Source organism: Crassostrea angulata, chromosome 1 (assembly GCF_025612915.1).
Source record: "Crassostrea angulata isolate pt1a10 chromosome 1, ASM2561291v2, whole genome shotgun sequence".
Lineage (NCBI taxonomy): Eukaryota > Metazoa > Mollusca > Bivalvia > Ostreida > Ostreidae > Magallana > Magallana angulata.
The window spans coordinates 25,340,677-25,464,467 of record NC_069111.1 but is presented as its reverse complement, the minus strand read 5'-3'; the positions used below and the strand labels follow the sequence as shown (position 1 = coordinate 25,464,467).

General features: G+C 33.9%; 5 protein-coding genes, 1 long non-coding RNA gene, 1 other non-coding gene and 1 pseudogene across 14 annotated transcripts; 5 read left to right on the top strand and 3 right to left on the bottom strand.

The window, feature by feature from the left end:
- The first annotated feature begins 2,678 nt into the window (after positions 1–2,678).
- Positions 2,679–21,654, top strand: LOC128157231 (Bardet-Biedl syndrome 2 protein homolog). Its single transcript, XM_052819692.1, has 22 exons — positions 2,679–2,782; positions 3,284–3,407; positions 3,759–3,977; positions 4,274–4,399; positions 4,768–4,830; positions 5,162–5,239; positions 5,969–6,073; positions 6,491–6,577; positions 8,128–8,205; positions 10,284–10,341; positions 11,042–11,139; positions 11,886–12,047; positions 13,958–14,014; positions 14,438–14,471; positions 14,621–14,684; positions 14,964–15,071; positions 15,402–15,528; positions 15,877–16,005; positions 16,807–16,944; positions 18,146–18,258; positions 20,024–20,172; positions 20,651–21,654. The coding sequence occupies exons 2-22, from the start codon at positions 3,291–3,293 to the stop codon at positions 20,749–20,751; spliced, it is 2,211 nt and encodes a 736-aa protein (XP_052675652.1). The 5' UTR covers positions 2,679–2,782; positions 3,284–3,290; the 3' UTR covers positions 20,752–21,654.
- Positions 21,655–24,546: 2,892 nt separating this feature from the next.
- Positions 24,547–28,459, bottom strand: LOC128160375 (uncharacterized; annotated as a pseudogene).
- A 32-nt stretch (positions 28,460–28,491) lies between these two features.
- On the top strand, positions 28,492–31,438 carry LOC128160385 (uncharacterized). Its single transcript, XM_052823699.1, has 3 exons — positions 28,492–28,616; positions 29,666–29,794; positions 30,196–31,438. The coding sequence occupies exons 2-3, from the start codon at positions 29,680–29,682 to the stop codon at positions 31,326–31,328; spliced, it is 1,248 nt and encodes a 415-aa protein (XP_052679659.1). The 5' UTR covers positions 28,492–28,616; positions 29,666–29,679; the 3' UTR covers positions 31,329–31,438.
- Positions 31,439–39,386: 7,948 nt separating this feature from the next.
- LOC128172764 (phosphatidylinositol 4-phosphate 3-kinase C2 domain-containing subunit alpha-like) lies at positions 39,387–97,742 on the top strand. Of its 4 annotated transcripts, none has more exons than XM_052838519.1 (38): positions 39,387–39,484; positions 40,928–41,060; positions 44,541–45,885; positions 46,021–46,094; positions 47,200–47,348; positions 47,704–47,821; positions 48,407–48,518; positions 48,882–48,952; positions 49,578–49,647; positions 50,005–50,142; positions 50,477–50,532; positions 54,634–54,776; positions 55,485–55,569; positions 57,105–57,227; positions 57,677–57,838; positions 58,832–58,937; positions 59,035–59,096; positions 59,190–59,270; positions 60,175–60,363; positions 65,492–65,585; positions 66,364–66,458; positions 66,855–67,032; positions 67,198–67,305; positions 67,504–67,596; positions 70,853–70,982; positions 75,517–75,653; positions 75,855–76,024; positions 76,612–76,768; positions 77,115–77,138; positions 78,520–78,626; positions 79,084–79,209; positions 87,810–87,885; positions 88,465–88,601; positions 90,629–90,734; positions 92,057–92,144; positions 92,315–92,424; positions 93,424–93,546; positions 93,800–97,742. In XM_052838519.1, exons 2-38 carry the CDS (start codon positions 40,957–40,959, stop codon positions 93,992–93,994), a joined length of 5,442 nt encoding a protein of 1,813 aa, XP_052694479.1. In that variant the 5' UTR covers positions 39,387–39,484; positions 40,928–40,956; the 3' UTR covers positions 93,995–97,742. The 4 variants fall into 4 exon arrangements, with proteins under 4 accessions (XP_052694479.1, XP_052694488.1, XP_052694494.1 ...); XM_052838523.1 differs by lacking the exon at positions 39,387–39,484 and adding an exon at positions 39,526–40,399; XM_052838528.1 differs by lacking the exon at positions 77,115–77,138.
- On the bottom strand, positions 82,489–87,282 carry LOC128172794 (uncharacterized). Its single transcript, XM_052838541.1, has 2 exons — positions 86,397–87,282; positions 82,489–84,079 (listed from the first exon to the last, which is right to left on the bottom strand). Exons 1-2 carry the CDS (start codon positions 86,884–86,886, stop codon positions 83,031–83,033), a joined length of 1,539 nt encoding a protein of 512 aa, XP_052694501.1. The 5' UTR covers positions 86,887–87,282; the 3' UTR covers positions 82,489–83,030.
- A 1,988-nt stretch (positions 97,743–99,730) lies between the features above and the next one.
- On the bottom strand, positions 99,731–122,790 carry LOC128188845 (trafficking protein particle complex subunit 9-like). 4 transcript variants are annotated; one of them, XM_052860136.1, is made up of 23 exons: positions 122,669–122,790; positions 121,348–121,452; positions 119,460–120,372; positions 119,182–119,327; positions 118,490–118,749; positions 118,304–118,372; positions 118,024–118,095; positions 116,742–116,943; positions 116,293–116,386; positions 115,939–116,118; positions 115,565–115,707; positions 114,892–114,977; positions 114,562–114,688; positions 109,711–109,921; positions 107,899–107,987; positions 107,494–107,642; positions 106,957–107,099; positions 106,588–106,698; positions 105,636–105,774; positions 104,774–104,867; positions 103,758–103,856; positions 102,305–102,411; positions 99,731–100,305 (listed from the first exon to the last, which is right to left on the bottom strand). In XM_052860136.1, exons 1-23 carry the CDS (start codon positions 122,715–122,717, stop codon positions 100,135–100,137), a joined length of 3,759 nt encoding a protein of 1,252 aa, XP_052716096.1. In that variant the 5' UTR covers positions 122,718–122,790; the 3' UTR covers positions 99,731–100,134. The 4 variants fall into 4 exon arrangements, with proteins under 4 accessions (XP_052716096.1, XP_052716105.1, XP_052716113.1 ...); XM_052860145.1 differs by having other exon boundaries at positions 102,305–102,408; XM_052860153.1 differs by lacking the exons at positions 121,348–121,452; positions 122,669–122,790 and adding an exon at positions 121,033–121,144.
- LOC128188867 (uncharacterized) lies at positions 109,943–114,548 on the top strand. 2 transcript variants are annotated; one of them, XR_008244197.1, is made up of 4 exons: positions 109,943–110,717; positions 111,060–111,191; positions 111,797–111,862; positions 113,791–114,548. It is a non-coding gene; the product is annotated as an uncharacterized LOC128188867 (long non-coding RNA). The 2 variants fall into 2 exon arrangements; XR_008244196.1 differs by lacking the exon at positions 109,943–110,717 and having other exon boundaries at positions 110,893–111,191.
- Trnam-cau (transfer RNA methionine (anticodon CAU)) lies at positions 121,195–121,266 on the top strand. The gene has a single exon. It is a non-coding gene; the product is annotated as a tRNA-Met (tRNA).
- Positions 122,791–123,791: the final 1,001 nt, after the last annotated feature.

The following is a 123,791-nucleotide window of genomic DNA, read 5'->3' as shown; positions in this document are numbered from 1 at the left end:
CGATAAACTAGGTTTATTGACTGTTAACTATAGTTTACGCATCGAAAACTATAGTTAACGCATTAATCTATATTATACGTCTGTAAACTATAGTTAACGCGATAACCTATGTTTCACATCTGTTAACTATAGTTCACATTGAAAACAATCATTTGCAAATGTTAAACATAGTTTATCTGATAAATATAGTTTCACCATTGTGAAACTATGATTAACAACTCTAAACTATAGTTCACGAATGCAAATTGTATCTGATAAATATAGTTTCACAATCGTGAAACTATATCAACTCTTAACTATAGTTTACGAATGTAAACTATAGTTTACAGATGTGAATCTATATTTATCAGCAAAATCTATTGTTTACGTGTTTTTCCAGACAGAAAAACATAGATTTGCATTCGTAGACTATAGTTTACAGATGTGAAATATAGATTACCGTCGGTAACTATATAGTTTAGGATCCGTAAACTAGAGTTAACAGTCGATAAAACTAGTTTATCGACTGTGAAACTATATATGTTTTGCTAATTTATGTGAATTGGCGTGCTTTAGATTTGTAAACCGTAGTTTACTGATTATCAGATAAACTATGTTTAACAACCGCAAATGATTGTTTTCAGTGTTAACTATAGTTTACAGATGTGAAACATAGATTATCGCGTTAACTATAGTTTACAGATGTGAAATATAGATTAACGTCCGTAAACTATAGTTAACAGTCGATAAACCTAGTTTATCGACTGTGAAACTATGTTTAGCTCATTTTGTGAATTTGGCGTGCCATAAATTACACACGGGTAGGCTAATTTTCGGGGGTTTTTTTTATATCGTACAGGGCGAAAAGGTGTATATTTTCTATAAGTAAACAAATATTATTTTGTTATCATGATATTATATTTACATCTTACTTCCCTCTATTTCTTACCGAAACGTATAGTTATAATTCATAGCTCTACAGAAACAACCAAGCTGAAATCTACACGTTACGCCCTGTTTATCGATTGGTCGAAATCTACAGCGCCTGAAACTGACAAAAAAGTGACAGGACTGAAATTAAACGCCCTGTTCATCGATTGGTCGAAACCTACATGAGAAACACGGACTACATGAAGCAATCATGATGATGTCAGACTCAAAGACCCTCAGGAGACGATTTGGCTGTTTCTTCTAGCTAATGTGCTTATGCACATAACAGTAATTTAGTGAATTTTACTAATTTTTCACAATTAAGTTATTAATCAGTTAAATCAAAGATGCTAATATAAACAGTAAGAGCTTTTTTGGATGAGCATCATGCGGGTTATGAAGGTAGCGATCATTATATGTGGTATCGGGTGCGTTCGCCCTATCCACGTGTTCGCCTTAGTCCGTTCGCTCTAGGTCCCTTCTCTCTAATTATCGTTCGCTCATATAATCGTTCGCCTTAAACCTCGATCGCTCCTTGTTTATAAATAAACAATATTATAAATTATTTCATTTACGTTTAACTTAAAACTTGTTAACTTTTATTGATTATTCGTATATAATATGTTTTTCCTTCATCAAAAATGACGTTACTGGTATACGTTAATTGTAAGATTTTATTGCCGTACATTGTCGATAACCGTCTTCTTGTTTTTATAATGATCCGCTTAGTGTTTTTAAACAATTAAAAAATTTGAGACTTTAATTGGCTCATTCAGAAGCCTAGCAGATGATTATCACCTAATCTATCTTTTTTAAACTACTGTCAAGTTCAAGTTCTTTATTAACTTTAAGCTATACAGCTCATCAGTACAATAAATATAAACAATATACACGTACAGGTAGGTTAACAGGAGAATATGGCAGAAGTGTACATACTATGATATCAACATCTAATTTGCATTAAGTAAATCTTTTCTTAATTTCAAACCAAAGTGAATAAATTTACCCAGATTACATAGTTCCTTTACATTTTCAACATTAAAAAGTTGCAGAAGTTTACACATTGAAGGTTTTTTCCAGTAATAAGGCTTAATGTATTTTTTGCGATAGCCTTCGTATATGGGACATATTAAAATAAAATGAAATTCATCTTCAATAGAATTTGAACATAAAAAACAAATTCTATTGTGTCTTTCAATATTATAAAATCGACCTGTTTCTATCGACAATTGATGTGAAGACAACCTGAATCTGGAAATACACTTTTGATATTTGTTTGGAATAGGTTTCCTTAAATAAAATTGTAAATTATGGGTTGCAATTAACTGTCAACCATGGTGATTATTATGTAGAAGTAGAAAGGGCGGAATTGTTTTCATTAATTATATATGTATCTTTCAAAATGTTTAATTTGACCAGAATACACAAAAATATATAAATTAATTAATCCTTTATGAAATTAAGGCGAACGGACACAGTGCGAACGGCGTCAAGAGCGAACGGACCTAGGGCGAACGAAAACTAGAGCGAACGGCGTCAAGGGCGAACGCGTTTTAGAGCGAACGAACAGCCAATCATTATATGTAGAATTTTCTGAAATGGGAGGCAATGGGAGGCAAGACTACACGGCTATATGTAAACGTATGTTTATTGGCCAATCAAAAGCTCTCATGCATTATAACAATAATATGATATTATGTCTTTGGAAAGAATGTACAGATCCACATTGCATTCATATGAACAGTTTGATGAATGTTACTTGTTTTACCAATTCCTTACTGCGCACGGTCGACAACTCTGCATTCTGTACAGAACTGCTTTTACATCAACCAATATTGTTTTGCTTGGACACGATCTTTCATCTTAACTAAAGGTACACTTACTGTTTGATTGGGGATATTCTAGAAAAGATACACCGCGTATTCTTACTGAGTTTTCTCACTAAATACTAATTTTTCTGAATAAGCCAAAAAAATATCAGGTCATGGCGTGTCCCTTTCAAAAATTCGTGAATTTTGATGTTGAAACAACGTTATATTTTCATTTGCAACTATATATTTCAAAATTGCTCTCTGACACGAAAAAATATGTTGTTTCAATGCTGAAATGCCTGCTTGTCTCTTAACATTAGTCTTGATATATGAAACTCTGTTGTACATCAGAGACATAACGTTAAGTAACATAAAATGTTTATTCTTCTAAAATGGTAATTTCATCTATCAGTAAAGAATATGTTTTTCATTTCATTAAGAAAGTTTTTTTTAGAGATATATTAGTCTTTTATAACGCCATATGTTGTTTATGTCTCTGTTGTACATACATCATGCAATAACTTTATCATGTGTTGTTTTGATCTTGTTTTTTTAAATTTCAGAGAAAAGATGCTGGTCCCAATTTTTACTCTTAAGATCAATCATCGAGTGAATCCTCATATGGTAACAGTTGGTCGTTACAATGGAAAACACACAGCACTGACATGTGCTACAGCAGCAGGAAAGGTAACTCTAGATATTACTACAAAAATGGGAGAAATTTACACTAGTTATGTGGTATTTTAGCTTCAAACCGTGTGAAATATTCCTGTGTGTATGGTAAAAAAAAATCAAACTTCGGAGTGTTAAATCATACATTCGCGTATTTAATATCCACAAGTGATATTTGACTACAGATAATGTGTACATAACCACCAGCACAAATAATCAATTTTACAGTATATAATGTTCACTGTTTTGTTCACCATTTTAAAACATCCAAGTACATCATATTGTGCAGTGCCAGGTAAATTATTCTGTGTTATTTGGTAAATGTTAAGCAATTTTTGTTCAAACAATTAAATTACTGATTTTCAGGTGTTGATTCACAATCCACACATGAAGACTCAACAAGGGGGGAGACTGGATTCTTCAGCAGATAGTGATGTCAACCTACTGAGTATAAACCAGCAGGTCTCTTCTGTGTGTGCAGGAAGACTTAATCCAAGCGCGACCAATGACATTCTAGCGGTTGGAACACAAACAAACCTTTTGGCGTATGACGTTGATAACAACAGTGACTTATTTTACAAAGACGTAAGATTTGTTTCCTTCATGTAGTAAATGTCTGTTTACTGTAAACACGTAAAATTTTCCCATATTAGCGGGGCCCAGCTATGCAATTTGTTCTTTTCATTATTTTCATACACTTACAAGTCTTCTGTCCATTGAAAAGTTGGGGTTTTTTTTTTCATTTCCTATAGAGAATCAGAAAGCCATATGTCAGATATTAATATCTGCAGAATTGCATTCAGCAAACTTAGGTCTCTCAGGATTGCACAAGTACATTGATATATTTGGTTTTTTTTTATTTCCATACTCCATGTACACAGACACCAGATGGGGCCAATGCTGTGGCCATTGGAGAGTTGGGGGAAATTCCAGGACCTATGGTTATAATGGGAGGCAACTGCTCACTGCAGGGCTATGACTTGGAAGGAAATGAAAACTTCTGGACGGTAGCCATCTTTATTTTAAGATTTAAGAGAAGTTTATTAATAATTGGGGATATATACACTAATAACGCGGTAAGCTGAAAACTGTGTAAAATACCCTGAAGGCCCATCAAAACTTAGGCATGATCAATCATGCATCTATGAATTTAATACCCACTCGTATTGTTTAACCATAGAAAACGCATAATTAACGACTTATTAACTTATACAGTAGTTATAGTGTGTATTGTATAAATACATGTACTAACTGGACTGAGTTTGACTCGTTACTGACCCACATCCATCGGTGTGCAGTGGTTGTTCTTTGGTCTTTGTTATGAAACAAATACCTGTAAAGAAATTAATTTCAATTCTTTGGATTTTGTTCCTAGGTAACTGGTGACAATGTCTGTTCTTTGACACTGCTAGACTTTACAGGAAATGGACAGAATGAGGTAAAAAAAAACAACATGTGATGACATTACAAGAATTTGTCATATATGTACAAAAGTCATCTATGTTCATTTAAAATCATCTACAAAAAGGTTAGGTGATGTAATGTAATTCCCTTTTAAAAAAATTTTAATGATAGTTTTTTAGTGGCAGCAGATATTATATATTATACCATATTATACTTAATGTTCTGTTTATCTTGTCATTACATGTATATGAGGACACTAGTATATATATAAAACCAAAGTAAACACACTTTGAAACATTTTTTAATCAAATTTTATTTTGAATTTTTGAAAAAAATATTTATATATTTTAATTTAATTTCAACAGCTGATAGTTGGTTCTGAGGACTTTGATATTCGGGTTTTCAGGGAAGATGAAATTCTTGCTGAAATGACTGAAACTGAGGTAATCATCTCATTGATTAATCTTTTTAGGTCACCTGAGTCACTCGTTGTGCAATCAGTGTTTTCTACCACCATCGTGTTGTGTTTATATTAATTATTAAACAATTGAACATTTTCAGATTCTTATCCAAAACTTTACCAGTGATATCTTATCTGAATTTACGATTTAATCATGATGATGTCTGACTCAAATTCTCATTTAAGACAAATTGGTTATTTCTTTTTATTTAACATACTGATGTACATTAACAAAAATAAAGTTAATTTTACTTTATGATCAATTCATTAATTTGTTAAATGAAAGATGTATGTGTAAATATAAACAACAAAATGCTTTCTTTGATGATTCTTGCTGGTTATGAAGGTAGCAATCATTGCAGAAAAAAATTTACATAACCCACTAAAATTGATTATTTTTTCTGCAATGATGCCACCTTCATATCCTGCATGAATCACCAAAGAAAGCATTTTATTGTTTAAATGAGTCCTCTACTGGATTGTAATATACTCAGGTGACAGAGAAGATTTTGGGTTCTTGTTTAATCATAGTTTAATTTTTTTTTTTTGGACTTTGTCAAAAAGATTTTAACTTGATACTGTATAGTGCTAATATTCTGTAAATAATTTAACTTGCAGTATGACAGCACATGTTTACAGTTAATTCAAATTTAAATCATTTTGGGGCAGTACATGTCTTCAGACAGACTTAATATTGACCTTTTTATTTTAGGCAATTACTTGTCTGTGTCCAATGAACAACACTCGATTTGGATATGCTTTAGCAAATGGTACAGTTGGCGTGTACGACCGTACATCTAGGTACTGGAGAATTAAGGTATGCAATAAGTAATGTCTGACAATGAAAATTGACAATTGATTGTTAGCTAACATGAGAGAGAGAGGAGAGAGATTAATCCAAAGATATGCTTACAATACTCTGATTAAGAACTGGTTTTGTAAATGTTTAAAAAGAAAATTAAAAACCAAAATGTGCCAATATTTCATAAGATGCTACAAAGATCAGTTCTGGAATTTATTTAATGTACTATCTGAATTTTTCAAGCCTTTAAGCCTAGAAATAAACTACAAAAGATTTATACCGTAGTTTAATTAGGGAACAGATATTTATATTCCATGTATGCAGATATTTTGCTCTTCTAACATGATAAAAAAAAATTAAAATAAAAAAGCTTTGCATTCAATTTGTTTAATTGTGATCAGTTAATTTTTTCAAAATATTTTGTGGTTGTAGTCTAAGAATCAAGCATACACAATCCATAGTTTTGACCTCGATTCTGATGGGGTACCAGAGCTAATCACTGGCTGGAGCAATGGCAAGGTTAGTCAATGCATGTACGACATCAACATGTATGTCATCAACATGTACAACATCAACATGTATGTCATCAACATGTACGACATCAACATGTATGTCATCAACATGTACAACATCAACATGTATGTCATCAACATGTACAACATCAACATGTACGACATCAACATGTACATGAACAACATGTACATCATTAATATGTACTACATTTACATACTCCTCATTATGACTGCCAGGGATAAATAACAGATAATTTATCACAAAGAATAACTAAAACAAAAACACATATATGATTATATAGGATCTCTCATTATTTGCAATGGTATATAGTTTTTATCCAAGTTATGTGTTTTTTATCCGTGAGTCTTTGCAAGGGGATAGAAAACACACAATGAGTTGGATAATCAAAGTACTGAAGTACTGACGGGAGTTGATTTTATCGATCATCATTTATTTTAAAATCAACTTATCTTGCATGGCAATTAGTTTCTAGTCTGTATTTAAATTAAGCACTTTTTTATAATATGAATTTTAATTAGACTTTTCAGACAAGAATTTAGAGAAACCTCATATAAATCATGTGCAATATTTAAAGATAGATTTTAAACTATGTATTAGTAATCGAAACAATTCTAAAAATTGTATGAATCCAAGCACTATTGATATTGAACTCCAGTCTTGTTCAACCAGACACTCAGCTGTCTCCGTCAATCTCCAACAAGCAAGAGAGCCTCTCTGTTTGTCGGAGATTAACGGAGAGAGCCAAGCGTTTGGTTGAACGAGACTATTTAAACTCTGGCATAGGAATACATGAGAATAAAAAAATATCTAAATTGTTTGTATTATATAAAATCTGACTATTTTCAGTGTTTATAGATAAGTTTCCTTGAAAAACAATGCTTCAGCATACATTACATCGAATATTTCTATTAATATATATTCAAGAACTAAGACTTGTCAGCGGTGATGATTTGTGCCTTAGGTCCAAACACTGTTTCACTTTTGGTTTGCCAGAGTAACTGCATAGGAGAGTTGATTAAATTCAACTTCAAAAAATCATACTCCATCGCAAATCATGAGAGATTCTTTTTATCATGTTTTACCTTGTCTTTTGCTAATTAAACCTTAATCTATTCTGTAAAATTATAAATGTGAGCCAGACAACACATTTACTACAAGACATGAACAACTTTAAGCATGCATGGAAAAAAGTTCCTTGAAGGTTAACAAACAAACATTTCATTTTCTTATATATTTTTATCTATTTATGAAAAATATGAAACAGCATTAAATGCTTCACATTTATATAATTATCTATACTTTTCAACTGAATTATTCTGTTTCCTTTTCATTCTATATTGAATTTGATATCCGCCTAAAACTGCATAATGTTTATTATGACATCAGGGGCATAAGAACACACAGTGTAATATCAAAAATTTATTACATGAGTGATTTCCACCGCATATCAAGCTTAACGTGATCAAGTTTTTTATTTCATTGTTTTATCTATAAATTGGTTTACAAATTCATTTTGTACTTAAATGTGCCCACAGATTGATGCTAGGAGTGACAGAACTGGAGAAGTGATATTCAAGGATAATTTTACCAGTGCAGTTGCAGGAATTGTACAGGTATTGTTGTGAATTTAGCAGTGTACATTAAGTCTATATTTTACAATGTCATATTCATAAAGTTTATACTGTGGTTTCATTAATATTCAAGGGTATCAATTTTCGTGGATAAAGTAAAAATCAGTTTCAAGGATACGTAAATTCGAGGCCAATGACCCTATCAATACAAAATGATAACAGAAATTGCATTTCAGTGAACATTAAATTTCGTGGATCAACTTAACAACGAAATCCATGAAAATTGGTATTCAACGAATATTGATGAAACCACATGAGTAATACACTTAAAATCTGGCAATTTATAAAAACTTCAATATATAGACAAACATTTTTGCAACTGCTCAACCTGTGTCAAGTCTGAAAAAGTCCTTTAAAATAAGTTATAGGGTCATTGACTTATTGTCTTGTTTCCTAATAAAAAGTTAAGTTTTGAAGTCACAATTTGCAATTAGTCAATGTTATGTTTTTTTGGCTCATCTAAGGCAATGGTCTGATCAGAACTTGCCTGTTGTTGTCATTTCCTCTTCACATTTCATCTTCTCAAGAACCATTTTGCCAATGAAAAATTATAAAACAAACTTGGCACAACAAGTCTTTGAGTGACAGGTTTTCCAAGTTTGTTCAAATGAAGGCTCAGCTAGGGAGATAATTCAGATAGAATGAAAATTAATAGACCAAGATGTTTAATTCTTATTCTCATGAACCAATGGGCCTGTGATAAAATCTTTTGCACCAGCCTCCTGGTACATGGTAGATTTAAATTTGTTGGAATCAAGACACAAAGACTCCAAGAGGCAGGCTTTAGATAACAGGGGTTCAAAGTAAATCATGTAAATGATAAAAAAAACTCGCTTTTTAGTTTTGGGGGTGGTGTTCAACGAAAAATAGAAATTAAAGGGAAGTTATGTTTGAAAAACATGTAAATATTTGAAATGAATTATGAAAAAAATTATAGAAGAAAACTAAATACAGAGTACTCTGCATAGAATTTTCAAATACATAATCCTTGGTTTGGAAGGGAGAGGGGATGTTGTTCATATTTCAAATTTACATTGAGATATTTGGAGAAAAATATTTTTTGAAACTTTATATTTTCAAAAAATTGAAATTTTAAATGAAGTTGTTTGAGGATATTTCAGATATATTCATGTTATTACTGCTTGGGGTCTGAAAAGGGTCACCTTCAACTTTTGAAATTGAACTGATTTTGAAATGAATATTATTACCGTAAATTTGTTCGGATGAAATTGAGACTCGCCGGTTGACAATGGTTTTCTCGGAGTGTCAATTTCAACAGTTACCCTCCCAAACAGGCACTATTTATTTTATTATACTGAATGTCTTAATTTTAGAGAAAATTTTACTGCTTTTATATAGAAATGAAGTTAATTTTACGGCGAACTGTATGCGCATAATTTACGCACATGTAACAATTCGTTGTGTTACCCGTTGCCAAGTGTGTTGCTAAGGCTAAGGGTAATAGAACGGATTATCAACTGCGCTAAACCAATCAGATTTCAGTATTTAACATGAAAGTATAATAATGTAAAATGGCTGGCACAACACGTTTATAGGACCAAATTATGAGGGCGGATAGCATAAACACTATCTGGTCAATTTTGTTTCAATTTGGCAAAAAGTTAACTTATACGTTATCCTTTCATCGATGAAAATTAAAAGAAAATCATTTGTTTGTAATTTTTTACATATGAAATTGAAAACCCCTATTTTCCTATATATTAATCCTATAAAAAAATTTGAGGATGATTCAGACATGCGACCAAATTTGAGCGCGGCAAGCTTATAAACTATCTGCGCATGGTCAATTTACTTTATATTTTGCACATAGCTTACTCAGAAGTTGACCTGTCACTGTAAAAAAAATAAAAGGAAATCATATGTTTGAAACATTCTCCCCCCCAAGACTCCTTAACAGTAACATCGATAGTATTTCAAATAGCTAATTAGTTAACAAATGAATATACTACCATCAGATGACATCATAGTCAGATTAGCTATGTGGCCTCTTGTAGTAATTGTTTATAAGGGTCAATATTTATTGTGTGATAATCGTACAGGCAGATTACAGACTGGATGGGTCCCAGCAGCTGTTGTGTGTTTCCACAGACGGGGAAGGTTTGTCATTTTGTTATCTCCAGTTCAGTTTGAAATCAAATTCATGATAGTTTGAATAGAATGTACGGTAAATCTATAAGATAGATCGAAGTCTAAGGATAGTGTGGATTTACATCACTATATTGTCCACCAAAAAAAATTACGTTACATAAATTATTATATCTGTATAACTTCTAATGATAGGTAAAGGAAATTTGCAATAAGCATGTTTTATTTTTATTTTATGACTTTAGAAGTGCTCATTGAAACATTGAAGTAAAATTCTACCATGGAAGCTTAAAGTTATTGGATTGTCCATTGAAGGATTAATGTGCAAAATCAATTCTTAGGAAAATTAAAGTTTATCAAATATTAATTGTTAACTTTAAAGAGTTTAAAACAATTCATGATAACCATTTTTAAATTTGTTGAATTCGAGTTCATTTTATCTGTTAATTTATACATGGAATTGTTAAATAATATACCACAGGTCCCACTAATTTTACTATATCCATGATATTCCTTAAAAATTATGTTGGTGTTAATACATGATTATGGAGAAATTCTTATCATTAAGATATTTTCAATTTTTTTAAATCAAAAATGTCTTAAATTTAAATATCTTCTAAATGTTTCATCATCAAGTAAATATATAAAACTAGTTTTGAATTGACTGGGCTGAAGTTAACACTGAAGTCCTCATTTTCATTTGAAATTGCAGTGAAAGGATACAATCCAGCACCAAGAGAGATGAGAGGGAATTTGATGGACTCCAATCTGGAACAGGACACAATCAGAGAATTGGGAATGAGAAAACAGGTTTGTGAATGAGAGGAATATAGTGAATTAACTGGTCCAAATAGTTACACATATGACTTATTTGTATTAGCTAGGCTATTCACTATTCAGGGATCATACAGAAATAGAGTTACAAATTCTAACTATGCAATGTGTGTTTTAAAGTATGGAGGGTCATGGATTCTAGCTGATTTAATCACATTACAAATAAAAAAAACCCATTTCAACCTTTATTACGGTAAACTTTAATCTGCTCATGCTCAATTAACAAAATCAATTTGTACTTGGAATGTTTCTATTAACATAACAGTGTGCATCCAGAAAATTTTTCCATGGAGGTCCAAGGCCTAATTTTCGGAATTTTACAATCATAATTTAATTTAGTTTAATAGATTTTAATTTTCCGGGGGGGGGGGGGGGGGGGGGGGGGGGGGGGGGGGGTCAGAACCCTCCCAGCCCATTCTAGATCTGTGCATGTTATAATACTCATCTTAAAATGGAACTTGATTAAGTCTGCATGATGACTTTGTCGTTTTGTGAATTGTTGAAGCACTTTAAAACTTGATTACTTTTTTTCTGTACTTAGAAATGTGTGCTTTTGGAATAGTAGAACACATTCATAGGTAATATGGTTAGTGGATCCAAATTTGAAAATCTATTTATTCTTTAGGTCAATTTCTTTGGTTCTTTTTTTTTTCTTTTTTTTAAATGTAACTTATCAAATATCAATGCATACCATAATTATTTTGAGGGTTTTCTACCTGCAGAATTTAATGATGGAGTTGAAGAATTATGACCAGAATGAAAAAGCAGGAGTTGTAGCAGCTGCTGCCATGCAAGATGCTATGCAGTCTGGATCTAAATTTTCTGCTGAGCGTCCATTCCCTGTGGGACAGGAATATGACCAGGAGAAAATGGGTGTGATACCAGTATGTATAATTTTGTTCATTGCTATGTGTCAGTACCGTCTGAAGTTGCTGTAAGAGTTTTGAGTTAAAAACTATTATTACTGAAGTTTTAGAATACTATGCATACTAAAGATCAGATAGAGTGGCTGCTGTAATCCTGAAAGTTGACAAGAATGGAATAGGATGCAGGATGCATTAAACATGATCTTAGAAATACAAATTTTAAAAGTTGAATTCTATCCTAGGCTAGCCATCCCACCCTATCCTGCAAAACAAAAATTAATGTCACAATAAATTTACAACATCAATTTTATTTACCATCCAAAGTTAAGCATATTAGAATGATTGTCTAAACAAAAAGATGGGAAGAAATGTGGTTGGTTCATTAATCATAGCATAAGAATACAGTCCCTGTTCAAGTTTTAGGTCTGCTGTGCATATATAATCTAGTTTGTAAATACATTTTATTGCATCATTAAAAATTACCGAATTTTATAGTAAGAAAACAAAGAAATTACCGTAAATGGTCTTGCAATTTGACATATAAATCGAAAAATCTGGAAAACAACTTTATATAGCCTTTCTTTGTTGCCTAATAACAAGGATGTACCATATATCCCTGCCCGATAACTACCGTATATCCCTGCCCGATAACTACCGTATATCCCTGCCCGATAACTACCGTATATCCCTGCCCGATAACTTGCCAAGCAAAATAAGAAATGTAAGTACATGTACACCATAATTACTTACTGTGGAATCATTAAAATCGTGGAGGCCAATTTTTGTGGATTGCTTAAAATTTACGGGTTCGTGGGGACGTAATTTCCCGTATTCTTCTATACCTACAAAAGTAAATATGATTTTATAACCCCAATTTAATAATTCATGGAGGATGTTAATTGTGGATGAGAGCTACCTACCCACGAATTCCACGAAAAATAGAGCCACCACGAAATCTAATGATTCTACAGTATATACTGTATACACGGTTAAAATTTTGCAACGTGTAATTTCGGTCTTCTTTAGTTTCAAACGCTTTTGCCCCATCTTGAATTCACCCAGACACACATGTGTTTAAAGATGGATAACTTAAGACATTGGAATCCGCCCAGTCTTAAATTTGCCTGTAGACAACAAGTGCGAAAGAGGCAAAAATGAAATGGGGTCAAATATTACCTTGTATTCAGTATAGTTATACTTTAAATGATACATAGGTATGTAATGTAAATAAAAGAAAATATTAAAAAAAGCTCTTAAATTGTATGAGTTTTTATTTGCTTTTTAGTATATAATTCATATATTTAATAGAAACAAAAAACATCATCACTTACTTGTTTGTTTAATACAAATAAACTTTGATATATCGAACACTGATATCTCGAATACAAGTGATATGTCGATTTGATTTGTAAGTCCCAGCCACTTATTTTTAAGTATTTCACCCTCAATATTTCGAATACTCGGATATCTCAAACTATTTAAACAGTCCCATCTAGTTTGAGATAACGAAATTTGACTGTATTGTAATTTTGTACACCCTTTGCAACATTTAACATTATCAATACATACCGGTATTTAATAAGTAAAGTTACACTGATCTAAAAAAAATTTGCATTACCGGTAATCAAACAGTTGGTTAAATCATTTTTTTCTTTTAAATATCATTTCATAAATAAATTATATATCTTTATTCCTAATTATGGATGGGATAGGATAGCTAGGATAGGATAAGATAGAGAGCATGGATGCAGGATATTGGATAGAAATAGGATTGTTAAATGTCAACTTTTAGGATGGCAGCACTATATGTACACAACTTTAATATGGTTATTTTGAAACAGAAATTTTTTAAATTCATTCCCTGTTGCTTTTGTTGTGTAAAGAATTTACCTTATTTATATGTAATGAATGCTTGACTTGTTTTTAAGGCAGCAACCCAGTTGCAGACAACTCTGACTGTAAATCCAGGTGATGATACCAAAGCTGTAAGTTGCTTGTAGTGGGTTTACTATTCCATGTAGCATGAATTAAAACTTTCATATACAGTAAAACACGCTTATAACGAAGTGCCAGGGACATGCGATTTTACTTCGTCATAAGCGAAATTCGTTATATCCGTCAAGTTTACAATATGTAATAAAGTCTCGGGGAAAAAAAATCACTTCGCTGTAAGCATCAATTCATTATAAGCATGTTCGCTATAACCGTGTACTGAAGAGCCCGGTAGGGCGAAAGCGCTATAGTTGTTTGAGCATTGGACTTATTTTTGTGTGTGTGTGTGTGTGTGTGTATATATATATATATATATATATATATATATATATATATATATTTCATTTGGGAAAAAATAAATGGTTTGTATATATGTTTGTGGCATAAATTTATGAACTTATTTCTCTTTTATATAGCCACATGTGGAACTTTTCATTGGAACTACAAATGGTATGTTTCAATTTTGAAATTGATTAAAATTATAATTACATAACTGACAGATTAAAATGATACTTCTGAATAATTTAAGCTCATTTAATGAAAAAAAACCACCACATCTTCATTTTTAATCAGGCTAATTTTAATAATTTAATCAACAGACACAATGGTTCGTGCAGCATTGATTTTTGCTGAAGGAATCTTTGAAGGAGAGAGCCATGTCATGTAAGAAATTTTAAAAGTGTATTTAAAGAAATCTGACATTTTGAAATGATTTTGTTAATGCATCTTGATGTTGCTTTGTATTCCCATGTATTTCACTCCTGCTAAGCATTTGGTCCTTTTACATATGATGCCCCTTGTTTTTATAAATTGAATAATTCCTTTTTTAGTGAAAAAATGTATGAAATATTCCATAGTATATTTTTGGTACATGTGATATTTCAGAAGAAATTTACACTGTAAGTAAAGGTAAACAAGAGAATATTTTGTTCTGATTTAAAGACATCCACATCCAAATGCGCTGTCTAACTGTGTACGAGTGCCGATCATCCCACCTAAAGACGTTCCTGTTGATCTACACATCAAAGCTTTCATTGGTTACAAGTCAAGGTGAGCAATTTCACTGAAACATATAACATACGTTTTTAAAAAATATTACCCTGCTACATTAAATGTACAGTTGACCTTCCATATCATGAACATCAATATTTTGAGTACTGCGGTGCAATGTATTGATATATTAAGGTGCGTTGGACATTCTGAACACTGTTTCTTTATATGTATTTTAAAATCACAAATCCACTTATGGATACTTGGTTGCATTTAGTTCCAAATAATGATGCTTCAATATTCCACATTTTCATCTTTGTATATTTTGTATTTTACATTTTTCAGAGATATAAATTTTACAATAAAAATAATTCATTTCTATTATCCTAGCATGCAATTCCATGTCTTTGAGTTGACTCGACAGCTTCCAAGATTCTCCATGTATGCTCCATGTCGCAAAGACTGCCCCGAACCAAAAAGTAGCTGTACTTTTCAGATCAACGAGAGAATGCAAAGGGTAATAGCACATTCATAACACAGTCACGTAATAAGTGAAGAAGGATTCGGTAAACAATATCAGAATTCCTTAAAGAACTGGATGTTTTCAAGTTTTTCACTTTTTAAAATTCAGATCACTGTAGAAGTATCTCATTTAGCATGTGCATTATTAAGGCATAAACGGATGATTTTACAATTAAGGGAAGATATTATATGTATCTATCCATACAATATATGTTTTTGAAATTTAGTAGATTTAAAAGGAATTAGCAGAAGCTAGCTGCTTTCCTCTAAAAAAGAGATTACAAAAATGCTTGTCTGTACTGTATAATGATAAAATCTTACGGATTTTTTTTTATACTCATAGGTTCTATTATGGATCAACCAGAGTTTCCTCTTACAAGATGACATTGATGCAGAGGGGAGTCTGAATGTGGCATTTATGTCTTTGAGAGGATCTGGACCTTTGTTTCTGAAAATGGAACCCCAGGGTTTGGTAAAAATGCATCATTTAATAGTACTTATAATATTGTAATCAAACAAATACTGTATACATGCAGGAAAAATATTTGCCCTCATTTTATTTTTGCCTCTTTTGCCCGTATTGATAGCAGGCGAAGTTAAAAGTGCATGGGCGAATTCCAATGTCTAAAATTATCGCTCTTAAACACAACTTTGTTTGGGCGAATTCAAGTCAGAGTGAAACAGTTTGCAAGTGAAAAGGGCAAAAATAACAACATGGGGCAAAAATAACCCACTATACATTAATCAAAGTTTAATTACTTTAAAGTGTTAACTTATATCTTTAGGTTTTTTTACAATAAAAATTGCAATTCATAACTATGATTTTGCTGTTACATTACATGTACTACATTGTAACAATCATTCTGTATTGTTTCTTTGATGTGAAAATTCAATTTAGAAAAAAAAATATACATTGATAAATCATAAATTATAAAAATAATGATGTATAATGTTCTGTAAATTAATTTTAAAGCACATATACCATGTATAAATACAATTAACATCAAATATATAAGTGTTAAGATTTGAATGAACAACATGAACTGACTCTCAAAAACTATACTCGTCTGGTACATAATATTGTCAGAAATGTTAGCATCATGGTACCCATGCTTGTACTTTTCAGTGAGCTAAATTAAGTTAAATCTTGCTAAAATTATTGTTATAAATCTAAAATTGACCCTATATACTAAGTACATAGGTGTCAATTAAGATTATAAAATCTAAAACGAGAACACTATCATATAGTCTATGAATTTCATTTAAATTGAAGATGACAATCAAGACGGATGATATGGACTTGGCTGGAGATGTGATTCAGGCCCTGTGCCAGTTCTTGAACATAGATGACATGCAGGTCTCTGCAGACTTCCCTGATGAGATGGAGAAGTTAAGAAGCATCCTCGTCAAGGTAATTAGAACAGTCTTCTGGGATCCTCATTTACATGTAGTTCTAATTAGTGCATTTTCCCCTGGAGTATTTCACGTCACGAGGGGATGCTTAGCTTTGTGGTGCCCTTGTTTTTATTAGATTGGGAATTAATTTTACAATACCAGTATATTACTATATAGCTGAAAAAAAATTAATTAGATTAAAGTATTCAATTACTAAACTCGATCTTCTTAATGAAAATGAAATTAAAGTTGATCAATGCTTGAACAAAAATATAAGATCAGAATAATATATACGGTATTGCAGCTTAATCAAAAAGAAAAACATGACAGTAAACATATATACCCCAATGAACACGTGGGTATTACATGTACTTGTTGACAGACTCAACACCATTCATGAAGTTGCATCATGCACACCTAAGGGTTCCCTTTATTTAATTCAGTGGGACAATACACTATAGCAATGATTTTTAGTTCACCTAAGCTAGTAGATTCAAAATTGGGTATGGATGGGCCACATTGGGGATCAAATTTTAAATAGGAAAACATTTTAATTCACAAAGACTGAAATGTTATACCATAAGCTTTGACTTATATGCAAGCATTTTGAAAAATTGCTGATTTTTTAAATTGGTTACACTTTGGCCCCTTGGTGATTCTTGGACCTCACAAGGGGCTCAGAGTTTGATGTAGGATTTTATCCTATATATAAACAATTGATTAGGATCTTATTGAAAACTGCAATGCTCAATATGTGATGTGACTATAAAATCATCCTGTTAGAAAAGGGATATGGCTATAAACATAAGAATATCCAAGTGGAAAATGGATTTTTATTTATATAGGATCTACATGTATTATAATACATTGTCCAGATATTTTGTATTATGACACCATTAAGCTGATTTTATCATGCCTATTGTTGCTCAGGTGGATGATGTGGCCCATGGGCCTCCTGTTTGTAGTATGTAAGCCCAAAATTAATACAGTAGGAAAAAAATAAGATGCCATAAAGGAAAAAATTGTCTCTATATTCCGTATGTGGAGCTACATGTAAAATCGTTGGTAATTTTCTAAATGGGAATGACGATTATAAAGCATGCATACTTGTATTTATTCCTAACATGTGATTTGTACATGTTTTGTTATGCGTTAAGTTACATGTATGAACTATGTATAAAGTTTGATCTGATTGCCTCTGCCATTGTTTGTGTCAGGTGGATGAGTACCATGCTGTGCGACAGAAGCTCACTGCTGAAATGGCTGACCATTCCAATCTAATCAGGAGCATGGTTGTGCGGGCAGAAGACGCAAGACTAATGGGGGACATGTAAGTTATAGCAGACACATACTACACATACTCGGAATAGTTATTTCATGTAATTTCACTGTTGCTTGAGATTTTATTGAATGCACATCAATGCCACACGATGAGGATCGATGATTAGTATTCTGCTTAAGGTACCTCACTACATCATCAAGGCATATACTTTTTATGACACTACGTCACAAGATGGTGATTTTTTAGTTGAATAGTTTAATCAGTGGTTAAAGTACCGGTAGCGGGCTTGTAAACTGCAGATCATGATTTTGAATCTGCCTTGGGCTTTTGTTCAAATTAGTTGACACATTTTTAGCTCACCGGGACGAAGTTTAGGGTAGCTTATGCTATACCCCCGGTGTCGGCGGTGGCGTCAGTGTTCGGACCTGGTTAAAGTTTTTGTTGCAGGTCCAGTATCTAAGTTATTACTTGTCCTATCTTCACCAAACTTGCATGGATGATGCATCTGGACCTACTTATGGACTTGAAAGACTTAGATGCTGAATCTGGGCCATGAATTTCAGATGCTGGAGGAGGTTAAGGTTTCTGGAGCATGTTAAAATTTTTCATGCAGGTGCCCTTAAATAGCAATTTCTAAGTTACTACTGGTCCTAACTTCACCAAACTTGCATGGCTAGTGCGTCTTATGATACTGATGCACCCAACAGGCTTGAATGCCGAATCTGAGGTGAAGGTTTCGGATGCTGTAGAAGGTTAAAGTTTTTAGAGCTGGTTAAAGTTTCTGGAGCAGGTGCCCTCTAATGATTATATCTCAGTTATTACTGGTCCTAACTTCATAAACTTCATAACTTCATAAAGGTGATGCCTCGTCTCATTGAGCTTTGTAATCAGTGATTACCTATGTTTTGGAAATATACACTAAACAATTTTTTTTCCACAATTGCATATTTTTTCATCTGTTTGACCTCTATACTTCTTATATACATCATTATATAATTCATAATCAAATGCAAGTTATTTTCTGACAATTTGAGAAACAATTTTAAGGTGTGGTCAGCCACCCCAAAGCAGAAGTTTTTGAAGTTAAGGAGAATGCATTTAGTACTTACAGGTACCAACTGCTTTGGATTGCACACACTGTTTGAAAAATGGGTTATTTGGTCTTAATTCTTTTACTAGACTTTAGATTTATTTGTGCTTAAATTGTCTATATTAAAGTATTGAATGATTTAAATTATTTTTGACGTCATCGTGTCAATAACTATCGTCAGGTGAGCAGACATATTGAATAACGCGCGTTATGATAATTTGTCTGCTCAACTGACGGCAGTTATTGACACGACGACGTCAAAAATAGATCCTTTAATGCTTATATTTACATTCCCTTACTAATGAAATCAATATTTACTTGAATAAATCAATTCAAATTGCGATCACGGAGGGAGTAAATTAGTAACAGCAAGAACAGCTGTTTTATAAAACCAGTTTAAATTGGTTATCACAAAGACTGTTGAGTTGAGATCAAGACAATGAAAATGTAATCCATGAAAAATAACTCTTGAAATTTTGCTTATAAAATAAAATGAACTTTTTTGTTGAATAATTGTAAAACGTGGTGTTTTGACAATATTTATGAAATATATTTTTTAACCGATAACAAAAAAATCACTGTTTGGGAACTATTTATGTAAATTATATGTAAATTAATACACAGTGATTAGTTGTTGCATTTAGAGGCATTTATAGATCACGGCCAGAATTTAATGGAAAAACACAGTAGAATGTAAATGTATACACATGTTACAATTTGTAGGAAAAACATGAGAAGAGGATACTCTGAGCTGTACAACATGAACCGAGACTTGATCAATGGCTACACGATCCGTTGTAGCAACCATCAGGAACTGTTGGCCTGCTTGAAACAGCTCAATCAAGTGATACAAAAAGCTGGCAGACTAAGAGGTAAAACTTGAAAGACTCCTCAGTATTCACCTTATTATGTTGATGATAACAAAAACGTATACATGTGTATATATTATCATATATATATATATATATGATGCAATAGTAATTTAGAAAATCATTTTAGTCAATGCAAAAATTTTTTAATATTGATTATGATTTGTACATTTTATATTTGAACAAACTTAATATGATAAGTTTTTACTCAATACATGTATTGTAACAGTTTTATATATTGTTAGTTGTGAATATCATAATTATAGCAATTAATTACATTTTGAAATACAAAGAAGAAATGATTTAAGAAAAACGCTATTATAAAATTGATTTAAACATATACTGTATGTGTCCGGTAAGTGACTGTCATGCAGACATAGGGACAATTAATGCCCAAAATGTTTATTCATTAATATCGTAATTCTCCTACAGACAATCAGATAAATGTCTTTTAAAACAAGGTCGTTCTTTTTTATTCCAGTTGGAAAATACAAAACTCAGGTAATCTCTGCATGCAGAGCGGCCATTAAAAGTAATAACGTCAGTGCTTTGTTTAAAATCATGAAAACTGGTGCATCATAGAAGTTCATTCTCACTGGAAATTGGGAGAAGTAACCATTTCAAGTCCTCTATGTGGGACAAACTGGCATCACCATGGAACCATTGGTCGCTTAGTTGATCCAGTCTCCTCTGTACTCATTGTTAAAATCCAGAAAAGTGAATTGTGATTTCATTGGAAGAGTGCTGCTTTCTTATTGTATTATTCATCTACGATTTATTGTCATTAATGCTGACCAATGATACATGTATGTATTCATATGACATCTAAAGCAAAATTATAACAATTTTTGCAGTCATATGAATTGTTAAGTTTATTTACTTTGAATTGTAACAGAGAGGACTATATATGAAGTTAATTCTGTTGACATTTGAACTAGATGAATAACTGATCAAATATGAGTGGTTATTTGTATGATGGTTCAACTTTTTTTTCTCTGCATGCATACACAGACAGTTTGATATGTAAGGTACACTCTTCCAAAACAGAGGGGTTTCTTTAGTGATGTTTATGAAGCATAATTAATGGAATATTTCTTACATGTAATTACCATATAATTTGTACAGTGATATGATATGTTTGTTTGATTTTATTGTTTCAAGTCAATTCTTGTATTTATTTATTTCTTCTGTACATTGTGTATATACAATTATTATATACTATTAGTAAAATGAAAATGTTCCACAATTGTGCAGTAACTAATTAAGATGAACAATTTTTTTTTTACATAATCATTAAGTTATTCATTCATAGACTCATGGACTATATGAGAGGCTTTATAAATTATCATTGTTGTACAATTAACTGTCTGACCTGCAGGTAGTTCTTTTCCTTTCATTTACAGGATTATGAGTATCGGTATGTTATTAATAATTAATTTCACTAAAGAGTGAGAACTGATTCTAAATTAAAATTTGTAAACCGTTGTCCGGGTTATAAATTGAAGACAAACAAAAATTCTCTTCAAAATCTTGTTTTAAAGAGTGCAAATGATCTTAGTTTATAAGGCACTGTTTGGTTTGCACATAGATATAATAATAGAAATTTCTCCATAATATCAAAAATTTACCTGTATTGCAGGTACTCTTTAAAGCAGGTAATAATAGCCACTGAAGCAAGGTGATTTTTCTCTATCAACAAATAGGTTTAATATTTCAGTAATTCGAATATTGATATCAGAAAATAATTCTTGATATCAAAAAATAGATTTCCTGATATCAGATTTCAGAAATTCATTTGCTATCAGAAATTCGAATTTTTACTATCAAAAAATAATTTTTTTTTTCTGATATCAGAAATAGATTTTTAGCTCACGAAGATGAAGTAGTGGGAAGCTTAAGCTACACACATTTCCTCGGCGTCGGTGTTAGTTCTTGACTGGTTTAAAGTTTTTGGAGCAGATTTAGTATCTAAGTTATTAATGGTCCTATCTTCTCCAAACTTGCATAGATGGTCCATCTGGGCAAAAGTCGGAAAGGGTGTTTGACGTGACTTTAAACGCCATATACCTTCATTTATGCATATATATTTTTTGCCAGTTGTATTTTCAAAGACTGCTATATATTTCTCCCAGCTAAGTTTTGCCTCAGTTTGGGATATATTGGTGATAAATGGTGTCACGTGATATGTGAATGAGTGTTTTACTGTTACAGTCTGCTTAATTTCCTAAAAATACACATCGTCTGTTGTCCAGGTCCACATATTCTATTTATTTTTATTTGAAATGACAAGGTCACGAACCAGACAAAATTCACTACTGGAGGGCTTTCAAAAGTCATCAACAATGCGTCAATCGTTACAGTAAAAAACGATGCAAGCTACTAACACTGAAAAGATTGAGTCAATTATCTTCACTCTCATTAATGAATCATTGTAGATTTTTGTATAACTACGTGTAATTGTATAAAAAGGGGCCGCTGATAATTGTTCCGGTATATCATCCTTTTAAGATGCTATGGGATATTTCCTTATTGTGACGTTCTTCCCATAGAAATAAACAATAAAATAAAGTATAATTTTATAAATCTTTTCTTTTCAAAATTAGTTACCTAACAGTGTAGCGCAATGGAACTACCGGGACTTTCCATTTAAATTTTACCTTTTCCAAAATTTAAAAAGAAATTTTGATCAAATATTGTAAAATTTTCAAATTCGAAATCGAAAGTATTTTAATAATAACGCACCTTTATCCACATTAATATAAACATGAGTCCCATGCCACCTTAAAACTAAGAAAATGGCTAAATATGCCTATAGTTTACCATCACCTATCTCCCTTCTTTTTCGAGTTTTTTTTAACCTAAATTTAAATAAAATTAATAAAATAAAGTTGTTGTTGACTAAAAACTTTAAAATGTTTGAGCTAGTATTCGAAATATATTTACAGATATATTTTCGCTAAACATGTCCAATCATTTTCTTGTATGTCTTTAACAATGATTTAAATGTTTTTATTTTAAAATGTAAATTTAAAACAAATACTATTAGATAATAATACTGTAGTTTTTCTTATCACTTAACGTGATTTGGAAAGGAAATCATAAACAGCGTTTGTAAAATAATTTGTGACAGTAAATTTAAGGTGAGAAACTTATGTTAAGATGTAAAACATGCAACATTCGCGATCAAGACGGTCTTTGTTTTAGATTACGCCCTAGAACCACCTGATCGTTGCGTTCTCGACACGTGAGAAAAATACTATGTGTCTAAATATGCAGCTTTTGTTAAGAAAAACCAAAAATTTTCATATAAATGTATCATACTTTTTATTATGGCTTACGGCCATCTAGTTGCCGGATAATCTTTACGGCAAAGAGTTCAGTTATCTGAACATGCGCGACAAAAAATAGTTCTATTCTTAACTGTGTTGTTCATAATAAATATCTTTAGCAAGATTATATTTTCCATATGTTATTATCACTTATGTTATTGTAACCAATATGAATTGACTTTATTTAAATAAACTCAAAATCTAACGCGAATGAATATTAACTGCAGTGTTTTCCCTAGGCCGTTTTGCATAGAGGTATAGACCCCCGCCATGCATCACACAGTGCTGTCATGCTTTCCGCTATGCATACTTATATGTATTATAAGCAAAAAATCTTTTCCCATTTATTTCAGATCCTAACAGTGATAAGTAAATGTAAAGTTGTCGTTATTTCGTTCAATCTTCATAAAAACGTTTGCACCCGCAGAGAGCGTCGCTAACTTCGATCGACATCGATCTCAGCAAGGGGGAAAGTGTTTAACGGTTAAAGAACTGAACTTATGATTGAGATATATTGAAACTGGGATTATAAATCGGTAATAAATGCATAAATAGAGGGGCAATTACTACTTGTTTTAATATAACATGTATAATGTGCTTTCTTTGACACCTCCGCCATTATCGAATGTTGGGGATTTTCCAAGATCTAAAAATAGCACAATGTTCCCTCGATGGAGTTACCTTGGTTGTACTATGATTGAACTGTTTATTTGTCGTAAAAATATTGGAAACTTGAGACCAAATGTACTCAAATAAGAAAACAATATACAGTTAAGCTTGATTGGCATTGCAAGTCATATACAGAAGCGATGTCACATTACTAAAACATATAGAGACATCGTATAGTATGCCTCTGAAAATGACTGTGTACACATGTCATGTGAAGAGAGACTGACTGCAAAGTTACAGTGCAGTAATTAATTTTAATTAAATTTGGTGTCAAAACAAGTTTGCTGTAATTGCATAGTTCTGCCTGTTTCTTCCCCCCCCCTCCAAAGAGTTTATGATATCTTTATACAGAGGGAAAAAAATAAGAACTGCCTTGTGAATCTATATATCTTATAAAAGCTTGTGAAGGTAGTAGGTAAAAAAAGCAGAAAAATATGAATAAATATACATTTATGAAATACAAATAAAATGGAATAATACTTGTTGGTGTAGATTTCATGAGAATTCATTAATTATAGTACATAACATGCAGTACATTTCATCATTTGGTTATATTATTTTTACGCGCAGTGATTTCGCGCTGGCTGTGGCGCTGTTACGTTGCACCGTGCACCAACTCTCGCGCAAGTTCATAGTGCGTAGGAATACCAGGTATACTGATATTTGAGAGCATGTTGGTTTTAAGTGTTTTGTGTCCTGTATAGTTGAATGAATTTACAGTTAATGTACTTCAGTCGTTGGATAAAAGAAAGAAACAAATTGTCTCATAATGGAGTTTGAGTCTGACATCATTATTATTTTATGCAGTCTATGATTTTCCTAAAAGCAATGGTGGTCTAGATTTCAATCCTGTCTGTTTCGATCACTAAGGTTCGACCAATCAACAAATGGGACATGTTGATATCGGTCCTGTTAGTTTCTATAGATCTATGAATTACATGTAGCTAGTTACTTTCTATAGAGCTATAAATAAACTAAAGTTTCCGTAAGAAATAGAGGAAATCATACTCGATCCATGTAAATTTAGTCATATTAAACCCGTAAGCCATTATGGCCCTTCAGGCCTTTGATTATTTTTTTTTAGTTAACAGGTTCACAAATCGTTTCTCCGAAATTCATGTATAATCGATTCCCTACTGGCGGTCGATAATAATACATAACTGCACTAATTTAATTAACACTATAAATCTATAAACAAGATTATGATCGAAGATATTTTACGATATATAGATTTCCGTCATGCGTTCCGATCCAGAGCTGGTTATGTTGATCGACAGCTGTGGCATAAATTACCGCTTGTACATCAGTATCTACTTTGAACACGCGCTCTAGACTTGGGTTGATGACGAAGATCTTTGAGACAGAAGCCACAATGACATTTCCGAGGTTGTCAACAGAGGCACTAGCTGCATAAGTGTTTTTCAAATGCACTCTATTGATAGCCTCAAGGGAAATTTTACCGTTATCTAATGGAAGCATAGCAAATTTGAAAGTACACATGGCAAAGATTCTTCCATGATGAGAAATGAGATGGTTCATGTGCCTGTATTCTGTTGTTTCAAAGACTTCCTCAACTTCACCATCCATGTCAAGTCTTAGGACGAAAAACTGCGTTAGTTCACCCTTACTACCTATGACATATTTTTTCATCTTGATAACAAATTCCACAAAGTGAATCGGCGTATGAAGAAAGATCTGCAAACACCCTTCCTGTTCCTTCTCGAGGAATCAATTGGACTGTGGAATTTGCAGTGAAACCCTGTGTTACGAGGAGGTCGCCATTTGGTGTACAGCAATTAAATACGGGAGAGTACTCCAAATCAAACGATCTAAGTTCGTCTCCAGATGCACTGAACAATTTTACATGATTTTGATAGTTTACCCACACCTGGTTGTCATGCGTGACACTTATTCCATTTATGCGTTTACTCATTCCAAAAGGAATATGAGTTTTTACATCCACTTTTTTCAAAAACATATTCCCAAAATCGTCATGCAGATTTCGCCGAGTTTTCTTATTGTCTAAACGATCTGTCTTTGGTGTACTATTATTTTCTCTTGAGGACTGACAACCTCTACTCTTACGTGTCCGTGTGGATCTGGGTTGTGCTACTGTTTTCTTCTCAATCCCTCCCTGATCCTGTCCTAATCGAATGTCTTTCTTTTGGCTATGTCGTCTTGTATTCCTTTGACTCTCTTGCTTTCCTTTTGAGGGTGTGCTCTTGTTGTTTTTCTCTGCTGTTCGCCGCAGTGAAAGTTTTGTTTCATTTTGTGTTGAGAGCGTTTTCGTTTTCTGGTTGTTATCACTCTTGTCTAAGAGTTTTGATTTCTTTGTCTTCTGCTTCCTTTCCATGACTGTATTTGCCTTTTGGTTGTTGTTAGCAAGTTTCTGTTTGGAATGTTTATTGCCCTTTGTGGCTTTTGGTTGAATCGTTTTTGGCAGGTTCCATTTTGGTTTTCTTACTGCTGTTTTGTTGATTGGTGTTTTTGGTTTTGTAGCCGTTTTCTGCTCACCAATAAGTACCTGAGTAGTTCGTTGCCGCTTTGTGATGGCATTTGTCGAATCGCAATCTAAAAAAGCAATTTCAGCATACTATGTTTTGTTTGATGTCTTAGAAAGAGGATTCACTTTTGGAATTAACCGGCCAAGGATAATGATATAAATCATTAAATGCAATTTGTTGTTTTTGTAACGTATTGGTTGCAGATATTTTTAATTCTGATGAAATATGCCACTATAAGACTTATTATCATGAAAACTGACATTCAATATATACACACTTTATTCAATACATGTACTTCCTTTGAAAATGTCCGTCATAAAATTTTATTCAATGTACGTGCAGGATTGACATTTTGTTGATTTCTATATTTAGTTAATTTAGCTACAAAATCAATTGACAGAACCCACTGTCAACGAATTAACGTATTCTAGAAACTATGAATTTTACTAAATACATTGAGTTGATGCACATGAACATATATGAAAGCACATAATAATTCACCCCATTCTTTATTTCGTTTCCTTTTCCGGAGATTATATAGGATCTCAGATTGCGACTTCCGGGCCCTGGAAGCTGTTCTTTGACCATCATCCTCTGAGTTGTCTGTCAATGTGTGAACCACATCATTTCAAGGGAAAAAATGAGAACAACTTTTATTAGAGAACAATAATAGATAATGAGATTTATATTAACATATTATAGGTATTTTGCAGCAATTTAAAATGTAATGCTATGAACTGAAAAACGTTAGAAAGATTCCATTCATCAAAAAATTAATTTTGACAGGGGGGGGGGGCAGATGAATGCTGGTATGGATTTCAAATGCAACTTAAATCACAGATTTGCATGGTGTTTATTGATTTAACAGGAAATGTAGTGTTTTCATTGCACAAATAAATGTATACGGGTAATATGATACACATTTTTAATCTAAGTTTTTAGTCTAAGATACAGTGTTCGACTACCCATAAGATTTGATTCTCGGATATCATAATGTTCATAAAAAATGCATTGAGGTAGTACCTCTCAAAAGCTCCATTTTTACTCTCAATCTGAAGAAGAAATATTGAAGATACAAGCACCCAGCGGGAAAATATTCTCTTGGAGTCAATTGGTAAATCTGAATAAAACAAAACTAAATTCAATGAGCACATTTTTTTTAAACATCTCAAGAATATGACAACTAAATCATACGGATATTGTTGCACTGCTAAAAGTATTATTTGATTTCAGCTATGGAAGATTCAGGTTTTGCCACCCCCCTCTCTTTTTTAGACAATAACCCGCTGAAGTAATCTTTAAGTTTATTGATATATGGATAGACAAGTCACATTTAACCGAATAAGCAATAGAGCGGATTGATAGGTGTTTATTGATTGGTGAGGATATGGAACAGAAATGGTTTTCATCTTCCCCAGTTTAAACATTATGGGAAAAGAAGATATAATCTTGGGGAATATCACACACACTGTACGATATTGATTGATTTCAACAATCGGTAAAGATTTCATCAGAGCATTTGGTGCCCTATAGATCCGCGCATGTATCTTAATCGCCAAGTTAATCTATATTTTAAAACTTGTGTAGAATAATCGATGAACAAAGTATCAGTCGATGTACTATGTATCTAACAATTCTATATATCTTACCTTTCAAGTTAGTGCATGTTTGACTTCAGGTATGCATTTATAACATCTTTGTTTCGGGTTCCGACAAGGCTTGAAACAAACAGTTGTGTAGATTTCCTCTAAATAGTACAGCCTTTAATAAAATCTCTGTTGTTTGACGATATTCTGCAACCAATTAAAATGCGCTTAAAGAGAGTATTTACATAGTTGACATTTAAAGGTAAAATCCAATGGCGGTTATTCTTTCTGTCGAAGTGTTTCTACAGTCTATACGTGTTAGTACTTGTCTATAACAAAGAGAACCTACCGGGAAGCAGGTAAAGAAAAAGAAATTATTATGATATGCTCTTAATGATATAAATATATACTAGCATATAATAGCTCTTTTATCTTCAGCTTCACTGTTTATTTTATTATTTTCAATTCAATTTTTACATGGTCCCATAAAAGTGTGTGTGGGGGGGGGGGGGGGCAATTCCATGTTAATTCCATTTTAAGAAAAATCTTTTCTGCGCCAAAAAGGGTGGGGGGGGGGGGGGGTGATGCTACGTGCCTGTTCAGGAAAACATGCTCTTTTTACGAAGAGATAATGATATTAGAACCATTTTAACAAGACCTTGGACTTTCAGTAGGATGTAACGATCTATTTCTTGCGTCAAAACAAGTTAAAATGACGCAGGTTTCAAGTGAAATATACACCGATTGCGTAGTCTTTGCTCAAAAGCCAGACAAATCGTGTTGATTTCAAAGAGCCATGCCTGAGAGGCCTACAATGAAATAGACAGGCCTACGTCACATTGCAGTTTGACTCAACTACCCAAAGTCCAAGCTCTTGTTAAAATGGTTCTAAAATAATTATGAATTAGCAAAAACGTTTAATGTATAGCTTTTTGTGTTCACTTGAACCTTTAATTAAACAGCGAGATTTTAAGGTGGTGTGGGGCACCTCCATGTTGTGACGTATTGTTTATCGAAATAAACAATAAAATGATGTGTAATTATATAAGTAGTTTCTTTCCCACTTATGCCACCAAACCAGCATAGCGCACTGGGTTAGGGCGTTTACTACGAATCTGTACGTCATGAATTCGAATCCCACTGAGGATTTTACATTATTTACTTCTCTAAATATTTTCAAAAGCTGTTTTTTTTTTTGTTTGTTTGTTTTTTTGCTTAAATGACGTAAAATTTGAAAATTCTAAACCGGTGAAAGTATTTTAGTTATAATGTACTTTAATCATCATTAATATCAACAGATGTCCCATACCACCTTAAAATGTTTTAAATATATTTGCACTGACTTCGACCTATATATGTACGTGTATGTGTAAACTCTGAAAATTTAAATATTTTGATTTCGGATCAGAAATCAAAGCAGAAATGAACCGACGTCAAACGTATACCAGCGTGAAAGCAACTACAGCAAGTGAAAGGGTTCAGGGTAAAGCGCTACACAACAAAGGGTCATACAGTCTCCGGAAAAGGCGTCGGCAAGGTATTGAAAGAAAGGATGGAAGCAAGCAATTTTATTTTCACAATAATTCGAAATAAAAATTGTGAATGTTTAGTGCATTTTTTAAAAGAAACGTTTACTTATCATTTTGCTACTACTTTTGTCCTTTTGTAAGTACATAGTTGGTCAGTACTTGGCAAGTACAATTGTAACTGACATTAACAGACTTTGATCCACTTGCATTCTGGTTTATTCTTGATAAAATTCAACACCGTATGAATAGTTAACATTCACCAAACTTGTCCTTGTTGGGGAGACTGAAATATTATGTAATGAACATGTTGCATAACATAATTAGTAAAATATGAACTTTGTTTGATTTTTCTTCTTTCAAAATTTGAATGCAGTATGTTATTACACTTGTCTATGCTTTCACCTTCTAGATGATTGTCCTTCGTCGTCATATAAACGAAAAAGGCGAAATGACATCAATTCGGAAATCAAATCAAGAGCAGAAGTCAAGAATAAGGATAAAAGAGATATTATTATGATTAGTTCTAAAGAAGACAGGAGAATGATGTCATCCAAGTCATCAAAACGAGTCTCGAGAAAGCGTAAAAGCAAGATATCCATAACGAACGACAATGCAATTGTTGAAGGAGGAGACAAATGTCAAATGCAAACTAAACCACACTCAAGAAAAGAAACTGGCGAAATTTGGACAACACAGAACAACTCGCGCTCGGCAGCAAATTTTGCTGAATCATTTTTGAAGAAAGTGGATGTAAAACGACACATCCCACCACCAGAAAGCGACGATCCGCTCCCCTACCTAAAAACAATTGGAGGAATATCGGTATGTGATGACAATCTGATATGGGTCAATTATACTTTGCATCGCCAAGTGAAACTTTTTACACCTTCAGGTGAAGTTCTCAAAACTGTACGTTTGGACGATAGATGCCAGTTCACCTGTTACCTGCCATCTGGGGATCTGTTGTTGACTCAGGGAACCATGTATGGCTCGCAACCCATTATAACATTGGTGCAGAGAACAGGGGATGTAAGAACGTTTGCCAATCTGTGTTCGTTCGCCAAAAATTTGTTTGGAATATTGTACCAAGATGATAGGATATACGTCATAGGACACAGAACACCTAAGAAAGACTTCATAATTACACTTAACATGGACGGCGTAGTTCAGACGATTATAGACACAAAACCAGACAAGATTAACATAAATCATATCATTTCTTACCCTGGTCGGATAGTTGCTGTTTCCACTGATGGATTTGCTATATTTCCGTTAGAAACTGCTTCCGTTTCGTCGAAAGAAATTAACAAGGTTCATGTCAATCATACGTATTCCAAGACCGCATGCTTTGATAATTTTGGAAATCTTATAATTGGTCTAAGGTCTGAAATCTTTGTGACTGATCCAAGTTTGGAGCGTTCTCATGAAATACAAACCGGATTTCCTGTTCTTGTCACATCAACAGCTGTTGACAAACAAAATCAGCTGTGGATTGGCATAGGAACGGGAGATTTGTACATTACTGAATACCTAAATAAATGACAATATTGTACATACATAGTGTTGCATAAATAAAAATGACCAGGAAACACATTTGTAGGTATTCAAACAATATATATATTTAAATTGATAATAAATATATATTTACTCTCCATTTCGTTCAATTGCATAATTGGAATTTATGAATAAGTTCTGTGTATGAGCCGAGAGCGCCATTAATCACAAGCTATAATTTATTCTATTGTAAATGTTGAAAGGTCCGTAAAAGGGGTAACACCCACAATACCGGTAATATATTTCATTGTGTTTTAAATGGCAAGAGACAGTTAAGGAAGACAAAATAAGATTCAACAAAAATAATATACTTTATAGTATGTAATGCAATGGTTTATTGTGTACAATTTTTTGTCAAATGAAAGAAATTCAAATGTATTTTTACATATATAGATATAAATAAAGAAGCACATGATTGAAATATATAAATTAAGATTCTAAAAAAGTATCATTTTTTGCTCACCGAGACGAAGTCGGGGGGAGCTTATGCTATACCCCCGGCGTCGGCGTCCGGACCTGGTTAAAGTTTTTGTTGCAGGTCTTGTATATATGTTATTACTGATTTATCTTCAACAAACTTGCATAAATGATGCATCTGGACCTAGTTATGGACTTGAAAGACTTGGATGCTGAATCTGGGCCATGATTTTCAGATGCTGGAGGTTAAGTTAAGTTAAATCCTTCTCCGTGCCATGCAGGCACATAAGGCCGGTGCTTATCCCCGGTTTCAATGGTGCTAAGCAGATGAGAGTCATAGACTCCTCCTGGATGGGACACCAGTCCATCGCAGGTTAACCCCCAGCGTAAGCCGGTACCCATTTTCAGCTGGGTGGACTGAGACAATGTAGATAATGTGCCTTGTCTAAGTGCACAACACACATCAAGTGACCACAGCGGGGTTTGAACCAGCGACCTTTCGGTTACTGGCCTAACGCCCATGACCACTGAGCCATGTGCTGGAGGAGGCTAAGGTTTTTGGAGCAGGTTAAAGTTTTTGGTGCAGGTGCCCTTTGATAGCAATATCTAAGTTACTACTGGTCCTAACTTCACCAAACTTATAAGGATGATGCGGCATATAATACTGATGCACCAGACAGGCTTGAATGCTGAATCAGAGCCATGTGTTTCGGATGGTGGAGGAGATTAAGGTTTTTGGAGCTGGTTGAAGTTTTTGGAGCAGGTGGCCTCTGAAATGATTATATCCTAATTATTACTGGTCCTAACTTTACCAAACTTGCATGGATACTGATGCACCTGACAGGCATTAATGCTGAATCTGAGCCATAGGTTTCGAATGCTGAATGAGGTTTAGTTTTTTTGGAACAGGCCACAGGTTTTATAGATAATAGTACTATTTCAAACTTGCATGGTTGATTTCACTATAAAATAAATGAATCGCAGAGGTAGCTTCAGATGTAGAGCCTGATCTCCATTATTAAAGATGCTTAAAAATTTCTTACCTCACTCAAACCTTCTTCATAGATGTGTTTGTTGTTAAAATGATATAACATGATTCCTATGATATATTATTGTATGATATGATACACTATTGTTTTATATGATACAATATTATATCATATATATTATATTGTAAAAATTTATATGATACTTTATGATATTGTATAAAATTTTTGTACATTATGATATTATATCATGATGATTTATAATATTTTATATTAATATGATATGATATTGTATAATATGATATTGTGTTATAGATTATTTTATCACATGATATTGTTTCATATGATATTGCAATATAAATTTAAAAATATATGTATATATTGTATTATATGATACGATATTATACAAATATTGACTGAGGTTGAGGGCAACATTGATTATATTAGCCCCCGAGGGACGAAATATTGCCCGACTTTTACAAAAGGAACATATAGTGGAAAAGTGAGACAGATCAAAAGTGAGCTCGTCTAAGTTTAATGGCCCCGGGGCTATGGAGGGTAATTGTACAGCTGCAATTAGCATCTGTAGGAAAAATTAGACTGAAGGCCTGCGGAATCAACTCTAAAGTATTCATCCCTGAGTTTTATAGGTTACACGATTAGAATTACACATATTCATACTCAGACTTACACACTAACACGATTACATATTCGGATTTACAAGTTTACATGTCTGGATTTTTGAACACGATTACCCTCCATACCGGGGCCAGATATTATTCCTAGTCGGTCAATATCAAAAATATATTGACCGGTCAATATTTTTCGGACGAGCTTATATTACAATTATTGACTATTCGTTTATATAGAGTTATATGTGAGAATATAGTACTACTGAATATAACAAATAATTATATCACATGATAATGTATAATATGATATTGTAATATATTATTCAAACTTATATCATATGTTACAATATTGGGATGTATTATGTGATATAATATTGAATTATGTGATATAATACAATGATGTATAACACGATACAATGTCATATCATATGTTACAATATCATATTGCATCATTGTTTAGTACAGTTTTATATTGTTAGTACTATATGATAAATACTGTAAGTATCTCAGGATGCAATATCGTATTTTATATTATTGTATCGATAAACATTGTATCTTATAATACCGTATGAAATGAACATATGATTATCATACAATTTTTTAATATATGATATACGATAATTTGTCAAAACCGTATTCATGAATATCCAAGATCATAAAGTATGATTTTCATATGATATGATAAAGGTGGTCTCATAAGGGTGATACCTCATAAGGGTGATGCCTGGTCTCGGTGAGCTTTGTAATCTGTCATTACCTATGTTTGGTCCTGGCCATGGTTTGTTCGGAACACGTTTTGTAGATATCAAGGTAAATTAAATCTAGATATACTATACGAGGGTCAGTCAAAAAATACGAAGACTTTTACCCTAGCTATTTACTTAACATCATATCATTACTAAAATCTGGTAGACATAATTTAACAATAGTTTCAAACAATTTGAAATCAAAAAAGTTGATATATTCATTCATTTCTAAGAATTTTTGTAGAATCTAATACTGCACAAATGGTGTCACGGCACACAGTCAAAATTTGTTATGACAGTATGCAGGGAAATGTTCGCCCCCTCCCCCCTCCCCCGTTTTTTTGTTTGCCCCTTTCACTCTCGTTGTCGGTGTGCGAATTAAAGACTGGCGAATTTCAATGTCTCAAATTATATATCTCTTTTAGCATTACTGTATCTGGACGAATTCAAGACTGGACGAAGCCGTTTGCAAGTGTAAAAGGGCGAAAATAACACGGGCAAATAAAATCCCTGTACATATTATGTCAACAATAAACCATTTAATGTCGAAAGTAATATCTCTAAATTAAGCATTTGGTACATAGAATATCATGACAATACTTAATTTGGGATTTCAGTATTATTTGTGTTTTGTTGAACAAAAATCAGTTACTAAAGACAGATAGTCCCCCTTTAAATGAACTAAAAACGTTGACGTCGCCGGACGTCACAGCGCAACGAGAAGTACAAACTGTATGGATTTACCTTTAAGAAAAAGCCGATAAAAACTATACAATGTACTAGCGGAAAAAAGAAACTGTGCATTATAAAATTTAGTATCATTTTTCTCTATCTATTGTTTGTATTTATAAAATTTAAACAACCGGGTGCACGGACTTTTTCATGGTTAGTGAGCATCTGTTGTTTATTGAAGAATTTGTACGCACGAGTGTTACGGTCCAATACTGTTTGGAATAAGAACTGTTAAGGATTTGTTTAAACTTTTTTTTGTTAAGGAAATCACTTTAGTTTCAACAAAATTTACCCCTATGTCATGCTACGACTCAACGAAAACCAACGTAACCGTGCTGTTGGGATGCTGCAAGCTGGAATGGCACAAAATACTGTAGCAAGACACTTTGGAGTTCATCGGAACACCATCCAGTCATTATGGAGACGTTTTTAACAATCTGGCAACACTCAGGATCGACCGCGCTCTGGGCGACCTCGTGTGACGTCACGTCAACAGGACAACCACATTAGACTTGTGCATCTAAGAAATCGTTTCCAGACAGCAAGTTTGACTGCCCGTAGCATTCCAGGGCTTCGACCAATTAGTCCAAGAGCTGTGCGTAATCGTCTGCGCGAGCAAAACATCAGACCAAGACGTCCAGCGGTGCGCCCAGTACTGCTTTAACGTCATCGTATCGCCTGCAGACTAGCGTGGTGCACACGACATCTGCGATTCAGAATACAGGACTGTGCCAATATTCTGTTCACTGATGAATCCAGATTTCATTTAGATAGCAGTGACGGCCGTTGTAGGGTGTATCGTCTCGTTGGAGAGCGTTACCAGGACGCTTGTGTTGTGCAACGTCGACAATTTGGTGGAGGTAGCGTTATGGTGTGGGGTGGAATATCAGAGCGTGGAAGGACCCCTCTACAAATTGTCAATGGAAATCTCACCGGCGTGCACTATCGAGATGAAATTATTCAGCGTCATGTGATACCCTTCATACAGAGACATCAAAATCACATCACTCTGCAGCAAGACAACGCAAGGCCACACGTTGATACCCTTCATACAAAGACATCAAAATCACATCACTCTGTAGCAAGACAACGCAAGGCCACACGTTGCACGTGTAGTCAGGGACTTGTTTGTTCAACAGAATGTCGATGTCTTGCCTTGGCCAGCCGTTTCCCCCGATTTGTCGCCGATCGAGCACGTCTGGGATGAAATGGAAAGACGTTTACGCCGTTTACCAAATCAGCCAGTGACATTGGCTGATTTAGGCCAGGCTTTAACCAACATCTGTAACAACATCTCTCAAGTATTTCTGAACACTTTAGTGGCATCAATGAGGCGTCGCTGTCAAGCATGCGTGAACGCAAATGGTGGTCACACGTATTTCAAATAACAGTGACTTTCGAGTGTGCTGAAATTGACGTTATTCGACATTGATATTAATGTGTTGTGAGATGTTGTTACGAATACAAGTGTTAACTGTATTACAAAAAATAAAATTTGTTCATTGTAATTTTTAAATGTTTTTTCATATATTAAATAATGCACAGTTTCTTTTTTCTGCTAGTATATGAACATGATCAATTTGTGTTTAATGGTCATTTTGTGGGGTGGTGGTAATTGTATTTTGGACATCAAACATTCCGAGAGAGAGAGAGGAGAGAGAGAGAGAGAGAGAGAGAGAGAGAGAGAGAGAGAGAGAGAGAGAGTAGAATATCTGTAAATATTTGGTAAAATGAATAAGTAACGTCATCTGACGTTCAGGGTTTTCTTTACTGTAAACTGATGACTTTTATGAAAATATATGATAGACACTAGACAGCCATTTTTTGGATTGACCCTCGAATGTAAAATGTACTTTGTGTATCATACGTGGTTTGAATCGTTCAAAATATATCAACACTCAAGTGATATTTATCGATCAGTTTCTATTTCTTGGGTACTTAACGTTTTCAGTGAAGACACATAGAAATCTCCTAAAATAACTGTTTGTATCGTTCATTTAGATTGTCAGAAAAGTCCTTAATAAGAAATAAGGAATCGTTCTTTGAGTATTATGAGGTGATAATTTTTGTCGGAGCGTGGTCAAATCCAATAAAGCCCAAAATTTACATCTGTAAAAATCCCAATGGCGGATACCGAGGTGGTTACAAGGATTGGAGCCCCCCTCCTCCCTCTCTCTCTCTCTCTCTTTGAAAAGGCCAAAAACAACAGACAAAAAGAAATTAACATTGGCCAAAATATACAATAGACACCTAGCTGTGATGGTCAGCTGATTAATTAATTTAAACTAGTTCTCCAGCACTCACAAAGCCATAAATCAATAAAAACTCGAAGTATTGCACATATACTGCAGCGTAAAAATTATGAATAATGAAAAGAAGACATGTTGTATTTAATTTATATTCGAATTTTTGTACTTTCTTGCATCATTTGTCAAACCATACAATTTTTAAATTAATTTATTATAGTGATACGTATCATTATATGTATACTAGTTACTTAGTAATCATAAGCTGCGCTCGCCCGCCCAAAGGTTGCACCGTAAAACATATTGATATCCATGAACAATCCATGAACTGTGATGACATCACCAGACCACGCACATTTGCCATTCAAAGGAGTATAGAAACAGCCAGACTGAAATCTACAGTACGCCCCGTCTATCGATTGGTCGAAATTTACAGCGGCTGAAGCTGACAAGAAAATGACAGGACTGAAATTGACAAGCCCTGTTTATTAATTGGTCGAAATATATAGTGACCTAAAAAAATCTGACTGCACGAAATAATCATGATGATGTCAGACTCAAAGTCTGACAGGAGACGATTTCGCTGTTTCTTTTAGCTAACATACTTATGCACATTAACAGTAATTTAGTGAATTTTACTTACTTTTCATAATCAATTTATTAATTAGCTAAAAGAAAGATGTTAATATAAACAATAAAATGCTTTATTTGGGGATTCATTCGAGATATGAAGGTAGCGAAGGGGGCTAATATATCGCATAGCCCCCTAACTCCGTCACTACCCTAACTCCGTCACTTTCGGGAAACTCCTCGCCGTTTGAAATCAAGTACGATTATGACGTCATTTTTTACATGTCAAAAATCTTTAATCAAATGTCAACAATTTGCAACGGTTAAATTTAAGAATGTGTCAAAAAATAACAGAATTAAACCTTGTTCATTTTATGCACCAATAATTGTGTGAAATCAGCTAAAACTTTTTCACGGGTGCACTAAATTATCGATATTTCTGACATGCGGGCCCATTCGATCATTTACGTTGGTCAGCCATTTTTAGAGATGTCAAGATGAAACATATCACATGTAATACATTTTTGATTACGGTAATACACATTTTTTTCAATCCGCAATAGCCTTTATGCACTTTTCTTGATGATAACGTCAAATCGCTCATGCCGTAACTTTTGCCTTATACAGGGTATAGATATATCCGGTATATCGTTATTTAGAATATGATACATTTCTAAAAATGAAATAAATAAATAATATAATAAGTAATATATTAATTACTGATATAAGATATTTGAAATAAGTAAGGACATAAATCGAACGGCATCCATACATTCTGAAAAGGCCATTGTGATTGTTGTTACATGGACCCATATTTTATTCTGGCGATCATTTCATTTCGGTGAAATTAAATACAATTAAATTGTATGCACCATTTTTACTTATTATAACTTGGACTAGATACAAATGGAATTTTAACTAAATTGTTAATGTGTCTTCATTCCCTGCCATATCATAGAGCATGTGGGTGACGGAGTTAGGTTCATAAGATATAATAAGCACGCGTGATAAACGTCGTATTCAGAGGGCTTATTTGAATAAAATAAAAATATTTTTGTTAATAATTTTATAAATGATATTGTTTCAGATTATATTTAGTGATTGCAAATGATAAAAACCACAAAAAATAATTTACAGAGAAACGCGGGACGTTTTCTGCTTATGGTGACGGAGTTTGGGTACTTGGGGATACCTTTTCAAGGTAAATGGTATTTAGTAACAATTATCTCTCCTGCGAGTAAAATTTGGGGAGGGGGGGCTGAACCCTCTATGATGCTTTGTGCCTAATGGTTAGGTCTAACTTTGCAAAAAAAAAAAAGGGGGGGGGGCTAAGCCCCCCCCCCCCCCCCGGTTCCGACGCCTATGTACCGTGAGTTTGTGTTAAGTTTATCTATAGAAATTAAGGGATCTTTGGTGAGCAGTGTGGCCAGTGAGTCTCTTTCAAAGGATAAGTTTGTGATTGTTCTAGAACCTTACTGTAATATGAAGTCCTGAATATTTACAAGGTTGCAAAATATGGATTCAAATTTTCGCGCCTTTACTATTACCGCGAATAGTTTACGACATTTATTTTACCAAAAAAAATATTGTGATAGTGCACCGATAGCTTCATAAAATTATTAGTATACCAACTTTGTGTCTGATTTAAACAGGTACAATACACGTGGTTTAAAATAAATAAGTATTTTAACTTGTTTACAAAATGGCGTAACAGAAAAGGGCGGAAGTGGGTAGTTTTAGTATCCTGCACGATATGTCAAAAGTAAACGTAAGGATAATCTGATGTTTTTGTGAGGATTATATATAGGCCTAACGGTAAACAAAATTGTGTTTAGTAGTAGAAGAAGTTTATAATTTTGAGTTAGATTTAATAGTTAGCTTAAAGGTGCTCAGAGTTAATACTCCAGTCAGTCCAGATTACATTTAATTTTATCTACATGTAACGTTACAATTGTTATTTATTATTAATAAAGCCTTTGGTAGTCGGTAGGATTTTAAAATACTACGACGTAAACTGATGCCCATGCTCAGTGACATTTGAAATTGCAATTATGAGAAACTGAGAAGTTAAGACAAACTTAAAGTTAAGTATGACGAAAACACCATATTCCATAACGTTGCTTGGCTGAAAGTGAAAGTAAGTTTAGACCTGAGTGTGACACATGATCAAAATAAATGAAGTAACGTTAGAATAAACTTGAAAGAAACATATTTTCAGAATGTCGATTTAAAAAACACTAGTCAGGAGACACACACATATATACATACCACATATATATCTTGATGATGACCCAAGCACCATTGGCCCCAATATACAGGGCTATATATATAGATCATTAAGTACGTTTTAATTAATGTATCTATAATTATATAATAGTGTTGTGTTGAGCCGGAGGCGAGTGCTCTATGTATCAAACCCTGACTACTATTTAGGCATAGTACATGCACAACACAACACTATTATTATTATGCCGACTTTTGAATATACTGATGTGCTTTGCTAGTAGCTGTGACGTTCGAGTGTTGACAAGTCCCTAAAAATAATCACCGGAAAAGCAAGCGTTTGTTTTTTTTCTTCAAATTAATTAATTGATTTGATTGTTACCATTGTACCATTTGTTATGTCATCTTATCAACTCATTAAAATATATACGAAAAATGATGGAACTATTGTGCTGGCAAAAAATGGTCCTTGGCCAGAATTGATTGGTCTTAGCTTGACCAGTACATGTAAGTAATTACATATTTGTAAACGGTGTGGCATGTAGACAGAGTCAGAATCATTGAGCTAAACAGCAGACACTTCTATTTGTCAATCTTTTGTAATCACAACAGTAAACCATTGCAAGTATATACGGCAATATGTACAATATGTTTCCTTAGAATATGACCTCAATCATATCTTTTTATATGTCATTAACAATAAAGTGCTTTTTTATGCTAAATGAACCCATTGAATTACGGTAAAAGTTTTAAGAATCTATCACTTGGATGTTTTGTTACATGTCAAATCATGATACAAATTTGTGATTAGTATCATTACGTTTAAATTTCAAGACTCTTACATAAACAACCACAACTATGAATAAAAAAATATCAAGACATCAGACTACTTGCAAGGATATGGATCCTGTGTCCATATGTGGCTGTTCTTTTATTTACTCTCTAAACAACTTTTAAAAAAGGAATATGCACACAAATGCTAACAAACTTTGTTTAAATGAAGACAAACTGATGGATATTTTCTATGTGTTTCAGTTTTAGGCGGTTAATTTGAGATTTTCAGAATGCAGTATAACCCTCCCACAGGGCCATATAGCACTGGGTACCCTCAACAGATCCAGGGCCAAACACAAGGCATTCGAGCCCCACTTCAACCAAATAATCAGAGGTAAGCTTGTAGAACTCAAGGATTCAAGTCATCTGTTGATGTTAGTGAGGGTTAATTAATAAAGGTGGCCAACTTTGGTTGTTATTGCATATGATTTTTGCATATTCTCGTAAATATTGTCAGTGTATCATACCAAATTAAATAATTGTTTTCATATCATATGCGGAATTGAACACAAATATTTAACTGGTAAAATTTTGTTGTTGATTTTTATTAAAGAAAATTTTTTTTTTTTTTTTAAATCACGATTTCTTGTTTGGCCGATTGGTGAGCATTGTCATTGTGCTTTTATGTTATAAATCCTGAAATCCTGTTAACTAAAGCTTTGCAGGAGTAGGTCATAAAATATTGACACAAAATAAAAAGTAGAAAGTGTAAGCGTCAGGATTTTTACCCACAGAAGTTTGTAAACTTTTCGAGTTATTTTTCTTCCTTTTTAGCTCACTTGAACCAAAGGTTTAAGTGAGTTTTTCTGATCACCTGTTGTCCTTCGTCCGTCTGTCCGTCCATCCGTCAGGAAACTATTCACATTTTTTACTTCTTCTCTAAAACCACTGTCAAAATTTAATTAAGAATCGTGACCCCTGGACTAAAACTGGGGCCCCAGACAGGGTTCAAAGTTTAACATAGAAATACATAGGAAATTTTATAAAATCTTCTTAAGAACCACTGCACTAGAAATGCCAATAATTACATTAAAGCTTATATCAATAGTGAAGATTCTAAATTGTAAAAATTGTGACCCCAGAACCAAAACTGGGGCCCCAGGCAGGATTCAAAATTTAACATAGAAATACGTAGGAAAAATGTAAAAAAATCTTCTTCTGAAGAACTACTGCACCAGAAATGCCAATATTTACACAAAAGCTTGTAATATATTGAAAATTCTAAGTGGTAAAAATCGTGACCCCAGGAAAAAAACTGGGGCCCCATGTGGGGTTCGAAGTTTAACAAATATAGGAAACATGTTTTGAAAATCTTCTTAGGAACTACAATGCAACAGTTTTGGATATTACTATGCATACTCCTTAATTGTAGATTCTGAATTGTGAAAATCGTGACCCCCAAGAATGCACGAAGAGGGGAGAAAGAGAGATGGAGAGAGAGAAAAATAAGAACTACACACTGATCTTTTATGTTAGATAAAAACGCTTCAACTTCTTAAAACAAACCGAATTAAAATGCTACAGTTTTTGAGATTATTAATCAAGCATCCTCAATTTGTGAGGATTCAAACTGTGGAAGCCATGACCCCCAGACTAATACTGGGGCCCCAGGCGGGGTTCAAGGTTAAAATAGAAATATAACGGAACATGTTTGAAAATCTTCTTTTCAAGAACTAAGTGCAACAGTTTGTGGGATTACTATGCAAGCATCCATGACTATTATAGATTCTTAATTGGTGAAATTGTGACCCCCAGACTAATACTGTAGCCCCAAGAGGGGTTCAAAATTTAACATAGAAGTAAAAAGGACAAATGTTCAAAAATCTTCTTCTTGTGAACTACAATGCTTCAATCAGATTACTAAGTAAGCATCCTAAAATAGTGTAGATTCTAAACTATAAAAGCTGTGACCCTCTATCTAATACTGGGGCCCTTGAAGGGGTTCAAAGTTCAACATAGAAATATAGAGGGAAAATGTGTAAAAGTCTTCTTGTGGAGAATTACCATACAATGTTACAATATGTGAGATTACTTTGCATGTATCTTTAACTAATACAATATAACTCTAAATTATTAATAAAGCTGTTACCACCAGACTAATACTGGGGCCTCAAGAGAGGTTCAAAGTTTAACATAGAAATATGTATGGAAAAATGTTTAAAGAATTTCTTCTCAAGAACTACAGCATTACAGTTTGCAAGATTACTATGCAAGGATCCTCAAATAGTGTAGATTCAAAATTGTTAAAGCCAACCATAAACCATGAACCAACACTGGAGCCTCAGAAAGGGGTTTAAAGTTTAAAATGGAAATAGCATATGCTCAAAATAGAATGTTACAAGGAACTGTTGTTCAGGTGAGCAATGTGGCCTATGGGCCTTTTTTTTTTTTCTTTTCATAAATCTATAGCTCTATAAAATTATGGAAATTGGGTGCATTTTGATATCTTTATTAAACCAGATGGTAAAATTTCTTACACATATGGAAGAATAATTATGAAATTACAAAATATTACTATTTAAGAAAAATTGCATATAATTGTAACCCAATTATATGCTTTGAAGTGCAAAAAAATGCAATTTCCTATTTTAAATAGTAGATCACTTATTTTGAGATGGCCTTTAAAAATAACAAGACAACAGACGTCTAAGAATCTTATCAGATAATTGTTTAAAAATAAAGATTTTTTTCAATTTTGCTCTTTATTACACCCAAGTTGGCCCCAGTAATCTAACATGTAATTTCAATTGACTCTTCATTCACATGCACTCTTAACATAGAGGGAACTACATCCTAATACCGGTATCATTTAAGTATGATGAGCTGTGCTATTCAAAGATTCAAGGAAGAATAAAATAATAAGTTTCCATTTGGATGAAAATGATTATAAATAACCTGAGCAATGATCGATTGCATTAAGTGAACTACATAGGGAAAATGCAGTGAAGGCAAAATTTGATTTTAAATAGTCAAAATAAACCCCTCATATGACACTCCTTTTCCTGTGATGCCCAGTGATAGTACAAGAACCAAGTTTAACAGATGGACTATTTAAGATGGACTAAAGTCCATAAACCAGTAAGTACTGTGTTGATACATGTATTCATCTGATGGTGGTATGCCTCACTCAATATTTTTTAGCAGATATCGATAGTGATAATTATAGTCATGTATTGAAGCACTCAGTTTGACAAGGATGAAAATAAAACCTGGATATAATTATGTCGATTGCATAGATAGATAGATTAATCTATCATTTTTTTGGTATAAATGTCATCATACATATAGATATACTGATACATTTTGTACATGTATAGATTGCATCAGTACCGGTAATAGATGGTTCTATTTTGAAAGAAATGGTGATTGAGGGACATAATATTAATATGAAATATGATACCAGGATAACCCATGAAAGCTTCAAGATTCAAGCTTATTTTCAATAGGGCCCTTAATTTTAATTGTATATAGAACATAGAGAATATATCTACTTCTCAAAGTCATGCACCATGCATGTGCACATCATATGGAGAGGAAAATGTATAATGCGCTGTTTTAAGTAAAAGGGATCATTTTGAGCTTTCATTATAGAAATTTATGAGGCACACTGTATTTGCAGACATGGAGATAGGATTTAAACATTAGTATTATATTTATTTTTGATTTAAAATTTGAACATTTTGCTACATCTTCCTACAAAGCTCTTCTTCTAAAGGAAATTAATATAGTCTAAAAAATGGTCATGGCCATTCATCCCTCTTAAAATGCATATTATTTTTGCCTGTATGTTTCAGTGTGCTTTCTCTTTGTATAGAGCCTACAACAGTAGACAATTTGGTGTGAACCCATCCTCAGTCCCACCAGAAATAGGATGGAACCTAACCGTCGCTGACCAGACACCTTCTCCCTGGGGACAGAGAAATGTCTCACCCTGTTTCAATCAGGCGAATCCATTTCAAGATGACTTTGTTTCTAATGCAGTACATACCACTGCATCAGCTAGTTCTGCAAACAATGACAGATTAAGTGCTAGAAGCTTGCATAGATCTACAGTGCTCACTCCAAATATTTCACCGCAAAGTTCTAAAAGTCCATCCCCAAATAGTTCCCTCAACACTTCATCGTTGATTACCCTTTCACCAATGAATACTCTTCAGCAAAACAAGGACACAAAAAACTCAACATACAGCATGGACCTGGAGGGACTTGATTTTACCACCACCACCACAACTTGTTCAGATCCTTCCAGTGACAAAATGTCCTTCAGCTCCATGACCGAAGAACCAAGTTCTAACAAACAGAAACAAGTATACCCTGATTACAGTCATGTGTTTAATGAAATTCGTAGAAACCAAAATGGAAGTTATGTGCCACAGTTAAATCCTTGTTTTCCTCAAGCCCAAACTGGAGCTTTTGGCTTGAACTATGGATGGAACATGTCTTATCTCTCAGGAAATCAGCAGCAGAAAGTATCTGATACAAACAAGGGCCAACCTTCAACTTATCAGTCTACATTCAGGTCAAACTGGACCTACCAGAGTCCTCGTCCAGCCTACAATGTCTGGGGATATGACCACAGATTACTAATGCCTACAGCCTCCCCTCCCAATTTGCAAGGCTCTCTAACACAAGTGGCCAGTAACAGTGACTTTGACTCTTTACGTAATGAGTCGGAGACAGTCGAAGAGAGTGCAGATGTTTTTCCAGATGACCTAACATCTCAGGGAAAGTTTGAAGAAAAACAGCCCCGTTCAAGAACTTCAAGTGATTTAATAGAATTTGAAGAACCAGAAGAGAAAGAATACATGTCCCTGGATTTATTTGATCCTCTATATTCGAGGACTCGAAGGGAATCCATCATTTTTAGAAGAAATTCTATCTCAGGGGAAGGTGAAAGACCAGACAGTACAGTAAGCGGTTTTGACTTTGCAGAATTAGAAAGACCCCAGTCAGATCTGTACCCTTCTCTTCAAACTGAGACAGAGGATTCAAAAAGCGTGTCGGAGAGATCTTCTGCATCCCTTCAGGGTGAATCCCTGTCAAGTGCTGATGCACTTGAGCAATTCTTCAGATCTAGTCATGTTGAGGTGGAGGAAGAAACCAAACCAGACATTCCAGAACGGCCACCTCCACCTGCACCAAGAGCTTCTGCCAATGAGGTAGTGATGATCAAATTTTAAAATATATGTTTGATTTAACTTTATATAACTAAATTGATCTTTAATCTACACTGTCTTGTCAGCAAGAAATACACTATATTCTATACAAAGGATGAATTTATTTTCTGTTTGAAGGGTCCGTATGAGAAACTTCACAAGCGTGTGTTTGTTGATGAAGAAGCAGAAACCTTCAGTCAGATGGTGTCAAAGTGAGTACTGTGGTTTGTTCTCAATTTGTTGTGTACCAATTTTTGTTGCTGAACATATCAACAAAATTAAATGTTATTGAAGTATAATTGTAAATACATGTTTAACAATATAACAATTATTTGTATCGGAAGAGCAGTCTTCACAAACTTAGATACAGTACTGATCAGACCCAGCTTAACACTAGAGCAGACTCGGACTAAAGCCCGGGTTTACTTTCCTGGTTTACTAGTACTCTGGGTCTGCTTTTTGAAAACTTGCATGCAGTTGGGTTTACTTTTGGTCCACTCAGGGTTTACTTTGGGTTTAACTGGGATTTGCTTTTGGGGTCTATTTTATGCACCAAAGTGAAGCAGACCAGTCTTTTGAACAGTTTACTCTAAACAAGAGTAAAGACAATTAATGTTTAGTCAAACTGATGTGTTTATACAGTCTACACATGTAATTACATTGTCAAATAAGCTGTCTGACATAAATACTGGTACTTTGTAGATGACAGCAATAAATATTCGAATACAAATAGAATAGCTGTCACGAATATTTGATTATTGATGTAATGGTATTCGTTTTAACACTATTTATCTTACCATCTTGCTTCCTGTAATTTCTGCCCCTTGTATACTCCAAATACACATGAAGCATCCGCTTTTAGGGGTCTACTTCTGATCAGGGTTTACTCTCTGTGTCCAGTCTGGGTTTATTTGGGTCTGCTCTAGTAAACCCAGAGTAAACCCCAAAAGTAAACTGGGGGTTTAGTTGGGTTTTACTTTCTGTTAGGTTGGGTCTGATTGGTACTGTATGCTCAGATCTGTCTGTTTCACAAAATCATTTTTGGCTAGAATCTTTTATGTTAATGGAAACACTGGGCATTGACTCAAATTTCGTGAAATGAAGGCAGTGTAAATTGTATACTCTGTAAACTTTCTCTCTTTGTATTTAAAAAAATAAGAAAGGTATAGAACACAAAAGCACATAAAACTTTGTGTAGGTAAGCTGTGTGGCCCATGAGCCTCTTGTATTTTCCTTTCACTAAAATGAACCAAATACTCTTCCTATTTATCATTTTTACACTTTATACTAATTCAGTTCTTGAATCTTTTTTTGCAGGTTGAAGTCAAAGTTCAAGTCCACAAACATGAGTGTGAACAGGGGCTATGTTGTGAGTGCGTTCTGTGAGAAGCAGCAGCCCCCCCTCTCTGTCAAGATCATTGTCCATTCGGACTATTCCGAGGAACCCGTTATCTTCACCTGTGACGGTCAGCTGCTTAACTGCTTACAATTGATCAGATTGTAAACAATTTGCAACAATAGTTTGCTGTTTAAAATATCTATCACATCAAAAGAACCCCAAAACATACATGTGTATACTACTCAATTAATACTTGGTCAGGTCCCCCCTATTATCAAAAATTTCAAAAAACTACTCAGTTCTCAACTTAGATTTTTTTTAAGACAAGTGCATAAACTTGAAGTAAACTATCAGCTTTGAGGCTGATAATTCAAATAAGAAAAGTTTGGGGTGTAAGGCCAGTATACTGTATAAGTACATAAATCTTTCCATATCAGAATATACAGTACAGCCCATCCTATGGTAATGGTTTGTTGTTTCAGTGCATTGTAACGTGGAGCATGTGATAGACAATGTTATATACAACCATCTCCAGGCGGAGGGCTGCAGTTCCAAGGACTTCATCCTGAAAATCTACGACAAGTCGGAGTATTTACTGAAGTAAGCCATGGGGAAAAGAGAACACACTTTAACTTCCATTATTTATAGAACCAATGAACGCAATATTCATGATGGCTTAATGTTCGTGGAAAATTGCCCAATCAGAAACTTAGTGAAAATGAAAACACTCAAATGTTACTGAGAATCTGAATTCAAGATTCTTAAAATTTGTGTTTCTTATCATAGTTTGATCAGTAATGAGTATCACATTAGTTTATGTTGAAATCAATACTGTAGAGCTTGTAAATTTTGTTCTTGCATTATTCTGCAAATTGTACTGCCCTGAATGTAAAGATAATACAACAGCATTGAGATTAAATATAAATAGTTGCATAAAAAAGAATATTTAGATGTATTGTTAGATATTCCTGTTAGCTCTTGCTGAAAACGTAGTATATGTTGGTGTGTATTTGAATTTATAGTGTATTCCTGAATGTTCTTATTCTTGTACATATTTGTATGACATTTAGGGATGTACTTGATTTAGCAGAAGACACTTTCAGCCAAAAAACGCTAAAAAGAATTCACAGCTAAACACAATACATTTTAGAGTATTTGATTGACAAATTAACTTTTCTGTGTCAGCGACCACCCACTCTCTGAGTTTGAGTATGTCCACAATTGTCTGAAGCTGGACAGGGAGATCAAGTTCATCCTGCAGAGGAAACAGGACATCCCACTGCCATTCCTCAGAACAGTATGTAGTCCATCCATCACAATCATTTGCAGCTGTAAACCAACTTTTATTCGCAATGAGTTTGTTTTGGATTTAACCAGAGATAAACTAGTTTACAGCGACCAATTTTCATATTCAAGATGTAGATTCTTTGGAAAATAATGTAACAGAGACAATTGAGGACTGGATCGAGAGAATAATTTGCAATGATGAGGCCCTTGCGAACCTCATGAAAATTTCTTGCAGGAATAAAATTTGGTTTACTGTATATGTATCTTAAAATTGTACAGTTTATGACCGTTCAGTGTTCATATAATAATCCATGTCTTAAAACTGTAAGAAAATAACCCATGGAAAACGTTCACTGTTATGATCTTTTCACAGATAGATGATGACGAGCAGTTTTTAGTGTTTCCCAAGGATTATGTGTCCCAGACTACAGGATGTGTATCGCAGTAAGTTCCCTTTATAACTCTTCTTTCATACAGTGAGACACACAGCACATCATCATCTCAGAAATGTGTATTGTCACATTGATACCCAATGCTCAGTGCACCATTGTTGGAAGTCAAATATATTCTCCTATTCATCTACTTTTTGTGTTCATTCACTTCACATCTGTAATTTTCATTATTAAAGCCAACACCATGATAATTAAAGCCGAAAGTTTCCATCCTTTTATGAAGTGACATATTGATTTCTAGTTTTTTATTGATACATTGTCTCCGTACTTGGAGATTGGGCCACTTATGTCACATACTATACCTACTTCTTTGTTCTTTGAAAGTATATTCTTTATTTTCATTTTAAGTTAAAGATCACAATCCAGATGAAACCTGTCGGTGAATAGTTCCTTGAAGAAATGAGAGCAAAATTTAAAATTCCAAGCTTTTTTGTGAATAGTTTTGATAAGTACACTGTACTAACTATTGGTAAATAAAACAGAAAGTATGAATTGCATAGCAATAAAGATAAAATAGCAGTTAATCTGTCAATCAATTATTATAAAAGAAGGAAAACCACTCAGAAGTATCATACATGTATATGTAGGTTCCTCTATTGTCTGTTTTCTGTTTGAAGGACTCAGCTAGAGACTCTAATGAACACATTTTACAAAGAACTGGAGAGTCTGATGGATCACATACTGAAGGTAGGAAGGAGTACCAGTGGAACAATCTGTGTACCGTAATCCTTGGAGTTGTTACAAGTTTTGACCCATGTTTAATAGATACTGTAAATTCATTTCACATGAATACTTAATTCCATGATTACGTCAAATTGTATTAAATCATGTGTATGGTATATGAAATTTCAAGCACCAAATTTTTGTAATATTTTGTGTAGTTCACAACTGTTTGAAATTAAAAAAAAACCCAAGATATTGAGATCTGTGTGAGTTTCTTCTTGTGATTTTACATTGATATTAATTCCTTGCATTTCATTAGGAATCTATGTTAATTGTAAATCAAGAGTGAACTAACCATGCCTCATATGTTGTTTCACATAGAACAATGGCAGACAGGTACATGTGACGGGACTGAGCCAATCGGTGAAGGCTGTATGTACCTTACTGGCCAACATTCAGACCATTGAAGTGGCCCGGTCTCTGAAGAGGGCGGAAGACATTGTAGAACAAATGCTAGAAGTCAGTCAATTTTATCTATATAAGGAATGAATTGAGTTTTAACCTACATATTTTACATCAAGTATAACACAACTTTGGACAGTTTACACCTTTCTATAAACCTCAAAATGTATTGAATGATTGAATGTGTATAAGATTTTAATGTAACATCAAGCACATTTATACATTTTGCAAAATTGTATATTGTGACATCAGCAAGTTATGTTACACAGTGAAGATGAATTTGAAATGTTTGCAGTTATCTTGCTGACAAATAAAGGCTTAGTTTACAGTTGTACATGTAAGTAGGTTCAGTGACTGTTTCATTAATCTGCTGGTTTTTTTCCCTGTGTAGAATCAAAAGCAGCAAGGTCTGAGTTCAGCTTTTAAGGGAACACAAGAAGCTATCAGGTAAATGCCTCTTTGATAGAAAGTATTGACGTGTATACAGATAATAAAGCAGCCCTTCATACACTGGAAACATCACAATGTATGTCATATCATAAGCTACTGCCACGGCACTGACTCTCTTAAATAAGTCGAACTCCTTATTATGATTTATTAACTTGCAAATACATATTTACATACAAATAGACTTGATTTCATTACACAACACATACTAGCCAGATAAATTATCCAGATACATGTATAATGTTTACTGTGGTTTTATCATTATTCTTTGAAAACTAATTTTCATGATTTCATTGTTGAGTTGATCCACAAAATTAAATGTCCATTTATCCTTGAAACTGTGATTTCAAGAAATAGTGAAAGTGGATGCCCACAAATATTAATGAAACCACAGTATTTGCTTGTTGCAACTCAGAAAGTAGCCTGCATGGTTTAAAGCTTAAATGAGCCCTAGCTGTCTGTTTTATTAACAGTCTATCTGTCTGTTTTATTAACAGTCTATCTATCTGTTTTATTAACAGTCTATCTGTCTGTTTTATTAACAGTCTATCTGTCTGTTTTATTAACAGTCTATCTGTCTGTTTTATTAACAGTCTTTCTGTCTGTTTTATTAACAGTCTAGCTGTCTGTTTTATTAACAGTCTATCTGTCTATTTTATTAACAGTCTATCTATCTGTTTTATTAACAGTCTATCTGTCTGGTTTATTAACTGTCTAGCTGTCTGTTTTATTAACAGTCTATCTGTCTGTTTTATTAACAGTCTAGCTGTCTGTTTTATTAACAGTCTATCTGTCTGTTTTATTAACAGTCTATCTGTCTGTTTTATTAACAGTCTATCTGTCTGTTTTATTAACAGTCTATCTGTCTGGTTTATTAACTGTCTATCTATCTGTTTTATTAACAGTCTATCTGTCTGGTTTATTAACTGTCTAGCTGTCTGTTTTATTAACAGTCTATCTGTCTGTTTTATTAACAGTCTAGCTGTCTGTTTTATTAACAGTCTATCTGTCTGTTTTATTAACAGTCTATCTGTCTGGTTTATTAACTGTCTATCTATCTGGTTTATTAACTGTCTATCTGTCTGGTTTATTAACTGTCTATCTATCTGTTTTATTAACAGTCTATCTGTCTGGTTTATTAACTGTCTATCTGTCTGGTTTATCAACAGTCTATCTGTCTGGTTTATTAACTGTCTATCTGTCTGGTTTATCAACAGTCTATCTGTCTGGTTTATTAACTGTCTATCTGTCTGGTTTATCAACAGTCTATCTGTCTGGTTTATTAACTGTCTATCTGTCTGGTTTATCAACAGTCTATCTGTCTGGTTTATTAACTGTCTATCTGTCTGGTTTATCAACAGTCTCTCTGTCTGGTTTATTAACTGTCTATCTATCTGTTTTATTAACTGTCTATCTGTCTGGTTTATTAACTGTCTATCTGTCTGTTTTATTAACAGTCTATCTGTCTGTTTTATTAACAGTCTATCTATCTGTTTTATTAACAGTGTATCTGTCTGTTTTATTAACCGTCTAGCTGCTGGTTTATTAACTGTCTAGCTGTCTGTTTTATTAACAGTGTATCTGTCTGGTTTATTAACTGTCTATCTATCTGTTTTATTAACAGTCTATCTGTCTGGTTTATTAACTGTCTATCTGTCTGGTTTATCAACAGTCTATCTGTCTGGTTTATTAACTGTCTATCTGTCTGTTTTATTAACTGTCTAGCTGTCTGTTTTATTAACAGTCTAGCTGTCTGTTTTATTAACAGTCTAGCTGTCTGTTTTATTAACTGTCTATCTATCTGTTTTATTAACAGTCTATCTGTCTGGTTTATTAACTGTCTAGCTGTCTGTTTTATTAACAGTCTATCTGTCTGTTTTATTAACAGTCTAGCTGTCTGTTTTATTAACAGTCTATCTGTCTGTTTTATTAACAGTCTAGCTGTCTGTTTTATTAACAGTCTATCTGTCTGTTTTATTAACAGTCTATCTGTCTGGTTTATTAACTGTCTATCTATCTGTTTTATTAACAGTCTCTCTGTCTGGTTTATTAACTGTCTATCTATCTGTTTTATTAACAGTCTATCTGTCTGGTTTATTAACTGTCTATCTGTCTGGTTTATCAACAGTCTATCTGTCTGGTTTATTAACTGTCTATCTATCTGTTTTATTAACAGTGTATCTGTCTGGTTTATTAACTGTCTATCTGTCTGGTTTATTAACTGTCTATCTGTCTGGTTTATTAACTGTCTATCTGTCTGTTTTATTAACAGTCTATCTGTCTGTTTTATTAACAGTCTATCTATCTGTTTTATTAACAGTGTATCTGTCTGTTTTATTAACCGTCTAGCTGCTGGTTTATTAACTGTCTAGCTGTCTGTTTTATTAACAGTGTATCTGTCTGGTTTATTAACTGTCTATCTATCTGTTTTATTAACAGTCTATCTGTCTGGTTTATTAACTGTCTATCTGTCTGGTTTATCAACAGTCTATCTGTCTGGTTTATTAACTGTCTATCTGTCTGTTTTATTAACAGTCTAGCTGTCTGTTTTATTAACAGTCTATCTGTCTATTTTATTAACAGTCTATCTATCTGTTTTATTAACAGTCTATCTGTCTGGTTTATTAACTGTCTAGCTGTCTGTTTTATTAACAGTCTATCTGTCTGTTTTATTAACAGTCTAGCTGTCTGTTTTATTAACAGTCTAGCTGTCTGTTTTATTAACTGTCTATCTATCTGTTTTATTAACAGTCTATCTGTCTGGTTTATTAACTGTCTATCTGTCTGGTTTATCAACAGTCTATCTGTCTGGTTTATTAACTGTCTATCTATCTGTTTTATTAACAGTGTATCTGTCTGGTTTATTAACTGTCTATCTGTCTGGTTTATTAACTGTCTATCTGTCTGGTTTATTAACTGATTATCTGTCTGTTTTATTAACAGTCTATCTGTCTGTTTTATTAACAGTCTATCTATCTGTTTTATTAACAGTGTATCTGTCTGTTTTATTAACCGTCTAGCTGCTGGTTTATTAACAGCCCTGTTGTCTGGTTATTAACAGTCTAGCTAACTGGTTATTAAAAGGTTGTGCTGTCTGGTTTATTAACAGTCTAGTTATCTGGTTATTAAGGGTATTGCTGTCTGGTTTGTTAACAGTATTGTTGTCTGGTTTGTTAACGGTTTATTAAAGGTATTAATGGTTATTAATAGTCTATCTGTCTAGCTTATTAACAGTCTTGCTGTCTGGTTATTAAAAGTCCTGCTGTCTGGTTTATAAACAGTCTAGCTGTCTGGTTATTAACAGTCTATCTGTCTGGTTTGTTAATATAATTGTTGTTAGGTTTATTAACATTATACAGTTGTTGACTGGGGTAGAGGGCAACAGTTGATCTGTCGGACCGGCTTGCAAACTGTTGCCAAAGGCCGAAGGATCAACTGTTGCCCGAGACACAGTCAACAACTGTTTTGTTATACCCTTTCTAATCAATAACAAATACAGTAACACTTTTTTGTGGAATGTGACGTCACCGGTCAGCAGTCTTTTTAACAGTCGATTTTAACAATTCCAATCTAACAGTTCCAGTCCAACAGTCAAAATGCTGGACTTTATTCGTATAGAGTTATATAGTAACTGTTTTACAGGGGTATAACAATATTGTTGTCTGTTGATTGTTTATTAACAGTCTTGCTGTCTGGTTTATTAACAGTCTAGCTGTCTGGTTTGTTAATATAATTGTTGTCTGGTTTATTAACAGTATTGTTGTCTGGTTTATCAAAAGTCCTGCTGTCTGGTTTATTAACAGTCTATCTGTCTGGTTTGTTAACAGTATTGTTGTATTGTTTGTTAACAGTCTTGCTCTCTGGTTATTAACAGCCTTGCTGTCCAGTTTATTAACAGTCTAGCTATCTGGTTATCAAGTGTATTGCTGTTTGGTTTGTTAACAGTATTGTTGTCTAGTTTGTTAATGGTCTAGTTTTCAAGTTATTAACAGTCTATCTGTCTGGTTTGTTTTATAAAACAGTCTAGCTTGCTGTTCTTTTAACAGTCTACAGTTTTGTTGTCTGGTTTATTAACAGTCTATCTGTCTGGTTTATTAACAGTCTTGCCACTCACTCCTCCCTGGTTCAAGAGATTCAGGAGGTGCTGGAACAACTGATGAAAGCAATCAATCAACTGGTTAAAATGTACTGCACTGCTTTCCATACAGACTTCATGCTGGGATCACCAGTCAAAAAGAACTGGAGTAAGATAGCATTCCTTTCATTTTATACAACAGCCCAATTTATTGTTAAGGTCAGACAACACGTTCCTCAATTTTAGATAACTTTTTCCAGGAATTTGTTAATGGTTTACAACTACTTTGACAAGCTTTCTTGCAAAAAATTAGGGTACCTTACCAGGCATTTCTGCGAAATACTAGAATATGCAATTTCCTATATAATCTTCATGAAAATACACTTGAATTGCTGATATGAAAATAAATACATATACACCACAGCTAAATTCTCTAAAATAGAACTGTATCTCGGGCGGGGCGGGGCTTTGAACTCACGACCTCTAAAACCTCTACGCTTCTGGCAGTGAGCGGCCACGGTTCTAACCACTCGACCATCTAGGCATATAACCAAATACAAGTATATTTTGATCATTTTTTAAGTAATTATAAAATAAAAATTTTTTGTTGGAACTCTTTATTACGAGGAGATACAAAAAAGATTCTCGAGGAACGTGTCGTCTGACCTTAACTCAATATTTGTGCAATGAATTTTATACCCTGGTATTTAAAAAAAAAAGTAAAAATATGAAGATGATTTACCATATGCATTACAATTTTATGCTATTGAAAAAAACCCAGCAGGTACTTAGTATTGTACATTTGATGTTACCTTTATATTATATAAAGTCCATGGGCATCAGGTTAAAGATCAATTAATAAGATCTAGTATTTCAGGTGAAAAGTATGCAACAAAAGTTGAAGATGATTTCATTCTACACATTGCCACGGCTCATAGAATACCTGCTGAATGGATTCAGAGGTCAGTTAATGCAATGAATGAATATAAAGAAGGATGTATACAAGACAAGTTTTATTTTATTAGATGTTTTTCAAGATTGACTGAATCAAATTACTAGTATCATGTAATTCAAAGAAAAAATTATGTGTGGAGTCATGTGAATGAATTTAGTGAAGCTGTCATATTCAATAGAAAAACCAGCATATTATCTAAAATGAGATCTGAACAAGTTTTAAAGTAGGGAAATTTGAAAGGATAACTATTCTTCCTATCTTTTTTAGCTCACCTGAGCTGAAAGCTCAAGTGACCTATTCTGATCACATTTTGTCTGTCGTCCGTCCGTCCGTCTGTCCGTAACTTTTCACATTTTCAACATCTTCTCAAGAACTACTGGGCCAATTTCAACCAAACTTGGCACAAATCATCCTTAGGCAAAGGGGATTCAAAGTTGTGAAAATTAAGGGCACACCCGTTTTCAAAGGGAGTTAATTAGAAATTAATGAAAAATTTCGAGAAATATTAAAAAATCTTCTTCTCAAGAACCATAAAGACAGGAAAGCTGAAACTTGTGTGGAAGCCACAAGTGTAGGGCCACAATGGGGGGTCGAAGTTTTACATAGGAATATATAGAGTAAATCTTTAAAAATCTTCTTCTCAGAAACTAATCAGCCAGGAAAGCTGAAACTTGTGTGGAAGCATCCCCAGGTAGTGTAGATTCAAAGTTGTGAAAATCATGACCCCCGGGGGTAGGGTGGGCTACAATGGGGGGGGGGGGGGAAGTTTTACATAGGAATATATAGAGTAAATCTTTAAAAATCTTCTTTTCAAAAACTAATCAGCCAGAGAAGCTGAAACTTGTGTGGAAGCATCGTTGGGTAGTGTAGATTCAAAGTTGTGAAAATCGTGACCCCCGGGGGTAGGGTGGGGCCACAATGGGGGGTCGAAGTTTTACATAGGAATATATAGAGTAAATCTTTAAAAATCTTCTTCTCAAAAACCAATCAGCCAGATGATTCTTTATAATTGTTAAGACTTTGGCTCCAGGACAATTCTTCGGCCTCACAAGAAGGTTCAGAGTTTGATGTAGCTTTATATCCCATATATAAACAATTGTTAAGGATTTTTTTGAGAACTGCAATACTCAGCATGTGATATGACTATAAAATCATCCTGTTAGAAAAGGGACTAATGATTATAAACATAAGAATATCAAGGAGGGGGGGGGGGAATGGATTTTATTTATACAGGATCTACATGTATTATTGTACATTGTCCAGATTGTTTGTATTATGACGCCATTAAGCTGATTTTATCATACCTATTGTTCCTCAGGTGAGCGATGTGGCCCATGGGCCTCTTGTTTTTAGAGTTGGTTGGGGGTGGGTGAAGTATCTTTTGATTTCATGGCTTTTTCTTCCTACCTGCTGACCCAATTTTTTAAAAAGTCTTGAAAAACAACTACAGTTACTGCTATTTTAATTATAAATAAAAATTTGGCCTTATATGAGAATTAGGTTTAGAATGTTCTGGCAAACAGTACTTGTGTTTCTCCGTAGGTATGATGAATACAGAGTGGTGTGTTCACTTCATCATGGCAGCAGACAGATCGGAGAGGATGTCGTGTCTCAGACGACCACCAATCAGAAGGAGCTTTGTGATTGGTTAAACTGGGATCAGTGGTCAGTGTCTATATGTGTACCAAATAGCTGGCTGCTAATTTTGGTTAACTTTTCCGTTAATACCAAGTGGCAAAATTTAAAGTTGTCAGAATTAAGTTTTTTAAGACTTTTATAGAGGATTTAATTAGCAAATTGAAAATTAAATGTCTTAATTTAAAAGTAAATGAAATAATTATTTTCATTTGATCACCAAATTTTTATTGACCAGATACATACCTGCACTTTTATTTTATATAATCCTATCCTATCCCATTGTGTATTAGTTCTATCGTATCTTGCATGTGTAATGCTGCATTGTTAATGTACAGATTTGAAAAACTAGATTTAATCCTCTATGTAAGTAAAGGAAATGAAAGAAAAATTTCCATCTTCCCATCAACCATCTTAGAAAATCTTTAAAAAAGCAGAACAATTCTGCATGCATACCTGATATCACGATTCTCTTGTAGGTTGAGTTTTAAGGATGTGTGTGTCAACAAATTACCCAGAGAAACTCGCCTCTGTGTTACTCTGTGTGGACTGAAGGGTATACAGATCACGGGGAGCCCGGAGACAGCCAGGGTGATAATGGCATTGGGTGGGGTCACCATGCAGCTCTACAACCAGAAAGGGTATGGACTTGATATTTGAGAAGGCTGGATGGCGGTCACCATTTATAGGCTATATTTACCTCCTTTAGAAATCTTTTCTCACTCTATCATTCCAATTGTAGCTATTTTTAAACAGCTATTCCTGCAATCACATAATCCTAAAATCAGTGTTTAAAAAAATTCCAGTTAACACATGAAATTCTATATTAATTTTTAATGGCTTTTAAACTGTTAGGAAATAAATTAGAATATTGACATGCACAAATCTTTCCCTATAAATGTATGAACCTATGGAAAAGGAAAAATGTTAATTTTTGTGTGAACTTTTCAACGGTTCCATTAAAAGAATACATAACAAAACTACTGTAAATGTCATCAATCCCAGGTGTCTAAAAGTTCCCAATTTGCTGTGTTATTATCTTTCATGGTGGTTTTAATTTTTTGGTTAATCGATTTTTCTATTATGTGTAATGTAATAAATTTTATCATCTACATTTCTAATGAGTATTGAAAATTTACATTATGATTATATTATTTTTCATTTCTCTGCTTTACCTATTACTAAATTCAGAGTAATAAACTTTATTTATTTATCAGAATATTTAAGTTAAGAAACTGTCCTTACCCCTTTAATTGACCCCAGAAAAATAGCAACATCAGTCTATAATTATTATTGATGCACAATATTCACTAATATTTGTGGGAAAATGTAAAAATAGGAACATAGTGAAATTAAAAACAGTGTAATGTTTTCTTTGTCAAAAGTTTAATTAAATTTCTTAATCAACTGTAAAATGTTTACTTATTGAACAAAGCCATTTTAAACAGAACACTTTAAAAATGTACTACAGTGCAAACATTTTAGATTTTGTACTACGTACATCATCACTCTCAGAAAGTGGTGAAAAACCACAGCATGGTGATCCAGAAAATCACTTCAAGTTCTGGAAAATTAACAGTATGAAGAAAGAAAAATGGAATAGTATCTAATAAAGTGTGATCACATTTTTGCAGGTACCTGATTCAAGGCAGCCAGCTAGTTCCCCTGCAGATGAACATGCCTGCTGATCCCTTCAGTCCTTACTGCTCCGTCCTCGGAACAGACACAGTGTTACTGCAAGTAAGATCAATATAGCTCGCCTTCAGATGTATTCACATCGAGATGTATTGAACAGTTTGTGTTCATGTTGCCGTTATGAATCACTGTTTAATTGTAGGTAAATCTGCCTGATTTCGGAGAAGACATTGTATTTCCAGATGTTCTTCCAACCAGCGCAAAGTATGCAGCTATTATATCTTTGGAAAATTCGTGATTTTTTTCTAATTTCAATACTAACAACTGTTCTAAAATATGTACTTTGTAAACTTACAGTCAGAAGAGGGGATTTGATCAACTTTTGCCTGAAATCCAGGATATTGTTCATGGAGTTCTGGAGAAAGATTGTATCTCGTCGTGAGTACAAGTACATGTATACAGCCATCTCAGATTTCTCATCCAGGCATAGATTGAATGTCAGTGGACACTCATATTGTCTCTTGCCCATAGATACTGGTGATAATAAAATGGAAATCACATTTGGCTGTCTAGGGTGTCTCACTAGTATATGATAAAAATCATACTCAACTTTTCCTGGTTTATCTACATAAGTACATTTAGATGTACCGGTAATACTATAAACTTTTATACTAAGAAAATATATTTTAAGGTACTGTATATCCGGTAATTTTTGCAACGATCTAATTTTCGCTTTTTTCTTGATCACTTTTACATCACACAAAATCTGTTGGTATTACTCTGAAATATTACACAGTATTGTTTGCGAAAGAAAATTTAAAAATTTTATATTTCAAAAAATGACTGATGCAAATGAAAATAATGCACATTTCCCCATTTTTGCAAATTTTGTGACACGAACAAAAAACTGATATACAATACATTTACAATAAAAGTATTAATTATCTGTGCATTTAGTGTGTACCCATTGATTTTTTTCTATTTGCACATTAATAGATAATTTCCTTGCAAGACAAAATTTAAATCTCGTTTGATTGTTAAGACAAATGTAAATTTCCATAGATCCTGCTAAACATGTAGCATGGGTAAATAAAATGATTCAGGATTCAATATGTAAAGATTTTCATAAATTGACATTACAACCAAATATGTATTCATCATAGATCTACTGACAAAGAATAAATGTTGTAAATAAAGTAATGAAAAGTTGTAAAAAAAAATAGATTTGTTATTCAAATAAAATCCATTGTACCGGTAATGTATGGGGATTTACCCAGGGTTGTATTCTCTGCTGCTTCAACCAAATGAACTGCATATTGAATCTAGATGACTAACATTACAGATGTCAGGCTGATGAGCTGGAGATTTTGTGGAGGTACCGCCACTACCTGTACCAGCATCCTCAGCTGTTACCATGGATACTGCAGGGCAGCACTCAATGGGATTACTTCCAGCTGGCAGAAATCAGCGGTTTGCTGCGGGACTGGTCCACTCTGGAACCCATGCAAGCTTTGGAGCTTCTGCTGCCACAGTAAGCCAAGCAACCATTTCATTATTTAAATAATGTACTGAATAAAAAATAATATGTAAAAATATTTACATTGTACATTTTTTTTTAAAGTAAATTTTATGAAAAGCTAAAGCATTTAAAACACTATATAACACGGAAGGGGAACATCATATGTTAAATCATGTGTTTTATATTAAAGTCATAAACCACTACTGAATTCAAAATCCACTGATATTCCCAAATATTGACTGACATTGTCTGACATCCACTGTACATTGACTGTACCTCACTGTACATTTCACTGATTTCCACTGTACCCCACTGTACATTTCTACTGAACAGCACTGTATCTCACTGTACACCACTGTACAGTCCTACTGACTTCCACTGTACCCCACTGTACGCCACTGTACAGGGCACTGACCAGCACTGTACCCCACTCAGTGGGGCCCACTGTACGCCACTGTACCGGGCACTGACCAGCACTGTACCCCACTGTAAGGCACTGTACTATTAATCTGAGAAAAAATCAGATTTTTAAATCTTCAGTATATTTTTTTTCTTCGATATTTATTTTAATTATGCTGTATATACATGTAGCATTATCATTATGTATAGAGATAACTTGACAGAAGAATGCAACAGGTCGTTAAATTTATTTAATACATTTTCTTTATTAATAAATGTCTATTGTTATTGAATGTTACGATCATAAAATTATGATAATTTCCCTAGCTATAAAGTGAAAGTATTGAATTTTACATGTTGAATCTAATTATTAAAAAAGTACATGTCATTATGTTCATTCTGCCAGTCGTTCGAAAATACCCCCCCCCCCCCCCCCCCCCCCCAACCAGCAAGGTTACATAATCATTTCTTATTGATGATATATGACAAGCCCTCGTTTAAATGATCGGGTTGTTAATTCTCTGTGTCTCATAAGCTGTGTTTTAGCCACTAAAACGGTCAATTAAACACAGAATCCACAAAATATATCCATGCTTGTTTTTTTTTTTTGAACACATGTCCAAATATCATGACTGCCCGCTTGACTACACAGGTACATTTTGAAGATAGCTCATTTGTTAATTGATTTCTTTTGAATAAAATATTGCAAATGTCGGGTTTTAATTTTACAAAATAACACCTACTGCAGAATACATTATAAATTTTAAACATAATCAGTGACATATTAAGCGGTAATTAAGTGTATCAATAATTTCAGCAAGAAATAAAAGGAAGGATTTAAATCAAGGAAGGTTGTAACATGTTGTAATATGCGTAGCTGTACAGTTTTCTTAATATATGATTTACTTTTAAATGTTTAAGATAAGATAAAAATAAGATATATAAAATGCTCTACGCTACACACTTTTTGTATAATGTGAGAGAGAGAGAGAGAGAGAGAGAGAGAATACAGGTATATCACTTTCTGAAAATATTGTATTGGTGTCATTTGCAAGCGTAGAAAAGTTCACAATAAAATCTATGTTGGAAGTGGCGGTTATGATGCCGTAAGGGGATTTTTACGTGCTTATACTTTTCTGACTCGGGGCCTCAAGTTATAGCACTAGAAAACTCATGAGAGAGAGAGAGAGAGAGAGAGAGATCCATTTATCAGAAATCGATTAGAATAATAAGAAATTGATTGTCTATTAATCTGCTTCTTTTACAAATCTATTATTTTTCTTTATGTCTTACGTTTATTTTTGCCAACCAACTCCGTGGTTTTAGAAAAATATCTGCAAACTTTAAGTCGAAAAATGAAATGTAATTATATGGATAATATCACCCCCCCCCCCCTTTTTCTTCCCGAATCCACTTGATACCCCTTGCAGTACTGTGTTATGTCGAAACGATTCATGTTAAGCAATCGGTTATAAAAATTAATGCATTTTTTTAAATTTTGACCTCGATGTGTAATCACTATTAAATAGATATAATAAATCCCACTTTTGTGCAAACATTACATGAAACTAGTACTACATGTAAGTAAATTATGATAAACTTTTAAGGCAGATTTTAAATGATTATGATCCCAATGCACCCGGCAACCATAATGATTTTTTTTAATCAAAAGTGAAAATTCAGATTTTTTGTTTTAACAGTGTATTTCCCCGACGTTTACCTCTCTTTATTCCTAGGCCCCAACACATATACACAGGTGGTCAGTTTTCACACCTTGACACAGTCACCCGGCCGTGTGTATAGTCTGAGCCTTTCTGTTAGTTCCGGGTTTTTCGTTGTTCCCAGACGGACAAAAGATTTTTTTTTCTGTAGACATACACAAAGAAGGAGACAGTACACTGTCGATATAAAATATTACTTTTTAGCGTTGACTTTCAATCATTAAGCATTTTTAAGACAATCATTGAATAACGAACTTCAAATCATTTGAAACCATGGACATTATCCCGAAACTAAAGATAAATACATACTTTAATTTTTTTTAATGCCAATATGTAGATTTAGCCGCTGTCAGCATTACTACATGTTACCGGTAGTACTTTATTTAAATACTAAAATATTCGTACGTTAGCATGGAGAGAGAGAGAGAGAGAGAGAGAGAGAGAGATTTTATAGAAGATTTGAAATGTTTGCTATGATACAATATACTGGTAAATGAAGAAAAAACAGAAGAAAAAATGAAAGATCGTTTTAAAGGCCGAACTTTTTTACCGGGTGGTTACCGGCTTCACTATACACAGGAAGCAAATATTACACAAGATATAAATAAATAGTCAGAATTCGTCATAGTTTGAATATCTTTTTGTTTTAATGACCATACGAAGCGATTTTATACGGAAATGTCGTCCGAGCACGTGTGTAAAGCACAATTAAAAAAATTCAGTAAACCAATTCTGCTTTAGCACTTGACATTGTTTAAGACGTTAATTTTAACAAATATAATTGTATAAGAAAACCATACGATCAGTAAACATATTCACTTGAATGTAAAGGCAGCCATTATACGATGACAACTAACGGAGTTCGTTTTCCATGGAGTGACGTTTTCGTGCAACAAGTTCCAATTGAGTGTATAATCAGTAAATACAGCTTTAATAGCTCATAAGTTTATTTAAAAAAGAAAATTGTGTATGCATGTTTTGGGCTGCATGCTCATTCATCGTCGTGAAATTTATTAAGTCATATACATTCAACATGATTCAAAAATAAATTGCGTATTTTCAATTACTGAATAATAAAACTATTTTTCTCATTTATCCGACCCTTACACAATTCACTTATTACGGAAAGAGAAAATAAACATGTTTGACTATTAATTAAGGTGTTGCTTATAATTGAAGAGATGCTAAAATGAAATTGTGATGCAGCAAAAAATATTGCGCGGGTGGGGGGGGGGGGGGGGCTTATGGATGCCTTCCTGACTTTGGAGGAGAATAGTTACAAAATGAGAGAGAGAGAGAGAGAGAGAGAAGGAGGGGGTATATTTTTTCTTATTAAAACAGTTACTACATGTATATTATGGCAACATTCTTAGCTGTGCAAGGGAAGATACATACAGATGTATTACTTGTGTTGATAATGAACAGTGTTTAATTTCAATAGTATATATTTTAAAGTACCGTAATAGGGTGAACTATTATTTGAACACAGTTCGTTATCACCATATTTCATTTTTAATTTAACACAATACTTTTGATATCAGCGACTGGTGGGGGGGGGGGGGGGGGGGGTGTGTTAGGATTTATAAATGTTTAACATGTTTAATATCCGACTTCATTTAAATAATAAAAAAACCGCATCTAAAATGATTAATATAAAGAGTATTTCGTTTATTCATACATGTTATGTTTTTAAAAAAATATATTTCAAATGGATTTAATAATCAAACGACCACAAATACCCTTATAAGGGAATTACATAATATCTTGAACAAGGTGTCAGACGGACAATTTACAAGGTTGAATATTGGGACATTCACACCTTTTGATCTACTGAAAGTATGTATACTATACACAGATACTGACTCGCTGATCTTCCTGTGAAGTAAAACTTCAAAGACATTTTAAAGTCCAGACCAGTTATCTTCTCTCTTTTGAAAAAAAGTCAGTATGTTGAGCAATATAGTGGAATTTTTTTTATCGTTAAAAAAGTTGTCCCTCTTCCACATATATGTTACATTAAAGTTTTAAAATTCAGATACTTTAAAACTATGTATAAATTGTAATTCATAGTTTTAAATTCTCTTAATTTTAAAACTTCAATGTAACATATATACTAATATTTATTTGACAATATTGATTAAATGAAATTCATTGTAAAAAAAAATCATGACAACTAGATATTTAGTTACTAAAACATTGGTTTTGAAATATATAAATATATTTTCCCCTTTTTATTGAATAAGTTGCTATATTTTGAATGATAATTAGATTCCGAGTTTATAGATAAATACATGCGTGGATCGTAGGATTGGGGGGGGGGGGTGTCAGAGGATAATTTAATTTTTTTAAACATACATAGTACAACTATCCAAAATTTGTCTAAGCTCCCCCCAAAACAAGTATCCCTGCCCTTTCCCTGGAAAGAATTCTGACCGCGCATGTAATTATACAATGTATATGAACTTAAAGAAATAGAAGCCCATTTTCTCTCTTGTAAGGATGAAAAAAATCCAGATTTTGGTCTCAAATAAAGTAAATATTCAATTCATTGGTTAAACATAATAACTTATAAAAAACATAACAGGTACAGTAGGTTACAGTGGTGTACAGTATTTGTCAGTACCCTGTACAATGGTGTACAGTGGGGTACAGTGCTGGTCAGTGCCCCGTACAGTGGTGTACAGTGAGGTACAGTGCTGGTCAGTGGGTAGGTACTGTGCTGTCCAGTGGAGTACAGTGGAGTACAGTGGCTCTGTACAGTGGGGTACAGTGGGATACAGTGTGGTACAGTAGCTCTGTACAGTGGGTGTACAGTGGATTTACAGTAGGATACAGTGGTTATACAGTAGATGTCAGACAATGTCAGTCAATTTTTGGGAATATCAGTGGATTTTGAATTCAGTAGTGAACATTTGAAGTTGTTCAACAATAAAATTGTAAACTTTGGACATTGTTTAGCTGGCGCAAGATCATATTAAAGAGATTAAATGAAAGTTAAAGTTAAATATTCCATACCCTAGATTCCCCGACAGTAGAGTCAGAGAATTTGCTGTGAGCTGTTTGCATAATGTTAACTCAGATGAGCTGGTGGACTTCCTACCTCAACTGATACAGGTAAGTTTTAAAATTACTAACACTTCAATACCTTACTTTAACACACCAGCATGCGTCAAAGATGGAGAAAGTTTAATTATATATAATACAATGTACAACAGTACATTGTAGACAATTAAGAATTATTTTTTTATGTTCAAAGGTTTTTTTTTTCTCTTAAGAATCAAATAGCCTGTGATATAAACCTTCCTTATGAATTGGTAGATTTGATATTCATTTGGTTTTTTATGAGAATCATCACATCTGCTGACATGTCCTCTAACAAAATATTATCCACATAATTTGTTCAGAATCTTCCCAAGGATCTCTCTGTACTTCAAAATACTGTAAGCGTATTCTATGTACATTTAGCGTGTACAATATTCAGCTGAAAAAGTTTTTACAACAAGTTAGTGTAGTTTTGAATTGGTGTATTTCCTAATGTTGTTATTTGCATAGTTACGTACATTACGTACTACATTTGGCGGTGTATTCTATTTAGCGCTTTTGGCGGGATGCGGCCCTCTGCTAAATCAAGTACATCGCTAAATGGGATACATCTATGTATAAGAATAGTCACATTCAGGAATAAGCTAATTCACATCCACGCCAACTTGTTCGAAAACTAATTTTCGCCAAATATCGTACACGCCAAATATAATATGTTTAGAGTATGTTTACTGTAACTGGAAACTACTATAGTTGCTGATATAAATAAACAGGCATGGGAGTTCATTTTATATGCATAATTTTAGCAATACTCTAATTATTTGTTAATGATACGTTTATCATCTTAAAGGCATTGAAATATGAGAGCTACCATGCCTCTCCGCTTGCCTGGCTGCTGCTAGAACAAGCCTGTAAAAGTGTCCGGTTTTCTCATCAATTCTTCTGGTAAGTGAACAATTCAACAGAACAGAATTTTGGCATCCTGTCTAATATGTGAACCATCTTAAAACAAACATTAATGGCTCTGTTTTGGATACACATATCAGATAATATACAACGTCAGATAATGTTTTGATGTACTAATGCTTTTAAGTGTTAATGAGTGGGAAAGGTCATTTTACAAAACAGATGTAAGAATTTACACAGGGTTTTATCAGTATGTTCCATGCCAACTTTGTATGCATGCAGCAGAGGTTTTTTTTTTTCATTTTGAAATAATTTTCACTTAATTTAAGGGTATACTGCTATGTGGGGCCCTTCTAAATTGTAAACATAAGATATTGAAGATTGATTAAAAGTTTGTCATGGTTGTTCTGTAGTGTTTACCCTGCTATGTTGTAGGTTACTGAAAGGTACCGCAGCTCAGGACACATCTTACAAGCGGCGTTATGAGCTGATGTTTGTGGCATTGATTAATGTGTCCGGGGATCCGCTGTATCAAGAATTCCGTAAGCAGGAAGTGCTGGTTAAAATTCTAACCACCATGGGCGAGAAAGTACAAGCAGCCAAGGACAAAGAGGTCAGTACTAAAAAGAAATCCTTACGCTGAAAATCTTACGAAAGTGTTTACAGTTACAAAGTTTTAGTTATTAGAACTTTTCAGTAGCACAATAAAGATATTTATGAATATTCGACAAAGCCTTAATCTTTATCCCTGTTTTGATGTATATCCTTTCCATTTCAGAACACTTTGAAAAGAGAGTCCCAGCATATACAGGAGTTCTTTGAGGAACGCGGTAGTTGTCTGTTACCCTACGATCCAGGACTCTGCATCACTGGGGTGGATCTCAAGGTTAGACAATAAATGTATTACTTAATCCATAAATAATAGTAATCAATTTTAAAACTGATTACCGTACATGTAAAAAAAAAACACCATTATTTTAATACATCAGCATTTTAACTGCTGATGGAAAGCTTTTAAAGTTTTTGCACCCCTCCTATTTTCTTGGAATTAGCTATACTACACAGCTTTTATTTGTTTATTTAGTCCTGTTCTTACTTCACATCGAATGCTGTGCCTTTGAAGTTGGTTTTTAAGAACCCTAACATCCGAGCAGATCCCATTTATGTCATGTTCAAGGTAGGGCAACGCGTTGAGTTAACTATGAAGTAATGCAGTTTTACTATTTTAGGTTTTATCTCAGTCTACAGAATCAAAATATCAAGTGAGCTTTTCTGAACACATTTGGTTGGTTGGTCTGTCTGTTTGTCCATCTACCTGTCTGTTTGACCGTTCATCTGTCTGAATGAATGGACTTGGGAAGGGGGTGGGAATTTCTTTCGGGAAAATATTTTTAAAATGTACTTGTGTTAGAACTACTTTGCTATGGTTTGTATTGTTACTATGCTATGCATGCATATAGAGTAGATTCTAATTTGTTCAAAATCTGACCCCTCTGACTAGAGAATAGCTCTCGAAATTTTATGAATTAATACAATCATACAATACTATACAATTATAGCCTTTTAATGAGGTCAATATATGGTATTATAGACCTGATGAGAGAATATTGACAAGGGATGTCAATGAGTATTCGACTATCGCTCTATCATTCCGATCAGCGACTAAAATTTTCTTAGTCAATTACTCGTAATAAAGTGGATAGAATTTAAACATATTTAAGGTCTTCCGTTTCCAACGGAAGACCTTATAGTGATTGTAATGTTTCTTATTATTATTCTTATTTTTTTCCATGTTTTTCTCAGAGATGACTGGATATATTTTCTTGAAATTTTCAGGAATAAAAGGAAATGATAAAGTCTAGGAAGGATTTTTTAATATTTTCAAAATTTATTTCCGGTCGTCCGTTTCCTGTCCCGCGATGAAAAAGCTTGTCACCTCGAGATCTCAAAAACGGTAAAGACTTGAACAACCAAACTTTGTGGGATGATAGACCTGAGTATGTAGATGTGTTTAAATTATTTTGTTTTGTTCGTCGTAACTTCTGGTCGTCACCGGAAGCACCTCAAAAATAGTTATTTTACGCATTTAATTCAGTTTTCATAAATTTAATTTATAATTATAAATCTATACATAGGTTATCTATGCAATGTTAAATCAACTAAAAAATTCTACTACCGGTGAGATATCTCAATCATCTCTGGTAGCTTTTTAAAACAGATTTCGTACCCGCGAGATCTCAGAAACTGTAAGTGATCAAGACATGAAACTTACACGGATGATAGACATTTGATTGAGGATGTGTTTTAACCAGTTTCATTTTGCCTTCCGTCACTTCCGGTCCACACCGGAAAAGTTCAAACCAATCGAACTGTTTATCAGTTTAACTGTTTTGCTTTGATATTTTTAGTTAGATAAATGAAAAAAAATGTACCAAAGGCAAGTATACAAGAAATTTTTAATACAATTTACATTGAGCACTTCCGCTTGTCCATTTCCTGTCCCAAGACCAAAAACCTTATTTCGACGAGATTTCAAAAACGGTAACGACTTGAACAACCAAACTTTGTGGGATGATAGACCTATGTATGAACATGTGTTAACATTATTTTGTTTTATCCAGCGTAACTTCCGGTCGTCACAGGAAGTACAACAAATTTTGATTTTTTAAAAATATTTTGGTTATTTAGCATTGAAGTAACAATTTAGCTATAGAAATGCAAAAGGTCTTCTATTTATTTAGCATTGAAGTAACAATTTAGCTATAGAAATGCAAAAGGTCTTCTACACATGGTACAAAAAAAGTTCTACTTCCGGTGAGACATCTCAAATATCTCAGGTAGCCTTCTTTTTTAAAAACAAACTACCCACAAGATCTCAGAAACTGTGATAGAACAGGACACAAAACTTTTACGGATAATGGACATTTGATTGAACATGTGTTTAACGGGTTTCATTTGGTCGTACGTCACTTCCGGTTCTTACACGAAGCGTTCAAGCAATAGAAGTTTTTTTTTTAAATTTAGAATTTTTTTAACATTTTACTCAATGTGATGAACAGTAATGTATCGTAGGTAAATATACTACAATATGTCCTTTCAATTTCTTAAATAACTTCCGTTTGTTTGTTTCCGGTCCCGAGACAAAAACCATTTGTCAACGAGATATTATAACTAACAAAAACTTGAACATCCAAACTTTGAGGAAAGACAAAGCAATATATGAAGATACAATGTATGTTTACTATATTCTGTATGATCAGGGGTAATTTCCGGTCGTCACAGAAAGTACTCAAAAATTGACAAATTGTCTTTCTGCATTTGTATTTATGGGGAATTCCTTTACGAAATATATTATATCAATTTTCTGTTTACAAGAGAAATGGATTTTTTGTACAGATAAATACATGAGGAACGGAAGACCTTTTTGTTGCTATAGCAACAAGAGTCTAGTTAAATATATAATTTTCTTTTCTCGACATGTTTGATCTGTAAGTTACACTCTTTTCAATCGGTGTCCCTAGTGTATTTTTGAAGCGACTAAAAATTTATCTCTTTTAATTTACTAAGGCAGACATGTACTCGAGAACAATTTGTGTTTCTTATAATCAGTTATGTTTGTATAATCAAAACTTTAATCATCTCAATAATTATCTTAAGGCGTTTGTTTTTATGATCATTAATCTTTGATTGTTGATTTGGCAAAGACAATTACTTAGTACCGTGGAACAGGTAACATTTGATTTGCTTTAATAAGATGATACGGAGCTCAATTGTATGTAAGAGTCACGAGAAAAAAAAAGAAAAGCCAGGACATTTTCTTACAGATATTTAGATAAAATAGTTTTCAATTTATTTTAAATCCAAATAAATTTGGTATATGAAATCATAAGTTTTAAAATGTTCTTTAATTCAAGATAAGATGAATGTGGCATTAGCATTATTTGATTAAAAAAAGTCTCACAGTTTCAAATAAGCTTAAATCATCGCGTACTCGACTATCGCTGGACTAAAGCCTCCGATAAATCGACTAAACAAACCGAGTAAAATTGACATCCCTAATATTGACTTATGACAAAGTCTTAAGTTAATAATATTCTCATCAAGTCTATAAAACCATGTATTAACCAATATGAAAAGGCTATAATTGTTTTGTTTTAACAAATCAAAAACCAGTTAATTTCAAGACTATAACAGTAAAGTATTTGATTCATAATTTATTGGTGCTGATTTTGCTATTGTGACCTCACAAATGTCATGCATGCCAAACACAGTATTTTGTTAAGAAAATGTATTTTTACTATAGTAAAGTTTATAAATTTTTTATTTTTAGGATGGTAAGATTTATAACAGAATGTATAGCATTATGACAGCAATCATATGCTTTGGAAAAATACAATTTATATTATATTATATGTTCTTGTTGATTTGTGTAGGTTGGAGATGACTTGAGACAGGACATGCTGACCATGCAGATGATTAAGATCATGGACAGGCTCTGGCTCAAATCTGGTCTGGATCTTAAAATTATTACATTTGCTTGTCTTGCTACGGGACCTAAAAAAGGTATGGGAAAAATAGAGTACCATAAAGTAGTGTGTATAATACACACTTTTTTCAGCCGAAAATTTGATCAAAAGCGGGGGTGCGTATTGTACATAGGACAAAAATTTTACCCAATTTTTTCAAGCCGTGATTCTTGATACCACGGGGAGTAGTGACTGCCGATATCGTGTGTTATGCAAGTTGTATGACAAAAATTTTACCCAATTTTTTCAAGCTGTGATTCTTGATACTACGGGGAGTAGTGACTGCCGATATCGTGTGTTATGCAAGTTGTATGAGTGTATACTAAATTTACTACATAATAATTATGATGATCTTCAAATTTTCCACTGTTGTATAAGAAACTCTTTACGAAGTGTCAAATGATATTTGATACCGCCCATGTGAATCTTACCGTTCTTTTTAAGTAAAACTGTAAGAACTTTGATTCTAATATTGTTTGGAACATGTTCTGATCACGAAATTACAATAATTGAGCTTGGGTTATAAAATTTTCATTAAACATTGATAGTTATTTGGGAAAATGGCGGCTGTCGTTTTTCATTGTCTGAGTTCTGTTCTGATCACAAAATTACAGAAATTGCTCATTGATTATAAAATTATCATTAAACATCGATAATTTAGGGGGGGGGGGGAATGGTGGCCAGTGATTATAGAAAGGACCTACTGGGTTTTTTTCTCCATTTTATTTTTATTTTTTTGGCTCTACTTTGGGGATGCGTATTATACAAGAGTGCGTATTATACACGATACTTTAGGTACTTATTTAACAAATAGATTAAAGTTAATATTTGGCATAATGATAAATAGTTTTTAGCTCACCTGAACTGAAAGCTCAAGTGAGCTTTTCTGATCACATTTTGTTTGTCGTCTGTCTGTCCGTCCGTCCGTCTGTCCGTAAACTTTTCACATTTTCAACATCTTCTCAAGAACTACTGGGCCAATCTCAACCAAACTTGGCACAAATCATCCTTAGGCAAAGGGGATTCAAAGTTATGAAAATAAGGGCCACACCCTTTTTCAAGGGGAGATAATTAAATATTAATGAAATTTTTGAGAAATTTTCAAAACTCTTTTTCTCAAGAACCATTAAGCCAGGAAAGCTGAGACATATGTGAAAGCATCCTTAGGTAGTGTACCGGTAGATTCAAAGTTGTGAAAATTATGACCCCCAGGGGTAGGGTAGGGCCACAATGGGGAGGGGGGTATAAGTTTTACATAGAAATATGTAGAGTAAATCTTGAAAAATCTTCTTCACAGAAACTAACCAGCCAGGAAAGTTGAAACTTGTGTGGAAGTATCCTCAGGTAGTGTATATTCAAAGTTGTGAAAATCATGGTCCCCAGAAGTAAGGTGGGGCCACAATTGGGGGTCAAAGTTTAACAAATGAAAATATAGAGTAAATCTTCGAAAATCTTTTTCTCAGAAACTAATCGGCCAGGAAAGCTGAAACTTGTGTGGAAGTATCCTCATGTAGTGTATATTCAAAGTTGTGAAAATCATGGTCCCCAGAAGTAAGGTGGGGCCACAATTGGGGGTCAAAGTTTAACATAGGAATATATAGAGTAAATCTTTAAAAATCTTGTCAGAAACTAATCGGCCAGGAAAGCTGAAACTTGTGTGGAAGCATTCTCAGGTAGTGTAGATTCAAAATTGTGAAAATCATGACTGTCGGGGGTAGGGGAGGGTGGTCGAAGTTTTATATAGGAATATATAGAGTAATCTTGAAAAATCTTCTTCTCAGAAACTAATCAGCCAGGAAAGCTGAAACTTGTGTGGAAGCATCCTCAGGTAGTGTAGATTCAAAATTGTGAAAATCATGATCCCTGGGGCTTGGGTGGGGCCACATTGGTGGGGGGGGGGGGGGTGTTGTGTTAAAGTTTAACATAGGAATATATAGAGTAAATCTTTAAAAATCTTCTTCTCAAAAACTACCGTATTTTTCCGACGATTAGTTGGTATTTTTTTCCTCTGAAGCAGAGCACCCGACTTATCGTCTTGTTCGACTTGTCGTAGGCTCGATGTCAGAAATTTTTTAAAAATAGCATTAAAAATCTTGGTTTTAATCATCTTGAGTTGGCTGTGTGATTAAAAATTACGTTGTTGAATTCACTGTTCATCTTTAATAATTATCATTTTCACTCATCTGTCAACACTTAAATACATAATAATAACAACAGTTATTAAAAAATGTTACATTGTCTTTAATCAATTAAAAGTTTTACCGTCCGTTTTTAAAACACATCGTCACATGGTTCTATGTATCACTAGTAGGAAGATAACATTGCGCAGTAAAATTGAAACCAAGTTTGAATGGAAGAAAATATTGCAGTAGGTCCGGGGGATGTTTTTTTAAATTTAATTATTTTATTTGTAAAGAGTTGATAGTGGAAAGTATAAATCAGAAATATTTAATGGTCAAATTCAATCTTAAAATACGTAATCGGCAATTACCAATACTACTGTTTATACAATAGGCTGACACCGGTTGTGTTAATAATCTTGCCCTAGGGCTGAGATCTTTACGGCAATTTCACTCCCTGTGTATATAAAGAGTACCGTTATAAGAGTGATTACAGTTCATTGATTAATTATTGTCCAATTCTTTGATTATTGTTAGATAATTTTTTTAGAAAACGTATGTTTGTCGTATATCGTCATTATCAAGTCGTACAAATGATCGATCTATTTCTAACAGTGTCTATGTAAAACAATAGCGTGTAACTGCATTACTGGATACAAAGTAAACAAGTTTCATCAAATCATAGTAATTGCTAAGCTTTCTGCACTTGAGATCCCCCTTTGAAGTCCGACACGAGACAGGTGCATGCCTATGACACCGGAAATTGTTAAACAAACATTGACCACGCGCCGAGTCAACAGGTGGCTGGTTACGTAATGGCGAATACACTGGCGATAGTCAGAGTGGATACTTATTTTAATGCTTGGGAATAAAATATTTCTGACAAAGTAAGTTTAGTTTTGCATAACACGCAATATCGGGAATTGTTTAAAATGCAAGCGACTTTGTAGAAGTTGCCGGTATTTGAAAATTTGATGCATAAGTATAAAGCGTAATTGTTTAAATGTTAATCATTAATAATAATTGGTAGCAATATCGGTGACATCGTGGCATCATACACTGATAATGTTACTGCAGTTTTATAGGCCATTTTGAAGTGATAAGATCGACGTATGGTCTGAGATCGACGTATCGTAGGATTTTGTTAAAATTTTGGCTAAAAAGGGGCAATTCGACGAGTCGTCCGCATCGACGAGTCATCGGGAAAATACGGTAATCAGCCAGGAAAGCTGAAACTTGTTTGGAAGCATCCTCAGGTATTGTAGATTCAAAGTTGTGAAAATAATGACACCCCTGGGAGTAGGGTGGCGCCACAATGGATTGGGGGGGGGGGGTCAAAGTTCTTCATAGGAATATGTAGAGTATATCTTGAAAAATCTTCTTTTCAGAAACTAATCATCCAGATGATTCTTTATAATTGTTAAGACTTTGGCCCCAGGACAATTCTTCGGCCTCACAAAAAGGTTCAGAGTTTGATGTAGGTTTATATCCCATATATAAACAATTATTAAGGATCTTTTTTGAGAACTGCAATACTCAACATGTGACATGACTATAAAGTTATCCTGTTAGAAAAGAGACTAATGATTATAAACATAAGAATATCCAGGGGGAAAAATGGATTTTATTTATACAGGATCTACATTATTATTGTACATGTACAGTATATACTCGCCTATAAGTCGGATTTTGGGGAGTAGAAAATTTAGTGAAAAGTGGGGGTCCGACTTATAGGTGAGACATAGTAAACACATTTTTACAAGAGAGAAGTAAGTTATATTTCTTTTTAAATAATAAACAGATAAATGCAGTGAACTTAAAAAGAAAATTCAAGCAGTCTGTTTTTCACACCTAAGGTGATAATAGATATAGGGGTCATGTCATCTAAAACAACACAAGCCAACACCCCAGTTTAAGGGGCTAATTACCAACCTAATCAGTCAGTAAGGAAATAAATCACTATCATCAAATTTTCAATCTATTTAAATACCTGTTTTGAAGCTATTACCAACTTGTAATTAGTGTTATAAAAAATAATGGCATTTAAATCAAAAGTTATTAACATCATAGACCCATGATAGAAATAGTCAAGAAGCAATTATGGGGTGAAAAAAGGACAATTTTTTTTAGAACTCAAAATATGTATGATAAAATGTGGTATTTTATTGAGAGTATTTGTACATCAATTGTCCTGAAAAAGTAACCCGACTTATAAGGGAGTCAACAGCAAAATCTTCAAATTAAAGCTGGAAAAAGGCAACCGACTTATATGCGAACCATACTTATAGGCGAGTATATACGGTACATTGTCCAGATAGTTTGTATGATGACTCCATTAGCTGATTTTATCATTCCTATTGTTCCTCAGGTGAGCAAAGTGGCACATGGGCCTCTTGTTATAGAATAGCCTTAGTCAATAGGTGAAGAACATGACCTTTTATTTTGATGTAGGATTGGTGGAACTGATCACAGAATCAGAGACTTTGAGAAAGATCCAAGTGCAGGCAGGTGTCACAGGCTCATTTAAAGACCGACCAATCAAAGAGTGGCTACAGGGTCATAACCCCACTGAATTAGAATATCAGAAAGTAAGTCCAAGATTGTTGGAGAGAAGGAGGGGATGTGGAGTTTGATAGATAGGAAATGTGTAATATTTTGAAGAATGACATCTAATAAATAATTAAAACATCTTTTTGGAAGATGAATGTGCAACAACCACTAAAAGAAAAGTGTTAGAGACTCAAAAAGTATTGTATATACATGTAGACAATAAGTTTTTCTCTTCGCAGGCTGTGGATAACTTTACCAGATCGTGTGCTGGATATTGTGTAGCTACCTATGTCTTAGGGGTCTGTGATCGCCACAATGACAATATCATGTTAAAACAGTCCGGTCATATGTTTCATATTGATTTCAACAAGTTTCTTGGAGATGCTCAGATGTTTGGCAATTTCAAGAGGTTGGTTTTATCAATAAGCTGTTTTATTTATATTCTCTGAGATTTCTTAAAAAGCATAATAAAGTACAAATATGGTGGAGCTTTAATGAATCTAATGTATAATATATGAAAGTACTGTAAATCCGGTAATTTTTGCGATGATATAAATTTCTTCTTTTTCGCAATCTTTTTTGGAAAGTGATTTTGGGAAAGCATCGCAAAGTATTCAATACACAGAAATCATATCCAGTATTGTTTGCTATATGAAACTTTCAAATTGTGAACAATGGTTGATGCAAATCAAAAAAAGTTACACATTTTTCCCCATTATTTGCCAATTTTATGAAACGTGAAAAAAACCCACATATACTGTTTGTAATGGAATGACTTTATCTTCATTTTGAGTTATAAGGCACGTGTTATGCAACAAATGCAGTTTGAGTGGTGACTTGATGCTCTGTTGCTGTTTTCTTTTATACAGTTTAATTATTTGCAATTTGACCCTTTCTCACACATTTAATTGAGACACTTTAATCAGGGAATCCTAGGAAAAATTAATTAACTAAACAAAAATTAGTTGATGTGTTAATTTCTCTATTCGTTTTCAGGGATCGAGTGCCATTTGTTTTGACATCTGACATGGTCTATGTCATCAACAACGGAGAGAAGCAGAGTGACAAGTTCCAGCTGTTTGTGGATTTGTGTTGCCAGGCCTTCAACATCTTACGCAAAAACGCAAACCTCTTCCTCAACTTGTTTGCTTTGGTGAGGTCTCCTTTTGAAATTATTTAAATAGATAATGTAGATTTATCAAACATTTGTAAGTTCTTACTTACAAGATGATTTTTTAAGTTGATACATGTATATAATGACACATTGTATCCATATAATGTATATACATGTTACGGTATTTAATATGGTGAAGGCTTTTAAAAGTGCACTGCATAGAGCTACAATGTAACCATTGGATAACATGATTTTTTTTTTCTATTCTCATAAGGATAAAGACAATATTACATGAACTTTTTGCATGTACCATTATTTTTAAGAAATCTTGTGATTTTTTACTTGGTTTTTACCATGAAATTAATTCTGAGATGTTGATATAAAGAGTGTTCATAATACACTGGTCGATGTAAGTATGATGCTCATGTTATCAAATCTGTCGGCAAATCTGTCGAAGCATGAGAGTTTAATAAAGAAAATTGGTATCCATATGAATACAATGTCTCTGTCATTTAAATTACTGTTCATGTACTTGAATGTATCAGGGTTTTTTTAATTTACTCAGCATCTTCTATTTCCAATTTCACTAATTTTAGATCATTTCAATACAAAAAGATAACAATGAATTTGTTCAAATATTCAACACGTCAGACGGCATAATGTTTCTTGTATATGTAGTATCTCAAGAATTTTGTAAACTTTGTATCTTTGATTATATTTCATAAAACGTATCAGAATAATAATGAATTCTAAGATAACTGCATGTTAACATGAAATAATAATTCTTGATCATACCAAGCTTGGATCTTGTTCTTGAAACTTAAAATCATAGTACAATATCAGCAGCAATTCTATTGATCAGGGTTCTCCATTCACATAGAGTTTTCTGTTGCATTCAACCATGATTATGCATGCCATGGTTATAAACCTGCTGCACCATGGTTGAAATTGGGAGCAGTCATGATAAAAGTTAATAGTACTGTAAATTTTGGCCATATAACAAGTGTGTTCCAATTTGTCAAGTGATAGTTAAGTCTGTTTATAAATACTGTGTTTCATGTATTTACACCTACCTAGAGAGTTCAAGATGAGCAATGGACAAAGACTGCATGAGGATCTTCAAGACCAGAGAAGCATTATAAATAGGCGACAATCAGTTAAAAATCTCCATCTTTCAAAAAATGTAACTGTTCTGAGACACACAAACAAAATTAAAATTATAATGCTTTATGTACAAGACTTAATGTAAGTGTATGAACACATTAAAATTTTACTTGAGAGAAATAAAGGTATAAATTATTTTATCAATATTTTGGCTGTTTCATGTGACTCAATTTGATTTTATGATCAACCTATTGATTACTGCCCTTTTTTCCTTAATGTTTTTCACTTTTGCATCTTCGGCCATGTAAATGATCTAATGTGGAGAACCCTGATTGATTATATTGTGTAAGACAATACTTAGATTAATTTTAATTTAATTTTAGTAGCTTAATTTTCAAATCTAAGAGTCTTCAGATTTCATTTTAATTACTAAATGATAAAATTCTGCTAGAAATTAATTGTCCGGATGCTGTGACTAAAATATATATTTATTAAGAAATAGATAATTAACTTAAATATAATTAATAGAGCATACTCTTTGAAAAGATTATGAGCAAGCATACTGGTAATGAAATGATATTTGTTATTTAATTCACAGTTGATTGTCTTTCTGATATGAGTCCATTGAATTTTGTTTTCATTTTTATGATGAGTTCATTGCAATTATCCTGTAAATTTGCTTGTAGCTGTCTAGATCAGGAATTCCTGGGGTTTCTGAAGGGGCAGCCCGGTACATACAGAGGGCCCTGCTCCCCGGTCACACCCAGGCCCAGGCTTCAGCATTGTTCACACGGTATGTTACAACACCCCTGCACCCCCCCCCCCAATCCTAACACCCCTGCACCCCCAATAACTGTACTTAAATTACTCTACACTGTCAGACATTCCTCCCATGATTTTCAGGTGAAACGAGGATTCACATAAATTTATGAAATTTATCACTTTATTTGTACATGCAAGTTTTATAAAATTTTGTCACATGCACTAAGCATAAAATTATGTCCCTTTATTTTCAAGTAAGGTATTTGGTTAAAGTTCAGTTCATGTAAGTTTTCTTTCACATGATTTTCATGTAAACTCATGTTAAGCTTACATGCATTTCATATTAAATTTAAATTACTTCTTTACCGAGAAATTGTTCAGCAATGCTAACAACACATCTTGCAAACAACTGTTTTGAGGTTTCTGTTGTTTTTTCTTTTTTTTTATTTCATTACCACTTCAAATTGTTTATCAACTTTTAATTGCAGAATGATTGAAGACAGTGTACGATCTGTGTTCACTCAGTTTAACTTCTTCATCCATAACCTGGGGCAGATGAAGTTCTCCAGCCACCAGGAGGGAGCCTTGCTGTCCTTTGTCCCCAAGACTTATAGGTCAGTAGCTCTCTGTATGACTTACTGGTAACAAGTCAACTCGGCATCTGGTGAATTTGGCACCTAGCTGTATAAATAGTGAACTTGGCATCTGGTGAATTTGGCACCTAGCTGTGTAAATAGTGAACTCAGCATCTGGTGAATACGGCACCTGGTAAATTCAGCACCTTGTTATTTTTTTTATCATAATTGTAAACAGCTGTTAAAGATAGGAAAATATAGAAAGAAACACAATGTGCTTATGACAAATAAAAACAAGGGCACCGCTAAGCGGAGCATCCCCTCGCGACATGTGTAATTGAGTTATTGTGTGAGGGATGCATTATTTAGGAATATATAGTTATGTAAATGTAAATGAGGAGACCACATTCTACTTACCCTCCATTACTACAAAAACTACTCTCTTTTTTTATACCTGTACTAGATCTAAATCCAAAAAATATCAAGTTGTTGATTTGAACTGCTCACTTTCACTTTGGTTTCACAGAAGAGAAGAGGAAGTAGTTATTGTCAAGTTGTACATAAAATTGTGTTATTTTAATGCTATACATGTATTAAAAAGTACTCAACTGATTGGCTTGAAAATTATATTGTTTGTCCTTTTACCATGCCAAATAAGTGTACAAAGTTTGATAAAAATTCGTGCAAGGGTTTTCTTTTAAACATGCTTGCAAGCTGAACACACACACATACACACACACGCACAGCAGTGATGCTATATCCCCTTCGCAACAAGTTGCGCGAGGGGATAATTAAAAAAAACCTATAGTTTATTTGTGAATAAAAACACTCCGAGTTAAAAACAACTAACTACAAACGGTGCTGAATTCACCAGATGCTGAGTTGACTTGTTACCCTTATATAACACCAGTCTGAAAGTGACCAAACACCCAACAGAGGCCTGCACCACATTGTGACTGCAGGGAAATAAGATCGAAATATTTTTTAGTTGATACCCATAACAGTATTACAACTTCTTGAATTTTTTGTAAAAAGTATGTCTCTCTGCTTCTCTCCGTAAAATTTGAAATCATCTTAATACATGGAATATTCATTAAATGGGGAGACTTGCTACAAAATGTGTACTTTTCTCTTATATGCTGCTGCACAATTTCTATAAAAAAAAATCTCCCTTATCTTCAACACGTTTATTAAGTCTCTTCATCCAGCTTTGGAATGCGACTCTGTCCTCTGAATTTGAAAGAGGTTTACTCCTCAGACACTGATGCTCTGCTGAGGCTGATGAGATGATGAGAGGGAAAACTGTGCCCAGATAGCAAACTATGTTTTATCCCCTGTAACGATTTCAAACTGACGTGCAGCACATTTTTTTTCGTGCTGTATTCTGATATGCAGGACCCACAAAATGTACTCACAATAATTTCCACAAAAACATTGATATGATATAATCCAATGTTTGTACTCTATTTTGTGTATCAAGTTTTAGTTTCCAAAAATTAAGTATTACCATTATATTCTAGAAAAAAACCCCAATTTTATAGTTGTCAGTGATTTGTGCAAGAGAGCGCATATTGGTGAGAAGTGATAACCAAAATATAAGGATCATGGTCTTAGATGATAGATTTACATTCAAAAAATTCATCACATTATGATGTTTTGTTCTAAAACAATATTGTTTCTTCATAAATCAAAAATTCTTTTGTAATAAGAGAGCTGTGGACCAATGAATTTATAAATGCATTGTTTACATCCCAGGTACAGGTTCTTCTTCTTTTTTTCAAGATAAACTAAAACCTGCAAAGTTTCGTTTTTTAATAGTTAATCTTTGATCATTGGAGAGCAAGTTACTGTGCAAGGAATCTCCATTGTTCGTGGGAGACCAATATTTGTGGCTTTCATGGGTAACCTTTGCCCATGAATTTACATCCCCATGAACTTACATGTATATAGTAGCATTTGTTTAATATTAATTGAAACAATTCTAAACTTTTAAACCAACGAAATTACGTCCCCGTGTACCAGGGAAAATTTGGCAACACAGGAAGATTGACCCGTATGAATAAAAATGATTCCACAGTATGGCTTTTCATCCCTCACTTGATATTAATTAAATGTCTCATTTAAATTAAGATTATTTAATTTGAGAGCTGAATATTGGTTTTACATACATGTACAGTGCATAATCTGAACAATTTAAACTATGATATAAGTCCAAAAAAATTATTATGAAGTTTATACATATATCAAGAGCAAATCAAAGTATGTTGAACAATTTATTAAACCTACACATGAAAATACTTTACAATTATTAAACACCAACAAAAGCACAACAAATAAATCTACTGACAAAGCATAGATTAAAAATCACACAAAATACAACATATTTGGCCTTCTCGGGGGCTACTCACATATAAAACTGAAAAACTCCTGGGTTGACACCATCAGGAAATTATTAGCTGTAACTTAAGAAACCCGGGTTGACACCGTCGGGTAAATAATGGTTCCCGGGTTGACACCATCGGGATTTAAAGAGTATTTCCCGGGTTGACACCATCGGGATTTAAGGAATGGTTCCCGGGTTGACACCATCGGGATTTAAGGGATGGAACCTGGGTTGACACCATCAGGTTTAAATGCAGGGACCCGGGTTGACACCAGCGGGTAGATATAACTAATTACATAATGCATAGAAATTTATCTGAATTGGGGGTAACCAGGCCCAGGCCAGTTTAAAAAAAAGAAAAGAAAAAAAAAAATTTTAAAAATTTTTTACAATTAATTGTGAGAGCCCCAACGACTGCATTGAGAACAAATTAAAATACAAATGTCTTATCTAAAGCATACAAAAGGTGAAGCATGGGGATGGTGGGTGGGATAATTAAAAACACAATGCGTCTGCTTAGCTAGAGTCCGGACAAAGGAATGATGCTACAAGTAGTTACTGAAACTTAATACTGCTAAGATAAGAGAATCACGTGGTGGCTGACCACCAGAGATGTAGCTGCCCATTATGCAATGCATTACCTAATTTGGACATGGAATTTAGGTATCTGCAATAATTAGGGACCCACTGCCTGGTCTAAAAATAACTACTACAGAGTGACCAAGCTTGTTTGCATATAAAGTATAAAACAAATCCTACATTGTTGACTATAAAATAATATCCAGCAAATGACTGTTTAAACCTAAATACATGTAGACCACACATTATATGAAGAATGAAAATATACACATGAAAATTATTGTTTTATATGTATAAACAAAATTTTTTATACATAAAAAATAACATTTTATACATATATCAAGAGCAAATCAAAGTATGTTGAACAATTTATTAAACCTACACATGAAAATACTTTACAATTATTAAACACCAACAAAAGCACAACAAATAAATCTACTGACAAAGCATAGATTAAAAATCACACAAAATACAACATATTTGGCCTTCTCGGGGGCTACTCACATATAAAACTGAAAAACTCCTGGGTTGACACCATCAGGAAATTATTAGCTGTAACTTAAGAAACCCGGGTTGACACCGTCGGGTAAATAATGGTTCCCGGGTTGACACCATCGGGATTTAAAGAGTATTTCCCGGGTTGACACCATCGGGATTTAAGGAATGGTTCCCGGGTTGACACCATCGGGATTTAAGGGATGGAACCTGGGTTGACACCATCAGGTTTAAATGCAGGGACCCGGGTTGACACCAGCGGGTAGATATAACTAATTACATAATGCATAGAAATTTATCTGAATTGGGGGTAACCAGGCCAAAACGAATAAACATCATATTGTAGTGGATACCAATAATTGATGTGAGTGAGTGCCCCCAAGAAGATAAAATTTACAGTAATTTACAGTGAGCACATTTTTGTTTGTGCAGACTTGATGGTATTTTGATTGATTCTAATGTACCTTGTATAACAGTCTGAATTCCAGCGACCTAATGACTGAATTAAGTGATCTTGAATACCAACTGCAGCAGCAGAAGTGGCTGCACCAATTCTGAAGGAATGCCCAGAATATCTTGTCTCATCAAAACCTAATCTACAGAGGATTTGTTTCACATGAAATAAGAAAAATTGCCTTGACATTGGGTAACCTTTGTCATCAATAAATAAAGCAGCATGATCTTGAGTGTGACAAAGGTTCAAGCGTCTATCGAGATACCTTTTCATAGTTTTTACTGGATTTAAGTAAGAATTCTCAAAAATTTTAATGTCAATGCCATGTCGAAAGGGATCTGTTTTTGATGAATTTAACCTCAAGATATAAAAAGACTCGTCCTCTGAAAATGTGACATCTTGTATAGTTAAAAAATCTTTCTGCTTGTGAAAATTTGTTGTAAATTCTCCACATCTTAGGAAACCAAAAAAGGCCATTTTACAGATACAGTCAAACATAAGATCTAACATTGGTGAAAAAATACCTTTGTTCAGACAATCACACATTTGAGACAAAATTGAAAAGGTGATCGGTAATCTCTTTGATCTAAGGTTGCATTGTTGCTTTTTGACACCACGCAAGACACAATGAAGCCTCTCAAAATCTTTAAACATAAGACATTGGCCATCTTTCAGGTAGAAAAAACGTACACCAGCAAGATAAGTTTTGATTGTTTCATACCTCAATTTTAACATAAGTTGACAATGGGATACGAAATACACAAGGATATCTTCATTTATGACAGGTAATTTATCAAAGGCTGAGCACATTCGAGACATCAATATAAACCTTAAAAAACAGTCTAGTCCTGCTCTGTATGTAGCTGCAGTGCTGGACTCAATGGAGGCATCGATTAAATGTTCGGCATGGTTCTTCAGATCGCGATGAGGCTCGAATATGCTGGGCATGGCTTCGGTACAGGGTCGGCTTGTGGGGCCAGATGTCGGAAGCGGTCCATCTGAAATCGAGACAAGGCATCAGCAATACAGTTCTTGACACCACTTATATGTTGAGCAAGGATAATAAAATTGTTTTTTGCTGAACATAGAGTTAGTTTCCGCATAAACTTCATAATTAAGGGTATTTTCGAACGCCCTTTGTTAATGATGTGAACTGTCGCTTCATTGTCACAGTTGAATACAATTCTTAAACCAGACCACTGTGCCCCCCAGAGCACCGATGCGACGACGATTGGATAGAGTTCGAATAAAGCCATTGACAGGGATTGGTCTTCTGAGGTCAGTTCTTTCGGAAAATAACCTTGAAACCACTGATTTTTAAAAAATCCTCCAAAAGCCGTATCTGTGGCGTCTGTGAACAGATGTAGATCGGTGGCATCTGTGGTAGCATTGTCCAAGAAAAACGATCTTCCGTTCCATCCTTCCAGGAATTTGGACCACATGTGCAGGTCAAGTCTACACTCCGAATTCAAGGCAACGTAATGGTGTAATTCCCGAGCTTTGGTGGAAAGCGAAATAAGATAGGACACAAATGATCTGCCAGGAAGGACCACACGACTGGCAAAATTAAGATGGCCGAGAAGACTGAGTAATTCACGTTTCGTGCAGGATTTCCTTGTAGAAAACTGCTGTACCAGTTGAGATATTCGAACCAATTTTTCTTCTGGTAACCTCGCCTCCATCCTGTTGGTATCCAAGATAATTCCCAGGTATTCTAGTTCTGTAGATGGTCCCATTGTTTTCTTATCTGATAATGGGATACCAAGTTTAGCAAAAACATGATGAACCAAGGCCATAGTTCGTGTTGCTTCAAAGTCTGGTGAATCAATTGTTAAGAAATCATCCAGTAAATGAAGAATGTTTGAAATTCCATAATTTTCCCGCAAAATCCAACACAACACAGATGATAGGTAGTCAAATATTTTTGGGCTTGAACGGCTACCGAAGACTAGTCTAGTGAAAAAATAATATTTGTTGTTGTTTTTAATCCCATGATATGGCCACAATGCAGGGTGAATTGGAATAAGTTTAAAAGCGTCCATGATATCAGCTTTACATAGCCAGCTTCCTTTACCCAAAGATTGGATTATTCGCACTGCATGATCTATAGTCACATATTGTAATGAAAAATCCTCTTTGTTAATGAGTTCGTTTAGGCTTGGATGATCCTGGTTATTGTGTGGAGCTGACATATCCACTATCAAACGCTTCTTTTTAGAGTATTTACTTTGTGCTAGTCCTAAGGGGTTGATGCGGTAAATTTCAAAAGGTATCTCCTCAAACGGTCCAATGAGATAACCCTTATTAAGTTCATCGTCTATTAACTGAGTAATTGTGTCTGGATCTTGCCTTGCCGATAAAAGATTTTTACATTCTAAAGGTATGGTGGGTAGGGGGTTAATTCCTGTGTGGAATCCTTCTGTCAAACTTTTGATGAGAAAATTTACAAATGATTGGTCGGGATAATGTTTCAGTTCCTCTTGCAGCACAGATACTTTTAAAGATGATGACACACTTGACTGAAAATTAACCCCGCTTAATGTTTGGAGCGGGGTGTCTGGCCGTTTTTTGAGTCGTTGCATTTTTTGACTGAATGATCTCCTTGGCACCGCAAACAAACATGGGCATTTCCACATCTAGCATTTTCACAACCTTTAAATGAGTTGAAGTTATTGCAAATTTCCCTGTCTTGGTATGCTACACGAGGACGTCCTTGACTGTCTGATTCTTGACCTTTCCTTTGAGTCCGTATAGTGGAGTTGTTCTTAGATGTTGTCATAGGGCAAAATCCAGCAGTATGGCTGATGCTATTACATATGTAGCATGCAGAAGGACGCAAGTTTGCAAATATGTTGCAGAAAAGAGTGTTATCCCTAACAGACCAGTCTACAGGTATGTTTGAGTACTTTAAATGTGCTGCTGCTCGTGCTGAAAAGGTTTTATGGTATTCATAAAAGCCCTTACCGCCATAGCGATTAGACATGTCTACAATGTCTCTCTCATACAAGTCCAGCTCTTCTCTTCTCTGCGGGTAAGTTTGGCACATGATATTTTTGTAAATGCCAAACGCATAGATGAATTCTGAGATTGACAGGCTTCTATAAAGTCTTGGATCTTTTTCCGGTTTCTCTTCTCCGTATTTCGTTTCTTTGTCCCTGAGAGAAATGGCGTTGGTCGTTGGTATCAGGAGCTGTGCTAGGTTTACGTCTTTACCTTCAATAATGGCCTTACGAATCGAAGGGGACACAGTTTCCACAAAGGGCAATGATTCTATAGCATAACCAAACTTCGTTTTTTGAAGAAAGCTTGACCTACCCTCGACACTTTGGCTTGGATTCCGTAGGGCGGATTGTAGAGTGAAGCCATCGTGATGATCGTCCCCGGGCCTCTGCTGTTCCTGTGCGATCAACCGTCCCGTATCCACTGCATCAGAACTCGTTGCTTGATCGCTGTGCACTTTACTTGAAACGATTCTTAGTTCATCTTGCAACTTTGACACTGTTTCCGTAAGAGTCGAGATCGTTTGCATTAGTTGGCGATGGTCGCCGCCATCTTGGAATCCGTTTCTGTTACTCGAGCCCGATGCTAACTGTACGGGGCGCTCTTCATGATCCACGCGACTACGACTAGAAGTCAAGTCTTTAACCTTCTTCAATAGCACACTCTTTTTGTCGGACTGACGAAAACTAACGTTGTTCTTTCTTAACTCCTCTCTGAGTTTCTCGACTGTCCAATTCTCAGGTCTGTTGAGATCGTACGGGGCACCTGCACTAGATCTCGCTCGTGCACTGCGGCGGTCTGCCATGTTAAATCCCGTGAAATTAAAGAAAACGTTAATGGTTTGTAAAGCTGGTCGAAAGTTTGAAAAAATAATAATTAAAAACACAATGCGTCTGCTTAGCTAGAGTCCGGACAAAGGAATGATGCTACAAGTAGTTACTGAAACTTAATACTGCTAAGATAAGAGAATCACGTGGTGGCTGACCACCAGAGATGTAGCTGCCCATTATGCAATGCATTACCTAATTTGGACATGGAATTTAGGTATCTGCAATAATTAGGGACCCACTGCCTGGTCTAAAAATAACTACTACAGAGTGACCAAGCTTGTTTGCATATAAAGTATAAAACAAATCCTACATTGTTGACTATAAAATAATATCCAGCAAATGACTGTTTAAACCTAAATACATGTAGACCACACATTATATGAAGAATGAAAATATACACATGAAAATTATTGTTTTATATGTATAAACAAAATTTTTTATACATAAAAAATAACATTATTTTTCTGGGCATGTTATACAGTATGTTTGGCAATTTGTATTCTGTTTCTGAACTTTAAGTTTTGTATACTATTAGGATTGCAGTATATAGATCTTTTTTTTCATTTGGCCTTTTTTGTACATACAATGGTGATTTTCCATACATTGAATTGCCACAGACTGTATTTCAATCTTGCCGACTCGTCAGACTCTTTTTATTTATTTTTCTTCAAAATGAATGATTTAAACTTGAGTTTTAGAATAATATTGTTCTTTAAAAAAGTAATGACTTTTACTTTATCTGTTTATATAGTCATGAAAAAGTCTATTAATTTTTCTCTTAATATTATATAATAGATGATTTTGTAGCCTTTATCTGCATGGATGCTGAAATGTGATAAACGAGATACATGTATATATAGACATGCTTCTGCTTACGTATAGCTTTCTTTTCTCTTAGCATAAACACAGATGGGAAAATAAAATGTGTAGCGGTACATGGATATCAGAAACGTTATCAGCCAGAAAAGCACTATGTAAGTCTCCAAATCTCATTCTTTTCTACGAGGTACAATGCTGGTCACGATTATATCGATTTTAGAAAGTATTTAATAGGCTATTATTCTGGTAGAATTAGATCCTTAGATTTGTTTACTTTTAATGCTACACAAGGATTTGTGTACAATTTACCCTTGTTCACTGTTGTGCACCAGTATATAACAGTCTTTGGAAAGGGGTGTACATGATATGATTTTTATATTATACAATTACCCGGCAAGTCAAGGTACTTGTATATTTTCTTTTTGTATGCAACAAAACAAGTTAATATTATCAATTGATCAAATTGGGAATTATGTTTTTGCCATCCATCCTGTATTATTTAAAAAGAATTAGCCTCAGATATTTGGAAATGTTATCCTAATGATTATTAATAAATAAATATAAATTTGTTTTTAAGAAAAAAAGCATAAAAAGGATATCATATTGTTTTTTTGTCACTTTTATGAAACGCATACTTCTATAATCATGTGCACTAGCTATGACAGTTAAAACAAAGTTAGCCATCAAATTGATCAAATTTCATTGATTTTATTCTGTTTGGCTTTCTCCTTCAGATCTTCATAATTAGAGTGGAGCGAGTCAACCAAAAAGTGCCAATGTATGTGTTCCGTCATTTCTCAGAATTTCTGGAGTTTAGAAACAAAGTGGTGGAACTGTTTCCACTCACATCATGGCCTCCCAACCCAAGCAAGCAAGTACATTATCAGAAAATTAAGTTCAAACTCGAAAAGTTGTCATTGACAGAATTGGTGAAATTTAACTGATCAGTGCTTTGGCCAAAATCTGTTATTAGAAACAATTCATTCTTTAAGGGGGCTTAATGGTCGACAAATTAGCAATCAGATCGGCCTAAAATTTTTATGATTTGTTAAGGTATTGATTATTATGTAGACTAAATGTAAAAAAATCCATTCATTTTTAGCTCACGTGAGCTATTATGATTACATTTTGTCTGTCGTCCGTCTGTCAGTCTGTCTTTTCACATTTTCAACATCTTCTCCATAACTACTGGGCCAATTTAAACCAAACTTGGCATAAAGCACCCTAAGGCAAAAGGGATTCAAAGTTGTGAAAATTAAGAATCACACTATTTTACAAGGGGAGTTAACAAGGAATTATTGAAAAAATTTTCAAAAATCTTTTTCTCAAGAAGCGGCCATTAGGCCAGGAAAACTGAAACTCATGTAAAAGCATCCTCAGGTAGTGTATATAGGTTCAAAGTTGTGAAAATCATGACCCCCTGGGGGTAAGGTGGGGCCACAAGGGGGGGGGGTCAAACTTTTACACAGGAATATACCAGTATATAGTAAATCTTTAATTAAAATCTTTTTCTCAGAAACCAATCAGTCAGGAAAGCTCAACTTTCTTCTTGAAACTTATTTGGAAGAATTCTCAGGTAGTGTAGATTCAAATTTGTAAAAATCATGACTCACGGGGGTAGGGCAAGGCCACAATGGGGGTCGAATTTCTATATATAGTGTAAATCTTTAAAAAAAAATTTCTCATAAAACAATCAGCCAGAAAAGCTGAAACATATGTGGAAGCATTCTCAGGTAGTGTAGATGAGTCCTGGGGGTTGGGTGAGGCCAAATGTGGGGTCAAATTTTTACACAGGAATACTGTAAAATCCTTATATAACGCGACTACTTATTTCACGATCCCGCTAGTTTGTATCAAATCGCGATAATATTAAATCACGAACGTGGACTTTTCTCCTTATTTCTTATAGTTCTGAACTCTCAGAAAATGATGGAGAGATTTTAAAATCCACGAAGGATGCTTTACGCAATTCTACATGGATATTAATTTCTCGTGTTTAATTAGGAATCTACAGTATATAGAGAAAAGTCTTAAAAAATCTTTTTCTCAGAAACCAATCAGCCAGGGATGCTGAAACTTGTGTGGAAGAATTGTCAGGTAGTGTAGATTGAAGTTTTTTAAACCATGATCCTCGGGGGTAGGATTGGGTCACAATGGGGAAGGGGGGGGGGGGGGGGAAACAAATTTTTACATAGGAATAACGGTATAAATTATAGAGAAAAATCTTAAACTCTTTTTCTTAAAAACTGTTCGACTAGAAAAGCTGTATTTTAAATGAAAGCAACTTCAGAGAGTGTAGATTCAAAATCTTGAGGATTAGGGTGGGGCCGCTTTGGGGATCCAGTTATACAAAGGAAAAAATTTTGATTATTAACAAAAATTGAAATCTTACTGTATATGGTTTTATTATATCCAAGCATTTTGACATATTGCTTATTCTTTAAAATTGTTTATACTTTGGCCCCTGGACGATTCTTGGGCCTCACAGGGGGTTCAGAGTTTGATTTAGGTTTATATCCTGTATATATACAATTTTTTACGATCTTTTTGTCAGTTGAAAACTGCAATGCTCAACATGTGATATGACTATAAAATCATCCTGTTAGAAAAGGGACTTAATTAAAAACATAAGAATATTTAGGGGGGGGGGGGGTGTGTGGATTTTTATTTATACAGGATCTACATTTGTTATACCACATTGTCCAGATATTTTGTATGATGACTCCATTAAGCTGATTTTATTATGCCTATTGTTGCTCAGGTGAGCAATGTGGCCCATGGGCCACAATCATCAAGCCTTCTGCATTAATAAAATGCATTGCTGTAGATCTTTCATGGCCTTTTTGTTTAAAATTGAATATACTTGTAATAATATTTAACTATGGGGGCCATAATCAGATTTCAGATGGGACGATCACATATAAAAACTGTAGCAGAGGCCAGGAAGCAGGAGATGGAGAAATTCCTACATGAGTTATGGAGAAAGGCACCAGAAGTGTGTGAGGTTTGTAGTTCCACACATTTTTGAGATATTTCATTTAAAAGAAAAGAAAAAGATAGGAAAAAAGATTAAAAATAGAAAAAGAAACTATACGTCAAACACAGTATGGTCACTTTTCCATTGGAAACAGAAGACTTTAACAATTAGAAAAGTGAAAAAGAAACAATAGAATTATTAAAGGGTCTTACACTGAAGGGGGAAGACCCTATAATAACTGTATATTGCAAGCAATGAGAGGTCTTCTGTTTGAATGCACCTTAAGATAGGCTACGAGAAATAAGATGCTGGCAATAGAAGGAAAGTTGAACAACATAAATAATTCAAGATATTTTTGTAAAAATTAATGTTTATTCAGTACTCTATTGGCAATAAAAATCCTTCTGTTTTAGAAAGGGGAAGATATATAACCTAACTACCCTTTTAAACTGTTGTAAATTTTTAACTGGGTTTTCCGAAGGAAAAATCCGGTTATTAAAATGGTGAAAATAGCGGGCGGGCGGGCAGCTGCCAAAAGGGTACCCTCATTGTACGGATAACTTCTCCTACAGTTTTCAAGATAGGAAGTTGTTCTTTTGCATATCAATTGTACATATATCAGAGGTGTGCATATTGCTAGGATTTTGATTTCTGATAATTTATGAAAAAAATACCAGCTTTTGAACTTAGTCATTTTTTGGCAAAATATTGCATATAGGGTACCCTCATTGTACGGATAACTCCTCTGCAGTTTTCAAGATAGGAAGTTGTTCTTTTGCAGATCAATTGTACATATATCAGAGTTGTGCATATTGCTAGGATTTTGATTTCCGATAATTTATGAAAAAAAATACCAGCTTTTGAACTTAGTCATTTTTTGGCAAAATATTGCATATAGGGTACCCTCATTGTATGGATAACTCCTCCTACAGTTTTCAAGATAGGAAGTTGTTCTTTTCCAGATCAACTGTACATATATCAGAGGTGTGATTATTGCAAGGATTTTGATTTCCAATAATATATGAAAAAAATACCAGCTTTTGAACTTAGTCATTTTTTGGCAAAATATTGTATACAGGGTACACCATTTCACTAGATATGGGTTGACATGGATTATTGAAACAGTTCACATAAAAGAAAACCCAGTTTGCTGTCACATTGACAGATTTCACTTGTTATTTTCTGGTTTTATTATGATATGAAAACTGACATGATCAATCATAAATCTTACAAAACAAAATGGTCACTTTTTCCAAGAGGAATTGTCCTCTTGTACTCATTATGGATACATGGCTCTGTGAGGTCTTGTTTCTGAATAAAATCAATTTTATCTGTGACTTTTTTTTCAGAGTGACATTGTGTATACATTCTTTCATCCTCTGTTAAGAGATGAACAAGAAGCACAGAAAGCCAAATTGAATGTCACCAAACTGAAAGGTACCTCGATCAAAACATAGGATTAAACAAAATAATGATTCAGTGAAGACATCAATACTTTATTAATTCAAGTTATACTGACAAATTTAACATATTTTCTGCAATTATTAAATTTATCTTTTTTTTGAATTTTTTTTTTTTTTTAAATATGAAAAATTGATGATTTTCAGAGAACCAGGTGGAGTTGGTGCAGCCGCCCTCACAGTTTGGAATGGTGAAGCTGTCCATTCACCACAGGAGAGACACGCTGCACATCATGATAATGCATGCCAAAGACCTAGTAAGTCTCGCCAGAGTTCACATCTTACATCCTTTACTGGATGATATTTACCGTACATTGAATTTCTCTATGTATTCTTAGGAAAATTCAGTCAGGTTTATTTACAAATATTGACCAGACTGTAATCTACATGGTCTAGTTCTAACCATTTTAAAGCAATCCATAGGCACATGGCTCAGTGGTCAAAGGCCTTAGGCCAGTAACCCATAGGTCGCTGGTTCAAACCCTGCTGTGGACACTTGGTGTTGTGTGTTTTGCCCTTAAAAATGGCATTTAGTCAACATTGTCTTAATCCGGCTTGTGGAAATTGGGTACCTGCATTCACTTGGAGTTAACTGTGTAACCTGTAATGGACAGTTGGTGTCCCATCCATGGGGAGTAAATGACTCTCATCCACTTAGCACCATTGAAACCGGGGATAAGCACTGACCTTATGTGCCTTCATGACACGGAGAATGATTTAACTTATAATATGCACATTCTTTAACTTTTAAAAAACTGCTTTCATTTCGCTAATAAAATGACAACATTAATTAAAATACTTTTACATTTAAACACTCTGATATTTACAACACTGATATCTCGAATACAATGGATAATTATGTCAAAGTGATTTATAAGTCCCAACCACTTATTTTTAAAGTATTTAACTCTCTGAGTCAATATCTGGAATACTCGGATATCTTGATTCTAAACAGTCCCATTTAGTTATAGATAACGAAGTTTGACTGTATTTTATTGTGGATTGGACACCCTTGGAATGGCTGTTATGTAGGGAAGAGCATTCTAAGTTTTTAAGAACTTGTGTCCAATCCTTTTATTCACACAAGCAAACAATGAAACATCTTCAAGTCGTAAATCAAAACCCTTGGAATTTTATTACATTGAAAAATGAAATAAACCACTCTAGAAAACCCCCCAGGATTTTCTGAAATTAAGAGGCTACCAGAAGAACTATTTAGCTAATAATTAAAATAAGAGATTTTTATTTGTTTGTAGCCAGCCACTACAGAACTACCTAGTCCCTATGTGAAGACCTATTTACTGCCTGACTCTGAGAAACAGACCAAACGGAAAACAAAGATCGTTAAACATTCCACACACCCAACCTACAATGAAGTGGTAAGTTTTTGTTAGCAAATCTTTCCACTCAGTAAACCATTCATCTACATACATATATATTATTAGTTACATGGTTTGTAGTAGACCTAGGGTGCTTTCCGTTTAACCTGCATCGCAGGATTTGCCTGCATCGCCAATTGCTGGAACGTGTGTCGCCAGAGAGCGATTGTAGGAACGCATAGCATTGATGATATTATATTGTACAAAACTGGGATTTCTGATATATATGTACTATATATTTTTTCGTTTGCAGATTGACTATAAGATAAGATTAGAAGAAATGAAACAGAAAACTTTACAAGTGAGTGTTTGGGACCATGATGTTCTGAAAGAGAACAATCTCCTTGGTGCTGTATATATTAAACTACGTGATGTGGATGTAACCAAAGAAATACCAAAGTGGTACCATCTGGAGAAAATTCAAATAACCAGTTCCAACACCGTTTAACCACTTTACAGATGTTTAACCAATTTACAGATGGTTAACCACTTACAGATGGCTAGCTGGCTTTACCAATGGCACCAATTTCGGCTTGTCACTGGTTTATGAAAAATATACCTTTTTGTTGATAAAATGTACTCATCTGTTTATAGTATTGCATTTGCTGAAGCTGTTGTGGAATTATATGGATTTAATGCAATAACCTTATGGTTTTCTTTTTTGCAATTAATGTGTAAAGCCAAGTTTCCCACAGCTACAGTTGATCCGTTGTACTCTATAGTTATTTTGTCTATTTTATTATTAATTTATATTTTTTTTGTTGATTGATAAAATTAATGATCAGAAAGGTGTTTGAAAAGTTTAATGTGCAGGTTGCAATAAAATCCTAGTCCCTTTGTGTGATTGGTTTGATCTATCTTAATTTGTCTTCCATGGAATGAATGCTGCTTGTATTATATATGTACATGTACTTGTGTATCCCTTTTAAACTGCTCAACACCCCACCTGCCTGTATAATTTTTCACATATATTTTATCAAATTAATTCCTGACACAGTGCTATTTATTTATACTTCCAATCAGACATATATACATCTCTGGTGCTACAGAAATTTGATTGGTTTTGTTTTGCTGTTGTAAAATTACAAATGCAAACACTGTTCTATTTTCTAAATCTCCTTGACTCACTCAGTATTGTTCTGTATGTGTTTTCATGTGAGCTCATTGCTCACCTGAACAAGGGCCAAGCTGAGTTCTTCTGATGTAAAAATATGTTTCATCGGCCTCTTTTTTATATTGTTAGTTTGTATACATGTGTCACTTTGTCTGATTTTTTAATTCACAAAAAATTTATCTTCCAAGTTGACAAAAGCACCTCTACAAACCGTAAAAAAAACCCCAACATTTTCTTACATTACAGTTACAACAAGTATATGAAAATGTTAGAATGTTAGCAATGACTTCCTCTAACAGATACAGTACAGCTCATGATTTTATCCCGTTACACAAGTGCATCTTTGATGCTTCATTGAGGGTTGTTGGTGCTCACACTCAGGTTTCTACAGTGTACTGAATTAATTGATATGTCAGCTGTTGTTAATTAAGTCATTACCTGTTATACATTCCTTTGTAAATATCTTTTCATTATCAGTTTCAAGTTCATCTAGTATATTATGAAAATCATGATACCTAATTGTGTATCAAGTTGTCTTTTGCAATATTATTTGGTCATCTTTTCCATATTCTGCTTATCAATTATTATCAATTTATTATTAATAATTTATTTTCATTTCTGCCATGCTTGGAATGCTTTGTAAAATCACTTACACTCAATAAAAACAAAACATATACAAGCAGATGGTATTAAGGTAGACCCATCCTTTTAAACTTTTAGACAATGAAGCCTCAAATTATTTTCATCTGAATTTCTTGACCAACTTGTAGTCTAACTAAAAAGTCCATATTTACGTATGTGTACACCGCTAGTGGTGAAAAAGGTAAAAGTATACATCTCGGAATAGGTAGCACCCCACAATATATTTTTTTGCATAGTTTTAAAACACATTGAATTTCATGTAAATACAGCCTCTTATGACAACTAATTATAAGGATATCAAATGACATAAGTCGGACAAATACAAATATGATATCAACACATGCATACAAAAACTTATGTTGATATGTCCTGCTGTAGTTGCCTGTTAATGCTAGCTTTATATTGTTTTTTGCCAGTTTAATTAAATTGGAATGTGTTGCATTTCATGCCTATGAATAATATTTATACCCCCACTCTGAAGAAGAAGGAGATGTACTGTTTTATTGTTGTGTGTGTGTCTGTCTGTCCATCTGTTACAAAATTCTGTCACATTCTTCATCGCAGATGATTGAAATTTAAACACACTCTTTGCTTTGGTATACTGTGTAATGGGATTTATTTTTGTACCAATCAGACTTCCTGTTTAAAGAAGACTTAGTTAAAATTTAATCTAAAATTTTCATGCTATGTTGTGGGACTCATTTTTGAACAAATTTGATGCCAACTTCCTGTTAAATGTTCACTTTGCTTATTTTGTATATTCACATCGGAGCAAGGGTATGACAAGTGAGCATTGGCACACAGCTATCTTGTTTTGTTCTGATTTAATTGAACTGGGAATATACTGTGGAGTTATTTAATTTCATGGGGGCCAAATTCCATTGACTTTTGGTGTTTTGCTTATTTGTTGGGATGTAATATCTTGAGTGCGCCGGTTTTTAAATTAAGTAGGAAAACTGTATATCTTACAATAAGTTTTCGTTGAGGCTGTAAATTTGTGCTTGAGGGCTACCCACGAATACCATGAAAACTGAGCCACAACAAATTCTAATGATTCCACAGTACAATATATGATCTAGTCAGAAGAAGCAATCTTTGGGTTAAGTTGAAAACTCTAAAAAAAATAATTAAGTATTGCAATAGACCCAGGGAAGATCAGAATTTTTGGTTTGTGTTTCACTGAACATATAAGAGAACAGAACATCTTTCACATTCCTTTCTTAATCATAATTTGAAGTTTTTATTTTGAATACTGTAAAATGGTATTTAACTTGTATGGTATTTGGTGGAAATTGATTTTTACAACATATTGGAGCACTGTGCATCTAAATGCATTTATTTAAATGCCTACATGCTTGACATTAAGCTATGTTGCAGAAGTGGCTTTGCACCATAAACACACACACACACACACACACATATGCAGCTAATTACAGTAACTGGCTGCTGTAGGAATCGTGATTTACATTGTGAAGTCCATTTTACCTTTAATATGTCACTATCCTATCAGTTTGGCCCCAGTAGATACACATTTCCTGTAAGCCATGGTGCTCAGAAGGATTCAATTACTGTATACAGTGTTATTATCGCCCTGTGTAATTTTCGCCCTTCTACACTTGCAAACAGTTTTACCCCATCTTGAATATGCCCAGACACAGTTGTGTTTAAAGAAAGATAACATGAAACATTGACATTCACCCAGTCTTAAATTTGCCCGCTGGTAACAAGGGCAAAAGGGGCAAAAATAAAACGGGGGCGAATATTTCCCTGTATACAGTATGTTTAATTCATCAATCAAGTAGATATTTAAATTGTTCAGTTTTTCAGCAGTCCGCTGGGTGAATTACATCTATCATTCCACCCTTTACACTGAGGATAGAAAGCTTCTTTGATATTTAAGATTTCACAGTCTCTTTTGTGATAGTTTACAAACCAGGATTAAAATTTCTTCGAAAAATTTAGAGGATTAAAGATAACGGACATTAAATAATTTGTGGTTGCCATTTTCACAGATGGCCGAGTCTTAAGGTTTGCTTTTGAAGAAGTTACAGATAAATGGAATTATTAAGATATGAAAAAATGTCAAAATTATAATATAGTTTGCATTTGTGTAAATACGAAGTGTTGTGGTAGAAATTGTGCTTATGAATTTTTGTAAGAGAGGAGATGCCTGCAGGTCTATAGCAAAGTCGGATGGCGCGTGACCAACCAGAATTTTTTCTCTAAAACTACAGAACCTGCAGTTAGAGAGGAGTACACATTTATAAGATGAAATGATTTATACATGTATTTAACCTTCACATATTGTATAAAATCTATCATGTTTCTGCAAAGATAGCATTTGTTTTGTCATACAACTTTACATTATTTTGTTCATACTTGAATGTATGTTCTCCATCTGTGATAAAATACCATATTGAATAAATACATTTCTCATTAATATCTTCTTTGATCATTATGAACGCCTGAACTCGGATAAAGAATTATATATGATATTAGACAAATTTGGCCCCCAAAATTGGCTAGTTTTAAAATGATTCAGGTACATTAATTTCTTGTGTGATTTAATTTATAAAAGAGTTGACATGAAAACTATTTTTCACCTATTTATTTGATATATATGCACTCACTGACAGTATATGACGTCATAAGTGACGCTATTTTCATAATTCAATCAAAATCAATCAAAAATTGACAATTTTCAAATCTTTTTTCGAATGGGAAATATAGAGCGACTCTTTGAACAAGAATTAACTTTTTGTCACTTATAAGTATTGGAGAGATACATCTTTGGTGAAAATATTTTGTTTGTTCAAGCAGTCACTCGATGTTTCCTTAAAGAAAAACTGCCTCAAAACAAGCCGTTTTGTGCTTAAAAATGAGAAAATGGGGGGAAAAGGTAACCTTTTTGATGTTATATTTTTAAATTGTGAGCACTAAAATCAAAATGAAAATTATGGAAAAACTTCAAATGTATATTTGTACAAATAAAACAAAGAATTACAGTAAAATGTCAATGTTCATTTTAGGGGGCCATTTTAGGCTCAAACCATATATAGTCCTTTAATTTCCTGTATTAATTGGTGTGTCGATCAATTTAAATAAAAACAAAACACATGATGAACCCTTATGTACAATTTTCAGACTAAAGGCAATTAAAATCAAATTGTTCACAATTGTTTACTCTGTGTTAAAACATTGCAAACATTATGCATGGTAATCATCAACCAAAATTCAGGAAACAACTTATTATTTACCGGTACTTGATTAAAGCTATGTTTTAAACACTGTAACCTGCAACAGTTTTAGATTTCCCAAAACCCCATATGTGATACGTCATCAAATGACATGCACCCAGATTTGTACATAGTTGTAGGTGTGAAACAACTTTTCAAGACAATGAGCAATGTTTGGGCATTGTTTATGGAGATACGAGAAAATAAAAGCAAGCTTGCAATGTAAAATTTTATATTTACATTTTTACTGTGTTTTCCATTAAATTCTGTGATCTTTAAATGCTTCTAAATGCAACAACCAATCACTGCGTATGAATTTACATGTAATTTACATAAGAGGTTCTCAAACAGTGATTTTTATGTAATCGGTTAAAAATATATTTTCATTATGGTTGTAGAGAGGACACCAATGAACCCCCTTAATATTTTTTTCAGATTTTTAAATCTTCAAAATAAGTCTGTACCTGCGCAGTTTGACAGCTGTTCTGAGTGATAAAAAAGGCATTGTCCTGTTCTTGTATGCATACTTTTCAAACAAAATGACACGTAGGACTTCATATTCCTTGCTTTTATATATTTTGGCAACATTTTTGAACAGTTTCGGGTGGAAACAAGCCAGTTCAAGAAATGTTTACATTCTTATCCTCAAATGTACAAAATGGCTGCACATCCCCCTTAAATGCATTTATGAGACTCCTCCACAATTTTTTATGGGCTATGGTACTCAGGTGACTGTTAAGGCCTAAAGGCCTCTTGTTTCAGATAAACTAATTTTATGTTTTGCAATCACAGATAATTTTTTCAGTGTTAATTATAGTTTACACTTCTGGAACATGGATGCATGATCGGGTTAACTATGATTTACAGATGTAATTTATACCGTGATTAATGCCATTAATTATAGTTTCACAGTCAATAAACTAGATTATTCACTGTTAACTATAATTTACAAACCATAAACTATAGTTCACAATAGTTTTCATCTGTAAAACCTTATTTACAGTTGTAAACTATAAGTGCTTTTATTATATATAAAACAGCCAGCATCTCTTCATTAAAGAAGTAAATTATGTAAGAATTGCAGATTAAAATGGTCCACTTCTTTCTGCAGAGGTCATTTGCATTGAGGAGTTGATTAATAACCCCCCCCCCCAAAAAAAAAAGGATGAAAAACAACCAAACGTTTTTTTGTCTCTGCATTATGATTTAATTGATAGATATAAAAATAATATTTTTGAACAACAAATAAATTTAACTGAAGTTAAAATGCCTTTAAATAGTAGTCAATAATTTACATTTATTATAAATATATTCACAAATTCAAAAAAAAAAATTTAAGCACCAAACTAAATATGCAAATGAATGATAATATCAATTGTTAAATCACAAAATATTTCATTCAGTCTAAATTAATATGAATGATCAATATTCAATGCACAAAGTGTTTGCTGAAGACTTAATATGAAGCTTTTATTAAAGCTATTTTGTTAACCATCCCGTTAACCTGTTGTTAATAGTTTTGTTTTGAAGGCATTTTTTAAATACCGGTACATCTTCATCTGCACAAGATTTTTTATTTTTAGACAAGCCTGCATACTAAAATGCTGAATCCGCTATCTCTATTACATGGAGTTTCACTGGATGATAATGAAATGTCTCCTCTACTTCCTCAGATGATATTACCACACATTTTATGTCTATGGTGTAAATTCCTCCACAGTGAATTAAAAAAGCAGGATTGATGAGCAAAGATTGTCCCTGTTTCACCTGAAATACATTGAAAACAAAGGCAATGTTTGAGTTACAAAGACCGAGCATCTACAAAGACATACATCTACACATCTTAAATGGTAAAATGGGTAAACATCCTCCTTACATCCCCACCCAGAAAGAGAAGATAAGGGGATTGTGGGCTACACCACTAACCTGAAAAATAGCAATACCGTAACATTGCTACATGTAATTAGTGTTAGTAAACAGTAAACACATGTATAACAAAGTGCCTGGAATGGGAGATTTTGCTTTGTTACATGCGGAATTTGTTATAACCGTCAAATTTACAATATGTAATAACATCAAGGGGAATAAAAATCACTTTGCTCTTAGCATCAATTCATTACAAGCGTTTAAAGCATGTTTTTACAGTATTTATCTTATGTCTAAATATTACAAAATCATTAATACTATTTATCTCTAGTCAACAAGAGGTCTGTTGCCATTATGCTTTTATATTTACTTTCAGTTTATATTTCCCCTTATGTTTGCATTGGAAATCTGCGTCGTTCTATTTCCTATGAATACACTTTACTAATTCATGCGCCATGAGCACAAATATAAACGTCACCACATGTTATGAGTATATTTATTAAATGAAATGTTCAACCTTACATAACCAATTTGATAAGTAATTTGAAAAATAATCATTAAATTATATCCACTCCTTCATTAAAAAGATTTTTCTCTACAAAGTTTCTGGCACTATATATTTTTAGCTGCGGAAGCATACTAAATAAAATGTTAATATGGTTGTTCAATGTATGTTTCATATCCCTGACTTAGAGGGTACATAATGGCTTTACAGCAGTGTTTGAAATAACCATCTGCCCGACCGCCCGAGACGCATGACTTTTGGCACTAGCGAACAAATTTGTTTGTATGAGCCCCCGTCTGGACGTGGATATTTTTTGAGCCAAGTGTACATAATATCGGGATCGAGTTTTAAGAATTTTTAACTGATTCTTGTCACTCTATTGCTTTCCTTGTATGGTCATTTAACATCAGTCAACAAGCGTTTAATTCACATAGATTATGCTTGACATGTGAGCATGGCAAGGTAGAATCACCAGACATGCTACGAAATAATATAGGATAATCTCAGCGAGATTTGTCGAGACTGAAAAATGTTCATGTACGTCTCTTCCGAATCTCAGACCAATGTAACACACAGAAATTTGGTCAAGTTTTCGGTAAAACCAGGGGAACGATATTTACAATTTAGAATTGAAAATAGCCAAGGATGTATTCATAGTAATCTCACAAACTGTTGCATTGTAGTTCTTGAGAAGAAGATTTTTAAACATTTTTCTTTATATGTTAAACTTTGAACCCGCTTGGGGCCCTAGTTTTATTTCAGGGGACATGATTTTTACAATTTAGAATCTTCACTATATATACAAGCTTTTATGTAAATATTGGTATTTCTGGCACAGTGGTTCTTGAGAAGAAGATTTTTAAACATTAATTTTCCTATGTATTTCTATGTTAAACTTTGAACCCTGCCTGGGGCCTCAGTTTTGGTCCTGGGGTCACAATTTTTAAAATTTAGAATCTTCAGCATATATACAAGCTTTTGTGTAAATATTGGCACTTCTGGTGCAATGGTTCTTGAGAAGATTTTTTAAGACACACACCCTACACTAACTGTTTTGCAATTATCTCCTTTTTTAAAAAGGGTTTATCCCTATATTTTAAAAAATCAGCATTCCCTTCCCATAAAGATGCTTTGTACAAAGTTTGGTTAAAGTTGGCCCAATGATTTTTGAGAAGAAGTTTACAGAGGGATGGACAGACAGACAGATGGACAATGGGTGATCATAAAAGCTCACTTGAACCTTTGGTTCAGGTGAGCTAAAAACTGGAGTTGGCCTCCTTAAATGAACAATCAAACCAAAAATCCCACAGGAAATTTCCATTTAGATTGTTGTATCACTCTGAGCTGCACAGCAAATTTTATTGCTGCATATTTATCTCTTATATCTATACTTACTGTTTCAAAGAAGGCAGTGTTGACACCCAGCACTGACACATTATCACAGTCATCATCATCTTGGTGACAAGTTATGTAAAGTAAGGCACTTCTGTTGCAGGATTCTTCTGAAATAAATGTGTATATCCTAAAGATTACATACTATCATCAAAAGCGCCACAGGCATGAATGTATAGATGTGATAATGATCAACCCCTCCCCATAAACAAGAGACCCACAGACTACTTATTCACCAGAGCAACAGTGGCTATAACTCTGATTATTGCAGCTCATACATGTCACATACAAAAATATCTGAACAACCTAGTACAGTCGATCTTGTTTAAAAACTATAAAGTTTTTAAAAATTTGTCTCTAAATACCTGTATTCTTGGAGTAAATATTGAGCCCCTTTTGGGCTCTTTGGTTGTTTGAGTGGTCAATGTTTAAACAATTCAAAATCAGAAGTATTGTGCTGACTTCGTTTGCATTTAAGATTTTTGTAATTATATGCTTATAAGAGTTAATGCTTTTAACTTTTTACACCAAATGGTTTTTGAGAAGATGATTTTAAAAGAATTTTCCCTTTATTTTAACAAATTTGAATCCACTTCACCAAAGGATGGTTTGTCTTGTGCCAATTTTGGTTAAAATTAATCCAGTGGTTCTTGAGAAAAAGCAAAATGTGTCAAAAAAATTACAGATGGACATCAGACTTAAGATGGATCAGCCTTTGGTTAATGTGAGCTAAATACTACCACTGTACCATCTTGCAAAATGCATCTACCATACATGTTTGTCATTACATTTATTTGCTAAAACTGTTCATAGATAAACTAGTATATAATTATGTATGGGTTCCCAGAATCCTTTTTGTCCAGATTCCTCTCAATTAATGGTGGTACTTTATATAGGAAAATATTTGCCTTCATTTTATTTTCTCTTCTTTTGTCATCATCAGCGGGCAAATTTGACTGGGTGAATTAAAAACAATTTTTTATATGGCTATATTAATTTCAATCTTTATCAGGCTGAGTTCAAGATGGGTTAAAACTATTTGTAAATGGAGATAGGTGAAAAATAGTTATGGTGAAAATAACCCTGTATACAGTAGTATATAAATAGTGCCTGTTTAGGAGGGTAAGAGTTGAAATTGACACCGCGAAGCGGAGGTTGACAATGGTTTTCGAAGGGTGTCAATTTCAACTCTTACCCTCCTAAACAGGCACTATTTATTTTATTATACTGAATGTCTTAATTTTACAGAAAACTTTTCTACTTTTATATATAAATGACATGAATTCTTTGGCAAACCGTACGCGCATAGTTTACGCGCATGTAACAGTTCGTTGTGTTGCCTGTTGCTAAGTGAGTTGCTAACGCTGAGGGTAATAGAACGGATTATCAACTGCGTCTAAACCAACCAGATTTCAGTATTTAACATGAAAGTATAATAATATAATTTGTACTGTACCTGTGTTGACTGTAACACTTGCCACCACATCAAGGCAGTCCAACACAGACCATTCTAAAGCTCCTTTCTGGGGGAAAAATGAACCATTCAGCTTAACCTCTGCAAAAGACAAATTAAGGGTGTACCCAGGTAAAGTATAGGTCTTGTTCTTGTGCCCATCATGTGTCCTAATTGTAAACCATTCATAGAACAAATGATTAAATATCAGACAAAATACAAATCTTCAAACATTTCAGCAAGTCAGTTTCTTATAAATGAAGTATCTTTTATCTTTATTTAAAATAAACATAGTTTTATTGTAAATATACTCTGTATAACATTTTGAATTATCTTTTTAGCGATTGTAGTACATGTATCATCATGAGAGTAAATGCAGGGTCCTGATAATGTCCTTTATAATGAAACAGGATTTCAAACGCGTAACAACAAAAAGATATTACTTATCAAGCCACTGATCTGTAGCTCTATTGGAAAATTTGGGTTGATGTGATGTAGAGTCACAGTTCTCTTTTACAAAAAATCCTTGCAATTTATGGAGCACACACACTTGGGCTAGTTTTGAACTTATTAACTTTATTTCCTAACACATTCTCCGAAAATAATTCCGTAAAATTCTTCTGACAATTTCCTACTGATATCATTACTTCACTTGCCTCATACCTTCTCTCAAACAAGCTAAATGACCTCAGAAAGTGAATTACATTCACCTGGTATGTTAAATTCATGTACACATTGAGAGTCAATCACCATTTTTACATGTAAACAAGCAACAAAGTTCACACATTTGGGGCTGAAGATGGTGTTTAAAAGAATTTAAGAGGCAAGTAAACTGACATCATCTGTATTAAAATGTCTGAGGAATTATTTGGTATCGATGATTTGTACTTAGTGTATTTTATTTAAATGAGGTTATTCAATCCAAAATTAGAGTTCTGTGTGCTGTAAAATACAAGTTTTTTAAATGAATGGAACAGTGGCTTTTCCGGCAGAGCTAGAGATCTACAGTATTTACTTACCCCACTCAATGGGGGAAATCTGAATTTGACGAAGCTGTTCTTCTGACCATTCAATATAATCTATGGACAGTTTTCCACTGGCCTTTAAAGATGGCTTAATCAGAGTTAAGGAAGTAGATAAAACTCTCTTTCACATCATTATTATTTTAAAATCCTTGGAAAGGATAGTAAGGCAGAAAAATATATCTTGGCAAGCCAGTATCAATTGAACCATTGAACCCCTATTCTCCAACATCAACACATCCAAGAATCATCACAAAGGGTCATGAATTAAAAGATTTTGCTATAGGCTTAATCAATAACTATGTACTGTACACATGGAAATATTCGCCCCTGTTTTATTTACACCTCTTTTGCCCTAGTTGACAGCAAGCAAATTTAAGACTGGGCGTATTCCTATGTTATTTTTTATTAAAAACTTTGTCTGGGCGAATTCAAGATGGGGCAAAACTGTTTGCAAGTTAAAACGGGCGAAAATAACACAGGGTGAAAATAATCCTGCATACATGCAGTATTTAGATTGCCTGTAATATACTGAACAATTTAAAAATATTGCACATTTAGTAGCTGACAGGTCAAGCCCCCCCCCCCCCCCCCCCCAAACTAACTATCAAAACAAGAGCCCCTGACTAAGGTAATAGATTTCACAAATCTAGAAGAAGCATCTTTGTTCACCATACTCCTAGTTTACTTAGTTTGCCTGTTATATTTCCAGTAGTATAGAAGAACATTTTTATTTAAAGAGTTAATCCATGTTGAACTTCACAATACATGTAATACAAATAGAGTCCCATCCTATTAATGTACCAGGATCAGAGGAGCAGTGGGCCTCCTATGATGGCCAAGTTATTGCAAAGGATACAATTTTCCATCGTATGTCGACAAACTGGTTCAAATAGGTGCTGTAGTGGTTTGTATTTTTACTTTGTTTAATTCGATTCCTTAAATACGTCATGTCAGGTAATGAGGGAAAATCACAGCGTTCTATTTCTACAGCAATTCTAAGAAAACAACCAAACACAAATTGATGAAGAGCACTGCCTGATCTACAGTCATTGTGTATATATACAATGTACATGTAATCCTAATAATATAAAAATGGTTTTAAATGCATCTATTTCACTTGGTAGGGATAGCATCAACCAATACTGTAAACCAACTTTTATTCACACGATGGAGGGAGAACTTTGGTTTTGGTGAGCTCCTTGTTGTTGCAAATATATCTTGCAGCAGACCTGTCTTTTCCTGTCTCTTTTATTAGTTTATATTTACATTTGCAAATATTTTTCCTTATCTGAACCTACAGAAAAACGAAAACGTTCAATTCTGTATGAACGTTTTCGTGACGTCACAATGATCATAGCACGCGCTTACCGCTTGGATTATTATAAACCTAAAATCTTGGTTATTCTAACAGTTCTGAACAATTTGTCTTTTTCAAACATAAATATAAGTGATAAACAGCAATGTCAATCTACTGAGAAGTCCTTCGGGCTTCACAGGATTTGATCACGTGACCAACCAACTTCATATCCCGGTGAACGTCTTAACTTGCTGTTTATTTCTTAAATGAATATTTATGTACAATGTAGGCTCATAAAGATGCCAAAATATTTGGGGGAAAAAGTTGTTCCAAATAAAAGTTGGTTTACAGTATATGAGCTTTACAATTACACCAGTCCAGACTTTATCCATTCTTCATTTAATGTTAATTCATCCAACTATGTACAGAAACTTTCAAATAGTTACAAGTTTGCATATCAAATACAGGTATTTCATATATTCTTACAGCATAAACAGTTCACTGACTTTACCTTTCAGTGTGTCCTGGCAAGATAGATACGGATTCTTGGTTGGAATGTTGTATTGAGAGGTCATGACCTGATGCATTAAGCAGGTCAAAGATGAGGTAACAATGATCACATCTAGAGAAACAAAATGAAAATGATCCTCCATCACACAAATTATGAATAATTTTGGTTAATAAATAAGCATATATCAATGAACTGTATGTCTTGCTTAGCTTACACAAGATTAGTACATTGTAATTTCTTGAAATGCTGCACCAACAGATTTACATAAAAACACATGTAAATGAAGAGCACTTACTAATAAACACAACTACTTTTAGTTATTTCATTCTTTAAAATTATTTTCTGCTACAGTTTTTCCTATTACTGTACCTTTCAGCTGGGAGTGCATCCCAAACTTGAATTATCACAGACGGACAAATATCCACTGACAGATTGACAGCACACTGACGACAGTGACTGGCCTGTAATCCGTCCCCTCCACTGTACTCCACACGAAGCAGGCACTCCACACACTGACAGGACAAAAAAACTAGGTTAATCACAGCTAGCCAACCATCAGGCCCCAGCATCACAAACATCACTCTATTTATTCTTAAATCATTTAAAGAAAAGTACATAAATTTGAGATCAATACTTAAGACTGGAGGCTGAATATTGACTTTAGGAAAATTTGTGACAGTGACTGCAGTGCCAGACAGATTACTTTTACCTACTCCATTATTAAAATGGGAAAAAAAGTCAAACAAGTATGGAAACATCCCACACACACATGCATCATTGCTAGCCAAAGGTTGATAATCCACTCTGCCCCTCTGCAACCTACAACCCTACGGCTTGTAGAGGAGAAGAGTTGATCGTAAACCCTTGGCTAGTGAAGATGACACACATTCTGTGTTTTGTGTTTACCTGGTCGGCTGTTTCCAGGTCTACATTGTCTGACAAGAAGTCTGACACTCCATTAATACACAGGGTGAAGCACATAATACCATTGGGTTGTAGTGGAAGTTGTGACTGAATGTTTTCCATGCTCCACTGGAATACCTGGCCTAAATAATCTGCAATATATGAACAGTACAGGTAATAAAAACTATGCATCAAGTGTGTGCACTGCCCAAGTATTTTCCTTTTAAATCAATACAATAGTACATGTATTCACTTCTAAAGAACACAAAATCTGCACAAAGTAAGAAAACTATTTTTTGCTTTAGCTGTAAATCCCCATTGAAACCTCACCATTAAACCATTACCCCCTGACCCTGAGACAAAGAATTAACAGATCATTAAATGGCAGTCTACAAACATAAGAGACACCTTTTTCCTCTATTTTACAGATGACTTCTGCATCCACGTGCTCCACTGGCTGCAAACTAGTGTTCTGTAATGTGACTAGACATTCCATGCTATAAAAAGAAACAAATTAATCTGAAAATATAAAAATCTCATTTCCTAATAGATGCTTTCAGAATAAAACATGCACGGATCCAGAGGGGAGGTCAGGGGGTTTTAGACTCAACTCCATACTTGCCAACCTCCAACATGTGAAAATCTGGTCATGACCAGATGTGGAAAGTAAAAAATCTGGTCATAGCGCGTAACGACATTCACGATATATTTATCATGCATTTCATAGGTATATACAATAGAAATATGTGTTAAAACTTATGTGTAATACATGTACTTTATTGCAAAGAAGCATTTTAACTAACAGTTGCTGATTTTGAATTTTGTAAAGTGATCTAACACAGAAAATAGTAGGTTGTGTTCAGCTGAAAAAAAAATGCAAAAAGAGTTTCTGCTACATTAACCTTGCTTTTGAACTCTGTAAATGATGGCATGAAAGTTGTAAGCGACTTGGAAGACTTTTGTGTATTAAAAAGCATTCTATACATGACTTAGCGTTTTTGAATGTTTAGTCAGATCATTTTGAGCACAAAATCCAATATTCAAATGTGCGTTACATAGAACACAAAAGCCTCGTTTTGTACTCGATTACTTTGTTTTACCTATGGAAATTCATTTTCCCAGATATGTTGATAGGTAGCGACAAAAATATCGTTTTCTTTTTGTTGGTTTTGATTCCGTTGGCCCCGATGAAGACCTTTTCTTATTGGAAGCCATCAAACTTAATGATTTAAACCTTCGCTTAGTCAAAACAACTCACGATAATAATTACACTTATTAAATAATGTGTCTATTAAAGCCATCGGCATTGTTTACGCGTTACGTAAATCCAAGCTTAGCTTGGGTTGATGACTGGAAGTCAAACGCGCAACGTAATTTACGAACCAAATCCGGAAATCGGGAGATTTTCGGGTTGTTCGACAAAAATCGGGTGAAAAGCATGACCCGCCGGGTCATAAAAAATAATCGGGTGAAGGGTTGAAAAATCGGGTGTGACGCGACGAAATCGGGTCAGTTGGCAAGTATGCTTAACTCCCGATTTCTATTTTAAATGATACCATGAATAATCAATACAATTTCAGAACCCACCCCCCAAAACTCAGGTCGCCTGGGCACAAGTCCACCACTCTAACGACCGAACTACTGAAGACTCTCGCTTCAGGACTTTGGAGCCCAAAATTTCGAGAATGCATGGATTGATTTAAAACAAATTTCATATTCGGAAGTTTTGAGAGCGTCTCTTAAGCATGAAAACATAAAAAATTCAAGTCAAAACAATTGAAAAATTAAGGTTTTTCATTTTCTTCTGGTGACGACCAGAAGTGACGGTGGACATTCGCACATGCAAAGGGCACTGCGGCCGTTAACTCTCTACCATCTGTGAAAATTTGAAAGTTCTATCTTAAATACTTTTGGAGAAAAATCGTGAACAAGCAAAAACATAAAATCTTTAATATTTCGAGACCAGAAGTGATGAGACCTGAAAGAGTGAAAGTTTCATAAAAATCAGCTGAAGTGTTTCTGAGAAAATCTGACAGAAAAAAAACCCAATAATAATAGTGAAAAAGAAACAAAGCAATAACAATAAGGTCTTCCGTTGGATCCCCCCCCCCCCCCCCTGGAAAATTTTTCTGGATCTGTGCATGTATTAACACATAATTACTTTGCATTTGATTGTATACTGAAGGTTTGGTTTTTGATTGTATACTGAAGATATCTAACCTCTGTCCTGCATATAGGACTGTTGTTCCACTAGTGACAACGTATTCACTGTTGTCACCTGATAGAAAGTTGTCTGCCTTTGGCAGTGATGTTGTCAGCATGATCTGAGGCAGGGGAGGAACAACACTCACTTTGATTTTATCAAAGTTCAACTGGTCGAGATCTTTGAGTCGACACTGACTTTTGACTCCCATCACTTTGGTGAAATAACCTGTAACAGGGTTTGATATATCGAAAGCTGACATTTACTGTAATCCCACAATGTATTAAGTACCAATAGTAAAGAGTTCCTTTTACAAGTCAAATCACATAGTAGAAAATATTTACTGATGGATGGTATTGTATAAACCCTACAATCCTATGATATAAAATCTTCAATTATCATTCAACATTATTTAATAAAATTCAGCAGGATTATCGGTATGTATATCTCCTACAATCTACTTTCATAATTATATTTCAGTTTACCGGACATGATATTTTCTATATCGATATGAAGTTTTAACTTCAAAAATAACCCTGTATTGTATATATGGGTATATCCCTCTAACTATTTTTAGAATCGGTAGGACAACAAAGAAGTGCCTTTAAGCAAAATAGTCCCTATACTTGCAGAGTGTATATACATTTATTGTGACATTTTAAATCAGAATGCTTGACACATGTCAGAAAAGAGGATTTGCAATTTTTAAAACAAGTTTCAAAATTGAATTATCCTTTGAAGAAAAAAATTGAAATTGTTTGATGTACACCCTTTCCAAAACTGAGAAATTCCCTACTTTTACTTTCATTTTCAGAGTTTTTCAATACAGACGCATTTTGCCGGAAAACGAATCTGACTTCAAACCACGAAATTTTAACAGGAAAGAGACAATTTGATGAGCTTTCATTCAAGAGGTCTCTCGTTGCTGAACGAAAATTAGGGCCGGAGCTATGAACCCTAACGTTAACATTACCGCCTATGGAAAATGCATTAGTGGACTATACCCATATTGAGCTCCATGCTGGTAAGGCATATTTCTTGTTTATTTGCAATTATTATGATAAACATGCATTTTTCTTTTGTACATCTTCTCATTTATGTGAATAAATTAAATTTCCAACAAGTTCAACAAGTTTAATCATTTTAATAGCATATTTTCCAAGAAAATATCCATCACAACACCCCCCCCCCCCCCGGGATTTTCAAAAAACCAATTTAAATTAAAGAAATTGTGATTTTAACTTGAATGTAATTTATTTTGAGTTTTTACATAATAAAATGAAAATGTATGTGTGTTTCTAATTATATATGAGTTTAGAAGTCATTTTTATAAATTTTGAGACCAAATATCACTTCGGGTTTTTAGTGCGATCATTTCAAGCGAGCAAAAGTGAAAGTAGAAAAGCAGAAAGTTTCCGGTGAGGAAAAATACTTCATTCTAGCAGTGTCCAGCTATCTAAGATTAGTTTGCATTGTAAGGGAATTGTATTAGTGTCCGGTAGGTTCCAATTCTATATTTATGATGATAGATTTGCATTAAATTGGAGTAAATTAATTTGTTATGCATGTGACATGACTATGTACCGAAGATGTAGGTATGCACTCTTTAACATGTAGAAGCCTACCATGTTGGTTAGTACTTAATCCACAAAATCTATCTTTGTTTATCATAATCAAAATTGAATGAAATTATCAGTAATCATTTTAAGTAGATATTTACTAGTATTTATTTATTCATACTATTGAAAAAATAGATCAATGTGTTGGGGTGGGGGTTGATATTGAATATTATTGGGGGGGGGGGGGATGTTGGTCTTTAGGCTGTATAGATGTGTTGTGCATGAAGATGTAGTTATTGTTGCCTATCTGTTCTCTCTTTCTGTATCTTTCCCCCTCTCTCTAATTCTCTCTGTCTCTCTCTGTCTGTCTGTCTGTCTGTCTGTCTCTCTCTCTCTCTCTCTCTCTCTCTCTCTCTCTCTCTCTCTCTCTCTCTCTCTCTCTCTCTCTCTCTCTCTCAACATATGGCTGCTTTTGATATGGAATTGCAAATGTTGGGAATAGTGTTGGACAATGTAGAATTTAATTCAAAACATTTCATTTTAGATAACATGTAAATTGAAATGGAAGTCTTCTTCAAAGAATAAAACACAACAATGAGCCACACTTGATGTAAGTAAAGTTTATCTTTGTAACTTCACTCGTCCAAGTTTAAAAGAAGGAACCTATAAAAACTATATACCCTGCATGGCCAGTATTTTACATGCAGATAATTTAGAATATTATAGATACTGGGAAACTTTACATTGATTAGACATATTTCACAGACTTTGTGGGTATTTCTTGTTCTTCTGGATTTTGAACTTTAGTTAAATGTAGACTCTCTTCCACAGGATATGTCTTTTGATAATTTTTGTTAAATTTGTTACCATGGTAACAATATACAAGAGTAAAAGAAAAAATCCTTATTAGCAAGTTTCTTTTCCCTATGACATATATTTAATGAGTTAAGTCATGGTGCATTTGTTCCGAAATTAGGCTTAAATAAAAGTTCAGCAAATATTACACTTATATGAGTAAAAACAACTCATCACTATGACGTCATTATGACGTCATAGGTGAGGTAATCTCAAGCTAGCATCAAAATGGAGCAAAAACTGAATTGAGGGCCTCACATTATAGAGTCATATAACTTTATTATTTATAAACCAATACCTACATGTAATACCTTGATGGATAGGGAAATTCCTATACTTTTCTATTTTACCTTTTTCGTGGTGTTTGAAAACAATTCTTTTTTGTAACTAAAGAAAAACTCATGATTTTTACGACAACAATTTTATAAAATCAGACATAATTGAGCTTTTTCATAAGAATATGAACAAAATAAATTTGGTAAAATATTGAATTATTATGTTTTACATGTATTTTAATCCTTGAGATTAAAGTTTCCTCAATTTATGCAATTTTAAGAGCATCAAGTGCCAATGAGCTATCTGTTGTTTAGGTAAATTATGACTGGACTGTTTCTTCAAATTTCATGCATGTGTATCAATGCTGCAAAATCCATAGTTACCGTATATACTCGCCTATAAGTCGGATTTTTGGGAGTAAAAAATTAAGTGAAAAGTGGGGGTCCGACTTATAGGTGAGACATAGTAAAAAAAAAATTCACAAGAGAGAAGTAAGTTATATTTCTTTTTAAATAATAAACAGATGAATGCAATGAACCTGTGTTCATGAAAAGAAAATTCAAGCAGTCTGTTTTTCACACCTAAGGTGATAATAGATATAGGGGTCATGTCACCTAAAACAACACAAGCCAACACCCCAGTTTAAGGGGCTAATTACCAACCTAATCAGTCAGTAAGGAAATAAATCACAATCATCAAATTTTCAAAAGGACTCTATTTAAATACCTGGTAGTTTTGAAGCTATTACCAACTTGTTATTAGTGTTATAAAAAATAATGGCATTTAAATCAAAAGTTATTAACATCATAGACCCATGATAGAAATAGTCTAGAAGCAATTATGGGGTGAAAAAAGGACAATTTTTTTAGAACTCAAAACATGTATGATAAAATGTGGAATTTTATTGAGAGTATCTGTACATAAATTGTCCTGAAAAAGTAACCCGACTTATAAGGGAGTCAACAGCAAAATCTTCAAATTAGAGCTGGATAAAGGCAACCGACTTATAGGCGAACCGTACTTATAGGCGAGTATATACGGTATGTATTGACTTTTTCCAAATTTGGAATCATGGTTCTTTATAGTGTCTAGAGTGAATATAAAAGCTTAGAATTGTAAATAACCACAATGACTGTTTAATATTGGGTATATCCCTCTAACTATTTTTAGAATCGGTAGGACAACAAAGAAGTGCCTTTAAGCAAAATAGTCCCTATACTTGCAGAGTGTATATACATTTATTGTGACATTTTAAATCAGAATGCTTGACACATGTCAGAAAAGAGGATTTGCAATTTTTAAAACAAGTTTCAAAATTGAATTATCCTTTGAAGAAAAAAATTGAAATTGTTTGATGTACACCCTTTCCAAAACTGAGAAATTCCCTACTTTTACTTTCATTTTCAGAGTTTTTCAATACAGACGCATTTTGCCGGAAAACGAATCAGACTTCAAACCACGAAATTTTAACAGGAAAGAGACAATTTGATGAGCTTTCATTCAAGAGGTCTCTCGTTGCTGAACGAAAATTAGGGCCGGAGCTATGAACCCTAACGTTAACATTACCGCCTATGGAAAATGCATTAGTGGACTATACCTAACTTTTAAAAACTTTCTGAACAGTTTTTGAAAATGTAAAACATGTTTAATTACCTGTTGCAAACTTCATATATTAAACATTCAACAGTCATAAATTCTATGTTGAACATATACATGTATCATGAAAAAGAGCTTACAGCAAATTACTGAATACCAGTAGAGTTTTCAATACTTTTTCGGAATGCTCAATAGCATATTTAATTTGGTCAGCGTGGTATCACATTGGGTTTAAAACTAGGTTTCAATTCACTGCTAAAAAATGTGATGTCTACGGGGGGATTTGTATTGCATCAAACCCTGATGATAACGTTGAAAAATTGTACAAGGTATTCCGAATGACCTCTGAATGGAGAAAAGATGAACATGTATTTCCCATTATAAATCTTCGTAAGAAATCTGTTTTCATTCCTGTGAATATTTCCAAGCATACAAGGATAATGTGTTAATGGAGTTATCTTGGATATTGTCCCTTTTATCTATTTCAATTGCACTTCATTCACAGGTATGTATATTTTTTATTAAAAATTGTCTAAATGTGCTGCATAAATATCTTGGGACAGACTATATGGGTCATTTTACCTATGATGTGTAGCTCCCCCTCAGACTTGGGCCGACATAACAACTTGACTAGATAGGGCCCGGTCTCTGCTGGAATAGATGGGTTACAGGGGTAAGGCTCTAACTCCACTCCTTCCACTATCAGACCCTGAAAAAGCATCCCAAAAATTGTCATCTTACTGTCTCTTTTTTTAAAATGTTAAGAACTCAGACATATATCATTGCATCTATTAACAAACTATCAATTAACAATAAAGTTTTAAACCCCCCAAACTGTTTCCTTCAAATTTTACACATTAATCTAAGATCTTAACAAATGTCACCAAACCATAAGTTTGATTCTATACTTACCATCTGAGTAACTTTGAGTTCATCAGGTAGTGGATTGTACACTTGTAACTGCACTTCACAAACATCCCGAGCCACCAGACAAAAATCTACAACCAAAGCACAACAATTACAACACAGTCTACAATTAAAAGAAATAATATCATCAGCACATTAAATATTGACAATCTATAATTACTTATTTAAATCATGTGTATCAAAGGGCAACATACTGACTAAAACTGAAATATACAATTGGTCACAATGAAAGCTTTTTAATCTTATTAATAAACATTGCCTTACTAGAGTATATTTCTAATGGGTGATAATAATTTGAATGTTTAGTTGTCAAGTTACCGGTACATGCTACAGAGCTCACAATTCTTTTTTATGTAAACAGTGTTCATATGTTATCTTTCACAAAGGTTTGTATAGGTAAAAGTTTTGTATAAATTGGACTATTTTAATACTACATGTACCTTGCAAGTTACATACCCAGAAAGTTATTAATAGTTTCTAGTGTTTGTCAGACCTCGTTTGTTTAGAACACGTAAAAAAAACACTTTAAAACATTAATTTCTATTAAGCAATTGATACTGTGTTTTGCACTAAATTCAGATGGATTGCAGTTAATTAGACTTCTATATAAATGATAACAGTAAAAGAAATAAAAACATATCTGTGACAAATTACTTGCCCATTTTCCCATCGTCTTTGTCATTTCTACTCATTCCCAGATTCAGGGGTGTGAAGATGAAAGGTCCCGAGTTGGTGGACTCTCCATACCTCTTTAACTTGACTGGTTCTAAGTGTGGACGCATTCGAATCAACTTGAAAGACCTGTATACATGTGATAAAGTTCAAGGCTTAAGGTTTTGAACATTTAAACCGGCATTGAAATCAAAGAGGACTGCTTTTTGTAAAAATTGAAATCTATTTTATTTATTTAATAACAAGCATAGTAAGCACCAAATACAAGAGGACAATAACATTTGAAAATTTTTTTTAAGAAGATAAATCAATGCACGGCTATTGAGCATTCTGCACCATATCTGTAAGCGAGTCACTCACTTCACATATGGTATAGTGGTAAGTGGTACGGGCGGTAGGATCATGCCATTGTCCAGGGCAAGTGATTGACAGTTCCCATCATCTGTCTGTGTGGTTAACTGCTCCAAAGTCTGACTTATGTCCCTCTTCTCCATCAGAGTCATGAATTGATGTAGAAAGTGGATCATAAACGTAGTATGTCTGCAACAATGCAAGACCAAAGATTCAATTCAGAAAGATCTGTCTTCAACACATTGGACACAATATCAGGATTAGTGTCAAAGCTGCGATCAGAAATGCGCTTGATGTCTTTCAAATGTGCTTTTAAAAATCAACATAACAAAAATATGAAATGGCTAATAAAAGGTGACTCACCTGATTGCAATAGGTATTTTACCCATTCTACGAGCAGAAAAAATGAGTTCATTTAGCACCCTTGATTGGAGGACTGGCCATCCGGAGTGAGGACCTAATGGGAAAATGATAAAAATAAAGTCCAGACTTTTGACATTTTTTCCAGAAGTAATAATTTTATGGGTTGTTTTTTTTTTTAATTTTCACTGCATGTCTTCTAATGTTAAAGAAACATTTATAAAATTTAATTTTTAGAACAACAGATCTGTATTTTAGAATGTCTCATAAGGAGCTGTTTGAGTGATGAAGTTTAAAAACTATAATAAAATGGTTTTTTCTACCTATTAACTCAGGTTTTTATTTTTGGAGGAAACAGGAAACACACTTTAACTCATATAGGTCTTATGAAAAAAAATTTATATACAACAACAGACGGCACAATCATCAATTAATATATACATTGCACCCACCATTACATCTCTCTATCAAATTATGGGAAATGTTGTAACCGTCTAGAGCCTGAATAAGTAGGCTGTAGCAACAACTCCAGTTCTGTTGTGTGGCCTGGGGGGATGAGACGCACTGCATCGCAGCAATCCGTTTGAAAAAAGCTGCTTTCCGATGGAAGCCAATGTCTGCATATAACTCAGAGAGAGTGCAGTATCTGAGTATCTGTAACCAAACGATTAATGCAAACGTCAAATCCATTCAAACTCTATCACAATCTGCCTCAGTCTGTTTACCTATAATTGATGTGAGCATATACGAGGCTGGGTGGTCAACAAATTCACCATCAGATCTGCCTTAAGATATTTTTGGCCATAAACTAACATTTAGTAAAACAAGAGATGTTTGTAAAACACTTATGCCCCCCTCCCTTGGAAACATCCATACAGAAAATGAACGTAAATTGCAAATAAGTGGAATTTTTTTATGTCCAAGGGGTATAACTTTGTCGAAAATTGCTCGATCGTACTCAATATCGAACTTGACCTAAATATTATCATGATAAATCTGTATACAAAATTTCATTCCAAAATAGTGATCCTCTGCGAAGAAAATGAGCGGAAACTGCAAATAACTCAAATTTTTCTACGTCCAAGGGCCATAACTCTGTAGAAATTTGATCGATCGTACCGATCGAACTTGATCTAAATATTATCATGATAAACCTGTGTACAAAATTTCATTCCAATATGTTGATCCTGTGCTAAGAAAATGAGCGGAAACTGCAAATAACTGGAATTTTTCTACGTCCAAGGGCCATAACTCTGTCGAAAATTGCTCGATCATACCCAATATCGAACTTGACCTAGATATTGTCAAGATAAACCTGTATACAAAATTTCATTCCATAATGTTAATCCTCTGCAAAGAAAATGAGCAGAAACTGCAAATAACTGGAATTTAACTGTGTCAAAAATTGCTTGATCGTACCCAATATCAAACTTGACCTAGATATTATCATGATAAACCTGTATACCAAATTTCATTTCAATATGTTCATCCTCTGCGAAGAAAATGAATGGAAACTATTAGTGGACCGACCGACCGACAGACTGACCGACCGACAGACAGCATCAAAGCATTATGCCCTTCCTTCTTTGCAGGGGGGCATAAAAAATATCCAAATATTTTAGATTTAAAATTGGAGCATAATCCTTTATATTTATACAGTGTTCTTTTTCATATGGAGGTAAATACATGTATAGCCTAAAAATGGCCATCCAGTCCCTGTAACTGTTTCCTTACCTTGTCCTCCTCACTAATATTGCAGTTTATGTAAATTACATTCTGTAGAAATGTGGAAGCTTGTAGGCATTTCTGAAACATATGAAATAATAGCAAATATTTCAAGATCTCTCCAAACAGAATACAAGTATGAAACTATCCAAATATGCAAATTTATGATGATGATTAATATGTTAAAGAGGAAAGTTTTGCTAAAGCAGAAGTGCTCTAATTTACCGATATATAGGTTTATAGTACTACTGTATATTTGGGAAATATACAGTTATTCAAAGTGTCCTACCCCTTGCATGGTCAAGACTCTGCATGCTTTTAGACTGAGCTCTATTTCAATAACTGCTGCACTTTTGAACTGTTTTAATCAAAGAAAAAAAAATACACAAGAACATGAAGAATATAATAACTTTTTTTTGCAGGTGAAGCTATCTACATATCAAGTATATAAAAAGAGATATAATTTTGCACAGACCTTGCTGTAATGACCCAAAGCCTCTCTGAATTTGTCCATTATGTCTGTAGGGTCAGGAGCCACCCTGGACAAATTCTCTGGTGCACTTTCCATACCATTCGTTTTGTTGTTCAAGCTACCAGTTCTTAATTTAGCTTCATTCAACATGGATGAACCTCTTTTTGATGACAGTGAAAAATAGTTCCGACGAAGTCCAGAAAGTGCGACTGACTTGGGATAGTTTATGACAACAGCTGCTGATGAAAGACCTTCATAACAGGCTAAGAAAAAGACAAAATTCAATGCTTATATTCAAAAGAAAATCTAAAACAGCAATATTTGTACCAAAATAAACATTTTCTCCTCTACCCTTGCCACAAAGTAGATGTTGGTTGAAGCAACAATGCTCACCTGAGCAACAAACGTCATCGGCCATAATTCTGAGATAAACAGCTTTACATAAAAATAGACTGGTATAAATGCACAAATATTTTTATCATTCTTCTTCATACTGAATAAAGGATTGCATGTGACATTGATTGTGGGGAGGACTTGAAATTGTTAGCAATGACAGATAATGGACAAATTTTGATTAGAAAAGATTAATTAAGCCTTAATTTGGCTCAGGTGAGCTAAAATCACAATCTTTTACCCATGTTTGGTGCATACTGTTGGGTAAAAGAATTTATAGACATAGAAAAACTATTGAAAACCTCCGATCCAAAGTGCATCATTGACGGGGCGTAGAATGTCAATAGCAGTTTCGTAGTGAAGAATAGCTTCACCGGGGAGACCTGCCTGTAAACAAAGATCAGCAAGATGCTTGCGTAGTCTGCCTTGACACTTTTTTCTAAAAGACCTAAAAAAAAATCAAAACTGAAATGAAACCTAACAGATCATAATATTAATTTAGTCTTTAAATTAAAATTTGTCTTTAAATACTTTATTAAAAAACATTCTATACCGGTAATTTGACTATCAAAATGCATACTTTGTGTCAGTATCTAATCCAACATAGTCCTTTCTTTCAAATGGTGCACATAAAAGCTGAATACGATCATGGCGTTCAAAAGAGCGATCGAGTCGTTTACCCTCCAACACAAAGAATAATGACACAATAAACTCCTTCAACTTCTCCTCCAAATCGGAACAGTCTTGGATACTGGGAAAGAACAAGACCTCTGCCCCAGTGCTGTCTTTGGTAAGACTGTTGCTGTGAGGTCTCTGTAAGGGGGGCGTTCCAGGTGGTGTCGATATGGGAGAATACTGATAAACAGGCACTGGACTGCTTTCTTGTTTTTTCAGAGGTTTCTTACCAACAAAAGTGATTTTCCCCTCTGAACTGCTTTTTGAAACAGATCCATATGGATCACTTTTAGTCTCCTTGAGCAAAGGCTTTTCATGCATTGCCACATTGTCTGATGGACTTATGTCTGATGTGACACCACTGTCTTCGCTGTCTGCTTTATCCTGAGAGGAGTGAAGGGATAAAACTGGGTTATCCATTTCTTCCTCTAGAGGTGTTCCATCTCTATTCATCCCAAAGACAATGAGACGAGAATTGAACAGTGTAGATGCATATTCCTCCTTCACATTTTTGTAATGATCAAATAAGTCTTCGAATTCCTCCACAGTTCTACACTCTCCAACTGAAATTAGTCCCAACACCTTTCTGTGAGCCTGAAAGTCTCCCCACTCATTATTTTCTTTTGGATAATGCTGTTTGTATCTGACCCAAGCATTTCTGTTTTGCCCTGGAATGCTAACCGAGTTCAGCTTTTTAGTCCGGTCCCATACTTTTCTGAATTTTTGCTGTGACAATGCTTGTCCTGTGTGTTTGACCAGGACCAATAAACCCTGGTGGTCCTCGGCAGTCTGTCCATAGTCAATTGTACTCATAGTTCCTGTAAGAATGGTCATTAATTAATACACAACAATACACAATAACAGGTAATGGGCGTTGTGATATAGTCATTTGACGAAATATTTCAATTCATTTGGTTCACCTTGGTTGCAAAATATGTAAATAACAAATTCATAAATGTCAGGTGTTAAAAGAAATAAGATTATGATAGGAAACAGATTGCATATGTATCACAACAAAATTCTTTCTTTGATACAGCAATTTTGACTCAAAGTAGGGTTTCTGATGACATCGCCATTTTTATTGCATATTGAATCTTTCAACTATTTTGAATCGGTTGCTAAAATGATGAAAAGCTGTCTAGGTTAATAAAATTATTTCACCAAACAGAAACTATTTAAGTTTTCTCTGCAAAAGAGTCGTAATAGTACTGCACTGCATATTTCCCATAAAACAAACAAAAAAACCATGTTTAAAATAATTCAGATCATACTTTATATTTTGAAGACTAAAAAAAATAGTGCAGATGACGGTTTTATGTCCATTTCTTGTCCGTTTTACAGTGTAGCAGCGTTTTTATGTTAACGGAACGAGAAAATTCGAAAGAATCATATGTTATCGTATCCAATAGAATATCTTCTCAACCTTAACATATACAATAAATAATCTTGATTATATTGTGACAAATATGACTACTCACAGAATATCGACAAATACAATGACATCCTTATCATTTATAATAGTACATCCCACTTTTACAGACTACAAATTTTCACTTTAAATCTCGTGATGTCTCGCGATCTTTGCGTGGCTTCCCGCTTTTCTACTACATATACAATTTTTTACTTCTATTAAACATGGAAGCAGAGTGGCGCAGTGGAAGCGTGCTGGGCCCATAACCCAGAGGTCCGTGGATCGAAACCACGCTCTGCTAAAATTTTTTTCTTTTTTTTTTCTATTTGAAGTTTACCTATTTCTATTTGATCAGATTTTAAACATAGCATTTAATACTCACTTGGCTTATCCGTTTGCTGCATATAACCCAAGTTGCTTGACTGCACAGGTGCCATAAGTAATTTTAGTACAGCTACATCGTAAAGACAGTCGTTACTATAACCAGCTGAAATCATAGAGGTTTTTCTTGTGTCATTTTAAAAAAAATCAACATGTGCATAATGTATGCTTTTTTTGCCGAGGGAAAAAATAAACTATTCCACTTCACATCTTGCTTAAGTACAGTAGTATTGTACTATTGTCATTTTTTAATTGAAATTTCAATACCAAAAAGATGTTTGAGGAACTTGATAAGTGATTGACATTGCGAGGACTCGGTTGTCGGACAGTTATTGATATCTTTAATATTTGTGTTTTGTGTATTGTAAAAAAAATCTCTGTTTCATTAATGTGAAAAAAGTGTATTCAATATGTACATTAACTTTTATAAAAATGTACATTGATCATTGTCTCAACCGGGCCCTTGTTATTGACATTGCGGCTTGTAATAGTTGCACATTTGGCTCGTGTCGTGCACAGTATAACGTACATGCACAGATCAATCGAATTAAAAATTAGATTTATGCATAGACGTGTAAATTATATTAAATATATATGCGTGAATATCCATAAACAACCCATCTATATCCGGAGAACTTTATGTTGGGCAGGTGAAAAAGTATGTAACCAAAATGTTCTGAGGTATATATACTTATACTTGCTAATAATTATACTTGGTATTAATTGACATCAATGTTCCATTTATAAGACATATCATTGTGTTCTAGATCTGTATGTCAAAGCGCGTCGACAAGGCCACATTACACAGGGGCACGTGGATTAGTATATGATTATAGATGCATGTGCACATTGAGACTAGGGACTATAAAGTGTTTCATGGAATTCATGGAATCCTTCATGAAATTGAGGTGCATGGAAGAAGAAAGGCAAACAAAATCTTTAAAAAGTTTATCGAAAGTATCGGGATATGACATGTTTATTATAGCTCTAGATAATACAAAACTTCGGTGAGCTTAATTTTTAAAATTTTTATCTATTCAATTGCCAGTTCTTTAAAGCAAAATCAAATAATACAAAAGTAAAATAAGCAGGTGAGCAGAGGAAAACGGGGGTTATTCGCTCCCTAACCATTTATTTGTTTTGTCTGTCTGTCCATCCGTCAATCTCTCTCTCTCTCTCTCTCTCTCTCTCTCTCTCTCTCTCTCTCTCTTCGTACATATACATGTATAGACGCAATGTGCATGCACGCCAACGAACAATCCGTTCAAAATTAGAGAAATATCGGCGTTACAAAAAAAATGATAAAATGACAAAATAGTTACCTGTTGATTTTTTCAAAAGATTGTACTCCGACACAAAATCACACGTCATACTTTAGTCAGGTTGTAATCTCTTGTACAAGACCGGTCATAATGAATTTATCCCACCGAGCTCCCACGACCACAATGTTCATTGTACTATTGAGTACTTTATTCTACTCAACAGTATATATGTACACACATTGACACTTTACTGGTGTCGGGACAACATTCACATCACGTGAAAACACGAAAATAGCAACTAGCTTTATATATATGCGAGTTTAAATTGTCTTGGGCTAATTAAATCATTCCCATGCCGTAATTAAATATTACCTTAACCTTCATAACTTTTACCGAATAATCAACATGAGTTAGGTCCTTAAAAAATAATATCTAAAATGGAGATGCCACTTTTGCAGTTATGAATTATAAATAAACAGATTACTAGAAAAAAAAAAACAAAAAGGGGGAGAAATAAATATATAGTGTTAATTTTATTTATCAAAAAGGACTGAAACAATTACACGATATTGTAACGTTGTCCTGTGACGGAAGACATATTCTCTCGTGATTTTATTGACAATGACGCTGATGGTAATGATAGCGGCAACAAAAAAGTGATCCTTTTTTTTTTCATCGGTAGAAAAGAGCTATGTGGATCGACCCCGCACCGTGGCGGACTCCGGACCGTGGCGGACCCCGAACCGTGGAGATATTACTAGTAATTGTATGATTCATGAATTCTCATATTTCTCATAATTCCTTTTGATTTTAATAATGTGGATGGAGGGATCAACGAAATTTATGAAAAATTGGGCCAACTTGAATTCCAATGATCTCTCGGTATTCATCAATGTCAGTCTGCTGGCTAGAGCTAGATTTAACAAGCATTCTGAGAGTATTGCATAAGCAATACACGTCCCCTACCGGTTTGTATTATTCTATGAAAGCTTCCAAGCACATAGGCGTCGGAACCGGGGGGGGGGGGGGGCTAGGAGGGGGGCTTAGCCCCCCCCCCCCCACTTTTTTTGGCAAATTTATACCTTACCATTAGAAACATAGAATAATAGAGGGTTCAGCCCCCCCCCCCCCTTTTTCTCGCAAGAAAGATTGTTTCTAAATTTACATTGAGGATTGAAAAAGT

Bases quoted from the DNA above. Each gene is read 5' to 3' on its own strand.
- LOC128172764 (XM_052838519.1), top strand. From the start codon at position 40,957: ATGCAGTATAACCCTCCCACAGGGCCATATAGCACTGGGTACCCTCAA. The intron at 49,648-50,004 runs GTAGGAAGGAGT...TGTTTCACATAG, and splicing joins TGATGGATCACATACTGAAG to AACAATGGCAGACAGGTACA. The intron at 67,597-70,852 runs GTAGGGCAACGC...TGATTTGTGTAG, and splicing joins CCATTTATGTCATGTTCAAG to GTTGGAGATGACTTGAGACA.
- LOC128188845 (XM_052860136.1), bottom strand. From the start codon at position 122,717: ATGACGTGTGATTTTGTGTCGGAGTACAATCTTTTGAAAAAATCAACA. The intron at 118,096-118,303 runs GTAGGACACTTT...CATATGTTTCAG, and splicing joins GAGTCTTGACCATGCAAGGG to AAATGCCTACAAGCTTCCAC. The intron at 116,944-118,023 runs GTAAGGAAACAG...GTTTGGTTACAG, and splicing joins ATATTAGTGAGGAGGACAAG to ATACTCAGATACTGCACTCT.
- LOC128157231 (XM_052819692.1), top strand. From the start codon at position 3,291: ATGCTGGTCCCAATTTTTACTCTTAAGATCAATCATCGAGTGAATCCT. The intron at 12,048-13,957 runs GTATGTATAATT...CTTGTTTTTAAG, and splicing joins AGAAAATGGGTGTGATACCA to GCAGCAACCCAGTTGCAGAC. The intron at 14,685-14,963 runs GTAAGAAATTTT...TCTGATTTAAAG, and splicing joins GAAGGAGAGAGCCATGTCAT to ACATCCACATCCAAATGCGC.
- LOC128160385 (XM_052823699.1), top strand. From the start codon at position 29,680: ATGAACCGACGTCAAACGTATACCAGCGTGAAAGCAACTACAGCAAGT. The intron at 29,795-30,195 runs GTATTGAAAGAA...TTCACCTTCTAG, and splicing joins CCGGAAAAGGCGTCGGCAAG to ATGATTGTCCTTCGTCGTCA.
- LOC128172794 (XM_052838541.1), bottom strand. From the start codon at position 86,886: ATGGCAGACCGCCGCAGTGCACGAGCGAGATCTAGTGCAGGTGCCCCG. The intron at 84,080-86,396 runs GTAGGTCAAGCT...TCTCGATTTCAG, and splicing joins TCCAAGCCAAAGTGTCGAGG to ATGGACCGCTTCCGACATCT.